This window comes from Neoarius graeffei, chromosome 21 (genome assembly GCF_027579695.1).
Source record: "Neoarius graeffei isolate fNeoGra1 chromosome 21, fNeoGra1.pri, whole genome shotgun sequence".
Taxonomy (NCBI): Eukaryota; Metazoa; Chordata; class Actinopteri; order Siluriformes; family Ariidae; genus Neoarius; species Neoarius graeffei.
Window position 1 is genome coordinate 11547381 of NC_083589.1, and position 121012 is coordinate 11668392.

Below are 121012 nucleotides of genomic sequence, written 5' to 3' on the forward strand. Positions count from 1 at the left end.
GGAGCCTCAACATCAAGGGTCTGATCTCACTAATGAACACAAATCCCCACCCCAAAATCTAGTGGAAAGCCTTCCCAGAAGAGAAGACAGGAAATGAGGAATAAATCTGGAATGAGATGTTAAACAGGGACCATATAGTGTGTGTGTGTGTGTGTGTGAATAAGCCATGTAGAAATAGTTTTTAGAGTGAACATGAAGGTTGTCTGAATTCGACACGATGCCGGAACCATTTGAGGTCTCCTTGTGTCCGTACGGAATGTTTTGATTGTGCGCCCGCTCTGTGTACAGAATGTCCTGAGAAGTGTTGAAGTTTCAGAGGCAGATCGGGGTTTTAACTGATGTTTTGCGAGTTATTAAAAGTGTAGACAATTGGGTGATTTATTACATGGAGTATTAGCAACACGAGGACGCGATTAGGACAGTGATTCTCCCCGGAGTTCACTCTATTTTAACTCTAATCTAACTCTAACTCCGCTCGGCAGTGTTCTCAGTGAGATCATGGCGAACCGGAGGGTTGATTAGCTCAGGGCTTTCTGGCTTTGCGGCTCGAGTTTTCTATCACACACCTCAGACGGTACGTATTCCCAACACATTCACACTTTAACTCCAGGGTTTCACTCGGAACCGACAGTAAAAGTGTGGTATTGTGTTGCTCGGGTTCCAAGCTAGCAGGCGGCTAACCGTGTCCTGATCTCACAGAGCCTCAACACAGCCAGCTGCAAACATCTGTGAGTTTCTTCACATCAGTACAGTGTAAAGAGTTACCTGTAGAGATCTAATAGGCTATAACTTGTAAATAATACAACTGTAAACTCCACTAATGATGCATTCACTTTAAAGCTTTCATAAAGAACAGGTTGTTGGAGAGACATGATCATTAATTCTTTAATTAGTGACGTACAACCCTGATTCCAAAAAAGTTGGGACAAAGTACAAATTGTAAATAAAAACAGAATGCAGTGATGTGGAAGTTTCAGAATTCCATATTTTATTCAGAATAGAACATAGATGACATATCAGATGTTTAAACTGAGAAAATGTATCATTTAAAGAGAAAAATTAGGTGATGCCACTGTGAGACATCCCCTTTTCTCTTTACAACAGTCTGTAAACATCTGGGGACTGAGGAGACAAGTTGCTCAAGTTTAGGGAGAGGAATGTTAACCCATTCTTGTCTAATGTAGGATTCTAGTTGCTCAACTGTCTTAGGTCTTTTTTGTCGTATCTTCCGTTTTATGATGTTTTCTATGGGTGAAAGATCTGGACTGCAGCCTGGCCAGTTCAGTACCCGGACCCTTCTTCTACGCAGCCATGATGCTGTAATTGATGCAGTATGCGGTTTGGCATTGTCATGTTGGAAAATGCAAGGTCTTCCCTGAAAGAGACGTCGTCTGGATGGGAGCATATGTTGCTCTAGAACCTGGATATACCTTTCAGCATTGATGGTGTCTTTCCAGATGTGTAAGCTGGCCATGCCACACGCACTAATGCAACCCCATACCATCAGAGATGCAGGCTTCTGAACTGAGCGCTGATAACAACTCGGGTCATCCTTCTCCTCTTTAGTCCGAATGACACGGCGTCCCTGATTTCCATAAAGAACTTCAAATTTTGATTCGTCTGACCACAAAACAGTTTTCCACTTTGCCACAGTCCATTTTAAATGAGCCTTGGCCCAGAGAAGACGTCTGCGCTTCTGGATCATGTTTAGATACGGCTTCTTCTTTGAACTATAGAGTTTTAGCTGGCAACGGCGGATGGCACGGTGAATTGTGTTCACAGATAATGTTCTCTGGAAATATTCCTGAGCCCATTTTGTGATTTCCAATACAGAAGCATGCCTGTATGTGATGCAGTGCCGTCTAAGGGCCCGAAGATCATGGGCACCCAGTATGGTTTTCCGGCCTTGACCCTTACGCACAGAGATTCTTCCAGATTCTCTGAATCTTTTGATGATATTATGCACTGTAGATGATGATATGTTCAAACTCTTTGCAATTTTACACTGTCGAACTCCTTTCTGATATTGCTCCACTATTTGTTGGCGCAGAATTAGGGGGATTGGTGATCCTCTTCCCATCTTTACTTCTGAGAGCCGCTGCCACTCCAAGATGCTCTTTTTATACCCAGTCATGTTAGGCTGCATCCACACGACAACGGCAACGAGATTTCTTTTTTAAATATCACGTCCACATGGGCAACGGATCAGTAAAATATCAGGTTCATATGGCAACGCATATGATACACATGCCACACCACTACGTGCGCTGTAAGACGGTCCCATCGGAGACACCAGAACAATAGAAGTAGACGCATGCGCATAACTGCGCATGCGCACAGTGACTATCCCTGTCACTGACATGCACACACTTTCTCACTCCCTATCCTATGGATATAGTCCCTTTAAATCACGTGCTCATTTTTTGAATGGAGATGCGGAAAGAGGAATGAACGGGGGTAGATGGAAGCCGGTACGCCAACATTCTGATATCCTCCAGAATTCTTTAATGGTCCGGAATAAACATCTGAAGAGGTGAGATCGCTCCTTTTTTTTCCCCTATTTTTGCTGGCGGGATTGACTCTGTCCTAAGTGCTATTCTCTCTCTCACTCACTCTCTCTCTCTCCACCATTACACAATAAATATTCACAGTGAAAATATTTTGTAAGCGTGTTTCATGAACCAAGTTATAGGATTTGTTGACAACTCGCATCGAGTTCATTACACTTCTACCCGGCGTGGAGCACATGTGGTTGTGACATCATCGTAAACAAATCCGTTCTACTCATCCAGACGACTTCGCAACGGCTCCGTTGCCAGATTTTTTCACTCTGGAACCCGTTCTCAAAAGATTTCGTTTTGGGGCACCCAAAATGCCGGTGCCGTGTGGACGCCAGGCCGAAACGATAAACAATTTTATCAGATTCACCTGAATCCGTTGCCGTGTGGACAGGGCCTTAATGACCTTTTGCCAATTGACCTAATGAGTTGCAATTTGGTCCTCCAGCTGTTCCTTTTTTGTACCTTTTAACTTTTCCAGCCCCTTATTGCCCTGTCCCAACTTTTTTGAGATGTGTTGCTGTCATGAAATTTCAAATGAGCCAATATTTGGCATGAAATTTCAAAATGTCTCACTTTCGACATTTGATATGTTGTCTATGTTCTATTGTGAATACAATATCAGTTTTTGAGATTTGTAAATTATTGCATTCCGTTTTTATTTACAATTTGTACTTTGTCCCAACTTTTTTGGAATCGGGGTTGTATATCTGCACCAAATTAAAAATGACCCTTACTGCCATTTAATATTAACTTAATAAAGCACTATATGAAACTTGAGTTCGCTTGCTTTTGGTAACTGTTTTTGCTCTGTGAGTTCTGGTGAATCCGGATCCTGTCTCAATAACTGTGGGTGGTAAAAGAGAGCAACTGGACTTGCTTGAAGATGAAGCAGAATCTGGTCCACCCTAAGGACAGAATAGCCGGACACAAACAGGACAACGTAGTGTATGCAATTCAGTGCAGTGAGGAATGCACGGACTCATATATTGGGGAAACTAAACAACTGCTTCACAGGCGCATGGCTCAACACAGGAGAGCCAGTTCCTTAGGCCAGGACTCTGCTGTCTACCTTCATCTTAACAACAAAGGACACTCATTTCAGGATTGCAACGTACGCATTTTAGCCAAAGAGGATCGTTGGTATGAGTGAGGAGTTAAAGAAGCCATTTTTGTCAACCTGGAACGGCCATCACTGAACAGAGATGGGGGTCTAAGGCTACAGCCACACGACAACGGCAACGAGATGTTATTTAAAAAAATATCGCGTCCACATGGGCAACGATCAGTAAAATATCAGGTCCATACGGCAACGCAACGCTTGCTGAAAACGATGCAATACACATGCCACACCTCTAGGGGCGCTGTAAGACGGTCCCTTCGGAGACACCAGAACAATAGAAGAAGTAAGGACGCATGCGCATAAACTATTATGCGCGAGACTTCATATTGGCCACAAAGTCAGAAAAATCTGTTTGTAAAATTACATTATAATGACCAAATACAATGAAAAGTATTTTTCCAGTCTCACCTGTGAAAGGTAATCCCATGTGATCTCGTTTGGACGGTAAACCTGTTGGTACAGTTAAACGCAGCACATGAATGAGGCATCTTTATTCTCCGCTTTGACCTATCCAATATGGCGGCGAGGATGACGTATGATTCTACGTGGAAGGCGGTGTCTTTAATGGTCCGGAATAAATTGAATGCTACACGTTGATGGATTAATTTGTTCTTCTACGCCCTTTTTGGGGAATGTATTGTAGGACTTAAACCAACATCTGAAGAGGTGAGATCGCTCCTTTTTTTCCCTATTTTTGCTGGCGGGATTGACTCTGCCCTAAGAGCTACTCACTCTCTCTCTCTCTCTCTCTCTCTCTCTCTCTCTCTCTCTCACTTTGCACCCTTACACAATAAATATTCACTGTGAAAATATTTTGTAAGCGCGTTTCATGAACCAAGTTATAGGATTTGTTGACAACTCGCATCGAGTTCGTTACACTTCTACCCGGCGTGAAGCACTGACAGTCATGTGGTTGTGACGTCATCGTAAACAAATCCGTTCTACTCCTCCAGACGACTTCGCAACGGCAACGTTGCCAGATCTTTCCACTCTGGAACCCGTTCTCAAAAGATTTCGTTTTGGGGCACCCAAAACACCGGTGCCGTGTGGACGCCAGGCCGAAATGATAAACAATTGTATCGGATTCACCTGAATCCATTGCCGTGTGGACAGGGCCTAAGACATCATTTATCAGCCACCTACAATGCAGTCCTTGGCACACTTCCCAGACAACTGAATGCACACCAAAACCCAGCTGTTTTCAGTGACTCACAAGAGGACAGAGAGAATCAGCATTCCATTGATCACCTTAACGGGCAACCCATTGATCACCCTAACGACTCTCGAGGCCGTTCACATCCAGCCCCCAGTGACCCACACCAACAGGATGACTCAATGACACCTCAGATGAGCTTTTCATCCATGAGAGGATAAATACCTGATACTCTCTACTAGTCAGACAGAACTGAAGAAGCCTTTCGGATGAGAGGTGAAACGTCTTCAAGCAAGTCCAGTTGCTCTCTTTTACCACCCACAGTTACTATGACCTGGATGACTGAGAATCTTCACAGACTGTCTCAATAACATGAGGCAGGAATTGACCCAAACACACTCATTCGCACAGAATCAGGATGAAATCTCAGAAGCAGCGATGCGATGCGACCCGCCATGTACCATTCTGCCACCTGGAACATGTGCTTATTTCTGACGCTTGATATTGCATGTTGATGTGTCCAGGTCATCAGCCTTGGATTCCAGCACGATGATGTTGTTCTCAGTCTCTCACAAGACCGTGTTCGTGGTTGACCACTGCCCCTACATGGCGGAGTCGAGCAGGCAGCAGATTGAATGCGACATGCTGACCAAAAGCCGAGCGCAGGGCATGATCCCTCTCGCACCTGTCTCGAAATCTCTCTGGACCTGTGCTGTGGAGTGCTCGATGGAGTACTGCCGTATTCTCTATGACATCTACCCTTCTAAAAAACTCGTAAGACACGTCACAACATAATTCAGGTTTATTTCAGGATGATCTGAGTAGCTGTGGGGTTTTTTTTTCCCAGCTTCTGTTTTATTTTAAAACAGGTAAACTACATTGTTAGTGATTCAGAATGTCACATTTTGAATACTTGGAGAGAGGAAGACCAGAGCGTTCAAGAGGTAAAACAAAGATCTCAGCCGTAAACCACGTGTTACGTTTTATCAGCGCTGCCTTGTTAGTCTGTGATGTGGTAGTGTAATTCTGAGGCGATGTTCTGTCTATATTATGCAGCTATAATCATGTCTGTTTATAGTTAATGGCTGCACTGGCAGCTGTAGGGCCTCCCAACCCACACGAGGATCCAGAATGCTGCAGTATTTTGCATGGACTGGTGGCAGCAGTGGAGTCCCTTTGCAAGATCACGGAGTACCAGCACGAGGCCCGGACGGCTCTTGTAGACGTGGCCCACAGAGTGTCCAACAGAGGGCGCATCATCTGCCTTACTAACGCAAAAAGGTAAACAACAGTGAGCCAATGAAGCTGTAGTGTACACTCACTGTCCAATTTATTAGGATGTACATGAGTCCCTTTATAAAGTGGACGGGTTAGGTAGTGTATAATGTGTTCAGTGATAAAGACTTATAAAGTGGCCATGGGCAAATGGATCTCAGACCCCAAATGCATTTTTAAGACCTGTTTCCTCAAGTTCTCAGCCTGTTTGGGATCTGGGTGAAGCTCCATCATGAAGCTGGCTGAGAAAACACCAAGGTTGTGCAAAGTTTCAGGAGAAAAACTGTTCAAATGTAAAATAACCATTTTGTTTGAATGGTATAGTAATTGGTAAAGCCAGGGCTTTTCAAAGTGTGGGGCGCGCCTCCCCTGGGGGGGCGCCAGAGTTCTTCGGGGGGGGCGCAACGTGAGGAAAAATAAACCAGAATAAGTTATTATTGTGGACATTTAGCGAACTTCAGCTAGCCTTTACCAGAGACAAAATGGATCGATTTTTAGAACCTAAAGCTACAGTGAGTGAGGAGACAGAGTCTGGGCCAAGCAAAAAAACAGAGCCTCCAGGATTTCGCGATTTGCAACATCAACGCAAATTCAACCAATCCCCGCGAATTCAGGGCGGTGTTGCAATTATATCCAATCACTGCAACTTTCCCGCAAATTTGACCAATCGTTGGCGTCGTCTTGAGGTGACGTCGACAAACTACCTTCCGCCTTACTTCCGTGTATACGTTCAAGAGAAGCAGCATGCGCGCAGTGTTGCCAGATTGGGCAGTTTCAAGTGCATTTTGGTGGGTTTTGAACATATTTTGGGCTGGAAAACGTCAGCAGTATCTGGCAACACTGCATGATGTGCGAGACACTGTTTATGTAGGCTTAAATTCTGTTACTGAAAGTGTGTTATGTTTACAGTGAAGGACTGTGTGCACTTTATTTTTTTACTTAATACAAGAAATTAATGGATGCCAACATTTTTGCCAAAATGGTATTTTATTTTCCATTGTTTAGGCAGCTTCAGCATCATACTGTGAGATTCTGTTCAAATTGTTTTTTTCTCTTCTATGAAGCCTGAGCCATTTATTTTATTAGTTTATAATTATTGTTTAATTTAGTCTTCAGCAGAGACTGCCTGCACACAGTACTAGTATTAATAGTTTTTTTTCTTACATGAAAGCTGAGGCATTTATATTATATTTTAAGGTAACTTCATGTTGTGCTGTGAGGTTCTCTGCACTTTAACTTTTGAACCAACAGGTGCATTTGGATAAGTAAAGCCTATTTTTCTGCATTTTTGTAGTCCTGGTAATCTTTTATATTGGTAAAGTTGTTTATCGGACCATTTCTCAGTGTCTTTTGTTTTTTTAATCAATAGTTTTTCAGTAATAACTTAATATTTAACATATCACTCAATTTTAATCACAAAAAGAGAAAATCGCAACAATTTCTCGCAACTTTCACTTCCTCCCGCAATGTAATCGCAACAAAAACCTAAAAAACACCGCAACTTTCATCGCAATTTTTTGGAAAACCCCCGCAACATCAGACATTTTAGCCCGCAACAATCACAAAAAAGGCCTGCGGAATCCTGGGGGGACTGAAAAAAGAAGGAAGTATGACCACGATTATTTAAAGTTTGGATTTTCATGGACTGGATCTGAAGATGCTCCACTGCCACAGTGTGTTGTCTGCCAAGAGGTGCTAGCTAACGACGCTATGAGATGTTTAAAATGTGTAAAACAAGATGTTTTAAAAAGCACAGATGTTTAAAATGTGAAAAAGAAAAAAATATAAAAATGTGTACAACAACCATTTTTTAAAAATATGAATGGAACATTAAGTATAGCAACAACAAAAATTGTGAGGGGGGGGTGCTGTTGTTTATTTGCTCTCCGAGGGGGGCTGACTCTCCCACACTTTGAAAACCCCTGGGTAAAGCCATTTGCCTTATGATCAGACCACACGTGATCCTGATGACGCCACAGGGCTCATCAGATCCCAGCCAGCCCAGGGCTCTGAGATGGCTCTTCGTAAGGGAAATCAGGTGTTACTGTCATTTAGATCATGATGGATGTTCTAAAATAAGCTCATGTGTATGAAAGAGGTGCATTCCTATAAGAGCATTGAAAAAAGACCCAGTGGCGGAGCTGCATCTACGCCGGAGCCCCCTCACTCTCCACAGCTCTCATGCTGTAGAGAAAAAAGGTGTGAGTTTGGCAAATCAAACTTCCCCGTGTCATACTAGGATGCTACCAGATCTGAGAGAAACGGTATTTAATCATGAGAAGCGGATTCCTGTGCAGTTGTACGACTAAAGAGATTGTGTAATTCTCAGTGACACACACGTACGGATGCTGGAGGACTGTGTGCTAGAAACCATTCAGGAACAGAACAAGCTCGCTGCTGGATCTGACAGGTGGGTTCAGTGCATTAAAATACTACACTAAAACTGTATTGTTTCATTTGCGTCACGCTAAATGCCTTTTCTGTTCTTAATTCAGTATTAGCTCTTTTAATAATTTCGTTCTGTAAGCAATCTTGTAAAGGCGTTCTCTGCCGTCGAGCTGTAACGTGTGTTTTGTGCAGACTGATGCCGATTCAGCAGTGTGAGCTCGTGCTGGTCCATATATACCCACAAGGAGATGACACCTTAGTCTCAGACCGGCAGAAGAAAGAGGTTAGTCATTTAGTAAATGTAATTTTTAACAGAGCCAGGCTAGGATCTGCTTCCTTCCCACCTTCTTGTGGTATTATAATCTGATAACATTAACATACTCACTTTTTCTAAGCCTCATATGATTCAAGTTCCCAGTAATGGATTTAAATGACTGTCCTCATGGTTGAACTGTAATGTTTATTAGATGACATCTGTGCTAAGCAGTGAGGTGCACAGTGTACGTGCTGGGAGGCACCTAGCCTCCAAACTGAATGTGCTGGTGCAGCAGCACTTTGACTTGGCGTCAACCACCATCACTAACATCCCCATGAAGGTAAGATCTTCACCTCATACCACGTCAAACCTGACAATTAAAACGCCATCGCACACGGTCTAGACTACTGTGTTTTTACTGCATTGCTTTCACCTCGCGCTTACGTTGTTTCCAAGTACTGAGAATGCTTTTCATTGGACTAGCTCCATTTCCTCAAGGGTGTTTTTTATTTTAATGACGATGATCACGTGTTCAAAAATGAAAGTGGTGAAATGCAGAATAGCACACACTCTGAGTCCCTATGTAAACTGACTAAATTAATACCTTCGGTTATGAAGGTATTGACGGAGAATCTTTTTCTCTATGATTTATGCAGAACATGACTTTGTGCGTGTGTAAAAGCAGCAGAAACGCAAACAACGTTGTTCACATCTGTGATATGAAGCAGACGGATATTTAACAGAGCTCTGTTAAAACTTCCTGCTGTCATCTTGATTGTCATGAACTGCATCTCAAATTGAAAACGTTCAAAAGTAGTTACTCATCTAGAAAAGACCGGTAGACAGAACAGCGGACTATGTGAGAGGTGTATAAAATTCAAACACCAACTGTAATAGGAAAACCTGTTAGCGCGCAAGTGTGTAAATGGAGACCCAGCGCGAGTTTGTTGAGTCAGTTACGGACACAGTGGCGCACGGTGCTGTACTGTTTAAGTCTAGTACCGCGCGACACGGACTTGTAGTGTTAATTTCTGAGGATGTGCACAAACCATGGTCTAAACGGCCACAGGATATGCACAGCAGCTGTTAAAATCATGTATAATCTGTCCATATGTTATAGAAATGAAAGTTATTGTGTATATATAGAGGGAGAGCACTTTCTCTTGCTACTCTGGCATGCCTGTTCCATGGCTAAAAAAAAAAAGCCTCATGAACCATTAAGTTCTGCTCACTTAGATTATTTAGATTACACAATCAGGAAAAAAAAACTCATAAGAATTGACAACTTGGGTGGTGGTGTTTGCATTATATAATATAAAGGATATCACTTATTCACTGAAGTGTGCAGTCAAACCCTTTTTATTCTTTAAATTCCAAATGCTGGGTCAGACATGATTACAGTTTGGAATTTTTACCTTTGCCCTTTAGATATTTAGCTGAATCTTCAAATTCAAATTTGTCACATACACAATCATATGATATACAGTGAAATGCTTATTGCAGTGCTCCACAGGTCATGAGGATAGTTGGGGGGGGGGGTAAATCCACAGAATATACAGAAAAATATATAGTTCTGCAGTATACACAATATACACTGTAGAGTATACAATATATAGAATGTATTGCACTAAAATTGGGTTGCACAAGAGAAATATGTATAACCATATTGTACACAAGAAATATATTGCACTGTAATGAGTATATTGAACTGTAATTAGGTTGCACAGAAAAATATTGCTCTCGAATGTACTGTATATATTGTATTTAAGTTAGATGAAATTACATGAGGAGGCATAAGAGATGTAAGGGATGGGGAGCGAAGTGGTGACGATACCTAGTCGTTGTCTGTTATTGTCCTGATTGAGAGCCCGAATGGCCTGAGAGAAGAAGCTCCTCCTCATTCTCTCCGTGTTGGCCTTGAGGGAGCGAAAGCACTTCCCTGACCTCAACAGAGAGAAGAGTCCATGGTTTGGATGGCTGAGGTCCTTCATTATCTTCCTGGCCTTGGTCCAGCACCGCTTGGTGTAAATAGATTCCAGGTCAGGGAACTCGGTGTGGGTGATGTGCTCGGCTGATGGCACCACTGTCTGGAGAGCCCATCTGTCCTGCTTGGTGCTGTTCCCAAACCAGGAGGAGATATTTCCTGTCAGAATGTTCTCGACGGTATAAATGTTCTTCAGCACCCCCGGCGGAAGACAGAAGTCTCTGAGACGTCTTGGATGGAAAAGACGCAGGTGTGCCTTCTTAATCAGGGCAGTGATGTGGCAAGACCATAACAGGTCTTGTGTGATGTGAATGCCCAGGTACCAAAAGCTATCCAGTCTCTCCAGTGGGGTCCCGTTGATGTCAAGGGGCTTATAGTTCCTCCCCTGCTTTGTGCAGAAGTCCACGATCAACTCCTTTGTCTTGCTGATGTTTAGGAGGAGGTTGTTGTCCTGGCAGCAGATCTTCAGGTTACTGACCACCTCCAGGTAGGCCTCCTCATTGTTATCTAAGATCAGGTCTACCACAACAGTGTCGTCAGCAAACTTGATAATGGTGGAGTCTGATGAGACTACGCAGTCGTAAGTGTACAGAGAGCACAGCCCTGGGGGGCTCCAGTGCTGATGGTGATGGGGGGCATGTTTCCCCACCCTGACTCTCTGTGGGACCCCAGTGGTTGGGCGGCATGGTGGTGTAGTGGGTAGCACTGTCGCCTCACAACAAGAAGGTTCTAGGTTCGAGCCCAGTGGCCGACTAGGGCCTTTCTGTGTGGAGTTTGCGTGTTCTCCACGTGTCTGCGTGGGTTTCCTCCGGGTGCTCCGGTTTCCCCCTCAGTCCAAAGACATGCAGGTTAGACTAATTGGAAGCTCTAAATTGACCTTAGGTGTGAATGTGAGCGTGAATGGTTGTGAAGCTGCAACAGGCCTAGCAAGCTGGCGGTAGATTAAGTGTGCTCTTGATAGACACAGACAGCCTCGTAAGAGGCTGGCAACTGACAGGCCAATTGGCCTACAGGGTGTCAGGATGACCGTCTGTGGTCTATCTAAGTTGAGGATCCACTGACAGTAATGGGCTGAGTCCCAGATCCTTCAACTTGGTGAAGAGCTTTAAGGGGATTATTATGTTGAATGCAGAACTATAGTCTACAAACAGCATGTTAACATAATTCCCCCTCCCAGAGTCAAGGTGGCTGAGAGCTGTGTGCAGGAAAGGTGTGATGGCATCATCAGTGGAACAATTAGACTGGTAGGTGAACCGTAGTGGGTCCAAGTTGGTAGGAAGTGAAGAGGTGATGAAGTCTCTGACCAGTATTTCAGTCTCTGTTTCATCACAACTGAGGTCAGTGCTGTTGGACAGTCATCATTAAGACAAGCAGGGTGTTGTTTCTTCAGGACAGGAACAATAATTGACTGCTTGAAGCACCTGGGAATCACTGCCTGAGCCAGGGAGAGGTTGAAGATCTCCGTGAACACCAGTGGTAGCTGGTCTACACAGGCTGTCAGGACCCGATCCGAAACGCCATCAGGTCCTGATGCCTTCCTGGTGTTCACTATCCTGAAGGCATTCCTCACAGCATGTTCTGTGATGACGAAAGCGGCCCCCTCACCAGCACTCTCCATGTTGTTATTCATGCTGTTATTTACAGTAGCGTTAGCTGCAGCTTCGACGCGAGCATAAAACATGTTCAGCTCGTCTGCCAACGATACATTCGTCATTGTAGGGGTTTTTCGTTTTTTGTTTGTTTGTTTGTTTTTGGGGGGTCGTTGGTTATTTTCCCCGAGTTCTTTCCAGAGGCTTCTAGTGTCACTTTTTGTTGTAGCTGTGATTTCTAGTTTGCTCCTGTAATTCCACTTCACCTCTTTCACCAATATGTGCACGCTGTAAGATGCAGCTTTATATTGGTCCATATTATTGGTAACAAGCCCTGCATTATAGTTGGCAGTACACAGTCTTGGATCATGGCGGATGATTTTATTCACCCACAGCTTCTAATTGGGAAACGTCCTGATGGTGGTTTTGCAAACTGTCCAAATAGTTTGTTATACCAATAAGTTTGTAATACTGAAATGGACCCATTTGTTACACCAAACAAGTCAAGTTTATTTGTATAGTGCTTTTACCAACATACATTGTCGCAGAGCAGCTTTACAGCAAATTAAAGACTTTTTAAACATGAGCTACTTTTATCCCTAATTTATCCCCAATGAGCAAGCCTATGGCGATGGTGGCGAGGAAAACCTCCCTCAGACAACATTAGGAAGAAACCTCGTGAGGAACCAGACTCAAAAGGGAACCCATCCTTATCTGGGTGATAACAGATAGCATGATTTATAAATAATTCACTTCTATAACTGTGTCCTATAGAGTCACAAAGTAGGACTGTGAAACCAGGAAAATCATTATAGTTTTAACATGGAGTCTGTTTTGTTGAAGTTATAAACTGTTCATTGATGGAGACTTGGCTGCAAAACTGTTCATGATAACTGCAGTCCTAAAGTTAGCAAGTCAACTGTAGTCCTCAGGCATAACTGTATTACCGTAAGTGTCCAGAGCTATCTTCCAAGTGTGACTTTCGACTGTCCATGTGGGGCCATTCTCCACAGGAGCAATGTGATGAGACTCCAGCCACACGTAGGGCATCAGGATGGATCAGGCAAGTCTGAGGAGCAGAAGGAGTCAGCATCACTGGTGTCTCAGGATCGACATATAACTCAACAGTGAGAGACAGACGGGGGGCGGGATACAGGTTGTTAGGTATGCCCAATGTCCCTTAAAGAGTAAGAACAGGATACATTTTGTGCTGAGTGCAAGCAGGGAATCCGGCAAAATGATGACAGCATAACTAAAAGGGAGAGCCAGAAGGTAACAAGGACATGAGGGCGCCCTGGGACATAAAGCAGCAGCCACTCCACCATCAACAAACCTGAGTGAATGAGTGGGGGCTGTTACAGCATCCATACATTCCAGTTTACCAAAACACTCTGTGCCTGAGGATCCTCCAGATCTACTCCTTTACCTAATAAAAACTGTTCACAAAAGGCTTGAATAAACAGATGTTTACAGCCTAGACTTAAACACTGAGACTGTGTCTGAGTTTCGAACACTACTTGGAAGGCTGTTCCATAACTATGGGGCTTTGTAAGAAAAGGCTCCGCCCCCTGATGTACAGTGGTGCTTGAAGGCTTGTGAACCCTTATAGAAAATTCTAATTTCTGCATAAATATGACCTAAAACATCAGATTTTCACAGAAGTCCTAAAAGTAGATAAAGAGAACCCAGTTAAACAAATGAGACAAAAATATTATACTTGGTTATTTTATTTATTGAGGAAAATGATCCAATATTATGTATCTGTGAGTGGCAAAAGTATGTGAACCTTTGCTTTCAGTATCTGGTGTGACCCCTTATGCAGCAATAACTGCAACTAAACGTTTCCAGTAACTGTTGATCAGTCATGCACACCGGCTTGGAGGAATTTTAGCCCATTCCTCCGTACAGAACAGCTTCGACTCTGGGATGTTGGTGGGTTTCCTTACATGAACTGCTCGCTTCAGGTCCTTCCCCAGCATTTTGATTGGATTAAGGTCAGGACTTTGACTTGGCCATTCCAAAACATTCACTTTATTCTTCTTTAACCATTCTTTGGTAGAACGACTTGTGTGCTTAGGGTCGTTGTCTTGCTGCATGACCCACCTACTCTTGAGATTCAGTTCATGGACAGATGTCCTGACATTTTCCTTTAGAATTTGCTGGTATAATTCAGAATTCATTGTTCCATCAATGATGGCAAGCCGTCCTGGCCTAGATGCAGCAAAACAGGCCCAAACCATGATACTACCACCACCATGTTTCACAGATGGGATAAGGTTCTTATACTGGAATGCAGTGTTTTTTCCTTTCTCCAAACATGACGCTTCTCATTGAAACCAAAAAGTTCTATTTTGGTCTCATCCGTCCACAAAACATTTTTCCAATAGTCTTCTGGCTTTTCCACATGATCTTTAGCAAACTGCAGATGAGCAGCAATGTTCTTTTTTGAGAGCAGTGGCTTTCTCCTTGCAACCCTGCCATGCACACCATTGTTCAGTATTCTCCTGATGGTGGCCTCATGAACATTAACATTAGCCAATGTGAGAGAGGCCTTCAGTTGCTTAAAAGTTTCCCTGGGGTCCTTTGTGACCTCGCTGACTATTACACACCTTGCTCTTAAAGTGATCTTTGTTGGTCGACCACTCTTGGAGAGGGTAACGATGGTCTTGAATTTCCTCCATATTAGATTAGATTAGATAAAACTTTATTGATCCCTTTGGGAGGGTTCCCTCAGGGAACTTAAGATTCCAGCAGCATCATTACAGATAAACAGAGAAAATAAATTATACACAGTCTGTCGGACTGTGGATTGGTGGAGTCCAAACTCTTTAGAGATGGTTTTGCAACCTTTTCCAGCCTGATGAGCTTCAACAACGCTGTTTCTGAGGTCCTCAGAAATCTTCTTTGCCATGATACACTTCCACAGACATGTGTTGTGAAGATCAGACTTTGATAGATCCCTGTTCTTTAAATAAAACAGGGTGCCCACTCGCATCTGATTGTCATCCCATTGATTGAAAACACCCGACTCTAATTTCACCTTCAAATTAACTGCTAATCCTAGAGGTTCACATACTTTTGCCACTCACAGATGTGTAATATTGGATCATTTTCCTCAATAAATAAATGACCAAGTATAATATTTTTGTCTCATTTGTTTAACTGGGTTCTCTTTATCTACTTTTAGGACTTGTGTGAAAGTCTGGTGATGTTTTAGGTTATATTTTATGCGGAAATGTAGAAAATTCTAAACGGTTCACAAACTTTCAAGCACCACTGTATTTGCACTAATTAGTATTTACAGGTCACTGGGTCCTGTTTCTGAACTGTTACAGGATTTTGCAGACTTTCAGTGGGAATAGCAGTAAATAGTTTTGTTCATTATGGTAATTATGATTTTCTACAAGACCCTCTGAGAGCAGTGTTTTGTGTCTCTTTTAGATTCAGTTAATCTGAACATAATGGAACCCATTCATTACACCAGACACATGACTTTTAATACTGATCCTACTGATTTTAATTATTTTAATACTGATATTTGGATTGAAGATAGAAAAACAGTCACAATACCCCAGTCTGAAAATATCTCCTCATTATCTCATTTCACTTAAAATCTTAGTCATAATACACGCCCTTCATCATATTATGGCATCAAGCGTACAACCACCTCTCCTACTGTACATACTTATTGAAAATCTCCCAGATTAATCCAGATTAACACATGAACTCGAATGGTTCACCCTCTGACCCCACAGAACTCGGGTGATGGAGGAGTCAGCATCCCTCTGCACCCTAGATAATGTAACCCCCATTTAAAAGAGAGGGGAAAAAACTTGCACCGTGGTGGAATGAACAGCTCGTAGTGCTGCGAGATGCAGTTCCCCCCACCCTAACAGAAGATAATAATCCTGGATTCTTATTTAGAATAGTAGTAACCAGGTACAAGTAGTAGTTAACGAGCAACAAGTCCACCATAGAAGCACAAAAATCAACTGTATGTCGTAGTAATGACTAAGACTAAGGTAGTGTAATAATTTCGTCTAATTTGTTCCATTGGGTTCTCTTCTACTTTTAGGACTTGTGTGAAAATCTGATGTTGTTTTCGGTCATATTCATGCAGAAATATAGAGAGAATTATAAAGGGTTCACAAATTTTCAAGCACCACTAAGTAAAATTCAATTGAATATGTGGCTTATAGAATGTGTATGTTTATTCAGCATATTTAAATAGTTTGAAGTCCATGTTTATGATTTCCTGCTGAATTATCGTCTGGTGCTGGAAGCTCCTTGTTTAACTGCCTTGGAGTGACTGTGTTTTCAGTGATTTTTAGTTTTGATTTGAACTTTCTCAAACATCTGGAAATCTACTGAATTTTCAAGGTTTGGCTTCGCTAGTTGTGCTGTCATTAGATTCTTTTGACTTGCCCTCGAATGCTGTAGAAATTTTGGAGCCATTCTTCTTGTCCTTTCTTGGTAGACGTTCTGGAAGTATTGCAAGAGTCTTTGTTTCAAGTGTAACATTATACAGCTTATGTACATATACATGTGTAATGTAATATTCCATGGGAGTTGTATCAGTTTAAGCAGGGTTGTCTGTAACAAGCAGAAGCAGTGTTTGTGATTTTGTCTTGGCTGGTTGTAGGCTTGAAGCCCATCATTCCAAAGCCTGAGATGCAAATCTGAGAAATGTGTCCCAAATTAAACATGAAATTAAAAGTAAACCAAGCACTAACTAAAAGCTTAAAACTAGAGGAGAGCAACAGAGGGTATTCAGATGTAAACCCATCCAGGACACGCCCATCATATACTGTGGGTTCAGAAAGCGTTCAGATCCCTTTACTGTTCGTACTTTATGGCACTATATATTTAGCTTAAAATGGAATATTTTGGCCAGTAATCTACACTCTATAGTCCACAATGCTAAAGTAAAAATGTGTTTAGAAATGTTTTTACAAATGTATTAAAAATCAAAACTTGGAGTATCTTATTTATGACCCTTTGGTATGGTGCTTCAAATTGGATGTGGGTTCTGTCCATTCTGTTTCCATGTTAGATGAAAAACTAAGCCATGAAGTCCAAGGAACTCTTGGTAGACCTCCACAATCAAATTCTGTTGTAACATAGATCTGGATAAGGGTATAAAAGCATTTCTAAAGCTTGGGATGCTCCCATGAGCACAGTGACCTCCATCATTGTGAAATGGAAAGAAGTTTAGAACCACTCCTAAACTGGGCTAGAAGGGCCTTGGGCAAGGAGGTGACCAAGAACCCAATGGCCAATAACAGAGCTTCAGAATTCAGTATAGAGATCTGAGAACCTGCCAGAAAGAACCATCTCAGAAATACTCCATCAATCAGGCCTTCATGGCAGAGTTGCTAGACAGAAGCCACTCCTGAGTAAAAGGCATATGGCAAGGACTCTGGGAGCAGAAGGAAAGTGATTCTCTGGTCTAGCTGAGGTCCTGCTTATCAACTGCTCAAGACTTGCACCACCATGCTTCCTATAGCGAAGCATGGTGGTGGCAGCATGAGGATGCTTCTCAGCTGCATGGATGGAGAGACTGGACAGAACTGAGTGAAGAATAAATGCAGTGACATACAGGGAAGTCCTTGAAGGAAACCCTGTAGAGGTTTGCACAACCGCAGACTGGGGTTAAGGTTCACCTTCAGCATGACAACCACCCAAAATGTACAGCCTTGAGTGAACCTGAACCTGGCTGTTCACATACTTTCCCCATCCAGTCTGATTTGACCTTGAGAGGATCTACCAGGAAGAATGGGAGAAACTAGCCAAATCCATTCAAGTCTTACCTAAGAACACACACAGCTGTATTTGCCGCTTCTAAAAAGTACTGAATAAAGGGTCTGAATACTAATCTAAATGTTTTTAAAAATGTATTTTGCGTTGTCATTGTGGGTTACTGAGTGTAAATTGACAGCCAAAAAGCTTCTCTTAAATAAGATCTAACACACAGTGCAGCATGCTCGACCATCGAACTTTGAGGAAAAATCAAGGGGATGCACGGGATTTGACAAATCTGTGTTAAAGCCTCAGTGCCTGGACTCAGCTTTAACTTTGAAGTGTTTTCGAAGTACTATTAAAAACCATTCAGCAAAGAGGTTGCAAATGTAATCGAATAACTTTTTGCTCTAAAACTTGAACCTTTTACTGTTCATGTGTCTGTTTTTTTCAGCCTTGTTATGACTGCTGTTTTCATGGTGTATTTTTTGTTTGTTTTACTAGCCTACATTAAATGTCTGTGTGCAGGTCAGTACTCTAAAGCTTCCAGAGCTAATCTCAGATCCCCAGGATGCATGCCTCCCTCAGTCATACAGCTTCTATCTAAATAAGCCCTATAGTCATTACCAAACAGTGACCTGTGCTGGAAATAGGAAGAGTGGGAGGGCATTTTGTACATCTGCCTCACATTCTTCCTGTAATCTTTATTCCATCCTGCAAGCTTTCTAGTCAAGCAATAAAGGTTGGAAATTGAGTCATACACTTCACAGATGACGTGAGTGATTGTGATGTTAATTGACGTTCTTCAGTGCATAACGCCTGGCCTCGAATCAAAATTCAAGAGAGTAAAGGACAATTATTAGGTTCACATCCATGAAGAGATGGATTAACCATGGATCCCTGAATTAAATTTGATATTTTACCCAAAAAAGGCTCCTAAAACTGTACCATGTCTTTTGATACTTGTTGGAGTATAATTTTGTCATTGCACCAAATGTCAGTTTTTGAGGTGATACTTGAGGTCCTCAGTGAAATCTGGAAATGAGAATGTGGCACAGGTTGGAGAAAGGATACACAAATTGGCCAAACAAAGGTTCGAAGCATTGTGTAGGCATGTAACGATTGACGCAGTTCATGATTTGATTTTATTCACGATATTTTAGTGGGGGGAAAAAAATTCAATGGAGAAATTTTATTACCAAAGAATGAAATGTTTATTTTCCTATTCTTTATCCACTTAAATATTCCTTTTGTTAAATTATAAAAACTCAAAGGTAGACTGCCTTTCAGATATTTCAAGTGTAGGTCATAAAAAGAATTTTCCCTGATATCCAGTAATTTTTGTTTAGTGGACCGAGAACTACTGAATTCGAATCACAGACTTCCAATTTTATGAGGGTTGTTTGTTTTTGTTTTAATAGAACAATTAATGACTTTAGGGCCACATGGCCCTAAATTCTCCGCTATTTTTTCCTGCTTCACCATGGCCCAATTCAAGATACTACATCATGCATCACATCACCTGGTGGGCTTTCCCCAGTCGCACAAGGCATTGTGGGATACAAATTTGAAACAGGAGAGAAAAATGGAGGACGTGAGTGTGCGAATGAAATGTGAAAGACCAACTACAGTAACAGAAAGCGAGAAGAAAAGACGTTATGTTATATACGAAGGAAAGGAAACGCAGGACCAAACGAATAAATATCGGCGCTCAGCGAGCACCTCGGTGTGATCAGCTGTTTGTTTAGCGACAGAATGATGGAACGGTCAGTGCACGCTCAAAGGTAAACCTGCGGATGCATACACGGACTTCCTCTGTCTGCCTGACTGCATGAAGCGAACGATTTCGTGCACATTATTTGCTCGGGAATCCCCTCAAATTAAATAACTTCCCAACCACAGAATGGCTTGATATTTTGTGAAATATTACAGAAATAAACATGCATCACAATAACCAAATTTAAGAGGGAACTAAATTTAATCGATTTTATGAACTCGAAAGGCCATCTCGCTTTAAACAACTTTTTTTTTTTTAAATAACCAATTTTTTTTACCCCCATTTATAAAGGTTGGAGCAAAATATAAATAGTCCTTTAACTGAAATATTCCTTTTATTAAAAATGAAAAAAAAAATATTCCTCTTCTTAATACACATTTATGAACATTTGTTCTGCCTCCGTTTGCTTCTCTTTCAGCAGTCTGTGAAAGTGAGCTCTAGTTTCTTTCTTAAATATCTTTGTAGTCAATCACACAGCAGCTCTTTCATATTTTGCATCTTTTGTGTGCGGTTTCATGGCATTAGAGCTGTGTTACTTCTGCCTACAGTGAAGTCTCGTGGTTTCCTGCTATTTTATGTAATTGTGCCCTCTCCTGTCAAAACAACGCAATTACAGCGAGGAAAAATGAAATGATTTCACAGCCTGATAATCACGGTTCTTTTTTTATTTCTTTTTTTTTTCCTCTTCAATTCGAACCACTGTTAAATTGGATCACAATTTACTGCCACACAATACATCGTTACATGCCTAGCACTGAGTATTTTTAATTTTAATCGATCAGTTGTATTATTAAAGTTATGTTTTGGTTAATGAGTACGCTGAAAACATGAGTGTGTCAGTCTTTTAGTCATGTGATTTAGTGAGATGCTGGATGAAAACAGAAGCTCTTTCTTCATGCTCACCTCAACTCTCACCTTATAGGTGATTATTTTCCCCAGATACAATGTAGTGCTCTTGTTCCTTGTGCTGTGTGGAGTTTAGTCTGTTCTCTTTTCTTTGTGCCCTCTCTCTCTCTCTCTCTCACTCACTCACTCACTCACTCACTCACTCACACACATTAGTGAATCTTGACTGTCTGTGTACCCTCTGTCAAAATAAAGGAGGAACAGCATGCCAACACTTCTGCCAACTACGATGTAGAGCTTCTGCACCATCGAGACGCTCATATGGAGTTCAAGAATGGTATGTGACATTTTGTTTAATTTTTTCTTACATGTGGTCCGAAGGTAAAAGGGTATTAAAAGCCTGTGCTGTAGTGGTACATGCACAAGCCTCTTCAAAAGTATTGGAACAGCAGGGCCAATTCTTTTGTTTGTGCTCTACACTGAAGACGTTTGGGTTTCAGGTCAAATGATGAATGAGACGATAGATCAGAATTTCAGGTCTCATTTCCTTGGAGCATGGCACCTTTTCTGGCAGACCACCCAAACGGTATCTGGGCAAAAAGTATTGGAACACACAATCTTCCAGTAAATAACACTTATTTAGTTGCATGCATTAACTGCATCAAGCCAGTGACATCACCAAACTGTTACATTCAGATTTGTGATGCTTTTCCAGTCTTGTAGCGCAGCTTCTTTCAGCACTTGTTTGTGTTGGGGAGGGTTTCTACCTTCAGTTTCCTCTTCAGGAGGTGAAACACTGCTGAGTTAATTTCAGGTCTGCTGGTTGACTCATCTAAAACCTTCCACTGTCTGTACACAACACCCCCCCCCCCCCCCCCCCCCCCCCCCATGGAGTCTTGTGTTGCAGTGTGTTTTTGGTCATTGTCTTGCTGCATGATGAAGCTCCTCCAAATTAGATTGGCTGCATTTCTCTGTAAAATGTCAGACTGTTTCTGTAGACTCTAAATTCATTCTGCTGAGAACATCATGAATTCCATGAGTGAATTTGTTCCAGAAGCAGCCATGAAGCCCAAGCCATGACACTGCCACTACCGTGTTTCACATATGAGCTCATATGTTTTGGACCATGAGCAGATCCTTTCTTTCTCCACACTTTTTGGTCTTTCCATCACTTTGGGTAGAGGTTTATCTTGGTTCCAGAACTTTTGAACAATCTGGCCTTCTGGTTCTTGCTGCCTATGAGTGGTTTGCATCTTGTGGTATGGCCTCAAGAAACACCTGTGGGTCACATGTTCCATTATTTATTTATTTATTTATTTATTTTCCATTACTTGAAGAATGGGTGGGTTCAACCACAGGCTGCCATGTTCTAAGTTGTTTAACATGTCTAGATATATAAATATCAGGAAATGAAGAGCTGAAATTCTGATCTATCGTCTCGTTCTCATCTTCTGATCTCAAACCCATATGAGATCATAGCAGAAGCAAAAGAATTGGCCTTGCTGTTCCAATACTTTCAGAGGGGACTGTAATATAAATGTCACCACGTGACCTGAAATACACCTTGAAGCTTTAATCTGTCAGGACAGAGAGGACGAGCTGTGACCCTGTCTGTGTTGAGTAATATATTAACTCCGTTATATTGTCCATGCCTAATTCAGCATGGTTACACTTGTGGGACAATTAAGCTCTGTAAGTATTATTTTGATCTAAATGTTGAAAAATGCTTAATACTGTACGTGAAGTAGATGTTGCTGAACATATTACAGTATTCAAAAAACAAACCCAATCCAAATAATAAACTGCAAACAGTTCAGTCCTTTTCAGATGAAAGTTTCACACCAGCTGCTTCTTCCCCCCTCGGCTCTGCAGCGTACTGTGCTGTGGTTGTTTTAATAAAATCTAGGATCCTAAGCAAATATAATTGACTTCTGTTTTGATCTTTGTTCAGACTGTTCACCAATACAATCAACACGTTTACAGTAATCTGATAATGATGTAATTATCTGTATTATTTCATTACCTATAGAACATTGGTATGATTTATGATAATAGTGAACGCAATACTGAAGTCTAAGTACAGATCCTATCTATATCTAAACATGATTTGTGCTCGTTGCCATGGTTACATTCCCACTCGTGAATTGAGGCCAAATACTCCACCTGACAACTCGGCTGGAAAAAACAAAACTTTTTTTGTGTGTGTGTGTGTATACACCTGAAGCAGAATAGATTGATGGAATAAATTGATTGAAGCCAAATAAAATTGTATAAACACATAAATGTTAAACAGACCTTGTGGTTGTCTTTTTCATAAGATTTTACATAGACTATTGGTGACGTAAACCTTTCATATCGGATGACTTTTGAGTCATGACACACATTGACCAACAGAATCCGTGCAGAACGGGAGGGATAAAGCTCATTTTAATGAATTTAAAATATGCAAATATTTGTGAGATGCGATCTTAACAATCAGGTGATCTCACTGCTTTTTCATGTCACATAAGAAATGAAAGGAGAATGAAACTGAGGTTTCCTCCACGTCCTCCGAGACTCCGAGTCGACACTCAAGATGATCATGTTACCTCTGTATATGCACCCTGAGGGTTGCTATAGCAACAACTGACTCACTTTGGTGATTCAGTCACTCATTGTTTGTTTGATTCTTGCAGATTACACAAGAGGTAGGCGTGTCCTAAACACTGAACCAGTCTCAAAGCCCTCTGTGTTTGAAGGGTATTAACTCTAAGACGCGTTCACAGGTTACATGCAGTGTGTTGAAATGAGCCTGTGAATGAATTACACACTGTCACGTTACGCAACATGTTTAATAATATATACTCAATGTTGTGCAAAGAAATGCTTTAAAGCGAAAATGTCATGTTTATATATAAAAATACATACTGTAAAGAGCAGTAAACTGTAATAAACATCCCCAACTCCAAAAAAATTGGGACGCTGTGTAAAACATGAATAAAAACAGAATGTGAAGATTTGCGAATCATGGACGCTCGATATTTCATTGAAAATAGTACAAAGACAACACATCAAATGTTGAAACTGAGAAATTTTATTGTTTTTTGGAAAATATGCTTGTTTTGAATTTGGTGCCAGCAAAATGTTTGTTTCAGAAGAGTTGGAACAGGCAACAAAAGACTGGAAAGGCTGTGTAATGTTTATTAATAAAATAAAATCTGATGGACTATCTCACAACTAAAGTTAATTGGCGCCACATGATGGATAACTGCATAAATGTACAGGTGTTCGTAATAAAGTGGACTGTGTGTGTGTATTACACACAGTGGTGCGAAGATGTGAAGTTTATCTTCAAGTGGTGAATTGCTTATCACGAGTGAGTGAAGCAAACGAGTGATAAACTTCATATCTTCGCCCCACCGTGTAATGTTCTTTATATTATATGGACTCATCCACACACACAAAAAAAATGCAAGTTAATCAAAATAATTTTCATTTCGAATCAGTTCACCATTTTGGCAACGCGCATCTAATCAGCAGGAAAGCATGTCACCGGAGTGAAATATTAGGGAATATGTCACTCAGTTCCGCGAAGTATTTCGTACGAAAAATGCAAGTTTTTCAATACGAGAAGATAAACTTTGTATCTTCAAGACAACATGTGATTTTTCTTTTTATTATTTGGACACATTCACAAACAAAACGTACCCAAATTTATCAAAACAATTCATCAGTTTCCTCACGAGTGACCTAGAGATTTATGTCATGGTTTTGGTTCTCCATGTCCTGCATGGAACTCGTATAAGAAAAATATGAGTGGTGTATTTCCCATTAAAACACTTGTGTCCATATGATGTATAACAGTTACTCCACGAAATCGAGTCGTATATGAGCTGAAAGACAACGCAGTGCGGAGCATCGAGTCAGCGATAAGCCATGTACGATGAGATTGAGTGGAATAACTGTTTTATTCTATCCACATTCACTGGATTTTGAGAAATGGAGCATTTTTATTTTTTGCAAATTCGATAAATAAATACTTTATACGAAATAATTTCAGCTTAAAATGTAAACAAACCGGCGAAATGACGGCAGCAATTTGTGGAAAATGCGATAAGAATAATTCTTGAAAAATAAAAATGTTATTTATCAGCTGGGAGGTCTGTATGGTGAAATACCGTGACTGAGGTCTTGAAAGTACTGAGCGAGGCCCTCTGGGCTGAGGTCAGTATTCAAGGCCGAGGTCATGGTATTTCACCATACGGACCGACCTTAAGCTGGTAAATAATATATATATATTTTTTTTCTTTACCAAATTCTAACAGAAAATGAGAGTGCCCGAAAGGGAAAACCGAGCCGAGCCGCCATCTTGAATCCTCATTCATGGCTGTAATGCAAATTGCTTCCTCTTCGGTATACAAGTGCACTTCCATGGCAGGAAAAAAACTACATTTTGCCGCCTATGTAGTCCCCTATTTATACAAATAGGAGTCATTTCAGGATTCAGCCATGTTTTTGCTCGATCAAAGTTATACAGTATTGTGACCTTTATATTGCATAAATAAAGCCATTTGGTGAAACTTTGAAGAAGAGATTGTACTGGTTTAAAGTTTTTACCTAACGTAATATTCTGTATTAGGGTAACATGGTCCAAAATGGGCCTCATTTAACTAATGAGCTCAAACTGTTAGCAAGTTACAGGTTTTTAGCTTTCTCCTGAAATGTTTTCTTTTATTTTGTCTTCCTCAGGGTAGTAAAACTCGCTTTCGCTGTGAACACTGTCGTTATCGCTGTCCATGCTGTAAAATTAATGCTATTTTGAATCCTCATTCACGGCTGTAATGCAAATGGCTTCCTCCTCGGTATACAAGTGCACTTCCATGGCAGGAAAAACACTACATTTTGCCGCCTATGTAGTCCCCTATTTATACAAAATTGAGTCATTCAGGATTCAGCCATGTTTTTGCTTGATGTTATCAAATTACAGTTTTTAGCTTTCTCCTGAAATGTTTTCTTTTATTTCTTCTTCCTCAGGGTAGTAAAACTCGCTTTCGCTGTGAACACTGTCGTTATCACTATCCATGCTGTAAAATTAATGCTATTCTCCTGAGAAATGCTGGCAAAAATTTATAAGATTTTTGATAATCTTATAAATAAATCTTATAAAAAAAAATAAATGTTGACAAAAATGCTACTATGTTTGTTGTTGTGAATGAGCGAGTCGCCAGAGGTCCGTAACCAGGGTCCGTATCGTAGGATACGGACCTGCTTGCCAGCCAATCAGAGGTCAGGATTTGATGGGAACCGGACCACAAAAAAAAAAAAGATATGTTCTTACCATTTTAAATACTTTTATTCCTCTTTTTTTTTGCTTTTGAGGTTTTGTTTTCGAGTAGCCTTTTTTTTTTTTTTTTTTTTAATTTCGTCCTCGGTTGGTTCAGCAACACGCGCCGCCGTTTTGTTTTTCTCTACTCAGGGTATATGAGCTGATATCCTATTAGTAGAGTAGCCAATCAGAGCACGTGATTGCTCATATCCAGTGAATGTGGACAGAATAAAATCTAATATCTACCTCCGTACTGTTCAGTATCCAGTTTATTGTTGATGTCCAGGTGATGTCCACACGGGAGGCGGCAGCAGCAAAGACAGCGGAATAAGAGAAACTGTTACACTCAAATGGTGTACGCCGCGCACCAACAGTGTAGGTAAGTGTGTATCAGGAAGGGTAAAGCTTATATATTAATATACTGTACGTGTGTATAACATGCTGTTGGTGTATTCGGTTCCAGAGCTGCATTACTGCACAGGAGCTTATCGGATCTCTCCTGTGGATGTCAACAGCAGACCCTCCTCATGTCTCACTAACTTCCTGTTAAATGGCACGTCTGACTTCCTTACTATCTGACTTATTGCAAATATAAATAATTAATTAAGCAGGAAACCCGGGGAAAGGACACAGCTGTAATCTTTTCTTTCAGGTCGCTCTGTTCTCTTAGAGCAGCCACGCAAAGCTGGCTCCAAGGTCATCAGTCACATGCTGAGCTGCCACGGGGGGGAGATTTTCTTACACGTGCTCAACAGCACCCGCTCCACGCTAGAGGATCCTCCTTCCATCAGCGAAGGGTGCGGCGGTCGCGTTACTGACTACCGCATTACCGTAAGTCTGTCGTTTTACAGTCGCCACAAATCACGACACGTCGTTCCTTCGAAAGGAAAAGCTCAGGGGTTAAACCTCAAAATATTTCTCCTATATTTAAGTGCAACAAACAGCAGGCTTGGGAATGTTTTAGTTCCATAGTGTGTGTGAGAGTTTATTAGCTCACCTTCTGCAGGGTGGTGAGCTATTACCATCATGCGGCGTCCGTCCACAATTCACAAAGATCACTACTCCTCTCCGAGTTTTCATTGGATTTTGATTCTGATTGTTTTGTTTGGAAGATCGAATCAGTCTGCACAAAAGTCACTTCCTGTTTTTGTCATTTCTCTTTAACAAGTTGCTAATTAGGCCGATTAATAAATTTTAAGGAAAATTAATACTCCTCCCTGAGTTTTCAATGGATTTTAATTCTGTTCTGTTTTGAAGATCAAATTGTTCTCATGAAGAGCAACCTAGTTGGTTATAAATAAATGAGCCTGGTTTCTCATGGTACAGCCATGTGAGCTACTGTGTTGCAGAGTTGAAATTGGCCAGTCGCACGGTCGCCAGTGGCGACTAACTCAAAGTTGAGGTTTGGTTGCCCGAAGGGCGACTATGATTTGAGAAGTATGAAAAAAAACCTAAATAAAATGTTAATTCCTTGGAGTTTTCTTTGCTTTCCTTTCCTCAACTCTAAGTTCGTGAATTCCAGTCAAAGTTTAGTTCTAAAGTGCAAAGTTCAAAGCCGTTTGTGAGTTCACGCCACAATATCAACTTTCCCGAACTCTGAACTTTCCCATGATTCGTTGCTGCGTCATAGTGGAAGCCGGCTCAAACATCAAAGATGACTAAAAGATGGTTACACGGTTCCGATTTTCTAACGTGCTCTGGGGAGAATACAATCGGAGTACCCCATCTGTCTGCCCTCACGGAACAGATAGACAACATGAAGTTGTGTCCCGACATCAGGCATGTTGACGCTATCTCATCTCATCTCATCATCTCTAGCCGCTTTATCCTGTTCTACAGGGTCGCAGGCAAGCTGGAGCCTATCCCAGCTGACTACGGGCGAAAGGCGGGGTACACCCTGGACAAGTCGCCAGGTCATCACAGGGCTGACACATAGACACAGACAACCATTCACACTCTCATTCACACCTACGGTCAATTTAGAGTCACCAGTTAACCTAACCTGCATGTCTTTGGACTGTGGGGGAAACCGGAGCACCCGGAGGAAACCCACGCGGACACGGGGAGAACATGCAAACTCCGCACAGAAAGGCCCTCACCGGCCACGGGGCTCGAACCCGGACCTTCTTGCTGTGAGGCGACAGCGCTAACCACTACACCACCGTGCCGCCATATTGACACTATCAATTATTTTATTCTTGGTGAGGGTGTTGGTGGCGACGAGCTAAGGAACTACGAAAGCACAGAGGCGTACAATTATCTACACAGGAATAAAATCGGCAAAATTACGTGCAACACAGAGAGAGCGAGTTTGTTTGATTAAAGGTGGAGGTTGAGTAGCGTGATTGTATTATTGTATTGGTTTACTAATAATGTAGTGTTTAAGTCCCTGTGGACAAAAGCGTCTGCCAAATCCCAGAACCATAACTATAACCACATTTAACCATAAGCACCAAGCTCTAGTCTAATAGAATTCTACCATCCCGCTGTACTGGAACGTCTCTTGTATTGGCTCGAGAAGCATAGGCTAACCATTTCAATGCAGATGCTGTCAAACTTTGGAAACAATAAAAACGCCATTCTTGAATAATTCCTTATCGATGTATTTGTTGAAGCTTCTTCAACTCCTTAACTCCCCTGATCATTCCAGATATTAGATGGTATTTGTAGGCTGTTTGTTTACATTTGTACTTTAGCACTGGTCGCTCTTGGATTCTCTTGGCTACATGCACTTTTTAATAAAAATATCAGCTAAATGACTGTAATGTGGTGTAACATTCGAATAATGTACAATGAGACAGAATTAATGCTGTTTATTAATCCATTTCTGGGGGCATATGTTCAACACCGTGGGGTGTTTATTCAAGTAAAAATGGTCTTAAATTTCTTTGTGTTCGACTAGAGGAAATTTAAGGGCCACTTTATTTTGGCCTGGGCCACTAATGCCGCTTTTCCACTACCAACGCAGCTGAGTCGGGCTGAGCCGTGCGGTGCTGAGTTGGGCTGAGTCGAGCTGAGTGGGGCTGTTGGAGTTGCATTTCGACTACAACCGCGCTGAACCGTGCTGGCTGGAAGTGGGTGGACACATTGGGTGGAGTTAGTGAAAGTGGGTGGACGTCACGTGATGTCGTTAGGCGGCGCAAACAGTGACATCAGTGACCTTTTAAGCGGTAGTCTCACGACCCGGATAGTAAACAATAAACATGGAGTCGTTAGTGTTGCTGGTCTTGGTGCTGTGGCTTGTTGTCACCGACAACGCCAACAGATACTGGCAAGAGCGTATAGATGAGGCGAGGCGCATAAGGCTTCAGAAATTCTCGTAATTCGTAATTCTTCTTCTTCCGGGTTTACGGTGTTTACAGATCCCAGCGTGCTCGCGGGGCGTGTGTGGGCATGTGAGGACACTCCTCTTCACCAATCAGTGCACAGGGGAGTGTCTGCTCACGCCCCTAGCCCCACTCAGCTCGGTTTGGCTCGCTTCAGCCCCACTCCAAAACCGTGCGAGTTTTGGGTGCTAAGCAGGGCTGAAGCGAGCCGAGTCGTGCTGCTCTGAGGTAGTCGAAACGCGAGCCGTGTCGGGCTGAAGCGGGCTGAAGTGAGCTGAAAAAGGTAGTGGAAAAGGGCCATAAGAATTCAGGGATACTGGCCCACGTGGTGACCAAGCACTGAAGTTAATTTTTAGCCCGAGTGTTATTGATGCTCTGGTTATATTTGAAACAGCCCCCCGGACCCCACCGTTGTTTTTCTTCAGTAGCGTAGCGCGAGTTTGTCTCATGCTTTTGGCTTTGCTCTTTCTGCAGGACTTCGGAGAGTTTATGAGGGAGAATCGCCTCACTACGTTCCCACACGTGCTGATGGACGCTGCTGGGAGAGCACCGTTCGAAAGAGCAAAAGCTCAGCTGGAGCGACACACGCGTTACTGGCCCATGATCATCTCCCAAACCACCATTTTCAACATGCAGGCAGTGAGTCATGTGTTTTTATTTCTTCACAGTGCTTTTATTTCAGGTCGTTTTATTCGTGGCTTGAACTAGCAGCATTTGATGACGCAAATCATCTCCCGTTAAGGGAAAAGTCTGATTTCTGTTGCCGCCCCCTCAGGTGGTTCCTTTAGCAAACCTGATCGTAAAGGACACTATGACTGAGGACGACGTTCTTGCGTGTCAGAAGACCGTGTACAACTTGGTGGATATGGAGAGGAAAAATGACCCTTTACCCATCTCTACTGTGGGCTCCAGGGGCAAAGGACCCAAACGGTGACCACCACAGAAGAGCTGTCTGTCTGTCTGTCTGTCTGTCCACTTTATTACTTGCAGTTTGTTCCAATTTTCTATTCAGTCTCTTGTGGACTCAACCCGAGCTTTGTCTGCTGTAGAGATGAGCAGTACCGGATAATGTGGAACGAGTTGGAGACTCTGGTGAAGACGCATGTTGAAACCAGTGAGAGACACCAGCAAGTTCTCGAGTGCATCAGTGCCTGCCGAAGCAAACCCCCCGAAGAGGAAGAGAGGAAAAAACGGGGAAGGAAAAGGGAGGACAAAGAGGATAAAACGGAGAAGAACGGGAAAGAACCTGAGGAGAAAGGATGGACTCAAGACACTGAAAGGTGTGAAGGGTTTTTAAAGGGATCTGTTTGTCATAACTTCCTTTTCAAATCCATGGCAATGTAGAGAAGCTTTACAAAACCTTTTCTTTATGATATCATTTTCTGGAAATCCTTTCCATGCACAGGCTGCAGTTGGGCTTTCCTTCAGTTGGGACTGAGCCAGCGATAAGCCAAGTGGTTTTACATCATAGCCTTTCGTAGTGGTTGTTATTACTCCAGGTTACTAGGGAAGAGGCATGGCTGTGTACGCTTGGGGCGTTTCTCACTTCCATCCACAGCTTTCCTGTGAGAGACAGTGGGGGTCGCCATGACACCCGCCTCTCCCAGATGCCAGTCTTTGATTTCCGGTTTATCCAAGCAGCTGAGGCTGAGCAGAGTTAGCTATGATGACCATGTTTTAGTCAGAGGATAACATCTTTTGAATGAAATATCTTTTTCTGGTTCACCGTGTGTCGTCGTCGGGTGCGCAAACCAACTCGCGAAAGCTTTTATGAATGGGATCTGTTTTGAGCTCAAACGGACTCGCGCTGTTGACGTGTCGTCCAGCACCATACGCTGCTCATCTGTACGTGCCATTCCTGTCTTTCACTAACCACTGCATTTTGGACCTCAATCAACAGCATTAACTCTTAATTGTTTAGATATTGTACATTATTCAAACGTTACACTACATAGTCATTTAGCTGATGTTTTTATTCAAAGTGACTAACAATAAGTGCATGTAGCCAAGAGAATCCAAGAGCGACCAGTGCTGAAGTACGAGTGTAAACACACAGCCTACAAATACCATCTAATATCTGGAACGATCAGGGCAGTTAAGGAGTTGAAGAAGCTTGGACAAATACATAGACAAGGAATTATTTAAGTATGGTGTGTTTATTGTTTCCAAAGTTTGACAGCATCTGCATTAAAATGTTTAGCCTGTGCTTCTCTCCGAGCTTTTGCTTCTTGAGCCGATACAAGAAACGTTACGGTACAGCGACTTGAGCTCGGTTAATATGGTTTTTATCCCCCACTGGCTGAAAGGGCCGACGAGAGATTATGTCGTGGCGATGTCCGTCCGTCCCGGGAAGGGGACTCACCTTCTGAAATCAACTCCCCTCGTAATTTTCGGAGGAATTTCACCAAACTTGGCAGGATTCTTTGTTCTATGTCAGCAATACACATATTGCAATTTCGTTCAATTCGGTCACATTTTACCAGAGTTACAGGCCTTGATTTACAAAATTATACAACCCCGATTCCAAAAAAGTTGGGACAAAGTACAAATTGTAAATAAAAACGAATGCAATAATTTACAAATCTCAAAAACTGATATTGTATTCACAATAGAACATAGACAACATATCAAATGTTGAAAGTGAGACATTTTGAAATTTCATGCCAAATATTGGCTCATTTGAAATTTCATGACAGCAACACATCTCAAAAAAGTTGGGACAGGGGCAATAAGAGGCTGGAAAAGTTAAAGGTACAAAAAAGGAACAGCTGGAGGACCAAATTGCAACTCATTAGGTCAATTGGCAATAGGTCATTAACATGACTGGGTATAAAAAGAGCATCTTGGAGTGGCAGCGGCTCTCAGAAGTAAAGATGGGAAGAGGATCACCAATCCCCCTAATTCTGCGCCGACAAATAGTGGAGCAATATCAGAAAGGAGTTCGACAGTGTAAAATTGCAAAGAGTTTGAACATATCATCATTTACAGTGCATAATATCATCAAAAGATTCAGAGAATCTGGAAGAATCTCTGTGCGTAAGGGTCAAGGCCGGAAAACCATACTGGGTGCCTGTGATCTTCGGGCCCTTAGACGGCACTGCATCACATACAGGCATGCTTCTGGATTGGAAATCACAAAATGGGCTCAGGAATATTTCCAGAGAACATTATCTGTGAACACAATTCACCGTGCCATCCGCCGTTGCCAGCTAAAACTCTATAGTTCAAAGAAGAAGCCGTATCTAAACATGATCCAGAAGCGCAGACGTCTTCTCTGGGCCAAGGCTCATTTAAAATGGACTGTGGCAAAGTGGAAAACTGTTCTGTGGTCAGACGAATCAAAATTTGAAGTTCTTTATGGAAATCAGGGATGCCGTGTCATTCGGACGACCCGAGTTATCAACGCTCAGTTCAGAAGCCTGCATCTCTGATGGTATGGGGTTGCATTAGTGCGTGTGGCATGGGCAGCTTACACATCTGGAAAGACCCCATCAATGCTGAAAGGTATATCCAGGTTCTAGAGCAACATATGCTCCCATCCAGACAACGTCTCTTTCAGGGAAGACCTTGCATTTTCCAACATGACAATGCCAAACCACATACTGCATCAATTACAGCATCATGGCTGCGTAGAAGAAGGGTCCGGGTACTGAACTGGCCAGCCTGCAGTCCAGATCTTTCACCCATAGAAAACATTTGGTGCATCATAAAACGGAAGATACGACAAAAAAGACCTAAGACAGTTGAGCAACTAGAATCCTACATTAGACAAGAATGGGTTAACATTCCTCTCCCTAAACTTGAGCAACTTGTCTCCTCAGTCCCCAGACGTTTACAGACTGTTGTAAAGAGAAAAGGGGATGTCTCACAGTGGGAAACATGGCCTTGTCCCAACTTTTTTGAGATATGTTGTTGTCATGAAATTTAAAATCACCTAATTTTTCTCTTTAAATGATACATTTTCTCAGTTTAAACATTTGATATGTCATCTATGTTCTATTCTGAATAAAATATGGAATTTTGAAACTTCCACATCATTGCATTCCGTTTTTATTTACAATTTGTACTTTGTCCCAACTTTTTTGGAATCGGGGTTGTACTTTGACAATTTTATGAGTGTGTTTTCCTTCTGAAAGCAACTCCTCTCACAATTTTTGGAGGAATTTCACGAAACTTGGCAAGAGGCATTGTTATATATTGGTAGTACGCATATTGTTATTTTGTTCAATTCGGTCGCATTTTACCAGAGTTACAGCTCTTGATTAACAGCCTTGTACTTTCACAATTTAATGAAGGTGTGCTCGCCTTCTGACGTCAACTCCTCTCATGATTTTTGGACGAATTTCTCGAAGCTTGGCAAAAGTCCTTGTTGTACAGTATGACGGTAATACGCAGATTGCGATTTAATTTCGTTTGTGAAAATTTTACCAGAATTTTGACCCTTGATTAAATAACTTGTACTTTGACGATTTCATGAGGGTGTACGTTCTTCTGAAATCAACTCCTCTCACAATTTGTGGAGGAATTTCACGAAACTTGGCAAAAGGCTTTGTTATATGATAGTTATGTGCATATTGAAATTTTGTTTAATTTGGGGGAATTTTACCAGAGTTACGCCCTTAATTATTAACAAGCTTTTGTATTTTGGCAATTTCATCAAGGTATGCTTGCTTTCTGAAATCAACTTCCCTCACAATTTTTATCCCTCGCTGGCCCGACGGGGGATTATGTCATGGCGATGTCCGTCCCAGGAAGGGTGCTCACCTTCTGAAATCAACTCCTCACAATTTTTGGAGGAATTTCACGAAACTTGGCAGGATTCTTTCTTGTACGTATATTACAATTTCGTTCAACTCGGTCACGTTTTACCAGAATTATGGCCGAGTTACTAGCGGGGAATATTGTGCTCTAAGAGCACTCTTGTAGTTATGGTTCTGGTATTTGGCAGACACTTTTGTCCAAAGCGACTTAAACACTACATTATTAGTAAACCAGTCCAATAATACAATCGCTCTGATATGGCCTACCTTCCAGATGATAGCTGCTGCTGCATGACTGCATGATGTATTTCCCTTTTTTTTTTGCTGTGACTCAGCTCAACCTCAGCCTTTAATCAAACAAACTCACTCTCTCTTTTACACATAATTTTGGCAGTTTTATTCCTGTGTAGATAATTGTACACCTCTGTGCTTTTGTAGTTCCTTAGCTCTTCTCCATCAACGCCCTCACTAAGAATAAAATAATTGACAATGTCAATGTAGCTGACGTCGGGACTTCATGTCGTCTATCCGTTCCGTGAGGGTAGACGGATGGGGCACTCTGATCGTATTCTCCCCAAAGCACGTCAGAAAATCGGACCTGTGTAAGCATCTTTTAGCCATCTTTGATCTTCCTTACGTAGCGGTTAGCGTTAGCTACAAACGCCAACACAGTGGAACGGAAGAAAGATCCCGGCTTCCACTATGATACAGCAATGAATCATGGGAAAGTTGCGGAGAGGAATAGAATAGATTTTTGTGTCTAATATTCTTACGAAAACTTGTGGAGCCATGGGCTTTGAAATAAGTGTTGGATTGCTTTACATCATTCACCAAATGCCTTAACCTTGGCCTGTCTGTTGTTTCTTCAGGCTGAAAGGAACAACGGAGCGAGAGAAAGAGAATGAAAGTGAATCTGGGGTTATTAAAGACTCTCCAGATTCTCCAGAGCCATTCAATAAAAAACCCAGACTCATGTTAGAGGACCTTCAGCCCCAAGAGAAATCCAAAGGTACATCTTTAATGTACAGCTGTGTTTCTGTTTTGTCACGGCCTCAGCACCACCGTACCGTGTGTTCTCTTCATTGTGGGCATCGGGACAATATCCGTGTAGTGTGGAGGTTTGGGGAGAGACTGGTCACCACCACCACGTCCTTTTTCAGTCTTTTTAGATTTTGCTTGTTCCTGACTTGTTACACCCATATCAAGTGAAGATGTGTCGAGCACATGAGATGAGGTTCATGCCTTCTGAAGCTGGCACACAGTAGGAGACGATTATCTCATGAGCTTCCTTCCTTCTTTCTTCAGGTCCTGTCTCCTTACTGAGTCTTTGGACCAGTAGAATCACTCAAGCCAATTCTAGAAAGCATCCTGAGTTTGCTGGAAGACTCACCTCGATCAGTAACAAGGCAGAACTCTACCAGCACCTGAAAGATGAGAATGGGTTAGTAATCATCTCTCCTAGTCCTGTTTTGTGCCCCTAAACCTTTAATTTTATTTGCTTGTTGTTTTTTTTGTTTTTTCTTTAGGAAAGATGTCCATGAGAACGGTAAAACTACCAGATGATGGATGGCACACGTCCAGGAAGAAGATTTTTTTGTTTTGTTTTTTACTAAATTTGTATAAAATCTAAAACACAATAAAGCCCGGTTATTAGGTGTTTACCTTGTGTGTATGAATCTGATTCTAAATTCATCGATGTTTTATCCATGCAATTTTAATCAGGAGTCAACAAACAGGCTTCATCGTTTAAAGTAGATCATTTAAAAATAATTTGATCGTTCATTTTCCTTCCACTTTTCCTGGTGAGAGTCTCTGAGAAGGTCAGGCCAGGTTTCTCCTGGAGGTGTTCCCAATCCAACAGTGAGAGATGATAATCTCTCAAAACTACCTCAACTGGATCCTCTCGATTTGGAAGACTCCAAGGTTCTCCTGGATTGCAGAGCTCCTCACCCTGAGAGAAAATTAGCCCAGCAAACTTTTCTGCTGCCTGCAGCCTGTTCCTTCAGTCACAACCCACAGCTTCTGGCAACAGGTGAAGATAAAGATCTAAAGATACTTAAACTCCACCAAGGCCAAAGTCGCTCCTTTCACCTGTTTGTTTTCTCCTCTTGCTGTGGAAGAAGCATCTGATTCTTTCTTTTTTTGGGGGGGGAACACTACAGTAATACTGAGTAAGTCTCCTTTTCTTCATGGCATGGATTCCACAAAATGACGGAAACGTTCCTTTGAGATTCTGCTCCATTGTGACTTGATCACATCATGAAATTCCTGCAGATTTTTCAGGAGCGCTTTCATGCTGTGAGTCTCCTGTTCTACCACATCCCAAAGGTGTTCTACTGGATTCCGATCCGGTGACTGAAGGCCACTGAAGAACACCGAACCCATCGTCATGTTCATGAAACCGGTTTGAGACGTTTGCTTTGCGACCTGGTGTATTATCATGCTGGAAGGAGCCATTAGAAGATGGCAAATTGTGACCATAAAGGGATGAACATGATCAACAACAATACTCAAATACACTGACATTCAATCCATGACTGAGTGGTATTAACAGCCCAAAGTGTGCTAAGAAAACATTCCCCACACCAATACACCACCTCCACCAGCCTGGACCCAAGGCAGGTTGGGTTCATGCTGTTGGTGCTAAATTCTGACCCTACCACCTTGTGTCCCTCAGCAGAAACTGAGATTCATCAGACCAGGCTACGTTTTTCCAGTCTTCAGCTGTCCAGTTTTGGTGAGTCTGTCCCCACTGCAGACTCAGCTTTCTGATCTTGGCTAAGAAAAGAGGAACCTGATGTGGTGATCTGCTGTTGTAGCTCATCAGCCTCAAGGTTTGACGTGTTGTGCCTGCTGAGATGCTTTTCTGCTCACCACGGTTGTACAGAGTGGTTATCTGAGTTGTCAGCTCCAACCAGTCTGGCCGTTCTCTCAGCAAAACGTTTCCGTCTGAAGAACTGCCGCTCACAGGACGTTTTGGTTTTTTTTTTTAATTGCACCGTTCTGTGTAAACTCGAGTTTGTTTGTTTTGCGTGAAAATCCCAGTAGATCGGCAGTTTTAGGAAAATTTTGTTTCCATGTACTCTGTCGTCCTTACACAGCTGCTGCAGTTTCAGGGAGAACAGGTACTGAATCGCCCCACACAGCTGGTTTGGAGTTGTAATTCTTCATTGGTTTGCAGTGCTCCTTCCTCCTCAGCAGAAGAAGTGGATAGAATCCCTTCCAGGAAAATGTCCCCAACATCAGTTTATCCTGTCACTCTTCTGTATGTACAGGGAATTCAGGACGGATTCAGGCTTCTGCATATTTTGTCGTATATTTAATTCAAAATGGATTAAATTGACTTTCTGGCCCTTAACCTCCACACAATAAACCAGGAAGTGCAAGGAACTCCCTGTTCATGGGCTTGGACTTTCTGTATACACAAGAATGCCCCGGCATGTCTTCCTCTCGATGTTGGCTGTTAGCTGTGGTGTTTTCTCTACACACACAAGATATTAAGTCAGACCAGTGTATATTATATGTTTTTGGGTTTCTATCTGTCTGAGATTCTCTTTAGCATTAGTTGGATGTTTGTAGGACTTTGTGAGTAGGGTTTTAGTACTCCGAGTCCGGTCTCGAGGCCACTTTTTGAAGGTCTCAGTCTCCTCTTGGATTCATCCATGTTTTTACTCGTCTCGGTGTCCCTCAGGATTTTATTTCAAGACCACAACTGTAGGGGATTTCACTAAATTAACATTGTTACTGTGACTGGTTGTAAAATTTCACCCCTTCACACTCACTAGTCTAGTCTTGGTCTTGGCTGTTGCTGCAGCTAATCATACCGCAAATCGTGCCTGAAGTCCAGCTGCTTTGAAGTCACTGTTCTGAATTAACATTTTTATATTAAATGGAGGGGCGGCACGGTGGTGTAGTGGTTAGCGCTGTCGCCTCACAACAAGAAGGTCCGGGTTTGAGCCCCGCGGCCGGCGAGGGCCTTTCTGTGTGGAGTTTGCATGTTCTCCCCGTGTCCGTGTGGGTTTCCTCCGGGTGCTCCGGTTTCCCCCACAGTCCAAAGACATGCAGGTTAGGTTAACTGGTGACTCTAAATTGACCGTAGGTGTGAATGTGAGCGTGAATGGTTGTCTATGTGTCAGCCCTGTGATGACCTGGCGACTTATCCAGGGTGTACCCCGCCTTTCGCCCGTAGTCAGCTGGGATAGGCTCCAGCTTGCCTGCGACCCTGTAGAACAGGATAAAGCAGCTAGAGATAATGAGATGAGATATTAAATGGATTTGTTTCCTTTGCAAAATGGCACCGTGGCTGTAGTCCTGCCTGAGACCTTCTCAAAGAACCATTTTGAACCATCACTACTTTTGAATACCAAATAAATCATTAAACCGCATCGTAAAGGAAGCTGATATTGATGGGAAATCATCTGCGTTAGCAGATTTGGCACATCTAGATATTCCTCATCATGCTTCTTAAAAAGGATTACTGCAGCACGGTCAGGGTGCAGCAGCTGATCTTTTATAGGCAGATATTTCACCTGTTCAAATTGATGTTCTAAGCCTATTTGCATCGCTACTGCAACAATGGGCGAACAAGTATCCTGTAATCAAGCTAACTACTCCGTCACTCGCTCACTCATCCCAACATGGCTCCCCTGCAGTACCAGATACATGTCTACAACCCCTGGCAAAAAAATATGGAATCCACTATTCTTGGAGGATGTTCATTCAGATGTTTTACTTTGCGGCAAAAAAAACAACAAATCTCGGATATGAGACAAAGGTATTTTATTTAATAGCTGAACATTCTGGCTTTGTAAAATATACCAAAAGAAATTTAATTGTTCTAATTAATGGCACTTTTTTAAGCTCAAGTAGAGGAAGAAATTCTAGAATCACAAACCAAAAAATCACAATTAGTACTTTTGTTGTACCTCCTCTGGCTTTTTTTGAGTTCTTTGAGTTGTGGACTTCACTTATGGAAAAACAGTATTCTTTTATCAGTCAGGTTCCAACTTTCTCGTATAGCAGTTGATGGATCAGCTTTGCAGGATGGAGCCTTGTGATGGATTTTTTTTTTTTTGCTTTTCTTTTTTCAATTTCCACCATAAATTTTCAATTGGATTGAGATCTGGACTGTTTGCTGGCCGTGTCATTGGGTTGATCTGCCTTTCCTGAAGAAAAATTTTAATGGTCTTTGCCCTGTGGCAAGCTGCATTATCATCCTGAATAATGACTTCATCACCACCAAAAGTACTTTCAATTGATGGAATGAGAAACGTCCAAAATTTCACTGTATACTGTACCTGTGCATTTACTGTAGAGGTAATTAATGAGTGCCATCTCCTCAGGTCCTTTACCTGACATCCAACCCCAGATCATCAGTGACTGTGGAGATTTGCTTGTTTTCTTCAGGCGGTCGTCTGTACATGTTTCATTGGAACGGCACCAAACAAAAGTTCCAGCATCGTCTCCTCGGCCAGCGCAGATTCGTGATTCATCACTGAAATCCCTTTTGTCCAATCATCTACAGTCCATGACGGCGTCTCTTTAACCCCTCTGCAACCTTGTTTTCTTCTGTTTAGGTGTTAATGATGGTTTACGTTTGGCTTTCCTGTATGTAAATCCCATTTCCTTCAGCCGATTTCTTACAGTTCTGTCACAAACATTGACTCCTGTTCCTGCCCATTTTCTTTTGCATTTTCTATTTTCAAGCCATATTGCTTTGAGTTTCCTGCCCTGATGCCTTCCTTGGGCTACCTCTGTTTCCCTTTTACAACCTTCACATTGTGTTTGTACTTGCTCCAAATTTTAGACACAGCTGACTGGGAACAACCAACATATTTTGCCCCACGATCTGTACTGAATTACCTTCTTTAAGGAATTTTATAATCCTTTCCATTGTTCCAACTGACAGCTCTCTTGTTGGGGCCGTGTTTCCTGTCAATCAGCCAGGAAGTTATAGGGTGATTTTTTTCGAGGTACATTTTACAAAGCCAGAATGGTCTGCTGTTTTAATTTTTTTTTTTTTGCTACAAAGTAAAATAGCTGAATGAACATCCTCCACAAGTACTGATTCCATATTTTTTGCCAGGGGGTGTAGACAGAGCTTAAAAAAAAAAAAATACAATTTAAAAAGTAGGAAAACTGCAAATAAAACAAGTTTCTTGGTCACATCATTCAGAAAAGAAAATAGCTACAATATGTATTTAATATTTTATTACAAAAGGTTATTACAGTTTATTGTACACAGCCTTTTAGGACGTTATCGTTCTATAGATAGGGAACACTCTAGGACAGGCATGCCCACTTGACAATGCTAAGGAAAAAAAAAATTAGAAATTAAACGAAAAGCTGTGAATTACTTTAATACATTGATTGCATTCATTAAAAACAGGCAGTAAAGAATTATTCGACACTGACAGAAGAGAGACTTGAAGTTGAACGTGGGCTCGAGTGACAGCATGTCTTAAAGAAGTCAATCACACAGACCTGGTGTTTGAAGAGATCGTTAACTGAACTATTGGGCACCATGTCAGACATTGACAGATATTCACCAATTCATGATAAAAAGAACTACGACGTTTATTATATGCACGTGACTGGACAGTTATTTCCCGACTTCACTGCTAGAGCAGACGTGCTACTGTTAGCACCAACCTCAACCATGATGACCAACTGTAGATCTACTTTTAGGTATTCCTTAGAGAAAATATTAAAATTAGGCCAGGATCGTGGAAAAAGTCAATTTTATTCTGAGCTAAAAACAATCTGCTGAAGAAATAAAGGCCAAATCAGTTGAACTGAAATAGCACTAAAACAAAACCCTGTCAGGCTCTGATGACAACGCTCGCTCGCTCACTATGGAAAAAAAATAAAGGTGTGCATGCACAGACCTTTTAGAAAGGAATGGGAGATGTTTGTGGATTCCAAATGAGTGTCCATTTCATCAGCCAGACAAAATATCCAACAATACGTCACTGAAAGTTGAGTAATAGACCAACATTGGAAGCGCACAAGCATGTTGTTGGCTTCTTGACACTTGAAAGAAAAAAGATAAAGCAAACAAAAAACTGCCATTTAATCATGTGTCTAAATTAGAATGGAGCTGTACCACGCACACACTGCTACAGAAGCAGTCCTAAAAACCAACCATGCATGCTTACAAACTGTGAAACCAAAATGTCACGTCTAAACCAAGCCAATAGTAAAACAAGAGATTCTAGCTCTGCCATAAACGTGTCCTAGTATCACGTGAGCGTCTTCATGTAATGCAACACTGCATTAAAGAGAAAATCCTTTTCTTTAAAAATAGAGAAAACAAAAAAACCTATTTGTGTAATAAATCAGTTTAACAGTACAGCCTGGAAACCTCATGATTTTCAGGAAAAAAAAAATGAAAGTCCATGAACCAGTTCTAAAACCTTTTGACAATCTGCGCTTCTCTGGATGTTCAGCAGCTCTCTGGCTTTATGGACGTGAACTTCACAGGCCTGTTCAATCTATTCCTTTTCTAGCTTGCCAAGTTACTGCTGCTGCACATGAAACACTTGAGAATTTTATAATATAGACTTTTTCCCCCATTTTGATGCTTTTCATTTCCGTTTTCCATTTCTGAAGTAGTAACATCCAACAACACTTTTGCGTCATGTAGTAAACAAAACATCTGACCAAACGAATGAGGGGTCAGAGAGAGAAAGCAAGAGCTCTCCTGAGGATCTGATTAGAACAAGAAAAAAAAAAAAAAAAGGGAGGGGAAAAAAAAAAAAAAAACCAGGATCATCAACAACACTACGTTGTTCTGGAATATTGTGTTTATTAAGGGCTGTTTTTCTCTTGGTTACTCCTCAGGGGCTAAAACACATTTGATCCCTTGCAGAGTCCAATTTAAAAAATAATTATAAAAACAAACACCCTGCAGCGTAGCATCTATACACTACCTTTTTTTTTTTCTTTAGTGTAGTCAAATAGGACTTACTGAAATCTGTTATAAAGAACATTATACACACATTAGCTGAATACTGTACAGCTTTTCATTAAATCTATTCATTAAATGAACTGAACAATATGAAAAGGATGAGCTTTTTTTTTTTAAAAATCAGAAGCCGGTGCACACCCTCAAACAGGAAACAAGCAAATAATAATAATAATAATAATAAAGAAAAGACCACTTTATTTTACTTTTGGCAATAAAATTATTAGGGCTGCATATTCAAGTGTTAACTGAGTGACTAATCTCTAACTTCCTTTAAGCTCGTCCTGGACACAGCGGTCGGAGCGCTCTAACTCTCCCAGCGGCGTGCGGTCCAGGTGACGGTGAAGCATGGAGGGGTTCGCTCGTTTCAGTTAACATAAACTGAATCAAAGATGGAGAAATAAAATAAGTGAATTTTTAAAAAAAAATAAAAAATTGTTACTAGAGCTTCAAGGTGCAATTGTCTCTTTAATCCCAATTCATTTTAATGACAAATCAGGAGTGAACAAAAACAAGTTGAGAAACAATTAAAAGAAAGATGACAATATGCCAACCAAACACGTCCAACCAAACTGACCTACTGAAGACACGGCTTCTGCAGATTGGACTGTAAATTTATTTAGATTACTTTTTGGTGATTATCTGAAGTCGTCTCAGACGGATAAATGCCCCTCCCCTCCCCTCCCACCCCCCCATTTACTCCAGTCTCTGGGTGCAGACTGTTTAAATTCATTTCCTGTGTTAAAATCCAATTTGTGAAACTGCACAGCCAGCACGAAGGCAACCTTCTACCTACTTCTTGTGCTCAGTGTCAGATTGTGCTGCTAAATGATATAGTCGATCGTGTAGGCGATGGTACTAACTTTCCCATAGTTCCTACAGATGTTTCAGATATCTGAATATGTCCAAATGTCCTCCATCTCCAATAACTTCTTTCTAAACCCATGCAGACCTCTGAGGGAGTGTAATGTACCTATAGAACTGCAGGGGACGGACTGGAACGCTGCTGTTAGAGTGGTGAAGATGTGCGTGTGGTTTAGGGGTGGGGATGTCACATAAAGAGGGCCATCCTTATCAATGGTATAGCCATAAAAATTCAGATTTTAATAATAATAATAATCATAATAATAATAATAATAATATAAAAATTGTCTTGTTTAAATATGAGTTTTATAGTCTGCGTCTCATGTTTAGGAAATTATAGTCTCTGGAATAAAGAAGAGGTGCATGTTCACTACAACTCCATATCCTGTGCCTCATCTTCCGAGAAATCCGACATGGAGCTTTCTGATGAAGAGTCCCCCGCACCCTCTTCCTGCTCCTTCAGAGCCTCCTCTGTTGCATATTTCTGAATGTATTCTGTATGAAGGGAGAGAAAGACATGAAACAAATCATTCAAGTGGATTTCACTAAAGAAACGACTGAACATGGTCAGCTGGCTGCGGTGGGAAAACAGTGAGGCGTACGGTACAGAGATACAGGCTGTGGGAGTCTCAATACGCCAGATTAGACGAAACCGGTTCTACAGCCGCCTGCAGAAGACGACTACACTAGGAAAAGTCTTTTTTTTAAATTCTTTTTGCCTTAAGGATCATCACCCCTCTCGCCGTGTAGAAGTGTGTGGGTTTTTTTTTTTTAAACTCCCAAAGGAACCTGCACCCCACACACAATTTCAGAATCGACAACTTGATCGTGAGCCATCGGCTCGTCTCTCGTCAAGAAAGGGAGCTCGTCGTGGCCATCTGTACCCTCAGTGTTTCAAACACCGTGATCACACAGTGTAGAAAGACGCCACTGCAAAAGGACGTGATCTCAAAGGAGAGTGAAAGGACCTCTCCGCACGTTGTACAGTGGGCTGTTCAGGAAAACGACACGGCTGGCTGTGCACTAGGGCGCATCAGTTGCCCTCACTTTCATAAAATCTGATGCATTTTTGTTTGGGTGTTCCTTTTCACCAATAAAGGCATCCTGTCAAATTTTTTGACCATATTCAAAAGTCGAATGGTGGCACCATGAGGTTCATTTTTTTTTGCCAAAAAACGCTTATTTTATTATTATTATTATTATTAGAATAATGAAGAAAATAGATTCCAGCGTTGGATTTTAGAGGCAGTGGAGATACGTAAGCGGGCGCACAGGACGATGAACCGGGACGAGGGAGCGTATGCACTGTCGCACACCTGGAGTGCCGTCCTGGAGGAGCGACCTGACAGCAGGAGGCGTGGACTACCTGTCAAATTGGGCGGGACGTTCACGCCTCCGTAACGCAACATCAGCTGATAAGGCACGTCACCACTCGACATCTGGTGACTGTTTCTGAAGAAGGCGGGAGATTCTCGCCGAAACTGTTAACGAGGTAACAAGCTTAAAAAATATCCTTGTCTAAGAAACGAACTTAAAATAATTGTAATAGTTAGACATAATGAACATCCACTACGTACGCTTATTTTATGTTTTCGCGTAAGGTTTGAATCACAATGTTGGATTCCATTTATTGATTTCTTGTGAGCCAGAGATCATGTTAAGAACCTTTGCAAGGGATCGAGAAGCATTAATGTGATTCATAATACATTTGTATTGTTTCAAAGTAGTTGAACAATGATTCAATGAACAGCTAAAACTAGAGATGTCCGATATTATCGGCCGACAGATATTATCGGCCCGATATTAACATAAAAATGTAATATCTGTTAATATCGTTATCGGATTTTTTTTGCCTCAAAACAGATAAAATAATGCTTGCGTTACACCCAAATAGTGCCTATGCGCTCCTGAAGCGTTTACCGGCGCAAAGATGATGACCTCATCAAGCTGCGTCTTGAAGCGTACAAACAAGCGTGGATGGCTGCAGTGACAAACTTGCTTGCTCTGTTTCAACATTATGTCTGTGGATGCTGCTATGTTGCACATAGTTGTTCAGGTACAATGTTTTATCATTTGTGAAGAAGTCAAATTTGCCCTATTTGTTGTGGGCATTGTCAAGATTATCTCAGGGAGAGTGTAATCCAAACTGTTGTTTGAGACAATTTAAAAAAAAATAAACATGGCACTTTTTCCCTAAATTAAGTTGAAGTATTTTTCTTATTTTGCACAGACAATGTTAACATTTGGAAAGCCTTGTTGCATTCAAGAATGCATCCAGTGGGGCATCACAATAACATTAAGCATGTTGTGTTAATTCCACAACAGGAGATATGTGATGTTACCTAAATTAGTTCTGAGGAAAAATAACCCACATAATCGACATCGGTATCGGCTGATATCGGAATCGAAAATTGAGAGTTGGACAATATCGGCATATCGGATATCGGCAAAAAAGCCAATATCGGACATCCCTAGCTAAAACTCAAACTGTGCTTGATAATATATTTAGAATATGTACTAAAAATGTGGATCTAAGATATTTGGTATACTCTATAAGGTGCCATAATGTTTCATGAAAAGTGATTAAAATTTTGTCATAAAATAGCAGCTTTTTCCATAACTTTGAGCTCCTGGTGCCACCATTAAACTTTAGAATTTTGTCAAAATATTTCACCCAGTGTGTTTTCTTACCAAAAGGAACATAAAAACAAAACAAAAAAAAAGCATCATGATCAGAGGAACTTTTCATTTTTAGGGGGCAACTTATGCACCCTAATGTGCACGTCTCCGGATCATCACTTCCCAACGTCTGGTGAAAGGAATTCCTGAAGGAGCATCACCGCTGTGAGCAGCGTCAGGAAGGAGGGAAAGAACAGGTTTCTTTATACTATTTGTAGGGACCTACCAAATCCGAAATTTGGGGGGGGGGGGGGGGGGGGAAGCCAATCTGTCCTGAAAATTTCCAGGTGACTCAGGGACTTATTAATCCCACTCACACAGGAATTCAGACTGATCCCAGATCCACCCAACTGCTCATGCTGAATTATAATTACACTCTTAATTATTAGTTTATAATGAACGTAGTTGGTTCTATTTCACATAATATATAAAAAAAAAACAACAACATTTAAAAAGACCGTGACTGACAAGATCAAGTTATCTAAAATTTATGAAAAATACATTTTTAGAAAAAGGGCAACTTTTTGGCCACTCCCAAGGGACCACGACCATCCACAGCAGCTCTCACTCACCTTTGATTTTCTGCTTGTACTCCTCTGGCCGGTGTAAGTACATAGCTGCAGCATCTCCATTCAGGGGGTCGATGGGGTTGGGGTATGCAAGGAGCTGTGGCAAAAATGACTCAAATATATTGGTGAGGTCTGTAGGGAGAAAAGCAGATGGCAGTGAGAACCGTCACTGAGCGGGGACTGAGTTTATTATAGAAATAGAACGCTTCTTCAAATTACCTCAGGTCTGTGGCTGCCATCTATGTACTTAAAACACAACATGTAATGGCATCTTCTTGACCAAGTTAAAACAAGATAGAAAATGTCAGAAATGGCCGAATGGACTCCGGTGAAACCCCCAGAAGCCCAGCGTTGATGGCCAGATGAACGGATCACTGTGGCACAGCCAGCCACACATGATGAGCCAGTGGCATGGAAGAGTAACCTGAAAGGCTCTTCACTTTGGTGAAGAACACACAGGGTGTCAAGCCCTCATCTTGTACAGTGAATGTTGTCTTAGTAGAATCTAAGGAGTCCTTTTGGGTATACACTCCCCTCCTAAAGTATTGGAACAACACCAATTCTTTTATTTCTGCTATATACTAAAGACACTTAGGTTTGAGATTTAATTAAAAAAAATTTACATGTTGAATATATGCCATATCAGGTTGATTGAGAGCTATTAATTATTTAAATTGTCTAATCTTGAGTTCGAGGCCTGAGTTTCACCTGTGAAGACTGAATTTGCTATTAAAAGGATAAACCAATATGAAGACCAGAGAGCAGTCTACAGGAGAAAAGTGAGGGGAAAAAAAAAAAAAAAATCAGAACCATTGCATAAACATTGAGCATAACCAATACAACAATTTAGGATAACCTGAAAAACAAATAAACCACCAGCGTACTAACAACCAGACACTGAATAGATCGGCCGAGGAAAAGAACGGGAGTTGACGATAAACATTGTGAAAGCTGAAGAAAAACCCAAAGTGAGTGACGACGACAAGGGCAGAGGTGAAGGCATGACAATCCACTGTTCGAAGAAGCCATCAAGAGCAGAAATATAGAAACCATACAACAGTGTGGGAAATGAGCCCAGACCGGTGGACACTGACCGGTAATTTTCGCATACGTCCGTCTGTATTTCAAAAGCATCAAACCGGACAGCCCATGAAAAATTGTAAAGATATGGGTCTAATCCCACTTCTAATTTTCTTCCAAATCTTACACCGGGTTACACATTATGTCATAACACGGCCTGTGGTTGGCCGATCGCGGACACTCTCGATGAACAAGTCGCCTCTCATCAGCGAGTAGGACCGCATTCTGGCCTGACATCACGCAACACCGTTATCAGCTGGGTAGTTATACCACTAACATTCAAAGAAAATAGACTACTACAGGTTTTGGACCCTGACAGCGGTTTTTTCCATCGTATTTTAACCCTCTGGGGTCAAGAGATTCTCCAGAGAAGTTCGGCAGTTTTAGAATGAGTAGGTCATGGATTTTAACTTGATACTTTCCTATGTGCCCACTATCAAATATTATAATATTTTTCAAGTTACCTAAATTAGATAAAACATGAAACTTGTCACTTTACGGAGTCAGAGCGCTCGGCGCCCGCTTACACATTCATAAGACGATTCACATGGTAACGGTATGAGAATCGCTTTCACTCTTTGTTTCAATTGGTTTCTCTTTCGTGGTGTTTTCTTCTATTTTCTAAAGTTCTAGTGAAGCAGATTTTAGTCTGACTCCCACATGATATTCCCATGTCTAGTTTTGAGTCATTTTAAAAAGTTATTTTGCTACAAAGTGACTTGGAATCTCCGACTCAAAATTTCAACTCCATTATGTAAGCATTATTAATTCCTAAATTTCTTATAGACTTATTATAAACATGGTATAAAAAAATAGTCATTGCAGACAAATGTTTCATGAGTGTTGTTATAGTACCTATATATGAGGACTAGTAAGTTCTAACCAAGTAGAACATCTTTGGCCCCCCATACTTTTTTCTAGACATGGAACTGATCTGTGTGTGCTACTGTTTTTTTGGGTAGAACTTTAAGCATGTTTTTCTTGAATCTTCTGACATTTTCTTGCAAATTATACTCAATTGGTAGTGTAATTAGCAACTAACGTCTAGTGTAATTTGGCCTTTGAGGATCACAAAAACGTACATGGAAAAAGTGGAGAAGTCATCTCCAGGCATCTAAAGCCCCTCAGCTTCAGGGGCCCTAGACCCTCGGTCGCATTGTTCCATGCCTTTGGCCCATCATTTGGACAGGCGGACAACATTTCAGACTTCTGTCCTGTGACTGTCTGTTTAAAATTCCTTATTTCCCCCACACTGATGCAACATGATGCAAACCAAATCATCAGCAGTAAGAACCGGAAGGACAGAATAAAATTCACAAAGAAATAAAGATGAGAAAAGTTCTGGAATCAAGATTCACCTTTACCAATGTGATGGAAAGGCCACAGTGTGAAGAAAGGATCTGCTCATGATCCAAAGTATGCAAGATCATTGTTCAAGCATGGTGGATGTCGTGTCATGGCTTGGATTGCTGCTTCTGGAAGGAACTCGCTAATCTTTTTTGTCCCCCAAACTTCCCTTTAATTGTGTCATGGCCAAACAGCCCCACACACACCAGACAGCTCTCCCCATCACATGACAGATACTAAGCAGGGAACACGAAGCCAGTGAACATAAAAGAACTCTCTGCCCATTATTAGTGTCGCTGTAAATGACAGGGGTGTAACTGGCAAGTATGCCACCCCTCCCCCTCCATGAGAGTACAGGCCTATTTTGCTTTCTTGGGCCACTGGGATTCAAACTAGCGAGCTCCGGAACATACGGTGAATGTTTTTCTGTTGCACTCGGCCATAAATCTAACTTGGAGGAACTTCACCATTCATTAGGCAAGACAATAACCCAAAACACAACTTCATCAGGGGAAGAAAAAAGTTTTAGACTGGCCATCAACCTTCTATCATTTCATTATCTCAAATCCAAACATCTTTAGCGTGGAGCAAAAACTAAAGAAACGGCCGAGCTGTTCCAATACTTTCAGACAGTAGTGCAGGTTGTCTGCGCATTCTGAACTAGTTGAAATGTATTTGTTGCAGGCAGCTCAATACAAAAATGATGGTCCAGAACATGAATAGAACGTGTATGTGGAAGACCACCAGGACACCCTGGTCACTTGCACTAAGGACAAAGGCGAGGGGGAGTGGCGTGAAGTCACAGTCACGAGTTGTGTATACAGCAAGCGAACTGGAGGACTCCAAACACTCAAACAGAAACGGTCCTGGTAACCCTCCACTTATGGCCCTTTTCCACTACCCTTTTTCAGCTCACTTCAGCCCAACACGGCTCGCGTTTCGACTACCTCAGAGCGGCGCGACTGGGCTCGCTTCAGCCCTACTCAGCACCCAAAACTCGCACGGTTTTGGAGTAGGGCTGAAGTGAGCCAAACCGTGCCGAGTGGGGCTAGGGGCGTGAGGAGACACTCCCCTGTGCACTGATTGGTGAGGAGGAGTGTCCTCACATGCCCACACACCCCGTGAGCACGCTGGGATCTGTAAACACCGTAAACCCGGAAGAATAATTACGAATTACGAGAATTTCTGAAGCCTTATGCGCCTCGCCTCATCTATACGCTCTTGCCAGTATCTGTTGGCGTTGTCGGTGACAACAAGCCACAGCACCAAGACCAGCAACACTAACGACTCCATGTCCTCCATGTTTATTGTTTACTATCTGGGTTGTGAGACTACCGCTTAAAAGGTCACTGATGTCACTGTTTGCGCCGCCTAACGACATCACGTGACGTCCACCCACTTTCGCTAACTCCACCCAATGTGTCCACCCACTTCCAGCCAGCACGGTTCAGCGCGGTTGTAGTTGAAATGCAACTCCAACAGCCCCGCTCAGCCCGACTCAGCCGCGTAGGTAGTGGAAAAGCGGCATTAGAGCCATGCTTACATACGTAACGTTCAGCTCTGTGGCTGCAGAAACAACCACAGACTCTGTCTGAACTCATCTGGTAACATTAACAACCACTGAAACTACTGAGCAATATGCATTAGGCCCTTTATGTAAAGCAATTAGGATAAAACCCTCAGCTTTCATGGTGTAAAACCGCTCAGTTTTTGCTGACACCAAACGACTGAAATAAGTGTACACCAACAAGGTCAATCTAACAAAAAAAAAAAGAAAATGAGGGACTCTCTTTTTCATGCCAGCTCACGATCTAGAAGGCTCCTACTACTGAGTCATTGCTGTGCTGAGGAGCTACACTACTGTGGTAACTCCTTTCCATCAGTGCCCGTGGGTCAAGTGGGGTCTGCATATGTACAGTGGGGCAAAAAAGTATTTAGTCAGTCGCCAATTGTGCAAGTTCTCCCACTTAAAAAGATGAGAGAGGCCTGTAATTTTCATCATAGGTACACTTCAACTATGAGAGACAGAATGAGAAAAAAAAATCCAGAAAATCACATCGTCTTATTTTTAAAAGAATTTACTTGCAAATTATAGTGGAAAATAAGTATTTGGTCAATAACAAAAGTTTATCTCAATACTTTGTTATATACCCTTTGTTGGCAATGACAGAGGTCAAACGTTTTCTGCAAGTCTTCACAAGGTTTTCACACACTGTTGCTGGTATTTTGGCCCATTCCTCCATGCAGATCTCCTCTAGAGCAGTGATGTTTTGGGGCTGTCGCTGGGCAACACGGACTTTCAACTCCCTCCAAAGATTTTCTATGGGGTTGAGATCTGGAGACTGGCTAGGCCACTCCAGGACCTTGAAATGCTTCTTATGAAGCCACTCCTTCGTTGCCCGGGCGGTGTGTTTGGGATCATTGTCATGCTGAAAGACCCAGCCACGTTTCATCTTCAATGCCCTTGCTGATGGAAGGAGGTTTTCACTCAAAATCTCACGATACATGGCCCCATTCATTCTTTCCTTTACACGGATCAGTCATCCTGGTCCCTTTGCAAAAAAACAGCCCCAAAGCATGATGTTTCCACCCCCGTGCTTCACAGTAGGTATGGTGTTCTTTGGATGCAACTCAGCATTCTTTCTCCTCCAAACACGACAAGTTGAGTTTTTACCAAAAAGTTCTATTTTGGTTTCATCTGACCATATGACATTCTCCCAATCCTCTTCTGGATCATCCAAATGCTCTCTAGCAAACTTCAGACGGGCCTGGACATGTACTGGCTTAAGCAGGGGGACACGTCTGGCACTGCAGGATTTGAGTCCCTGGCGGCGTAGTGTGTTACTGATGGTAGCCTTTGGTACTTTGGTCCCAGCTCTCTGCAGGTCATTAACTAGGTCCCCCCATGTGGTTCTGGGATTTTTGCTCACCGTTCTTGTGATCATTTTGACCCCACGGGGTGAGATCTTGTGTGGAGCCCCAGATCGAGGGAGATTATCAGTGGTCTTGCATGTCTTCCATTTTCTAATAATTGCTCCCACAGTTGATTTCTTCACACCAAGCTGCTTACCTATTGCAGATTCAGTCTTCCCAGCCTGGTGCAGGTCTACAATTTTGTTTCTGGTGTCCTTTGACAGCTCTTTGGTCTTGGCCATAGTGGAGTTTGGAGTGTGACTGTTTGAGGTTGTGGACAGGTGTCTTTTATACTGATAACGAGTTCAAACAGGTGCCATTAATACAGGTAACGAGTGGAGGACAGAGGAGCCTCTTAAAGAAGTTGTTACAGGTCTGTGAGAGCCAGAAATCTTGCTTGTTTGTAGGTGGCCAAATACTTATTTTACCGAGGAATTTACCAATTAATTCATTAAAAATCCTACAGTGTGATTTCCTGGATTCTTTCCCCCCATTCTGTCTCTCATAGTTGAGGTATACCTATGATGAAAATTACAGGCCTCTCTCATCTTTTTAAGTGGGAGAACTTGCACAATTGGTGGCTGACTAGATACTTTTTTGCCCCACTGTACATCCCCATATAGAGAGAAAATATGGATATAGATATAAATTATATAATATATGGGGGGGGGGTGTCCACCATGGTACCATCAGCAGCTCTGCCTTGCCTTACTGCACAACCGCAACATTCCCATTTCTCACACACACAAAGATTCATACATACCATAAAGAGCAGTCCACGTCTGATTTATGACGTCCAAGCATACGGTCCCAGATCTGCAAGGAAGACAAACAGTTCTACGATATTACACACATCATTTTCATGACACTAGCTGGATAAAATAAAAAAAAGTGTTGCTCCAAAGAATCATAACACCACACAGCATGAAATTAATGACAACATCTGGAAATTCCAAGTGTGCATTGCTGGCATTGTAACATCTACAGTCTGTAACAAATGAGTACATGTGCAGTGACTGGGTGGAGGGAATTCCTGACAGGGTGCTGGGGAGCACTTCAGCAAAAAAGAAAAACCCACACAACCATGTACTCATGCTGCGTGTGGGTTTTGTTTCTAGGACAAGAATATCTTGACAACACATCGCCACTCTAAGCGCCCATATTCCTGAAAAGGAGCGACAGTGATGACACCAGCACCTTCCTTAAAATCTTCAACTAGAAGTGTTTGGAGCAGCCACACAAAAAAAGCAGAGCGCTCTGGAGAAAAAAAAGACTCTGGGTGCAGAATTTCTTTAAGAGTATGCATACACCATCTAACTGGGAACAACTGGAAAGAAAAAAAAATGCTGGTGAAATGTATTAAAAAGGTTTGATAAGAGTCAAATGTACTTAAAAAAAAAAAGGATTGGATTTAAAATGAGCAAATATTTAAGAGCATTTGATTGGATAGTGGTTAATGTGGTAACGACCTTTTTAACTCTAACTGATGCAGTGAGTAGCTTCTCATTCCTTAGACAAAACATGTCAGAAGAGGTTTCCCGTGCTCATGGAAAAGATGTTCCTGTTTTTCAGAGGATCAAATTATTGGCCTGACTCAAGCAAAGAAAACATCTGAGGAGATTACTGAAACGACTGGAATTGGGTTAAGAACTGACCAACACATTATTAAAACCTGGAAGGATCATGATGAACCGTCAACTTAGTGGAAAAAATGTGGTCCGGGGGGGGGGCACAACATCTTGACTGGCCATGATCAGAGACCACTTAGACATTTGAAGTCAAATCATTTATTTAAAAAAAAAAAAAGATGGACAGGAGAACTCACGGCCATGTTTAATAGTGAAAGTAAGATCGTGTCCACGCTCACAGTGGGACGAGAACTCGCAGGATTGGGACTAAACAGCTGTGTCTAAATAAGAAAACCACTCGTTAGCGAGACTAATCAGGAGAAAAGGCTTCAGTTTGCTCGGGAGCCTAAAGACTGGACTCTGGAGCACCGGAGAAAGGTCATGTGGTCTGATGAGTCCAGATTGGCCCAATTCCTGTGTAAATGGGTGTGTCAGGGTAAGAAGGGAAGCTCATGAAGCGATGCCCCATCATGCATAGTGTCCACTGTACAAGCCTCTGGAGGCAGTGTGATGATCTGGGGTCGGTACAGTTGATCAGGTCGAGGCTCAGCAACATTATGGGGCAATAAAATGAAGTCAGCTGACGACCTGAATGTACTGAATGACCAGGTTCACATCAGTGGGGTTTTTCTTCCCTGACGGCACGGGGAAAAAGTCCTGACCTTAACCTCACTGAAAGTCTCTGGGATGCTGGAGAAGCCTTTACAGAGCGGTTTGACTCTCAGTGAAAAATTACTGCAACTCTGGATGGAAAGTGACTGTGACGTTACAGAAACAATGCGACAGTGAATGCACACCATAGTCAAAGCTAAAAGTGGTCCAAAGAGATAGTGTGTGATATGTTTTGGCCAGACTGTATACCCCCCCCCCCCAAAAAAAAACCCCCACACAGGTCCAATTTTGTTCCAAACCCATGTTGCCAACAGTGGAGTTGCAGTGTGCCCTCTGGTGGACAGAGTACAAAACAACATTCATAACATGGTTAAAGGATCCATCTTCCGTCTCCGGGTTTCTTTGTCATTTATCGGCCATTATGAACGCCAATACCAATTTATCTGCGACCCTCTCATACGGGTCGATAGATTGGTGTGCCGATATCTGTGTGGCTCAATCAATTATGACTTCAAATCAGTTAACGCTACAACAGAACTCTGAACTAGGTTTAATTAAATAACAGGTCACTAGCTACAGTACAACATGACCGATATTAATCAGATTATCTGTCGCAACACCAGAGTGTGATTAGCTCTCAGCTACAAACCTACACATGGTGACTATTCTGTAGTTTTTTGACTGGTTCAACACTTGCCTGCATTTTGTTCAATTAAAAAAAAAAAAAAAAAAAGGTAGAATAAATATCCAGTGAAACACATTTTGCTTGTCATGTGGGCACGGTGCAAAGCTTTGAAGGTGACAGTTTTCAGTGTCTGGAATCAGTGAATCGGCTCTTTTTGGGATCGACTTCAATGTGAACTAAAAGCAGGATGGAGACTTGAAGAAGTGACAGTAATTATTAACTATATTATGTATGCTCAGAGAGCAGCACGGTGGTGTAGTGGTTAGCGCTGTCACCTCACAGCAAGAAGGTCCGGGTTCGAGCCCCGTGGCCGGCGAGGGCCTTTCTGTGCAGAGTTTGCATGTTCTCCCCGTGTCCGCGTGGGTTTCCTCCGGGTGCTCCGGTTTCCCCCACAGTCCAAAGACATGCAGGTTAGGTTAACTGGTGACTCTAAATTGACCGTAGGTGTGAATGTGAATGGTTGTCTGTGTCTATGTGTCAGCCCTGTGATGACCTGGCGACTTGTCCAGGGTGTACCCCGCCTTTCACCCATAGTCAGCTGGGATAGGCTCCAGCTTGCCTGCGACCCTGTAGGACAGGATAAAGCGGCTAGAGATAATGAGATGAGATGTATGCTCTGTAAAGCGAGGCACAACTCTACCAGAATACACGTACTTAAGGACATGAGACGTGTTTGTAGCACAGTGTAGGACTTTGGTCGTGAGGTTTACGAACACGCTCGGCCATTATCCTTCAGATTTAACCTGCATGAAGTACCACGGTAGGCTTCATAACACAGCACCACAGACCTAATTCATAGCCAAGGAGTTCTCGGATCAGATTTCATCGGCTTTGTCAACCGCTTGTTGCAGCACTAAAGTTACCATCTCACTGAAGCCTAGTGGGGATTTTCAGTCCTCAGAGCTGAACTCTCTCTGATCACAGCCTGATGAGGAGGAGGTATTTGAGCTTCGGTATTATGAGAATGCATATTACTCGGATAAACATTAGAACATGATCTGCACCTCTCTCTTCTAATTTTGTATCGCTTGAACATTTCAGCTCTTGGGGTTAAATCCTCTACAGCAATGCTGCGTTCTCCCATTAGAACTCCTTTAAAAAAAATTTAATCTGTGCATTCTCTCACAAAAGGTCACGTCTCAGATTGGTCAGACAGCCGCGTTTTTCCTCTCTCTCAAACAGTGGCCCACAAGTGCAGATTGCACCATCTACTGTTGGGTAGAGGAAATGCATTTATTCACACTCCCCGGCCACTTTAAGAACTTCTTGTTGTTGATTCTAAGATCCATGTTCTTGGCTGCAGGAATGGAACCCAACGTGCTGTTCTGCTGCTGCATGCCGAGATGCTTTTCTGCTCACCACGGCTGTACAGAGTGATGAGAGTTACTATATCCTTCCTGGCGAACAAAGTTCGAACCAATCTGTCCATTTTTGGATCTCTGACCTCTCTTATCAACAAGGCGTTTTGTTTCCACCCACAGAACTGTCGCTCAATCACTCGATGTTTTTCGCACCATTCTGTGTAAACTCTAGAGCAGGGGCGCAGATACGTTTTTTGAACTGGGGGGGACAAAGCTGCCAGCAGACCAACCCCACCCCCAACATGTGTTGTGCGAGGAATATACTCTGATGCCCTCAGAGCAGCAACATTACTCAGCTAAGACAAAAAAACCATCACTCCTTCATCCCTGCAACCGTTAGCTGAGGCCTACTAATAAATAAAGAGTAGGAATAGAGCACACCTGTGATGTCCAGGGCTCTCATGTGCTATTTACCACTGACACGACAGGATGTCATGTGGGTTGAGTGTGTGTGTGTGTTCTGGATGACTGCTGACTGTTTTGTCTACCCTTTGTATTTATCTATAACATCTAGGTCTGTGTATCCTATGTATTGAGACTTGGACTGTCAAACTTAATTACCCATCATTGAAAGAAATAAAGCTTATTGATTCTGATACTGATTCCAATCACTCCCCAAACATGCCGTATGCAAAAACTGTTTTATTTAAACATTAACTGACTTTCAGCACACTGATTCTTTAAGAAAACTAGTTTTAAAACCGCTAAGTTCCAACTGTTAACCATAGCGAGAGGCTGGGCTACGTGTGTGTGTGTGTGTGTGTGTGTGTGTGTATATAAAGTGTAAACCAGTGCATCCTGACTTTCTAACTATGCCTGTGTTGCGTGAGCAGCAGTCAGTCAACAACTCTTCGCAAAGTTTCCTTATGAAACAATATGCTCGCTGAAATTATGGCAGGGAACGCCAGATTAAACATTAAACCTGCCTTCTGAGCACTGTATCTACAGGCTGCCACCGAAAGAAGGAGGCTACCAGAAAGGCTTCTCTACTCCGTACGATTTTACTTTCACTACGACATTACTTTGAACAGACTATCAAAAAATTGCAAGGTGATATGATAAACTAAGGCACAGTTTACTTACAGTCGTTGTTTTTTGAAAAAAACGATGCAATCGTTTTCTGCCTTTTCGGTTTGGCACCCTTCATCATGCCGTGTTGGGGTCCTGAACTAGGAGCTGTCCCCGATATGCCTGTCAAACTTGTTGTGGGTAACCATAGCAACCAAGCTCGAGCTCGCAACCTGTGCAGTCTGCGCAGCTCAACCAACCGAATATCAGTCTTTATGCGAGTTGTTGCAACTATGTCTGTACTGCTGTGCACCTCAATAAACCGAATGGTAATTAGTCTTTTGATTTTTCCGTGAGGTTTGCCTTATGCAAAGAAAGACAGCATAGACGTTTTTTCCTCCCTATAAGTGGGGGGGACCGAACGAGGCGAATTTAAATCTGGGTGGGACGAATCCCCCCCGTCCCACCCTCCATCTGCGCCCGTGCTCTAGAGGCTGTTGTGTATGAAAACCCCAGGCGATCAGCAGTTTCTGAAATACTCAAACCAACACCCACGTCACAGTGCAACTTTCACTCTGAGATCACAATTTTTCCTGTTCTGATGTTTGAACACTGAACATTAACCGATGCTCTTGATTTGTATCTGCATGATTTGATGCACGTATACTCTTTCTAGTCCTTCCTTTCTCTTCATTTTCTGAATAGTTTTTCCTCTCTCAATGACTTTCAGCTTGTAAGCATGGTGTAATTCTTTCAGGAAAAGCAAATCCGCTTATTAGACTTCCACCCCAAACTGTTTAATGTCCAAGCCTCGCTTACATGGCATTTCTTACCTCATGTCACAAAGAATGTGGGATACCTTTAGTTGTATCTCACCATTCCATGGTATTCAGGGTTTACCCAAACGTGTGGATACGCGGCACTCTGCCATGCTGTGCGACATCATTGCCACACCGTCATTTGCACACCAAAAAAAAATAAAATAAAATCAATACCATAAATTGAACAACGCAGAGCACCTTCTGCACCGAAACCTCTCCTATTCCCCTCTAAAAATGAGTAATAACTATAGAACTAGAAAGATATTGTAATATATAGGTCTAGACTATCCTGGTACTCAACCCAGAAGTGAAAAAGGGTTTCGCTGCGTACACTGACTGTCATTCACAACCACATTCTAAGCGCTGGTCACTAGATGGCACGGTTGTGTGATTTGACTGCGATTCTGTTCCTGGCACTATACTGCAGGCTTGTGTGTGTGAGACTTTTGCCTGCTGGGTTGCAGGTCTGCAGTTGGCAGCCGTATTGCTAATATTCTAATTTCAGCTGCTAGATTGCAAAAAATATGCATTTTTTGTTGTGCAATAAAATTATTTTTTTCGCGGTCCGGTTTCCATCAAATCCTGCGCTCTGATTGGCTGGCGAGCGAGTCCGTATCCTACGATACGAACCCCAGTTACGGACCTCTGGCGACTTGCTCGTTCACAACAAACATAGTAGCATTTTTTTGTCAATGTTATCTTTTTTCATAAGATTTATAAGATTATCAAAAATCATACATTTTTGCCAGCATTTCTCAACATATTAATTTTACATCATGGATAGCGATAACGACAGTGTTCACAGCGAAAGCGAGTTTGACTACCCTGAGGAAGAAGAAATAAAAGAAAACACTTCAGGAGAAAGCTAAAAACCTGTAACTGCTGCTAATGCTGAGCAAAACATTGGCTGAATCCTGAATGACTCAATTTTGTATAAATAGGGGACTACATAGGCGGCAAAATGTAGGGTTTTTTCCTGCCATGGAAGTGCACTTGTATACAGAGGAGGAAGCAATTTGCATTACAGTCATGAATGAGGATTCGAAATGGCGGCTCGGCTCGGCTTTCCCTTTCGGGCGCTCTCGTTTTCTGTTAGAATTTGGTAAAGAAGAAAAATATTATTTACCAGCTTAAGGTCGGTCCGTATGGTGAAATACCATGACCTCGGCCCAGAGGGCCTCGCTCAGTACTTTCAAGACCTCGGTCACGGTATTTCACCATACGGACTTCCCAGCTGGTAAACAACACACACACAGACATTTGACAAGGTTTAAAAAAAAAAAAAAAAAAACACAGCTAATTTAATAATGTTGAATTGTGCTTAAATATCAGTCCTAAATGCCACCAGAATGCACTATTTGAAGTCTCTAATTTAATTTTCCGGGACACCCCCCAGGAGCCAGCCCTTATGGGCAGGGCGGGGCTCTGCATCAGTAGCACCGCTCGGATATTCTTTTCTGGGAAAAGCCCCGATATATCACACTAAATACTAATTACTTTTCTAATCTATTCACACGCCTTTCTAAACTTGCATTTGGTAGACCTACTCCCTATTACCACAGTTATAATACATAGGGCCAAATTACTCAATTCTGACTGACCAATCAAGGAGGGCTTTTTTCCCCTAACACGGGGCCGTATTTCTGAAATGCTATTGGCTAGTTCGTTGCTTGGTTAAGGTTACAAAAATTAGCAAATTTTGTCAACAAAATGGCTTTCGTAAAGAAGTTCCAATAAAATTTTGTAAACCACTTTCAAAATCCTCGCGTCGTGTCGCCGTGTCATGATGAAAGACGCTTTAGAAACCGATTCAAACGTGCAAAATAGTCTTGCGCCCTGACTGGTTCAGAAACATGAATGACAAATGTTGTAAACTGGAATGGCTTCCGAAGTACAAATTTGGCCCTATATATTATAAACAAGTAATCGTATGGTTCCTCGTAAAATTAAGGATCAATTTCATTTATGATTTCAAAGTTTTGAAATTGCCCGAGTTGTTTTCAAAACTTCGAAATCACTCGTGAAATTAATCCTTAAATTTTACTCGGCCCCATACGATTACCTATGCAAATTTCTACAGGTATAATTGAGTAACTGCACTTCATTACTATAGTCAAATATAATTTTGGTATATTTACACGAGGAGTATCAGTGAAACTGGGGGGGGGACTACTTTTTAACTCCTTACACTTATTTACTCACTCATTAAAATTTCAAGAACAATAATTATCTCTCAACCAAATATTATAGGCTGTATATCGCTCCTGGTCCCCATAAGCTAAGTCGTCTCCTGTACCTCCCTACAACACCTGAATTCCATCCCCTAACGTGAAAAAGCGTTGAGGTAAGTTTTGTAAATATGCCAAGGTTAACTGGTTATAGACAGCGTGCACGTGACATCACGAGGTCACGTGATATTTGTTTATCTGCCATCTTGGACGGCATGGCCGCGCATAGAACTTAGACGAACCCGTTCTAATTATCAAGTGTGTGGGAGTAGATCTTTCGAGAATGGTTATATCTTGTTCAGCATTTGGTTGTACCAATAGACAGGGCCTGTCATTTTATAGATTCCCCGCAGACAAGGAGAGACGCGCAAAATGGGTGTCTGCTGTGCGAAGAGAAAACTGGAACCCCAGTTCTACCAGCCGAATTTGTAGTGAACACTTCATATCAGGTAGGTGTAACCTTCTAATTCAATACTCCTAGTACATCTGTCAAGTTGATTTTCGGATTGAATGATAACTGCATACTTAGAAACTAGACAGAACAGTGTTTGTGGCCGTCAGGCCGCTTGATCTCTAACGTTTAAAATGGCTATGCCTAGCCCAGTCTATGACAATGTTATCTTTTTGGCTCATATATGCCTTTGAAAGGCCAATCCATAGTAGGGATGGCGAAAACTAAAAAAAATCTTGACCGACCACCGAGCCTCATTAGCCGGTTAAAGTCGGTTAACCTCCGAGTTTAAACAGGGATGCAAACGGCGGATGCCGCCTTTTTCACGGCTGAATCGCGCAGATCCGATTTTTTTTTTTTGGGGGGGGGGGGGGGGGGGTGTTGGAGTGTCTGAATAATTTCAGAGTAAATTCTGTATTAAAATTACTAGATAAGCAAATGCCGTTACAGTCCATGAAACGTAGGAAGTATGAAAAGAAAACAGTAAATCAGAAAGCTGCGCACGTTTTCGCGGAAGCTGCGCAAATGTGCACAGCTTTCTGATTTACTGTTTTCTTCTCATACTTCCTATGTTTCATGGACTGAGTTTAGATTTCGAACATTCCTACGATAAAACGTCCTGCATAGTCTCTTTATGATAAACGTCTTAATGCCACTTACCCATGAGGTTATCAAGTAGACATTCTTCTTCGGAACCTTCCAGAGGTATAGTTGGGATACCCATCCCGCAACAAAATATTTATAAGCTTCCAGACTCTTGTAAGCTTTGAGGGCTTTGCCAGTGTAACACGATTCACGATTAACAAGAAAATTGTAAATGTCGTGGTAGGCCAGGTCGGGCAAATCGCCGGCACCGCAGCTCCGAATTTCCCTGAACAAGGATTGTGGCAAGTTGTAGGATCTGCAATCCCCAACCTGGAACACTTTTCCACGTAACGCTGCCTCACGTCATCTTCAAGATGCTGAACAAACTTAGACAAGTAATCGCGCGATGTAGATGGGGTATTTTCCGAATTTTCTTGGGGATTAATCCCTGGATCCATTACGCTCGCGCAAGGTAAACAATCCTGATGCCGTCCAATATGGCAGAGTACACACGTGCGGGTCACGTGACTGCACATCCTCTATACTGAACTACGTCAGCCTGTTTTCTTTGCCTGTCTCACCTGACATGAGCATCGACCCCAGCAGCTCACACAGTCAGATAATGGTATTTCCAGAATATTTTACTTCTGCTGAATGGAAGCTCAAGCTGCATGGTGTTAGCATATGAGCAGCAAACGTGGACATAAAAGCTACGTTCACATTACGAGCCTCAATGCTCAATTTGGATTTTTTGCTCAGATTGGATTTGCCCGTCTTGACTGTTCACATTCATAATTACTGACTAAATGGATGCGTTAGTAGCTAATTCATGCATTGCAGTTTGCTCTGGAGGACAAACAGTTCATCAGCTGTACATGATCAAATCGAGGAGGTGAAAAAACCCAGTCTGCTGTCACAGCGATCATATCTCCTCCATTATTGGTTTGCTGCGCTGCTGCTGCTGAAGACAACGCTCAGTGCATGTGTACAGACAAAAAGCCACGAGTTCTCATCCGAGTGTTCTCATTCAGGTCACATGGCCATGAATCGAACACGTATTTGATCTAGGACCATGTATAAAAAAAAAGTGACTCAAATCTGATTAGAAGAGATCAGATGTCTGCGTCCACACAGCGCTGAAGACGTCACTTCAGCCTGGTCATGTGAACATTAACCTAAATTATGTTTTCAGGCAAAAAAAAAAAACTATGTAATTACTTTAAAATGAAATCATCCAACAGATTTAGACAAGTAATACAAGGTTGTTTTTTTTTTATTGATTAGTACTCGAGTTTCACTGAAGTACGTTTTGCCTGGATACGTCCGCGTTATATGGAGTAAGATTTGGCCATATCAACAAGTATAATTTCTCAGTACTGTTTCACAGCTGATGGTGAAATGAAATACGAGTTATTAGCCTGTTGAGAAAACCAAAAAGAGTTTAACTGTGTGAAAATGAAAAACAACTTAATTTGAATAAAAGGAAAAAAAGTTATGCAATCAAGTATGCAGCAGTAAAAATGTTATTTCAAGTGACAACTAACTTGGATTGTAAAGAACCAGCTAGCTAACAGGCAGACTTTACACTAAATTAAAACATCCGTGTCCACGATGTCCTGCTGAGGCTGGATGGGTAGCTACAACCCCAACTCCAAAGAAAATTGGGACGCTGTGTAAACTGAAATAAAAACACAATGCAATGATTTGCAAATCATGGAAAGCCTATATTTAATTGAAAATAGTACATATCAAATGTTGAAACTGAGAAATTTTAATGTTTGATAAAAAATATTTGCTCATTTTGAATTCGCTGTCAGCAACACGTTTCAGAAAAGTTGGGATGGGTCCAAAAAAAAAAAAAAAAAAAAACTGAAAAAAGTTGTGTAACCGGGCGGCACGGTGGTGTAGTGGTTAGCGCTGTCGCCTCACAGCAAGAAGGTCCGGGTTCGAGCCCCGTGGCCGGCGAGGGCCTTTCTGTGCGGAGTTTGCATGTTCTCCCCGTGTCCGCGTGGGTTTCCTCCGGGTGCTCCGGTTTCCCCCACAGTCCAAAGACATGCAGGTTAGGTTAACTGGTGGCTCTAAATTGACCGTAGGTGTGAATGTGAATGGTTGTCTGTGTCTATGTGTCAGCCCTGTGATGACCTGGCGACTTGTCCAGGGTGTACCCCGCCTTTCACCCGTAGTCAGCTGGGATAGGCTCCAGCTTGCCTGTAGAACAGGATAAAGCAGCTAGAGATAATGAGATGAGATGAAGTTGTGTAATGCAGGAGGAAAAAAAATAATAATTACGTTAACTAATCAACAGGTCAGTAACATGATTGGACATAAAAAGAGCATCCCAGAGAGGTGGAGTCTCTCAGAAGTAAAGACGGGGCGGGGTTCACCGCTCTGTGAAAGACTGCGTGGGCAAACAGTGCAACAATTTAAGAATAACGTTCCTCAATGGAAAATTGCAAAGAATGTGCGGATCACATCATCTATGGTCCATAATATCATTCAAAGATTCAGAGAATCTGGAGAAATCTCTGTATGCAAGAGACAAGGCTGAAAACTGACATTAGATGCCTGTGATCTTCAGGCTCTCAGGAGACACTGCATTAAAAGCAGACACGTGTCTGTCGTGGAAATCACTGTATGGGCTCAGGAACACTTCAGAAAACCATCGTCTGTGAAAACAGTTCATTACTGCATCCACAAATACAAGTTAAAATCAGATATAAAAAATATCCAGAAACACCGCCACCTTGTCTGGGCCCGAGCTCTTTTACGATGGACTGAGGGGAAGTGGAAAATTGTCCTGAGGTCTGACGAATCAAAAGTAGAAATTCTTTTTAGAAAATCATGGACACCACGTCCTCCAGGCTAAAGAGGAGAGAGACCATCCGGCTTGTTATCAGTGCACAGTTCAAAACCCAGCATCTGTGACGGTATGAGGGGGCATTAGTGCACATCACATGGGTAGCTTTTACATCTGGGAAGGCATCATTAATGCTGGATGAGCGATATGCTGCCATCCAGACTAAATCATTTTCACAGAAGGCCTTCCTTCTTTCAGCAAGACCATGCCAAACCGCTTTCTGCACATATTACAACTGCATGGTTCCGTAGTAAGAGAGTCTGGGTGTTAAACTGGCCGGCCTGCAGTCCAGACCTGTCGCTCATTTAAAACTTTTGGCGCGTTATCAAGCGCAAAATACAACAAAGGAGACCCCGAACTGTTGAGCAGCTGAAATTGTGCATCAAGCAAGAACGGGATAACATTTCTCTTGGTCTCCTCAGGTCCCAAACATTTACAGAGTTGTTAAAAGTACAGGTGATGCAACACAGTAGTAAACATGCCCCTGTGCTAACTTTTCTGAAACGTGTTGCTGACATCAAATTCAAAATGAGCATATATTTTTCATAAAACAATAAAATTTCTCAGTTTCAATGTTTGATATGTTGCCTTTTTGTACTATTTAATGAAATATAGGGTTTCCGTGACCTGCGGATTTTTGCATTCTGCTTTTATTTACAGTTTGCACAGTGGCCCAACTTTTTTTTTTTTTAAGAAATGGGGTTGTAATTTCAGCTTGGCCAACATGAGTGATTACACCGACCCTGAGCTCCTCAAACCTGTTCAGCACAACTCTGGTCTGACTCCCCCCAAGATTTATTATTATAATAATATGAGCCTTGTAATACTGCCTTCAAACGCAGCAAAAATAAGTGATCATCATAATCACTTACCTGTTGATGCTTTCTGTATGGCATGAATCCCAGGAGCAAATGCTGCCATACACTGACTAGATGTGTGTGCAAGGCTTGTTTAATCACATCCCACTCCCGTGTGCTCCCAAAGGAACTCCAACCAATCCTACTCACTCCGGCACACACACACTGACCACTCCCACAGATGTACCCTCACGTGATATGCCAGAATACAAAAAAGTGTGTCATTTTAAGCCACAGTAACTCTGATCAGGATAAGGAATTGAATAACGTCGAATGAACGTGGTAGACACATGGTGGCACAGAGCTGTGTGAGCGTCCCACCACGGACTTTCTTCAGCCCACGAGATTCATCTCTCACCTCATCACGTGAATTCTGTTGTCATAATAAACACCCCCGCTTCCGAACAGATAAAACAGTAACAAACGTTATAACCACCTCATCACACTTTACAAGCTAATGTCCACTCACGCTTCATCGATGTTTGGATGAAAGATCTTATTCATGAATCCTGCAGAAGGAACACAAAAAGCAAGAGAGCACACTTTACAACTGCTCCATGGAGATCTCTGAAAACAGTTCTGTTTAGCTGTCAGTGGTGAAAGTGATTAATAAATAACAGTACCTATAGATGGTGATTTGAAGGGGTATTTGTCTGGAAGATCTACTCGCACCTTCCATACACCTCCCTCATATGGTGCTGCAGAGAGAGGAAAAGAAGCAATCAAGGTAAGAATAAAAATATTTGTAATTCCCCACAGCCTTCAAGGGGCGGCTCACCCTTCCCAGAAGCTACCAGTTCCTTCCCGGTTTACAAACAGGGATCCCAGCAGTAATTGAAAAAAAAGAGAGGAATGTAAGAAACTATCACCGGGCGGCACGGTGGTGTAGGCTAGTGGTTAGCGCTGTCGCCTCACAGCAAGAAGGTCCGGGTTCGAGCCCCGTGGCCGGCGAGGGCCTTTCTGTGTGGAGTTTGCACGTTCTCCCCGTGTCCGCGTGGGTTTCCTCCGGGTGCTCCGGTTTCCCCCACAGTCCAAAGACATGCAGGTTAGGTTAACTGGTGACTCTAAATTGAGCGTAGGTGTGAATGTGAGTGTGAATGGTTGTCTGTGTCTATGTGTCAGCCCTGTGATGACCTGGCGACTTGTCCAGGGTGTACCCCGCCTTTCGCCCGTAGTCAGCTGGGATAGGCTCCAGCTTGCCTGCGACCCTGTAGATCAGGATAAAGCGGCTAGAGATAATGAGATGAGAAACTATCAGCAGGGGTCAAGGGGGCTGCCTGAAGTTGAGATTTTAACATTTAAAGATGCTATAGAACACATTTTTTACATAGATTTAACATAGAAAAGCAACAGAATTTAACCATAATGTGTATCTATTTGATGCCATATTTTATAATCAATGACATAAGTGGCAAAAAAAAAAATTATAAAAATTAGACGAAAATGTAGCTTTGAAATATTCCACTGATTGTTATAACAATAGTATCCATAGTTCATCTCATTTGTTTATTTTTTTTGTTTCAAGTTAATGTCAAAACTAGTCTAATATAAGCCACATTCATTTTTCAAAAATCATGAATATGAGCAGAAATCAATGATTCGGTAATATTAGATATATACATATGTACAGCAAATACTGGAGATATTTGATTTAAACCTCTCTTTTTGAAAGGTTTCACTGCAAAGGAATTTAATGCTCTGTTCTGGGGTGCATTCTGTCTTTCCTCCAGTTTTCTCCGCTTTTGTTTCTCTGATCTTTCCTTCTGCTTTTCTGATGTTCCTGCAGTGCTCTGAATTAAGTTCAACGCATTAGAAACAAAAGCACGAACGGAGTTAAAACATGTTTTCTAGCAAATGGGCGCAGCCATATTGTTTTCTTGTCCTATCGCGTACAGTCTCGCGGTCAGTGTTGCCAGATACTCCTGACGTTTTCCAGCCCAAAATATGTTCAAAACCCGCCAAAATGCACTTGAAACCCCCCAACTGGGCGGAGAACCGCGCAATCTGGCAACACTGCTCGCGGTATTTACATCAATTTAACTTCCGAGTGTTCCCGAATGTCAACGAGAACAAACGAAGCCGACGAAAACATAGCTAAAAAAAGCAAACCAAATCAGAACGTATTCTGCTGGTCATCTTACTTAAACATATTTTTAATAGATATACAAGAGATTTAAAAAAAAAAACAAACAAACAAAAAAAACCTTTCGCTAGAAAATAGCAGAATTCCGCTAAATAGCGGACGTCTGAGATCCCTGTACAAAGCAAGGTCAGATGAACATACCCGGACCTTTCTCTAACTCCGTTTTTTCTAGAAAAATTTAGTATGAGGGCGCTCACCATGGCAAGGGAGCGAAGTGGGGGGGGATGGGGCCGGTTGTCCGTCCCCCCCGCCGTGCGAAGCCTTTGAAAAATTGAGGCTACAATGGGACATTGAGGCTCTCCGAGAGGGAAATTGTAACAAATTGTCTGTCAACATTGAAAAAGAAAGAAGTAATCTTCTTCTGCCCCGGACAGTCTTTGGCTTTCTTCCGTTTCGTGCCGCGGGATGACATCTTTAAATGCCCAAGGGGTCAACAAAAACAACTCGTGAACTACTTCTGTCAAAAGCTCCCGCGCCGGTGGGTGAAAGGTCATTCAGTCTCGAGAAATCTCGCTCTACAAGTCAGCTGACCTTGTATGTAACCCAGGTCAAATCTCGCGAGAGCAGCCGCGACAAGTAAACAACTAAACAACATGGCGCCTCGGTCTGGAAAACGCCAATTCGGATTGTTTTTGCACCGTCTGGTGGTGTATCTACTATGATTGGAATATTTTTGGAGTAATTATAACATATTTGATGATCAGACACATTGTCACGTGGTGTTGCTGGGATGTTTTCACGGAGAAAAGATCGTTTTGAGAAAGACTGCATGTTGTGCAGTAGCATACAACTGCATGGCCCAAGTGTGACTTGGGGTTCAATTGGCATTTCGGTAAGAGGGCGCATGCCGAGAGTAAGAGGGCGCAGCACCCCTGTTCCCCGGTTTAGACAAAAGCCTGCTTCTCTAACTAAAGCTCCCCTTCTTGACCAAGTTTATAACAGTATCAGCTCTACATCACCGAGCTGCACCATCAGCTAAAAAAAAAAAAAAAAATGCTATAAAAATGTACCAAATGTTCCTTCTGAGAACACAAACGGCACCGACTACAGCTTTCGGATCCATAACCCGTTAGCAATCCTTCACACCCAAATACACTTGTCAGTCTTTTTTTTTTTTTTAAATCCCTTAACTCCAAAGCCATAGAAGTGGAACATTTCACACTGCTTCCAGTTTCTGGGTGCCAACAATTTTGAAACAGCAGAGGGAAATAATTATTTGGACATGCCCGATTCTGTTAATATACTTCCAGTATGTACATCCACTTCTACCGTATGTTACATACAAAGTCTTTGGCTTTGTAATTACAAATAAATATGAACCCGTTGGTCGTCGTCAACAAAAAGATACAATTAATAAAGAAAAGCTTCTCAGGTCCCAGTAATTAACGCCAATCCTTTGACGCAGTGCTGTCTGACAGCTTAATTAGCTTCTTGCAGCATCATGGTTCATTTCTGGCCCTACTCGTCTCAGCAAATCATCTTCGTGTCCCCAAAGGTTCGAGGGCCTCTGATGAACTTACACTTTCCATAAATAAAGTCAGGAGAGTGTCTGCGGCATGCAAACATCGTCACCTTGAGTTACTGCTGCTGTATGTTCTGTAAATTCGCCTCTAACGTGTCCCTGTACGTCGCCACGTTCGCTTTTTTTTTTTTCAGCCATGTGATACGAGTCCGTGACATTTCCAAAGAAGCAGCTCCCCATCGTGATGCTCCCGTCACCATGCTTCACTGCGGGTACGATGGTGTTCTTGGGATCATACACACAACACTTACTCCGAACATGACGAGCTGAGTTACTGCAACAGAGTCTCGTCTGACCGTCTCGAAAGAGGTCCGATTTGGGTCTCTGTGCTCAGAGTTTAGAGTGAGGTGAAGCTACGGAGATGATTGTTGTTCCTGCTGCTTTCGGGTCGTCCTGCGACTCTTAGTTTCGCTCTCACTTTCAGGATCATTAGTCTGAGAGTGTGTTGTGGAATCTTATGGGGAGATGATTAGTTACGGTTCCATGAACCTGCAGATTACTGAACTAGCTGCACTGACGTGTCTGTAGCGTCTTCCATTTGAGTATTGTTTAAAAATATATGTTTTCTGAGAACTTCAGGAAGCTCCTTCGCCTTCATGACATCAGATGCAGGTTGCCTAAATATATTTCTTTTGCAGTACTGATAGCTAGCAATTGATGTGGTGTCCAAGCACAATTTCTCTTATTACTACCTCCGCCGGCGGCACGGTGGTGTAGTGGTTAGTGCTGTCGCCTCACAGCAAGAAGGTCCGGGTTCGAGCCCCGTGGCCGGCGAGGGCCTTTCTGTGTGGAGTTTGCATGTTCTCCCCGTGTCCGCGTGGGTTTCCTCCGGGTGCTCCGGTTTCCCCCACAGTCCAAAGACATGCAGGTTAGGTTAACTGGTGACTCTAAATTGACCGTAGGTGTGAATGTGAGTGTGAATGGTTGTCTGTGTCTATGTGTCAGCCCTGTGATGACCTGGCGACTTGTCCAGGGTGTACCCCGCCTTTCGCCCGTAGTCAGCTGGGATAGGCTCCAGCTTGCCTGCGACCCTGTAGAACAGGATAAAGCGGCTAGAGATAATGAGATGAGATGAGACTACCTCCGCCAAGGAGGTTATGTTTTTGGTAGCGTTGGTTTGTTTGTTAGCAACATTACGGAAAAAGTAATGAACGGGTTGCTCTGAAGTTTTTTCCAGAGGTGTGACTGGGCACAAGTAACAATCCATTAAATTTTGGCGGTGATCCGGATCACCTTCTGGATCCCGGATTTTTTTTTTCAAGGATTCTTGGCGGAGGTCTGCGCTCTCCGAGTGCTTTTCTAGTTAATTTTGTTTTATATGCTTATATTATATATTTTATATATACACAACCCCGATTCCAAAAAAGTTGGGACAAAGTACAAATTGTAAATAAAAACGGAATGCAATGATGTGGAAGTTTCAAAATTCCACATTTTATTCAGAATAGAACATAGATGACATATCAAATGTTTAAACTGAGAAAATGTATCATTTAAAGAGAAAAATTAGGGGATTTTAAATTTCATGACAACACCACATCTCAAAAAAGTTGGGACAAGGCCATGTTTCCCACTGTGAGACATCCCCTTTTCTCTTTACAACAGTCTGTAAACGTCTGGGGACTGAGGAGACAAGTTGCTCAAGTTTAGGGAGAGGAATGTTAACCCATTCTTGTCTAATGTAGGATTCTAGTTGCTCAACTGTCTTGGGTCTTTTTTGTCGTATCTTCCGTTTTATGATGCGCCAAATGTTTTCTATGGGTGAAAGATCTGGACTGCAGGCTGGCCAGTTCAGTACCCGGACCCTTCTTCTACGCAGCCATGATGCTGTAATTGATGCAGTGTGTGGTTTGGCATTGTCATGTTGGAAAATGCAAGGTCTTCCCTGAAAGAGACGTCGTCTGGATGGGAGCATATGTTGCTCTAGAACCTGGATATACCTTTCAGCATTGATGGCGTCTTTCCAGATGTGTAAGCTGCCCATGCCACACGCACTAATGCAACCCCATACCGTCAGAGATGCAGGCTTCTGAACTGAGCGCCGATAACAACTTGGGTCGTCCTTCTCCTCTTTAGTCCGAATGACACGGCGTCCCTGATTTCCATAAAGAACTTCACATTTTGATTCGTCTGACCACAGAACAGTTTTCCACTTTGCCACAGTCCATTTTAAATGAGCCTTGGCCCAGAGAAGACGTCTGCGCTTCTGGATCATGTTTAGATACGGCTTCTTCTTTGAACTATAGAGTTTTAGCTGGCAATGGCGGATGGCACGGTGAATTGTGTTCACAGATAATGTTCTCTGGAAATATTCCTGAGCCCATTTTGTGATTTCCAATCCAGAAGCATGCCTGTATGTGATGCAGTGCCGTCTAAGGGCCCGAAGATCACGGGCACCCAGTATGGTTTTCGGGCCTTGACCCTTACGCACAGAGATTCTTCCAGATTCTCTGAATCTTTTGATGATATTATGCACTGTAGATGATGATATGTTCAAACTCTTTGCAATTGTACACTGTTGAACTCCTTTCTGATATTGCTCCACTATTTGTCGGTGCAGAATTAGGGGGATTGGTGATCCTCTTCCCATCTTTACTTCTGAGAGCCGCTGCCACTCCGAGATGCTCTTTTTATACCCAGTCATGTTAATGACCTATTGCCAATTGACCTAATGAGTTGCAGTTTGGTCCTCCAGCTGTTCCTTTTTTGTACCTTTAACTTTTCCAGCCTCTTATTGCCCCTGGCCCAACTTTTTTGAGATGTGTTGCTGTCATGAAATTTCAAATGAGCCAATATTTGGCATGAAATTTCAAAATGTCTCACTTTTGACATTAGATATGTTGTTTATGTTCTATTGTGAATACAATATCAGTTTTTGAGATTTGTAAATTATTGCATTCCGTTTTTATTTACAATTTGTACTTTGTCCCAACTTTTTTGGAATTGGGGTTGTAAATGAAACAAAAGTCCAGTAATACTTAGTCCCTTCACTGTTTCACAAAAGCTCCATTTCCACACTGCACAAAGGCCAATTTTGTGACGACGGACAAGAATTAGAAGGTGGTCATGAATTATTTTCGACTGAAAAATGATTTATAAAGAAACAAGTACACAAAGCACGCACGCACGCATACATACGCTGAGCACTGGATTGTGGGGAAAAAATTAAATCTTGCTAATTAAACATCTCTTTGTCCAGGCTTTCACAGATATACAGGGTTGCCAAGTCTCAGGCGTATTTCACGCAAACTACATGGGAGGGAAAAGAAAAACACGCACTGGGCATTGAAAAAGTGAGACACAAATCAAAGCAGCCCTGTTTGCCATGAAACCTGAATACGTGAGGCAGTTCTCTGGAACGCAAGTGCGTTTCTGAATCCTGGTTTCTCCACTGTACTGTGGCGCCTCGTATCAGCAGTGATGATGAATCACCACAGCGATGTCGAACCCTGGCTGAATCAGCTGGCAAAAAAAAACGATTACGCCACCGTATTAGCCTGTGAAATACGGCGCGATTAGGGGATGTGTTTTTAAACCCCCGATTCATGATAAACAGGAAGTTCTTTTTCAGAAGCAGGAGTCTGGGTTTGATCAGGTTTACATGTTGATTGCATCTTATAGAAGAAAAGCTGCATTTTATGCGGAATAGCCTCAATTACGATGCAGTCTGGTCAATGCTTTGTTTAATGCGCAGACGTATCTAAATCAAGAGAGTCCTCAGCGAAAGGCTCTCCAAACCGAGCTCAGGTGCATTCTGTTCACTTTGATTATCTAAGTGATTGGACACATTTTAGAAAAAGACACACTTGTGTCCAAGGTCCCACAATTCACATCAGGATAAAAGGAAGCTGACTGCCTGGTCCAACTCCGTCACCGAGCCAGAAGAGACCAAGAACCCACCCGATACTGGAACAGAGCTTCAGAAGCCCTCCACAGTTATCGGAGAACCTGTCGGACGTATCTCCACCTCAGAAAGAACTGAACTCCGAGTGCTCTATCTACACAATCATGCACCGCACACCGAGACGCACAAAAACACGGAGCAGGAAATTACCTATGGGGAAAAAACAAACAAAACCACATCAGCATCATGAAGCAGTGACCAAGTAAGTTCAGCAGGTGACTGAGCAGCACTGAGGACCGAGTGTGTACACTCCACTCCTTATTTGTTTAGGGTTTGGTCCATTTCCTTGCTCGGGACCGTATATAACTCAAATCCACAGCGTGTTGTGTGGACAGGATGTCCTAAAAAGGGCGTGACGGTTGCCTGGTCAGAATGTTAATCCTCTGGGGTAGCTGTTCCTCAGATTGGCGGTGTGGTGGTTGATGCATCTGTAGTGCCTTCCACAGGGCAGGAGGGTGAAGAGGGAGGAGTGACCAGGCATAACTAGTTATGGCAAATCGGATCGCCATCATCATCAGGCTGTTTAATCTCTTAGTTTCTCTGAACCGTAAATGTGTTGTTTAGAGAGCAGAGGGCGCAATAAAGTTCAACAGCTGGAATACACAGTGGGTGGGAGAGAGAGAGAGAGAGAGAGGAGGGGGGAGGAAGAGAGGAAGGAAGGAAGAGAGGAAGAGAGGGGAAGGGAAAGGAAGCAAGGAAGGAAGAGGAAGGAAGGAAGGAAGGAAGAGAAAGGAAGGGAGAGAAAGGAAGGGAGAGGAAGGGAAAGGAAGGGAAGGAGGGAGGGAAGAGAGAGGAAGAGAAAGAAAGAGAGGAAGGAAGGGAGGAAGGAAGGAAGGAAGAGAAAGAAAGAGGAAGGAAGGAAGGAAGGAAGGAAGGAAGGAAGGAAGGGAAGAGAGGAAGAGAAAGAAAGAGGAAGGAAGGAAGGAAGGAAGGAGGGAAGAGAGGAAGAGAAAGAAAGAGGAAGGAAGGAAGGAAGGAAGGGAGAGGAAGGAAGGAAGGAAGGAAGGAAGGAAGGAAGGAAGAGAGGAAGAGAAAGAGAGGAAGGAAGGAAGGAAGGAAGAGAGGAAGGAAGGAAGGAAGGGAAGAGAGGAAGGAAGGAAGGGAAGAGAGGAAGAGAAAGAGAGGAAGGAAGGAAGAGAAAGAGAGGAAGGAAGGAAGGAAGGAAGGAAGGAAAGAGAGAGAAAGGAAGGAAGGAAGGAAGGAAGGAAGGAAGGAGAGAGAAAGGAAGGAAGGAAGGAAGGAAGGAAGGAAGGAAGGAAGGGAAGAGAGAGAAAGGAAGAGAGGAAGAGAAAGGAAGGGAGAGGAAGGAAGGAAGGAAGGAAAGAGGAAGGAAGGAAGGAAGGAAGGAAGGGAAGAGAGGAAGAGAAAGAGAGGAAGGAAGGAAGAGAAAGGAAGGAAGAGAAAGGAAGGCAGGCAGGAAGGAAGGAAGGAAGGAAGAGGAAGGGAAAGGAAGGGAAGAGAGGAAGAGAAAGAAAGGAAGGAAGGAAGGAAGAGAGGAAGAGAAAGAGAGAGGAAGGAAGGGAAGAGAGGAAGAGAAAGAGAGGAAGGAAGGAAGGAAGGAAGGAAGAGAGGAAGAAAGGGAAGAGAGAGAAAGGAAGGAAGGAAGGAAGGAAGTGAAGAGAGAGAAAGGAAGGAAGAGAAAGGAAGCAAGGAAAGAGGGAGGAAGGAAGAGAAAGGAAGGAAGAGAGGAAGAGAAAGAAAGGAAGGGAGAGGAAGGAAGGAAGGAAGGAAAGAGAAAGAGGAAGGGAAAGGAAGGGAAGAGAGGAAGAGAAAGAGAGGAAGGAAGGAAGGAAGGAAGGAAGGAAGGAAGGAAGGAAGGGAAGAGAGAGAAAGGAAGGAAGGAAGGAAGGAAGGAAGGGAAGAGAGAGAAAGGAAGGAAGAGAAAGGAAGCAAGGAAGAGGGAGGAAGGAAGAGAGGAAGAGAAAGAAAGGAAGGGAGAGGAAGGAAGGAAGGAAGGGAAAGGAAGGGAAGAGAGGAAGAGAAAGAGGAAGGAAGGAAGGAAGGAAGGAAGGAAGGGAAGAGAGAGAAAGGAAGGAAGGAAGGGAAGAGAGAAAGGAAGGAAGAGAAAGGAAGCAAGGAAGAGGGAGGAAGGAAGAGAAAGGAAGGAAGAGAGGAAGAGAAAGAAAGGAAGGGAGAGGAAGCAAGGAAGGAAGGAAATTAAGGCAGAACAAATGTTCATAAGTTTATTAAGAAAAGGCCTCCATTTTATTACCTTTTCCAGTTTTAATAAAAGGAATATTTTATTACATTTTACTCCAACCTTTATAAATAATTACTGTTGGTTATTAAGACAAGCAACCGCGAGTTAGCCTAGTGGTTAGCGCGTCTGCCTCTCGATCGGGTCATACCAAAGACCACGATAAAAACGGTACCGACTGCAACACAGACGCGAGTGGGGAGTCAAACTCTCGCGGCTACCAGAGGACCCGCCCCCCACTGTAACCCGAGCTATGTAATAGGCGAGAGGCCGAGGGCTACGGAAACGGAGATCGGCGCCGCCCTGTGCGTCACATGGTATGGGAAGGGACTTTGATTTGACTTGATTAAGACAAGAATGCTCTAAAAGCATAAATATCCCCCACTGGCAACTCGGCCATAACTCTGGTAAAACGCGACTGAAATGAACGAAAACGTAATATGCGTATTACCAACAGAGTCCTGCAAAGTGTCGTAAAATTCCTCCAAAAATTGTGAGAAGAGTTGATTTCAGAAGGTGAGCACCCTTCCCGGGACGGACATCGCCACGACATAATCCCTCTCCGGGCTTTTCAGCCAGCGGGGATAAAAATGAAATAAGGGTTTTTTTTTAAATAAACAAAAGAAGTTGATAAAGAACAGGAAAGGAAATGATACTTCTTTTGGTAATTTCTTCAATCTTTTTTTTTTTCCCCAAAAAAACATCTTGGGAGAACTGAATGGTGAACGCGGTATCGTGAACCGAGTCGAATCGCTGCATGCCCAGCCGTGACACAGTGCGTAGGCTGTGTGGAGGCAGCGGGTGCGAGGAGGAGGAGGAGTGCGTCGGAAGACTCGTTGCAGGGTTCTGCTCTCCGCTGCAGTGCAGCTGGTGCACCATGTGGAGATGCAGCAGGTCAGTATGAGCTCAGTACTACAGTTTGAGGTGGTGGGGAGCGTGTCCTTGTGGAGGTTTACTTTCTTAAGCGCAGAAAGCAGATCCACTGCTGTGGTGCTGATGGGTCCTCTGACTTCACCGGCTCGCCTTCGGTCCGATTCCAAGCTCCTAGGTCTTGCTGGTGATCTACGAGAGCCAGACTGTTCTCTGAGCTGCCACCACTGCTCAGTGTCTGCTGATTTGTCAGAAATGAGCCCCATCACTGTGGGTGTTATCTGTGTACTTTATAACGGTGAGGGTGTTGTAGCCACAGACGATTTATTTTTTTTTTAAAAACCACGAGGGACTCAGCACGCAGCCCTGTGGAGTGCTGGTGTTTGAGCATCAGGGTGGAGGACTGCTGTGGTCCCAGCCCAACTGACCTGATCCCGAGAGCTCATGTTTAATTTTGTTCCATTCTACACGCTGCTAAAGGTCGGAACGGATCACACAAGCACCAAGTTTCACTAGCAAGTTTCAATTACTGTACTCATCACTTTAATAACTTTATAATAATAATAACTAAAAAAAACCTAACGACTCAGACAACGGTCGAAAAACCACATGTCCGATCATCCGAGACGACTAAAATCTGCGCAAGGACTCGTAAAACTTGGTAATGGTAATTGTCCGATAAGACGACAAATGTTAGTCCTGGCAACCTAAGCGACCGCTCCGTGATGCAGATCTGAACTGTCAGTCCGGCAGTAGCACATTTCAATTATTATTATTATTCTGCAAAGTGAATCAGGCATCGTGACATCGGACTCCTCGTCAAAACAAAGTTCACCTGTGTCTATCGAAAATCTTGTTTTCCTGGACTGGTTCCTGTATAAAATGAATCCTACCAAGCGTCAGAGGCATGCACTGTATGCTCACTCTGTGCTAAGAGAGCAGGGAACCAGTCTAAAGTAGCTCATCTCATTTCACGAGAAATGCGTTAAGTTTTATTCAACACCATAATATATAAATGCACAAAAAATATTCTGGGGAAATCATTCAAATTTCCTTGCTTTTGGTTATTCGTCAAAGTACGCGCATGTTCTAGTGTGCTGGAAAAGCTCGGCTCAGAGGGGTTCACGTAATGGCGTAATTATACCAACTGGCCAAGGGCGATGAGGGTCGAGGACATCGTGTGCCAGCAGCGTGGTTGAAGCAGGTAGGTGTCAAACTTGGAACTTTTATATCACGATTGGAGTTAATAATAAACGATATCACTGAATAACATTTCTTACCTCTAACCAGTATATACAGGTAGTCGTCGACTTACGACTGCGTTTGGTTACGACTGACCGGTCGTAAACCGATCTGGTCGTAAGTCGGCCTATGTTAAACGAACGTGAGTATATTGTGATGTGTAACGATATTGTAATCATCTTATGGCCCTTTTCCACTACCCTTTTTCGGCTCACTTCAGCCCGACACGGCTCGCGTTTCGACTACCTCAGAGCAGCACGACTCGGCTCGCTTCAGCCCTGCTTAGCACCCAAAACTTGCGCGGTTTTGGAGTGGGGCTGAAGCGAGCCAAACCGAGCCGAGTGGGGCTAGGGGCGTGAGCAGACACTCCCCTGTGCACTGATTGGTGAGGAGGCGTGTCCTCACATGCCCACACACGCCCCACGAGCACGCTGGGATCTGTAAACACCGTAAACCCGGAAGAAGAATTATGAGAATTTCTGAAGCCTTATGCGCCTCGCCTCATCTATACGCTCTTGCCAGTATCTGTTGGCGTTGTCGGTGACAACAAGCCACAGCACCAAGACCAGCAACACTAACGACTCCATGTTTACTATCCGGGTCGTGAGACTACCGCTTAAAAGGTCACTGATGTCACTGTTTGCGCCACCTAACGACATCACGTGACGTCCACCCACTTTCGCTAACTCCACCCAGTGTGTCCACCCACTTCCAGCCAGCACGGTTCAGCGCGGTTGTAGTCGAAATGCAACTCCAACAGCCCCACTCAGCACGGCACGGCTCAGCCCAACTCAGCCGCGTTTGTAGTGGAAAAGCGGCATTAAAGTCTTATTTTATCAACATTTTCTTATTTCATTTCCTTGGCTCATTATTTGGTTTAAGTCAAACACTGCGTACAGTACAATTCGTTTAATATGTGCAAAACAAAAAATATGAAATACAGGTGTGAAAAATAGAAAACATTTTAGTTTGAAATGTACCAAAATACAAAATGTAAAACATAGCAAAATACAAAATTTAGTGACTGGTGCTTGGCTGTGGGTCGTCTGTTGCAGCACTTGGGCTGGCAGGAGGATTTGCTCGTTTCATAAACCAGGAGCTGGGGCGGAAACTGTATGACTGAGTGTGCAAGGGAGGGCGAGAGAGACTGCGCACGTGCCTGGAGCTGGGGCGGAAACTGCTGTACGCGGCGAGAGGCGCTGCTGGGAGCTGGGGCGGAAACTTTCGTACGCTCAGCTAGCTCAGCTGGGAAACACTTGCCAGTCATAACCAGACGGTCGTAAAGTCAATCGGTCGTAAGTCGACGACTACCTGTGTGTGTATTTTTATTTATTTATTTATTTATATATATATATATATATATATATATATATATATTTTTTTTTTTTATTGCTTTTGATAGTTTCATATATTTCAGAATATTTTTATTTTCCAAATATTTATCAACATACCACCATTGTGGCACAGGAGCCTGTGATTGGTGGACAGCCGACAAAGGGTGTCTCCCATTGGTTGTAAATCGGGACATAAAAATCATGAACACGTATGAAGTTCACGTACTGAAGCCAAGCGGAAATGTCCGGCGTCTGTTGCTGTTTCCTGAAGAAAACTACAGCTAAAAAAGCTTGACTACCGGATTACTTGGACAATCTTAGTCAGAAAGAAGCGCAGAGTTTATTAGAGGTTATGATCCATACAAAATTCCTCGAAACGACTGGAGTGACTGCAGATTTGTGGCCTGGCGTTAGCATTAGCTGCACGTTGGAATATACCTTCTGTTTCCCGAAAAGTCCCGACACGGAAGAACAGTTTAAAAAATTAAAAATTAAAAAACCCTTTGTGTGAAGACTTTTTCCTGACATCAGCTTTTGGGAACAGAACGTTTGCGAAAGCCAAAGCATTTAAGGCTAATTTATGTTGACCACCCAGTCCTCGCAGATGGCGTCGCAGAAGGCGTCTGCGTAGCCCCTCCCCCCCTCGCAGACGCTCTGCGCGCACCTCCCAAAAATTGTGACCACCGCAGAAGCCTCGCAGACAGCGTCGCAGACAAGAGGGCTCTGATTGGTCCACTCTACATCCGCTGTACACGCACTTCCGCTTCCCTACTTTCCCGGTTTGGTTTGTTTTCACGGCCGCCATTTTTAAAAACACGAGCGAAGATGGAGCAGCACGAAGAGCGGTTGATTGAGGAAGTACGGACATCTATACGACTCCAGTCCTAGTCATTATAAGTAACCGGAGGATAAACACTCCACTAACCACACCCACCAACTACTCCTAGCGACTTCGCGCCCCCTTGCGTTGTGGAGGTGAATAACATCGCGCACGCCCATTACTCCCCGCTCAACGATAAATTACAACTGTCTGCGAAAAGCCATCTGCGAAAGCCTTGTCACAAGAGCATGCAGAGGCCCTTACTCTCAAAAGATTCAAACCTAAACTGTGGGCTGGGTGGTATCCCCACCCCTCCATGTCTCCTCAACCCCACAGCTATCTGCGCTCATTTATACAGTGATGCTGATTATTGTTAAAGCAGTATCTGAAGTGTTATTTGTAAAATCAGAAAATATCTTTCTCTAGACTTTCAAATAATATTGTAAGATTTTATTTTATCTAATGATGGTACAATAATTACAAACGCTAACAGAATCAACACATTCCAGTTGTAGCTATACACTAACTATAATCACCCTTGTAATAATAATTTTAATAAACGGTTCATGTTCAGTTCCCTTTTCACTTATTCTCGATTCAAAGGCACAGCTGAGTCGCACAGGTTGATCAGCGTGTAACGGACAATAATTTTATCCAAAATAGTTTTTCCTGCCTTAGTCGATTTATTTCCATTTCACATGCGTACAGCTGTTGTAAAGTTCAGCGTGTTCGTGTAGAACTCTCTCGAACTGTAGGTTCATTTCTACACTCTGTATAACTTCCTGTTTAGCATTTTCCCCAGGATAGAAACTGCACTTAGAGGAAATCATCAAGCACACCGGACTCAGCTGCAACACAACACCCAAACCTGGATTGATCCGAAGGTACAAACATGTAAACATCACTACTATTCAAAAAAAAAAAAAACGCATACAAAAACCTTTTCCTGTTATTTACAGGGAGGAAAAACAAACTTACTTCCTTGTGGTCCATAAAACTTGACTACAAATTCGTTAAGTCCGCTCAGAATTGTGACTTCATGTTTACTCTCGATGCTGGATGGAACAGGTTAAGGTCAGTACAGATACAATTCTGCTCAAGTGAGAAAAGTCAGAGATGGCAATCAATAAGACTATAAACACAACAATAACCATCATAGCATGTTTAAAAAAAAAAATCAAAGGACTGAAATCTCAAAATATCAGAGTTCTAGTTCAAAATGCTGCAAACGTTAATTAATACACCTCGTGTGTGTTCCACACCTAGCCAACACCTTCGTTAAGGCGTAGTGGAGCCTCTCTGAGCGTCATGCTCAATCCTCTTTCACTGATCAAACGGTTTAGATTGTTTACATAATCTGACGAGTACCAGGCTGAGCTCTACGAAGCGTTAGGGCAAGCTGATCGACACGGCAGAAACAAACTTTTCCTGCAGCTCGTCGATTAATCTGAATAATGCAATCGAAGCTGATTCGTTCACTTGAATGCGAAAAGCTATCTGCATCCAGTCCAAAAACACTGCGTTCGTTGTTGCCCGATGCCTGGACACTGGGGCGTGGTCCAAAACATCAGCGAAACAGCAAATTTACCAAAGGGTGCCGATAACTGGAGCACTGACTAGTGTACATCAGGCCATTGTTAAAAAATGTTCCGTTTCCGGTCCACCGGCCGGGTGAGTGCCGTTTGTGCGGTTGAAATTTTTTTTTTAACGCCGGTTTTTCGACATTTTTTTCAGGTTCGTAAATCTAAAATTGAACTTGACATTTACACATTCCCTCCTGTGCATGCAGTTCCCAGGATTAAATGTATTTTCCACAGACCATTTATTTATTCACTTTACTCAAATACAAAGTAAAATGGCAGTAAATCATCTTTCTTTTCTTGCGTATTGCATCATGAGGCGTTCCTGGCGTGTAAATCTCTTATTTTCGGTGCATGACACATTCACGCAGCTGAGCATGCTGTGAATTAACAACGACAACGGTCTGCAGTGGTGGCTTCACAATTACACACTCAGCCAACATTTCTCTATTTGTGTATGAAAATACACTCCAACCACTCAGTTTGGGTTCATTTACGACCAACGGTGTCTTTTGATGCCAGCACGTAATTGAACGAGAGAAGACTGGTTTACCGGAGACAAAATAAGCGTCATCTCTGCTTCTGTTCCCTCCGACACACTACTGCCTCCGCCGAGTGCGCGCGCACTCTGAACTGAATCAGCTCTGCGCATGCGCCGTGCGGCACAAAAAAATGGCAGCCACCATGAAGGAAGGAGATCCGGAGTTTTCAAACATTTGCTTAAGTGTGAAATCGCAAAATGGTATTCTAGCGAACAACAAAATAGTAAAGATTCAGAAAAACAAATTATTCAGTGATCATTTTAATAGTGTAATTTCATCCGAACTCGGCCTAACGGTCGATTTAGAACTACAAAAAGTCCGTGTGTCGGACATTTTAAGTACCTTTGTAAAAGTTTTGCAAATGTTGCAGTCAGCATTTAAAATGCTAACTTAAAGTTTTTGTACAAGTTTCAGTTAATTTAACTGTCATTTTATTAAATGTGTCTGCTTTCGTAATAAAAAAAGTACTGAAAGAAAAAGCAAACAGCATTGCGATTTCTTATCCATCCATATATATATATATATATATATATATATATATATATATATATATATATATATATATAAAATTTAAAAAAAAATCCCTCCCTCCCGAAAATTTTTTTGCTCACCCGGTGGACAGGAAACGGATTTTTTTTAAGGATGGCCTCATTCATAATGTGATGAGGATCATTTAGGATCTTGGTGTCAGAAGTATTGAAAGATGACACGATTTGATTTTTGTATCAACGGCAGGCTTGGCGTACTCGAGTAAGACTCGTGCCCCAATTTTAAGGACTTGCGATTGAACTCGTGCGTTAATTGCATTCGGACTCGTAAACTGGAGACGAAGACTTGGATTTTTTCTTTATTTTTTTCGTCTCGTGCCATACTAATTTGGCATAAAATATATCTACATTAACTTTTATACTAATTTCGTGCAAGAGAATGCACATTCACCTGTTCATACGTCATGTTCAGGAACAAACTAACATTAATGCCCCTAGGATTGTCCGCTTTGCTTATGCAGACTTCTCGTGCAGTGGGGAAAAAAAAAAAAAAATGCCGCATGTTCCTTATGTAGAACTATCGAGGAGTCGACCTCGATCTTCAATCGTCACTTGGTAAGACTCCACCCAGAGAAGGAAGTGACACGCTATGTTCATTGCCCTGTTGATAGCGAGTCTCGCTGAGCGATGAACTAGCGAGTGTTACTGTAGCCTATTAACGAAAATGGGGCAGTCGAGCAGTAACGTCAGTCCAAGACAGTAGCCGAGACGCCTTCACATAAAGGCAGCAACAGCCACCGTCAAATGGCGCGGTTGGAGTCTTGTTCTCGGACTTGAAATTTTCTTTAACGACTCAGACTTGAACACCGGGGACTCGAGGTTAAGGCTACATCCACACGACAACGGCAACGAGATGTTATTTAAAAAAATATCGCGTCCACATGGGCAACGGATCAGTAAAATATCAGGTACATATGGCAACTCAACGCTTGCTGAAAACGATGCAATACACATGCCACACCTCTAGGGGCGCTGTAAGACGGTCCCTTCGGAGACACCAGAACAATAGAAGTAAGGACGCATGCGCATAAACTATTATGCGCGAGACTTCATATTAGCCACAAAGTCAGAAAAATCTGTTCGTAAAATTACATTATAATGACCAAATACAATGAAAAGTATTTTTCCAGTCTCACCTGTGAAAGGTAATCCCATGTGATCTCGTTTGGACGGTAAACCTGTTGGTACAGTTAAACGCAGCACATGAATCTTTATTCTCCGCTTTGACCCATCCAATATGGCGGCGAGGATGACGTATGATTCTACGCGGAAGGCGGTGTCCTTAATGGTCCGGAATAAATTGAATGCTACACGTTGATGGATTAATTTGTTCTTCTACGCCCTTTTTGAGGAATGTATTGTAGGACTTAAACCAACATCTGAAGAGGTGAGATCGCTCCTTTTTTTTTTTTTCCCTATTTTTGCTGGCGGGATTGACTCTGCCCTAAGGGCTAATCTCTTTCTCTCTTTGCACCATTACACAATAAATATTCACAGTGAAAATATTTTATAAGTGCGTTTCATGAACCAAGTTATAGGATTTGTTGACAACTCGCATCGAGTTCGTTACACTTCTACCCGGCGTGAAGCGCATGTGGCTGTGACGTCATCGTAAACAAATCCGTTCTACTCATCCAGACGACTTCGCAACGGTGCCGTCGCCAGATCTTTCCACTCTGGAACCCGTTCTCAAAAGATTTCGTTTTGGGGCACCCAAAACCAAAACGCCGGTGCCGTGTGGACGCCAGGCCGAAACGATAAACAATTTTATCGGATTCACCTGAATCCGTTGCCGTGTGGACAGGGCCTTAGTGACTCCGCTACAACACTGTTCACCCGGACGTACACTACCGTTCAAAAGTTTGGGGTCACTTTGAAACGTCCTTATTTTTGAAAGAAAAGCACTGTTCTTTTCAATGAAGATCACTTTAAACTAATCAGAAATCCACTCTATACATTGCTAATGTGGTAAATGACTATTCTAGCTGCAAATGTCTGGTTTTTGGTGCAATATCTCCATAGGTGTATAGAGGCCCATTTCCAGCAACTATCACTCCAGTGTTCTAATGGTACAATGTGTTTGCTCATTGCCTCAGAAGGCTAATGGATGATTAGAAAACCCTTGTACAATCATGTTAGCACAGCTGAAAACAGTTGAGCTCTTTAGAGAAGCTATAAAACTGACCTTCCTTTGAGCAGATTGAGTTTCTGGAGCATCACATTTGTGGGGTCGATTAAATGCTCAAAATGGCCGGAAAAATGTCTTGACTATATTTTCTATTCATTTTACAACTTATGGTGGGAAATAAAAGTGTGACTTTCCATAGAAAACACAAAATTGTCTGGGTGACCCCAAACTTTTGAACGGTAGTGTATAGGTTCGAGTGTAAACAGTCCACAAACATTCCTATGCATGGAATGGGATTTATCAAGTTGTGTTTGAGTGTGAGGAAGTGTGTATACTTCCACACACTCCTGACCATGCGGATTCAAGAACGCCTGAGTGGTAGAAGTGTGTAATACCTGGTTAACTACACAGAGCTCATGCTGTTCATCATACCCGCATCACTGATGCCCTCTCACCGACACGAACCAGGGGCTAGTGCCAATTCAGACCTGCTTCAATTTATGGACTTTCTAAGAACTTGTGTGCTTTTCCACACACGGGCTGAAGAGCAGCACAGAGCCACGTCAACACACACACACACACAGAGAGAGAGAGAGAGAGAGAGAGAGAGAGAGAGAGAGAGAGAGAGAGAGAGAGAGAGAGAGAGATCGGCTTTCCCAGGCGTTAGACGGCCCCACTAGCCCCATAACAACATTATAATCTTGTCAGTGGTGAAAACAATCGTTCACTTTGACGCAGATGTTTTCCCCAGTGAATTATACCGTACAGCCGTTCTGCAGTTGCTGGTTAGCGTTCTAACTCAATAAAGGACCAATTTCAAATCATTTTTTTGAAAACGAGGCTGTTTTTTTCCTTTTAAAAGTCGAGTCAGAGAGGCTCCTCTGGAAATGCTAGAAAGGCAGACCAGACACAGGCCTTTACTTTATTTTGATCTGCTTTTCTAAGACTGTGTACAAAAAAAAAAAAACCCTCACAGCATTAACCTTACGAAAATCATTTTCTTTTCTATACAAAAGCTAAAGAGGCTTGTATTCTTGAAGGTGAAATAAGGTCCTGCAACTTTTAAGTTATTTTTATGAACACATTATTTTAACTGCAGGAAAGCAAGTCCGTCATAAAAACGCATCGTCTGCTGGTATTATTCAACTAATAAAGCTGGAACGTGCTGCGCTCTCGGCATCTCGGAGGTGGAACTTCTTTTGAAATTTCCGAGCTGGGACTTTAAACTCCAGTTAAAGTGACAGACTTTGTATCCAGGCAACCGTATGCAAAACTAATCATGTGATCACATGAGTTCTACTAAATCCGTCTGGAGAATTGATTCAGACCACGGATCGTGATTCAAACTCAAAAGATCGTCACGTGATCTCTTGGCCAGATCGTCCGGCTCTGCTGGGAGCATTAGAAGAATGAGCGTTATAATGAGACTTGCAGCCAGTATCAAGCCTCCTGCTCCATTTGCATACGCCACAGGACTGTAGACTCGTCTAAAAGTCATGGGCTGATAATAATGTGATCATATTCGTCTGTGATGCGAAAACAAAACGCAGGAAAAGAAAAACCTGATACACACTCCGGCTGTTAGTTTGCAGCTGTCAGACGAGACATTTTATTACCGAGTGTGAATAAAAGTAAACTCGTATTTAGGAAAAACACATTAAATCAGCAGTACATGTCTCAGAATATTATGTATTTAAATTATCAGATAACACGAATTAGATTACTCTGAACTAAAAAGGTGTTTGTGGAACACATCTGTGGAAACCTGCCTTTAGGGCAGTAGTGCTCTGAAACGCTTGATAAAATCTGCAGAAGTCACCCGATTACGTTTTGTAATAATTTGCCCCATGTACGCAAACTGGACATGCTTTCTCACGGAGCCTGGTGGATGCACAGCCCCGGAAACGAGCACAACATGTTCTGGTAGAACAGAAACCTTTTCTGTGTGTCACATGACACAAAACACACACACACAGTTGTTTGTTGGGAATCATTACACACTGCACCATGCTGAGGGATCACTCACCTCTAAATGACCTCTAAACTTCAGGCAGTGAAGAAAGAGAAAGGCCCCATTCAGACGTGATCATCTCAGGTGATCAGATCACAAACGAACTCTGATTAGCACCATCAAATGACCACTTGGTCGCAGGTGTTATCAGATGGCCCTTTTCCACTACCCTTTTTCAGCTCGCTTCAGCCCGACACGGCTCGCGTTTCGACTACCAAAAAACAGCACGACTCAGCTCGCTTCAGCCCTGCTTAGCCCCTAAAACTCGCACCGTTTTGGAGTGCGGCTGAAGCGAGCCAAAGCGAGCCGAGTGAGGCTGGGGGCGTGAGCAGACACTCCCCTGTGCACTGATTGGTGAGGAGGAGTGTCCTCACATGCCCACACACGCCCCGCGAGCACGCTGGGATCTGTAAACACCGTAAACCCGGAAGAAGAAGAATTACGAGAATTTCTGAAGCCTTATGCGCCTCGCCTCATCTATACGCTCTTGCCAGTATCTGTCCGCGTTGTCGGTGACAACAAGCCACAGCACCAAGACCAGCAACACTAACGACTCCATGTCCTCCATGTTTATTGTTTACTATTCGGGTCGTGAGACTACCGCTTAAAAGCTCACTGATGTCACTGTTTGCGCTGCTTAACGACATCACCTGACGTCCACCCACTTTCGCTAACTCCACCCAAAGTGTCCACCCACTTCCAGCCAGCACGGTTCAGCGCGGTTGTAGTCGAAATGCAACTCCAACAGCCCCGCTCAGCCCGACTCAGCACGGCACGGCTCAGCCCGACTCAGCCGCGTTTGTAGTGGAAAAGCGGCAAGAGTCACAGTTTTACTGAGGCCCTGTCCAGACGGCAACGGATTCAGGTGAATCTGATAAAATTGTTTAGCGTTTCGGCCTGGCGTCCACACGGCACCGGCGTTTTGGGTGCCCCAAAACGAAATCTTTTGAGAACGGGTTCCAGAGTGGAAAAATCTGGCAACGCAGCCGTTGCGAAGTCGTCTGGATGAGCAGAACGGATTTGTTTACGATGACGTCACAACCACATGACAATCCCGCCAGCAAAAATAGGAAAAAAAAAAAAAAAGGAGCGCTCTCACCTCTTCAGATGTTGGTTTAAGTCCGACAATACATTCCTCAAAAAGGGCGTAGAAGAACAAAGTAATCCATCAACGTGTAGCATTCAATTTATTCCGGACCATTAAAGAATTCTGGAGGATATCAGAATGTTGGCGTACCGGCTTCCATCTACCCCCGTTCATTCCTCTTTCCGCGTCTCCATTCAAAAAACGAGCACGTGATTTAAAGGGACTATATCCATAGGACAGGGAGTGAGAAGGTGTGCGCGTGACAGTGACAGGGAAGAACCTAGGCTCATGCTCGCCCTGAATTTCTCTTAAAGTGAAGGCAGAAGAACGTTCAGGGCCTGGCCAGGCTTTCTATGTATTAATTTACATAGACGTTTTAATATGAAATATAAATGTCTTAGACAATAGATACTATTTTACGCTACTGATTAATAAACAAAACTTTATGTGGCTGATGCTACAGAAGGGGTTTATGCGCATGCGTCTACTTCTATTGTTCTGGTGTCTCCGATGGGACCGTCTTACAGCGCACGTAGAGGTGTGGCATGTGTATTGCATCGTTTTCAGCAAGCGTTGCGTTGCCATATGAACCTGATATTTTACTGATCCGTTGCCCATGTGGACGCAATATATATATATTTTTTTAAATCTCGTTGCCATGTGGATGTAGCCTGACAGAGTCAAGCTACTCAAAGTTTTTACATGGATTCTTTGCCATGTTCAAACTTTTTTTTTTTTGGTCTTGCTGATTCCCAGCCACCAGCCAGGTCTCCCCATCACACGAATACGACCAACTAGTGAGGGGTGCTTCCTGAGACCTCTGGACCTTTTCGAACTGCTGCATCACAGGTCCGTATAAAGGCCTTGGTCTGTGCCCATCATGGATGCCTGCAATCATGTAGTGTCAGGATCTGAACTCGTGGCCTTTCTCACTGCACCAATCAAGAACCTGTGGAGCACAGTGGTCATCACTGTCACCTCGCAGCAACAAGGTTCTGGGTTCGAACCTCTTGCCTGACTGGGCCTGTCTGTATGGAGTTGAATGTTCTCCCCATACCTGCGTGGGTTTCCTCCTACAATGGATAAGCGGGATATAGATTCTGAATTTGAATGCATGGTCTCCAAACAAACCCGAATCCCCCGTCCACAAACCCTACTGTACGATTCAGGAACACTGATCTACACCGACACCTAATAAGAGTTGAGTGTTGTATTGAATACATTCAAGCTGTTCATGAGGGACCGTTTTCCCTTATAAACTTTTGTGCACGTCTTATTCCGGTTTTCTCTTAAAGGACCCATGGCATGGTGGTTTGTTGATGCTTTAAACGGGCTCATGGAGGTTTCCGGATGTTATATCCGCAGCCTTTCTCGAAATGAACCCTCGGCATATACATATATATACATATATATGTATATATAATGTATCAGCGCCTGTAGCCACGCTGCTAAGACAAAACCCCGTTCTCCCTCGGACTCCTTTCGTAAACTCAACGTGACAGAGAACAGAGAGAGAGTGTGTTCGGAGTGGTAGTTTACGAACGTATAATACCCTAGGCTTGAACACGCACTCCATAACCAAAGAGGATAGAAGCAGCAACTACAGCAACATATCGCTTATCCAACAGAAGACATGCATTGCGGAGCAATAGTCAAACGTAAGCTCATAAGTTAGTCAATTTCCAGACTAAACTCAGTTTAACAGAGCATGCTGCATGCTCTTTAGTTTTGTAGCGCAGAGTACCTGGCTAACTGCAGGAAGCGGTTAGCTGCACAGCTAATGTAGCCATTGCAAGGCTAACGTGGCACCGATTTTAAAACACGGCAAAACGACTCAACAGTTATACACTTACTTGTTCGGTGTTTGTGGCTGATGCGGCAGGGATGCTTGGTACGGACCCAGGCTTCAGTGACAGTTGATATGCAAAACCTGCCCTGTACTGTCCCAAGTTGTGGAAACATTCATCAGGAAAATGCTTCCGACAAACATACACCATCTTAGGTAGACTCGACGGCGTATTATTGGAGTAAATAAAATTAAGCCACTGCGTCTTCAGGGGCTCTCCTGTCGGCAGTAAAAACAGACTCCTTTCTGTGTTGTCACATCCATGTACAGCACAATTTCCATGTTTCGCTCGCTTAGGTGATGCCATGTTGTTGTGTCCTCTATGGTCTCCTCACTACAAAATTGAAGTGACGTATCTATGGTGGCAACTTTTGAGCTGGGTGGGCAATCCATACAGTGGGTGGGAATCCAGGGGGGGGGGCGTGGGGATCATCTCCCTTGCTGACGTAGTAAAGGGAAGAGCCTATCAACGCGCCATTTTGACGCGCCATTCTCAAATGTTGACAAACAGTGGGCATAGTTTGGTTTACACATTATGACATTTCTAGCCACTGGGGTGACTTAAGAAGGTCAGAGGAACTCATTTTAACGTTAAAAAACCTCAGAAAGTGAAAATTTCATGCCATGGGACCTTTAATATCGGCTGATCTGATGACCCGAGAGATGGCAGCCAACTGTTAACATTGCAGCTGGTTTTGAAGACTCCGGGTCAGTCACAAACCGACCAAATGAGATCACGAGAGGTCACTGGAGACCCGCCTGAGACACATGGGAGGAAAATCCGTCTCTACTGCGCTCGTGTGGGCAGATTACCCGAGGCAGATGTTAACACCACGTCTGGACAGACAGCAGCTCCCAAAGAACTTCAGAGTCCGTTCGGTTGATTTAGTTGCGGGTCGCTAAATAAAACCAGAGGTACCATTCTGATCCACATCCTGCTGAAACTGGGGAGTCACCTGGAGCCTGCAGGTAAAGACGCCGAGACTGGTTGTGCGTCCGAGTGTTGAGGAACGACGGAAGGTCGCAGGTGTTGCTAGTTTTAGGGCGCTTTCACACCGCTAGTTCGATTATTTGGTCCGCACCAGGCAGTAAAATTGTTACAATGCAGCATACAGACTGCGTATGGTCCGCGTTCACACATGCAAACGAACCAAATTGGTCTGAATGACGTTTCGTCAGCTTCCGGTGGAAATAAGCGCCAATTTGAACTTTCACAATGGAGCGACGCTGTTTCTTGCGCTGGTCCTTGCTTTTTATATCGTCAACATTACACATTTCTGGCAAAATATCCAGTTCTGGAATGAGTCGCGGCTGCAGCTGGAGAACAATCTTCGGATATACTGGATTCGCCGAAGGCGTATAGCACGTCATTTCAGGCAGAGGAGACACGCTATCTTCACCAATGCTGTCCTGCTGATGAAAGACCCACAAGGTAGGCTATTGAGGTATTTCACTCACGTGACCAAGTCATGTGATGCTGCCATTTTGGACGTCACGGCTTGAATCAGTTTGAATGCGAGGAAGGCGACAAACGAAAAACATAAAAGAAAAAGGAGCGAGATGCAGAAAACACCTTCACTATCCAGCGACGTAGGGCATTTACAGGGCGAGCAGAGGGAGAGGTATTTGCAAAAATTGAGGTTAGCAGGCTTAGAGAACGACGTTTACCTGCTTCCACCAGGATTGTTCACTGACAGCTAAGGTTTGTTCACATTTTCATTTACTTTCGGTCCTCAGGATAAACAAAATGTTATTAAATGTCATTGAAATAACTTCTTAGTCTGTTGAGACATGGCCCGTTATAAATTTTTCCTTTACTGTATTTACTAGTTTACTGAGCGCGCTCCGGGGCCGGCTGGCCGGCTAGCTAGCACTCTGGGGCCGGCTAGCTGGCGCTCCGGGGCCGACTGGCTCAGTAAACTAGTAAATCCAGTAAAGGAAAAACTTGAGACTGAAAGGTTTTAACAGTCATCCAAATGACTGAACGTAAACATTGCTACAGTAACATACCAGCTACTGTTGTTGACATTAGCTAGCTTGCCGTCCAAAATGGCGGACACCGGGGCGTCACGTGACCCTGTGACGTCAGGTGAAATACCTCAATAGTCTGTTAGCCTGACAAGCCAGCCGGCTTTTACTGTAGAATCTGTTATGCTGTAGGTTAATACAGGGCGATCTGAATTTCCCACTGACAGAATACTGACAGAGCTGGAGCACGTGTGTGTGCCTGATGCCGCTGTTTACAGGACGTTATAATGATCACATTGTGTCGATGCTCACATTATCTTTATAGTTCAGTGTTCTCCACTATCGTATGGCCCGCCGAGTCATAACGGCTAGAAGAGCTATTACTGCTGACTCATAAATGCGCCACCGAGCCTTAATTTTCGGCCGCCCAGTCAAAAAAAAAAAGTTTACTTCAAAGTAAAAAAAACACGCCAATACAAACCCCAAAGTAATTCTCTGATCACAGATCGTTGATGCACTTTACTTTACAATAGGTTCAACAGAGGCTCTTAACGCTTGCTCGCTCACTTGTCACTACGCGTGTGTAGTGCGGCGACAGGAGTGCGTGTCAGTTAAGTGGCTCCGATTGCCTCAGACCTCCGAGAGGAGTACGGTGGAAAGAAAAAAGACATACTGCACATCAGGTAATTTTGTGTAGAATTCTATTCAATAAACATTTCAGTAACGGAGTGACAAAATAAACGTAAAGTCGGCTCCCGGTGTCAGAAAATTTTGCACAAAAGCAGCTACTTGCGAAATAAATAACATGCAACTTAGATGCCAGGAAATGGCATCTGAGGGGTTTCTTATTTCAAAATTTTCTGGTGCGAGGGGGGACACCCACCTCGCGAACCCCCTGGCGACGGCTGCTCAATACTACCGCCGAGCTATAACTTCAGGTAGTGGAGAACACTGATAGTTATATTCGAATAGTTTGTTTAGACCCGAGTTGGTCCAGGTTCGCGTTCTCACCAGAGGGAGCGCACCAGAAGTTGACATTTGGTGCGGAATCAAGCGGACCGAGACCACCCCTTTTTGGTGCGATCGATGCTTTCACAGTAACGAAAACTAACCGAACCAAGAGCTTTTGGTTCGAATGGACTGTTTAGTGCGCACCAACTCCTGTTAAGCTGTGTTCACTTATATCGGTACGATAGTGGTATAACTGTATCGATATAAAGTATACCGGTACAGTTTAGTGCATCTGTCCACACTAGCGAGAAATGTTTGCGGTTTTCTTTCACGGTAGTTGAAATGTGCATACACGAAATGTTTCCGTGGTTACCGAGTAACTTCCTTCCGAGAATATGGCGGTTGAAACAACGTGTGCGCTTTTTGTTGTCAATGTACAGTCTGTCGGCACTGCTCCGGAGTGCGACTGGCCGCATCTTCGCCCATGAAGTGGCGGCGATCACGCGGCAGTTGTCTGTACACGTCGATACTTCAACGTGTACCCCTCAACTGTTCCTGGCATCGCTCGTCTCCCCAAAGCTCCAACAAACACATAACTTCGTCTTTGCTCCATGTAGCTCCACGGTCGTTTTGAGCCATTTTGACGTTTTATTTACAGCTGGAAAGCACGGGCGTATTGTATTGTATGAATAACCCGGAAGAAGTAGGAATGGTTCATTGCGCATGCGCATTATATTTGTATCGATACAGAACCGCTTCATCTGTCCACACTACAGCGAAGCGCTACAGTACCGATACAAAACCCATACATTTATACCCTGTTCACACTAGGGATTTTGTACCGATACGATACTACTTTCGTACCGCAACACCTGTCCACACTAGCAACTATACCGGTACTGTCACGGTATAACTGTGCCGGTACGAAACCCTAGCCTGGGAAATCCCATGCTGCTTTGCACAATCGTTCCGATCTGAAAAGACAGCATGGAAACTAGGGATGTCCCGATCCGATCACGCGATCGGAAATCGGGCCCGATCACATGGTTTCAGACTCGATCGGAATCGGGCATTGCCTCCCGATCAGGGATCGGATATATATCTATATAATATATTCTCATTTTTAACACATCAATAGCTATGCGTTGGCACAGAGTGAGACCAGACCTCTTGTCTCAACACAGCAACATCAACGCATGTGGCATGACATCACTTTGTAGCGGAGACGCTATTGGTTATTGGCTGCCTGTTGCTGGCAAAGTTGAACACGGAAGCAGTTCGAAGCGGAAAGCAAAGCATGAGATCTTTTTTTTTTTCGTTGGATGACAAAAGAAACGGGCTCAAACCTGAAAGGGTAGAAATGCTTGTTTTCATCAAGAAAAACGTTCATTTCCTTAATTGAAATTACTGTACACCACTGTGAGATGCGTTCTTAAAAGCAAATTACCGGCACTGTGGCACTTTATTTTTTTTATTTGTTTACATTCCTGCCAGGTATTTTAAGGTTTTTTTTTTTAATTTGTTATTTATTGTTCAAACTGCCTCACGTAAGTGCTCTGTTTGCTAATGGAGTTGTTGGATGTTAAAATAAGGTGTTAAATAAAAAATGAGGAACATCCTGGATCCATTTCTTTCCTCGTCTTTATTATTTTTTATGGATTATAAGAAGTATCGGATCGGGACTCGGTATCGGCAGATACTCAAAATCAAATGATCGGTATCGGATCGGAGGGCAAAAAAACCTGATCGGGACATCCCTAATGGAAACTACGGTCTAAAGGCTCACCTGAGTTAGGGAGCCAATCAGAGAGTGGGGAGGGGTGGAAAGACGGTGACGCGTACTACTCGACAAACGGAAGCTTGTAGTTTATTTGGGACTGTTTACGGATCACATTTAACATGGCGGCGAGCAATACGAGCCAAACTTTCGATCAGCTTCTCTCATATTTGTCTTGCACAAACGGCAGTAATCGTTTGGTGCCATTGTTTTCCTATTTTTGTTTTGCCTTCTCTTTCTCTTTCCTTCTCTTCTTCGTCGCTCTAACTACGTCACCGGGTACAACTGCCATGATTGGCCATGGGCTACGTATACGCCAAATGATAGACATTCGCAACGTCCAATAAACGGCCGTTGACAATCGTAAACCACACCTCCCCTACGAGAAATTCAATAGGCGGATTCCAGACCATATTTCACTTGTGATATGGTCTGGTGTTAACCAGACTAACGAAACCCACAAATGTATGGGTTTCGTATCGGTACTGTAGCGCTTCGCTGTAGTGTGGACAGATGAAGCGGTCCTGTATCGATACAAATATAACGCGCATGCGCAGTGTCACACCTCAATCGATGTCTTCGCTGAATAAAATAGTGAAGAATGGAGATTCGTTTTCTTTGTTTCTTTCTCAACTGCCTCGCGCGTTTTATACAATTCGACTGAATAAATGACCACCAGAAATACAGACTGTACATTGACAACAAAAAGCGCACACACGTTGTTTCATCCGCCATATTCTCGGAAGGAAGTTACTCGGTAACCACGGAAACATTTCGCGCACGCGCATTTCAGCTACCGTGAAAGAAAACCGCAAACATTTCTCACTAGTGTGGACAGATGCACTAAACTGTACCGGTATACTTTGTATCGATACAGTTATACCACTTTCATACCGGTATAAGTGTGAACACAGCAACAGCGAAGCGCTACAGTACTGGTATAGTTGCTAGTGTGGAAAGGTGTTGCGGTACGAAAGTAGTATCGTATCAGTACAAAATCCCTAGTGTGGACAGGGTATAACTGGCAGATGCCCCTTTTCCACCAAAGCAGGTCCAGGGCTGGTTCGGGGCCAGTGCTTAGTTTGGAACCGGGCTTTCTGTTTCCACTGACAAAGAACTGGCTCTGGGGCCAGAAAAAAAGGTTCCAGGCTAGCACCAACTCTCTGCTGGGCCAGAGGAAAGAACTGCTTACGTCAGCAGGGGGCGGAGTTGTTAAGACCAACAACAATAACAAGACCGCGAAAGGTCGCCATTTTTAAGCGACGAGAAGCAGCAGCGGTACAAACGCGAAGTCATCCATTATTATCAGGGATGTGATTTGGGGCTGGTGAAATTATCTGAAAATTTTAGCCAGGGGTCTGGGGTCCGCAGGCCCCCAGCTGGTCCAGGGCAGCGCCCTGGTGGGGGGACAAGGGGGGCGAAGCCCCCCGAAGCTCCTGGGGTTTTCTGACTTAAAAATTGTACTAAAATGGCAAGCAAAACACACAAGAAAAAAACTTGTCATGATTAACAAATTCAAGCCAATTTAATGGCCAACATGCAACTCTGAGCCCCTATAGTAAATTCAATGATTCTTAACTGACAAAAAGCCAAAACATGAAACCTAAAAATGTCATTCTAAATTAAATCATCTGCATTAGAATAAATAGAAAATTGTATAAGGAAAAACAAAATTTATACTTTCAATTACTGTAGAAGTTGAACATACCTAAATGTGCCTTTTCAAACAAACATGATGCAACATAAGAATTCATCCACAAGTCTTCAGGAACTCGCAAAGAAAAATAGATGCTAGCATCCATGTCCAGTTCCAGCATATCAGTCACTTTTTTTCTGCAGTTTCTACTCTAGCAATGTCAACTTCATATACATAACTCTATAGTGTTCATTCACTTAAGGATATTCAAAACTACTGTGTTCACTCACTTAGGTTTCGTTTCTATCCCGGGCTCCAGCCAGACTTTGCACGCTCATAGCTCGGGCAGAGGAGGTCCCAGCATCCCCAAACTTGACAGCCAGAGTCTTCTGCCCTCCCCCCAAAGAACCAGCGCGGGCAGGGCGCGCTAGACCCGCGCCTCGGGACGCAATTCACCCCGAGGCGAGCTGCGGCACTCCGCTTAGGTTTCGTTTCTATCCTGGGCTCCAGCCCGACTTTGCATGCTCGTAATTCGGGCAGGGGAGGTCCCAGCTGCCCCAAACTTGACAGCCAGAGACCTCTACCCTCTCCCCAAAGAACGTCTTATGTCCAACGTCTGTGGCAACCTCTTTCTCCAACCATTCCCAGCGGAACTTGTTTTTCACTATCCTGTCGATTTCTTTAACTCGATTTGCATCTTTACGCTCGATCACGGAGGCTGCCATCTTTCAACTCTTTGTTTGAAGCGAGCTTACGTACAGCTATCTAACAAGCGTGTTCATTGGTTGTTACAGAGCGATGGGCCAATCACGTACCTCGTTTCATCTCAAAGTCGGAACGAATAGGATACGAATGCGGATTTTTGAGCGAAAAATCGGGAAAAATTTTTTTTTTTCAAATTTTGAGTTGAAAAAAGCGGAATTCCGCGAATTCGCGGAAAAATCACATCCCTGTATTATTATTATTGTTGTTGCTGCTTCTTCCGTGTTGTTTTTGCTTTGATATTTGCGCCAAGGTTTATGCAAACGTAGCGACGTAATGACGTGGCTTCCCTTAGCACCGCGAGCTATGGAAAAGCAAACTGGTTCTCAGCTGGCTCGCAAGTTGAACGAGTTGTGAACCAGCACCGGCACTGATTTGGTGGAAAAGAGGTACAAGTCGAGCTACTCAAAGTTTTTTCTTTGCTGGAGTGAAATGTGACGTGACATCACACACACACCCCGCCCCCACCCACCCCAGGTTCTGATCTACACCCCACTCTGCTCTAAGCCCCGCCTCCTTCAGTTTCCGGATAGTAACAGAGCGTCCAATCAGCGGCGCGCTTGCCTGCGCCTCACAGGAACACACAGGCTCAGTCCGACCGCCATCAACACCGCCGAGCCGCTGCTGCTCACTGAGCGCTTTAACAGGCTGGGAATCTGTCCGACACCCGGGGGGAAGAAACATCTCCACGGCTTTGCATTATTTTATATAAATAAAAAAAGTTTCGGATATCATTAAAGAAAAAAAAAACTTTTCCTTGCATTTTATCTCAAAAAAAAAAAAATCCATCAACACATGTAACAGATTAAATCCTCTAAACTGGTAAATAAGCCGCAGGACTAAGACTCGAACACGACAGCTGAAGTTTCTACACTAAACTAGTGAGAAGTCATTCTGACGCATTTCCCCCAAAACACAGCGCTTTGAACCCTGCAGCACTCACCGAGCTCCGCTCACTGTGGGCTCCGGTCACAGCTCCGACACACAGGCCTCAGCTAGCATCCGCTCGGCTAGCATGCTAACTCAACTAGCTTCACTAGCAAGACGCGGCTTAGGGTTGTTGTTGTTTGGTTGTTTTTCTTTCTTCAGCCGCAGATAAGCACACAATCACCATCTGTGAAGTGTCAGTGTCGAGGTTCTGCTCAGGTTCTGTGCAGGAAGCGAACACACACCAAGTACGGAACTAGCTGGCTAAAGAGCAGACAAACAAAACCTCTGAAACATGTCGGAAAACAAACACCAGCAGCTTTCTGTCCGACACAGAGTCGAGCTGGAAGGAATATTAACATCCTGCTACGGAGCAGAAGCTAAAAATAACCGCTCGGAGAGCCCGGGCTGCTCGGCGGGTTCACAGCCGGAGCTCGGGGTGCTGGAGTCCGGCTCCAGGCGAGCTCCTGTTCACACGGCCGGCTCTGGCTGGTTTGTTTATATGAAAAATAAATAAGCAGGCACGACTTTAAGAGGTTTTTACTGTACAAACTCAAGTGGTCTTTCTTTTTATACAGCTGTTAGCACTAAGAAAACCTACTGCACGCAGTTATATGCGTGTTTTTTTGTCAATATTGTGAAGGATACAGTTTCACCACGTCGGTATCCATTCTCCTTTTACCCGGACTCGGAGACGACATGTTTACAGCTCTGAGTGGAATGACAGTGTCTTCTCAATCGGATTGTCGATCGCTTGGCCTCTATCCAAACTTTATATTATTCAACATTTACATTAAAAAGCGGCCGCCTGTAAACGAGCTTCCTCCTGGCTGCTTCAGCTCGGCTAGCTCTGGCCCGTCCTCCCGTTCTGCTTTGTTGTGTACTATCTTGTAACATCCCCCCTCCTCCCCCCGCGCCTATTATGACGTCATATTTAAGCGACGGAAAAAGAGTGCGCTTCTTTTTCGGGAAAAGGTTGTGCGCGTGAATTGTGCATCTTGATACAAGAAAATAACTGCGTTCCAAATCCAGTTCCTTGTATTAACACTTCTGCAGATGACAGACAGCATTTAAACCGGTGCAAAAAATAAATTGCGATATTGAAATGTTTGCACTAGGAGCGATCACTAACTGCCCAAACGTCACTAGTTAACGAATGTTATGCGTTATGGAAGGCCATTGAAGTCAAAACGTGCGGTCATAAGCGTTGAGGGTTCCAAAAAAGTTGGGACAATTTGTACATAAAAAAAAGTACAAATTGTACATAAAAACAGAATGCAATGATGTGGACGTTTCAGAATTCCATATTTTATTCAGAATAGAACATAGATGACATATCAAATGTTTAAACTGAGAAAATGTATCATTTAAAGAGAAAAATTAGGTGATGCCACTGTGAGACATCCCCTTTTCTCTTTACAACAGTCTGTAAACGTCTGGGGACTGAGGAGACAAGTTGCTCAAGTTTAGGGAGAGGAATGTTAACCCATGTAGGATTCTAGTTGCTCAACTGTCTTAGGTCTTTTTTGTCAAATCTTCCGTTTTATGATGTTTTCTATGGGTGAAAGATCTGGACTGCAGGCTGGCCAGTTCAGTACCCGGACCCTTCTTCTATGCAGCCATGATGCTGTAATTGATGCAGTATGTGGTTTGGCATTGTCATGTTGGAAAATGCAAGGTCTTCCCTGAAAGAGACGTCGTCTGGATGGGAGCATATGTTGCTCTAGAACCTGGATATACCTTTCAGCATTGATGGTGTTTTTCCAGATGTGTAAGCTGCCCATGCCACATGCACTAATGCAACCCCATACCATGAGAGATGCAGGCTTCTGAACTGAGTGCTGATAACAACTTGGGTCGTCCGAATGACACGGCGTCCCTGATGTCCATAAAGAACTTCAAATTTTGATTCGTCTGACCACAGAACAGTTTTCCACTTTGCCACAGTCCATTTTAAATGAGCCTTGGCCCAGAGAAGACGTCTGCGCTTCTGGATCACGTTTAGATACGGCTTCTTCTTTGAACTATAGAGTTTTAGCTGGCAACGGCGGATGGCACGGTGAATTGTGTTCACAGATAATGTTCTCTGGAAATATTCCTGAGCCCATTTTGTGATTTCTAATCCAGAAGCATGCCTGTATGTAATGCAGTGCCGTCTGAGGGCCCGAAGATCACGGGCACCAGGTATGGTTTTCCGGCCTTGACCCTTACGCACAGAGATTCTTCCAGATTCTCTGAATCTTTTGATGATATTATGCACTGTAGATGATGATATGTTCAAACTCTTTACAATTTTACACTGTCGAACTCCTTTCTGATATTGCTCCACTATTTGTCGGCGCAGAATTAGGGGGATTGGTGATCCTCTTTCCATCTTTACTTCTGAGAGCCGCTGCCACGCCAAGATGCTCTTTTTATACCCAGTCATGTTATTGACCTATTGCCAATTGACCTAATGAGTTGCAATTTGGTCCTCCAGCTGTTCCTTTTTTGTACCTTTAACTTTTCCAGCCTCTTATTGCCCCTGTCCCAACTTTTTTGAGATGTGTTGCTGTCATGAAATTTCAAATGAGCCAATATTTGGCATGAAATTTCAAAATGTCTCACTTTCGACATTTGATATGTTGTCTATGTTTTATTGTGAATACAATATCAGTTTTTGAGATTTGTAAATTATTGCATTCCGTTTTTATTTACAATTTGTACTTTGTCCCAACTTTTTTGGAATCGGGGTTGTGTGTATATATATATATATATATATATATATATATATATATATATATATATATATATTTCAGCCCTGTGATGACCCGGTGCCTTGTCCAGGGTGTACCCCGCCTTTCGCCCGTAGTCAGCTGAGATAGGCTCCAGCTTGCCTGTGACCCTGTAGAACAGGATAAGGCAGCTAGAGATAATGAGATGAGATGAGATATATATATTTTTTTGTATAGTGATTTTAACAGTGGACATTCTCATAAAGCACCTTTACAGAAATCACACTGCCCTTTAATGTCATTGCATGTTAACATACAACAAAATTTGCTGTCTCTCTTAAAGTGCATATTCTGGACCAATTTTGTGGTTTTTTTATATGAAAGTATGTCCCTTTACACACTCATCCAGAAGGGTAATTTTGCACAAAGCTGTCTGTCTACAGCAGAAAAAAATAAAATAACAAAACGCGTCTGGAAAAATCCCAAGGGAGTCTGGAGCCAGATTTGTGGCGTTATCTGTGGAAGCGCCAGCAGGCTGCGCGAGCTTTGCACGGTTTCAGTGCACAGCCTGTGTAGACCAAGCGCTCCCATTTCCCTCTCATTGTCCGGTCTTTTGGAAAACGATGAGTACTAATCCCATCAAGATTGGTGTTGCTACACCCTCCTACGATACATCTGTTAACCATTTTAATAATTACGCGATAACGTTGAAGAAATTTGCAGAAAACCACCAGGTCGTTTTCTCATAAACAAACCAGTGCTGACGTAGGATTCAGAGGGAGGCGTCCCGCACGTGACGTCACGAAAATCAGTGTTTGCTGGGAAATTCAAATGCAAAGTTTTTTCAGAGGCGGACCAATTCGCCTCAAATGGCTTGATTTCAACTGAATTTTTCTGGTATTACGCAAGGTGAAAAAATTGCAGAGAATGCAGAATGTTACAGATATTTGACCAAAGTTTAATATAAAATAGGAGAATTACATTGATCTTGCTCCTGAATTTACCCGTGATATGCACTTTAAAGGAAAATTGTATCCCATTCACTCTACTCATCAGTCCATTCAATCACATGCTTGTTTTATCTGTAATCACTTATCCCATGCAGGGTCGCAAGCTGGAGTCTATCCCAGCTGACCATGGGCGAGAGGCAGGGTAACACCCTGGACAAGTTGCCAGCTCATCGCAGGGCTGACACACACATAGAGAAGCAAACAACCATTCATGGTTAACTTAGAGCCACCAATTAACCTAACCTGCATATCTTTGGACTGTGGGAGGAAACCCACGCAGACAACATGCAAACTCTACACAGAAAGGCCCTCGTCAGCCACTGGGTTCAAACCCAGACCTTCTTGATGTGAGGCAACAATGCTAACCACTACACCATCATGCCACCTCACTCACATGCAAACACATAAAAAGAAGTTACAAGCTGAATGAGTAATCCCTATAAAAATACAATGTAAAATAATTTAAAGTGTATAAAGTAATTTAAAGTGACTTATGCAGTTATTGCACATTAGTGTATTCTGACTGCACTTGAGGTAAAATTGTTGTGGTGGCAATGGAGGGGTGTGAGTTCAGTTCACTGATAGCTATTGAGTAGAAGCTGTTCCTGAGTCTGAAAGTGTGGGCCTTTAAGGCTCTGTAGTGTCTTCCAGGTGGCAGTAGTAAGAACAGGTGATGAAAGGGATGTGTATTGTCCTTAATGATGTTGCAGGCTCTGCTGAGGTAGCGAGATCTGTAGCTGTTCTCCAGGGGGAGTCAGATGATTTTTTTTGTGCCATATTAATAACCCTCCGAAGAGCTACTCTGTCTGCTGCTGAACAGTTTCCATCCAATGCAGTAGTATGTCAGTATGCTCTCGACCAAGCAGTGGTAGAATGACTCCAGCAGCTTTGCAGAGAGGTTGGTCTTCCTCAGAGTCCTTAGGAAGTAGAGTCTCTGTTGAGCCTTTTAAGACTAGAGCAGTGGAGTTAACCATCCATCCATCCATCCATCCATCCATTATCTATAACTGCTTATCCTGTACAGCAGGGGTCTTCAATCCTATCCACAAAGGGCCAGTGTGGCTGCAGGCTTTCATTCCAACCAAGCAGGAGCTACACCTGATTTCACTTGTTTAATCATTTCACCCTCGTCTCCAATCAACAATCAAGTGAGCTTCCAATTTGGCTGTAATGAAAGCCTGCAGCTACACCGGCCCTTTGCGGATAGGATTGAAGACCCCTGCTGTACAGGGTCGCAGGCAAGCTGGAGCCTATCCCAGCTGACTATGGGCAAGAGGCGGGGTACACCCTGGACAAGTCGCCAGGTCATTGCAGGGCTGACACACTGAGATAAACAACCCTTCACACTCACATTCACACCTATGGTCAATTTAGAGCCACCAATTAGCCTAACCTGCATGTCTTTGGACTATGGGGGAAACCGGAGCACCCGGAGGAAACTCACAGACACGGGGAGAACATGCAAACTCCACACAGAAAGGCCCTTGTCGGCCGCTGTGCTCGAACCCAGAACCTCCTTGGTCCTTGTCGGCTGCTCGGCTAGAACCCAAAACCCACCACCTCTCCCTTATTTCCAGTAACAGGGGGTCCTCCTGATGCCGTCTGAAGTCTATAAGAAGCTTCTTTATCTTTTTAATGATTAGTGACAGGTTGTTATCTACACACCATTCAGTCAGCTTGCAGACCTCGTCTCTATAAGCTGTCCCACTACTGTTGTGTCGTCAGCAAATTTTATAATTGTATTTGTGGGGTAAACAGGAACGCAGTCATGCGTGTAGAACGAGGAGAGGAGGGGACTTAGCACACACCCTTGTGGTGCTCCGGTGCTGACGGTGAGACTCGGGGAGATATGAGGACCATGTCTCACCATCTGTGGGCGGTTGTTAAGAAAGTCCTTGATCCATAAACACAGTCTGTTGCCAAGGCCCAGGTCCAGCAGTTTGCTGACCAGTCTGTTGGGTACAATAGTACTGAACGCAGAGCTGTAATCAACAAAAAGCATTTTTACATCAGTCCCCTTCTGGTCCAGGTGGGTCAATGCGGTGTGGAGAGCTGTGTTTATGGCGTCCTCTGTGGATCTATTTGGCCTGTATGCATACTGGTGCTGATCTAAAGTAGGGGCGAGGGTGGTTTTGATATGCTGCAGAACTAGTTTTTCAAGACACTTGGATATGATGAATGTGAGTGCGACTGTAGTCATCAAGGGAGCGGATGTTGGTCTGTTTGGGCATTGGGATGATAGTGGCGGTTTTCAGACAGGCTGGTACAATAGCGTGTGCCAGGGAGAGGTTAAAGATTTTGATGAAAACCTCTGCAAGCTGATGAGCACAGACCCTGAGCACCCTGCCTGGGATCCCATCCAGACCTGAAAAATATATACATTTCAAATGCATAAAATTGTCCCTAATGAAGAAGCCAGAGGTGACGGTTGTGAGGAAAAACTTCCTGAGATGACATGAGGGACAAACCTTGAGAGGAACCAGACTCAAAAGGGAACCATCCTCATCTGGATGACACCAGATCGTGTGATTATAAGTAATTTCCCTTCTGTAACTGTATGCTATATGGTCAAAATGTGCAATTGTGTAACCAGGAGCTTATGAGCAACATATGAGTCTGAGCATTCGAGTCATTTCTGAATTCATCATACTTAAGTTCAAGTCTATTGTGTTGAACTTATTGTGGGATAAATAAATGTATGAGGGATAAAATGAGCTTATACGTTTAAAGTCTTTATTTTTCTGTAAAGTTGCTTTGCGACAATGTCTGTTGTTAAAGCGCCGTACAAATAAACTGACTTGACTTGAACTTAATAACTTTTCAATGATTGACTTGAGTGTAAACTGCTCTGAGTAATTACAGTCCAAAGGCTATCCAAGGATGAACTTACACAGCCATCCTTATGGTTTCTAATTGGTACCATCCTCCTGGTGATCTTGAAGCCAGCGTTGTACTTTCTGCATCTGCAAATACGCAAGGGTCTGCTAGGGTCCACGTGAAGTAAACTTCATCATCAGGGGGTGTACTTGAGGCTCTGTGTGGACGTGTGTGTACCTTCAAATTTTTTGTGACCAGGGCACCACTGGAAAACCAAAACAGATGCTGAATTTGAAGAGAGGCTGTGTGAACAGGTCCGTCACTCCCTGCATCTGGACAATTCATCTTTAAAATGGTATAAAGACAATCTGTGTGGATGGAATTTTTTAAATGTTGTTTTTAATATTTGTTATTCGTTATTCATTTTACATACATTAACATACAGTGGGGCAAAAAAGTATTTAGTCAGCCACCAATTGTGCAAGTTCTCCCACTTAAAAAGATGAGAGAGGCCTGTAATTTTCATCATAGGTATACCTCAACTATGAGAGACAAAATGAAAAAAAAAATCTAGAAAATCACATTGTCTGATTTTTAAAGAATTTATTTGCAAATTATGGTGGAAAATAAGTATTTGGTCAATAACAAAAGTTCATCTCAATACTTTGTTATATACCCTTTGATGGTAATGACAGAGGTCAAATGTTTTCTGTAAGTCTTCACAAGGTTTTCACACACTGTTGCTGGTATTTTGGCCCATTCCTCCATGCAGATCTCCTCTAGAGCAGTGATGTTTTGGGGCTGTCGCTGGGCAACATGGACTTTCAACTCCTTCCAAAGATTTTCTATGGGGTTGAGATCTGGAGACTGGCTAGGCCACTCCAGGACCTTGAAATGCTTCTTACGAAGCCACTCCTTCGTTGCCCGGGCGGTGTGTTTGGGATCATTGTCATGCTGAAAGACCCAGCCACGTTTCATCTTCAATACCCTTGCTGATGGAAGGAGGTTTTCATTCAAAATCTCATGATACATGGCCCCATTCATTCTTTCCTTTACACGGATCAGTCGTCCTGGTCCCTTTGCAGAAAAACAGCCCCAAAGCATGATGTTTCCACCCCCATGCTTCACAGTAGGTATGGTGTTCTTTGGATGCAACTCAGCATTCTTTCTCCTCCAAACACGACAAGTTGAGATTTTACCAAAAAGTTCTATTTTGGTTTCATCTGACCATATGACATTCTCCCAATCCTCTTCTGGATCATCCAAATGCTCTCTAGCAAACTTCAGACGGGCTTGGACATGTACTGGCTTAAGGCCTCTGCATGCTCTTGCGACAAGGCTTTCGCAGATGGCTTTTCGCAGACAGTTGTAATTTATCGTTGAGCAGGGAGTAATAGGCGTGCGCGATGTTATTCACCGCCACAACGCAAGGGGGCGCGAAGTCGCGAAATCGCTAGGAGTAGTTGGTGGGTGTGGTTAGTGGAGTGTTTATCCTCCGGTTACTTATAATGACTAGAACTGGAGTCATATAGATGTACGTACTTCTTCGATCAACCGCTCTTCGTGCTGCTCCATCTTCGCTCGTGTTTTTAAAAATGGCGGCCGTGAAAACAAACCAAACCGGGAAAGTAGGGAAGCGGAAGTGCATGTACAGCGGATGTAGAGTGGACCAATCAGAGCCCTCTTGTCTGCAACGCTGTCTGCGAGGCTTCTGCGGTGGTCACAATTTTTGAGAGGTGCGCGCAGAGCGTCTGCGAAGGTGGGGGGGCTACGCAGACACTATCTGCGACGCCGTCTGCGAGGACTGGGTTGTCAGCATAAATTGCCCTTTAAGCAGGGGGACACGTCTGGCACTGCAGGATTTGAGTCCCTGGCGGCGTAGTGTGTTACTGATGGTAGCCTTTGTTACTTTGGTCCCAGCTCTCTGCAAGTCATTCACTAGGTCCCCCCGTGTGGTTCTGGGATTTTTGCTCACTGTTCTTGTGATCATTTTGACCCCACGGGGTGAGATCTTGTGTGGAGCCCCAGATCGAGGGAGATTATCAGTGGTCTTGTATGTCTTCCATTTTCTAATAATTGATTTCTTCAGTTGATTTCTTCACACCAAGCTGCTTACCTATTGCAGATTCAGTCTTCCCAGCCTGGTGCAGGTCTACAATTTTGTTTCTGGTGTCCTTTGACAGCTCTTTGGTCTTGGCCATAGTGGAGTTTGGAGTGTGACTGTTTGAGGTTGTGGACAGGTGTCTTTTATACTGATAACGAGTTCAAGCAGGTGCCATTAATACAGGTAACGAGTGGAGGACAGAGGAGCCTCTCAATGGCACCTGCTTGAACTCGTTATCAGTATAAAAGACACCTGTCCACAACCTCAAACAGTCACACTCCAAACTCCACTATGGCCAAGACCAAAGAGCTGTCAAAGGACACCAGAAACAAAATTGTAGACCTGCACCAGGCTGGGAAGACTGAATCTGCAATAGGTAAGCAGCTTGGTGTGAAGAAATCAACTGAAGAAATCAATTATTAGAAAATGGAAGACATACAAGACCACTGATAATGTCTTCCATTTTCTAATAATTGATTTCTTCAGTTGATTTCTTCACACCAAGCTGCTTACCTATTGCAGATTCAGTCTTCCCAGCCTGGTGCAGGTCTACAATTTTGTTTCTGGTGTCCTTTGACAGCTCTTTGGTCTTGGCCATAGTGGAGTTTGGAGTGTGACTGTTTGAGGTTGTGGACAGGTGTCTTTTATACTGATAACGAGTTCAAGCAGGTGCCATTAATACAGGTAACGAGTGGAGGACAGAGGAGCCTCTTAAAGAAGTTACAGGTCTGTGAGAGCCAGAAATCTTGCTTGTTTGTAGCTGACCAAATACTTATTTTACCGAGGAATTTACCAATTGATTCATTAAAAATCCTACAATGTGATTTCCTGGATTCTTTCCCCCCATTCTGTCTCTCATAGTTGAAGTGTACCTATGATGAAAATTACAGGCCTCTCTCATCTTTTTAAGTGGGAGAACTTGCACAATTGGTGGCTGACTAAATACTTTTTTGCCCCACTGTATTTGTTATCTCAGGTGCTGTTTTAAAAATGTTAACTTTAATAAAATTATTAATAAGAACTGTTTATTAACAAATTCACTCCACAAATGGCACAAGCAACATAAATGTAGTTACTGAAATCCAAATACAGCAAGAAACACACTGTGCTGAACTCACTGTCTTTGGTCTTGTTGTCATTGAGTGGCCGCAAACACCACTATCTTGCTTTCCATGCCTTTTCTTTTTTATGTGACTGCAGTAAGTACAACAAACAAAGCAGCTCTTCTTCTTGCATGGATGTCGTCATTTTGATGTAGACACTGATCTACTGTGCATCCGTTCGCCAAGTGGATGCAAAAGTAGGTATAATAGGAACACATGTCCATGGTGTCTACAGTGTCCACAAGGGAGTATAACTGAAGCTTTAGGCTGTCCATGTGGGGCCATCTTCAGCAGCAGTAAGTGAGATTCAGGTGATAAGAACTCCAACCAGAAATCAGGATGGATCAAGCAGGTCAGGAGAGCAGTAGGGGTCAGGATCACTAGTATCTCAGGGGCAACATATGTAGTTTGATAGATACCCCTTTTCCACCAAAGCAGTTTGGAGTTGGTGCCTAATCTCAAACCAGTTCTTCACATTTTGACAGCCAGAGAACTGGCTCTGAGCCAGGAAAACTGTTTTGAAAGCAACAAGTCTAGTGTTGTAGCGTCTAGTCTGCCTAATCCACAGGTCTGAAATAGATACAAATACACATATGCACGCAAGTGCATCTCAAACAATTAGAATATCGTGAAAAAGTTCAATATTTTCCATCATTTATTTAAGAAAGTGAAAATTTAATATATTCTCAACTTACTACATGTAAACTAAAATGTTTCAAAAAAATTATATTTTAATTTTGATAATTATGGCCTACAGCTCAAAAAAAAACCCCTCAAAATATGAGAATATTTCATTTTGAGTTTGAGTAAAACAGTATAAATACTGTGTATCTCTCAGTCTAAATCAGTCCACGCAACCACAATCATGGGGAAGACTGCTGACTGATGAGTTGTCCAGAAGACACTCATCGACACCATCCACAAAGAGGATAAGCCACAGAAGGTCATTGCTGAAAAGGCTGGCTGGAAAAGGTGCACATGCAACAGGGATGACCACAGCCTTCAGAGGATTGTCAAGAAAAGTTGATTCAAGAACTTGGGAGAGCTTCACGAGGAGTGGACTGAGGCTGGTGTCAGTGCATCAAGAGCCACCACACACAGAAGTCTTCAGGAAAGGGACTACAACCATCACATTCCTAATATCAAGCCACTCCTGAACCAGAGATAACGTCAGAAGCATCTTACCTGGGCTAAGGAGAGAAAGAACTGGACTGTTGTTCAGTAGTCCAAAGTCCTCTTTTCAGATGAAAGTAAATTTTGCATTTCATTTGGAAATCAAGGTCCTCAAGTCTGGAAGAAGAGTGGAGAGGCACAGAATCCAAGATGCTTGAAGTCCAGTGTGAAGTTTCCACAGTCTGTGGTGATTTTGGCTGCCATATCATCTGGGGTGTTGGTCCACTGTGTTTTATCAAGTCCAAAGTCAATGCAGCATCTACCAGGAGATTTTAGAGCACTTCTGCTTCCATCTGCTGATGAGCTTTATGAAGATGCCGATTTCCTTTTCCAGCAGGACTTAGCACCTGCCCACAGTGCCAAAACTACTACCAAATGGTTTGCTGACCATTATGTTACTGTGCTTGATTGGCCAGCCAACTCACCTGACCTGAACCCCAGAGAGAATCTATGGGCTATTGTCAAGAGGAAGATGAGAAACACCCGACCCAAAAATACAGATGAGCTGAAGGCCGCTATCAAAGCAAAGTGAGCTTCAAAAACACTTCAGTAGTGCCACAGGCTGATCTCCACCATGCCACACTGCACTGATGCAGTAATTCATGGTAAAGGAGCCCCAACCAAGTACTGAGTGTATAAATGAACATACTTTTCAGAAGTTGAACATTTCTGCATTGTAAATCATTTTTTGATTGATCTTAGGAAATATTTTAATCATTTGAGATACTGAATTTCTGTTTTTCATTTTATATATCATCTCATTATCTGTAGCCGCTTTATCCTGTTCTACAGGGTCGCAGGCAAGCTGGAGCCTATCCCAGCTGACTATGGGCGAAAGGCGGGGTACACCCTGGACAAGTCTCCAGGTCATCACAGGGCTGACACATAAACACAGACAACCATTCACACTCACATTCACACCTACGGTCAATTTAGAGTCACCAGTTAATCTAACCTGCATGTCTTTGGACTGTGGGGGAAACCGGAGCACCCGGAGGAAACCCACGTGGACACGGGGAGAACATGCAAACTCCGCACAGAAAGGCCCTCGCCGGCCACGGGGCTCGAACCCGGACCTTCTTGCTGTGAGGCGACATCGCTAACCACTACACCACCGTGCCGCCCATATATATATGGTGTAGTGGTTAGTACTGTTGCCTCACAGCAAGAAGGTCCTGGGTTCGAGCCCAGTGGCCAACAAGGGCCTTTCTGTGTGGAATTTGCATGTTCTCCCTGTGTCTGTGTGGGTTTCCTCCAGGTGCTCTGGTTTCCCCCACAGTCCAAACACATGCAGGTTAGGATAATCGGTGGCTCTAAATTGACCGTAGGTGTGAATGGTTGTTTGTCTCTATGTGTCAGCCCTGCGATGACCTGGTGACTTGTCCAGGGTGTACCCTGCCTCTTGCCCATAGTCAGCTGGGATAGGATCCAGCTTGCCTGCGACCCTGTACAGGATAAGTGACTACAGATGATGGATGGATAGACACACACACACTACGTTACTGACATGACAATAGAATGACCGTTAATGTTCTTATAATAATCAGTTAAGTAAGCTAGAAAAACAGTGTTATTACAAAGCTGAATTTGCTGACTGGACTCAAGCGCTCTGTGCTGTCATGATTATGTTGACAGTAACACATAACGTACACACTGATTCAGATCGTCTACAGCGTGAAAGCTGTAGAAAGCTGGTGTTAGTGTTACTGGAGATGAAAACAGATGTAGTGACGTACAGTGACTTAAAGACGTAATGATACAGTGATGTAATGACGTGGCTGTATGGTGGCTCTCCAGCCCGTGAAAAAGAAAACTGGATCTTAGAAGGTTCACAAGTCGAACCAACTCTGAACAGGGAGAAGCACCAGCCCAGAATTAGCACCTGGTTCACGTTGGTGGAAAGGGGACATTCGAGAAGGAGGGTGAAGAGAGAGAACACAGATAATAGGACAGGTGCATTTCATTGTTTATTTCACACCACTTGACTTTGTTCGATACGTAAAATTCCAATTCCAGCAACAGTTTGTTATACTGAAACTGAAACTTACTACAATTACTACAGTCTAAAAATAATATACTTTTAAAGATAGAAATGGCTTGCAATTATCCCCACTTACAAGAAGGTTCAGTGCATTTAAGTAGGGAATAAAACACTTTGGGTCATGCTGTTATCAGCAAATAATCCATGACAGGGTTGTGTGATTTGTCCCAGTACAAAATGAAGTATTATTTTCCTCTAACAGAACATTTTTATTTAGTGATTTGCCAATGGTTACATTTATTATTTTGGAACATCCAGGAAACAAGTCAGTTCCTGTTATCACTTATATTACGAAAACTATAAATCGTCACACCTTCACCTGCCTGTCTTTTTCCCTTTTCGAAATGAAACATATCATGTTACAGAGAAGCCAGAAAGCACAAAGTCCTCTGTTCTGAACACTCTCCCCTGTCAGAAAACTTATTGATTGTTCCAAAGCACAGGGTTCCGACAATAAATGTTAAACATCTCCCAAACTCCACCTCTTTGATTTTCTTTTTTCCTTTCATTTTTCATACATTCCTTTTCATTTCACATACCCCCACCCCCCAACTCATCCAGACTGCAGTCGACTCCCCCACCACCTCCCCACTGCGGGAGGAGGAAATCTGCCACTACCATCTGTGCCCCCTTCCTGTGGATCACCTGAAACTTGAATGGCTGAAGTGCCAGATACCAACAAATGATCCGTGTGTTAGCATTCTACATGCGGTGGAGCCATTTGAGCAGAGCATGATCAGAACAGAGAGTAAAGGGGTGCCCCAGTAGGTAGTTTCAGATGATCTCCCACTTGATGGCCAGACACTCCTCACAAAGAGTTTCCAGCTCATTCACAGCACTGGACGCTTCTCCCCCTCCACAACCTGAGACAAAACAACCCCAAACCCACGATCTGATGTGTCAGTTTACAGAACAAAAGGGAGAGAGACAGGAGAATAATGCAACAGTGGCCCCCTACACAAAACCGCTTTTACCTGTCAAAAAACCTGCTCACACAGCTTCGTCCATTAGGCTTGATCTGGTGCTCTCTTTTTAGTGAGATCAGTCAGTGGACTGGTGATGTCTGGAAAAGTAGGTACAAACCTCCTGTAATAGCCAGCCAGCCCCAGGAACTGCCTCACCACTTTTTGGTCTTGGGTCTCTGGCACACCAGAATTGCTGCTCTCTTATCAATTTGGGGATGCACCTGCACATGACCCAAGTGAAAGCCCAGATACTGTACTTCCACCCAGCCAATTGCACATTTTTTTGGAATTGCTGTGAGCCCCACCCCCACTCATGTCAAAGGTCTCAGGACAGATCTCAGATGTTGTAAATTCCACTGCCAATCATTACTATAAATGAGTATGTCTTCCAAATAAACAGCTGCATATGTGCTAGGTGGGTGGAGTATACTGTCCATGAGACATGAAACATTCACTGGGACACCAAACAAACATCCATCCGTTATCTGTAACCACTTATCCTGTGCAGGGTCGTGGGCAAGCTGGAGCCTATCCCAGCTGACTATGGACAAGAGGCAAGGTACACCCTGGACAAGTCAGCAGATCATCGCAGGGCTGACACATAGAGACAAACAACCATTCACACTCACACCTACAGTCAACTTAAAGCCACCAATTAGCCTAACCTGCATGTCTTTGGACTGTGGGGGAAACCAGAGTACCCAGAGGAAACCCAAGCAGATACAAGGAGAACATACAAACTCCACACAGAAAGGCCCCTGTCAGACACTGGGCTTGAACCCAGAACCTTCTTGCTGTGAGGCAACAGTGCTAACCACTACACCACTGTGCCGCCCACCAAACAAATACAATAAGATAAAAAAATGTTAAGTAGCAACAAAATAAGTAAAGACATTGTCTCATTAGAATGTGTACATATGAAAAGGAATGTGAATGCGTAATGTGAAAAATGTTGCATTATTGCACAGCTAACACAGAGTGTACAGTCTGGGTATGAAGGACCACTTGTACTGTTCTTTGTTGCTCTGTGGCTGGATCAGTCTGGAGCTGAATGTTCTCTACTGCATGGTTAGGTATTCATGGAGTGGGTGAGAGACACTGTTCATGATGAGCAGCAGTTTAGCCAGCATCTTATCCTGCCAAGCTGATTCCAAGGAGTCCAGATTGGTCCCATGAGCTGTGCACCTTTCCTCATCAGTTTGTTTAGTCTGCTGGTATCTCCTGCTTTGATGCCACTGCCCCAGCATATTGCTGCAGAAAAGATTATGCCCGCCATGACTGATTGGTAGAACATGCAGTCTAGTAGACAGACTCAGTGTTACATAACCAATCCAATTTGTTGTCCATTGTACCTGTAGGATTCCACCACTGCCATGACCTCCCCAAGGATAGAGATGGGGGTTGGTGGGGACTTGGATCTGCTAAAGTTCACCACCATCCCCTTTGTCTTGGCCATGTTGAGCTTTAGATTGTTCCGTCCACACCACTCCATGAAGCCCCAGTCATCAGAAAATTTCTGCGCATGACACGTACTTGAGTTGCACTTAATCTGAGGTGTACAGTGTGAACAAGAAAGAAGATAGAACTGTTCCTTGTGGAGCTCCTGTGTTGCCCGCCATCTTGTCCGACACACAGTCCCTTGTTTCACAGAACTAATCTCTCAAGGATCTTCATCACGTGGGAAGTTAAAGCAATTGGCCTCTAGTCACTGGAAACTGTTGGACTTGCTTTCTTTGGAACAGGAACTAGGCAAAATGTTTCCTGGTGTGTGGGTACTTCACCGTTCCTCAGACTCTGAACTGATCTGCAGAAGCAGACTAATGCTGTCTGGCTCTGTGCTCAGAACCTCCTGTCTGTTCATGCTGGTGGTGCTCAAGCAGGATGTACATTCCAGACAGGACACAGAGGGCAGAGAGGCATCACTTGTGGTTTAAAATGGACTTTGTGTCCATGAAAATATTATATAAAATACAGTAAGCGCAGAGCCTTCGTGGCTCAGGTGGATAAGGCGCCATGCCATAAACCCAGGGACCCGGGTTCAATTCCGACCTGCGGTCATGTTCCAAGCCCTCCCTGTTTGGGGCGGCACGGTGGTGTAGTGGTTAGCGCTGTCGCCTCACAGCAAGAAGGTCTGGGTTCGAGCCCCGTGGCCGGCGAGGGCCTTTCTGTGCGGAGTTTGCATGTTCTCCCCATGTCCGCATGGGTTTCCTCCGGGTGCTCTGGTTTCCCCCACGGTCCAAAGACATGCAGGTTAGGTTAACTGGTGACTCTAAATTGACCGTAGGTGTGAATGTGAGTGTGAATGGTTGTCTGTGTCTATGTGTCAGCCCTGTGATGACCTGGCGACTTGTCCAGGGTGTACCCCGCCTTTCGCCCGTAGTCAGCTGGGATAGGCTCCAACTTGCCTGCGACCCTGTAGAACAGGATAAAGCGGCTAGAGATAATGAGATGAGATTTACAGTAAGTGCACTTGATTAAACTGAAAATTCCAATTTTAATGCTGTGGCATTTACCCTGCTTTTCCTTACTTCCAGTTTTCAAACCTCAAAGTGTGAAAAGGGTCCAATGGCTCAGCAATGATAGATTCATTGTTTAGTTTTACAGCTCACGTGTAATGTGATGTTAGATGTGTTTTGTCCAGCAATAATAATCTGCCTGCTCCATTGCTGTAAACAGTTTGTTTTTGAATTTTCAAACTGCATGTAAGTTTTTTTAAGTTTCTACTAATTATTTAAACTGTTTAAGGTAGACTGCCTTTCAGATTTTTCAAGTGTAGGCCATAAAAAGAATTTTCCCTGACTCCCGATTATTTTTGTTTAGTGGACCGAAAGCTACTGAATTCAAATCACAGCCTTACAATTTTATTAGGTTTTTTTAAATAGAACAACTAATGAATTTAAGGCCAAGTGGCCCTAAATTTTCCACTATTTTTTCCTGCTTCACCATGACCCAATTCAAGATACTACGTCATGCATCACGTGGTGGGCTTTCCCCGTTCGTGCAAGGCATTGTGGGATACTTGAAACAGGAGAGAAAAATGGAGGACATGAATGTGCAAATGAAATGTGAAAGCAAGAAGAAAAGACCTTGTGTTCTATACGAAGGAAAGGAAACGCAGGACCAAACTAATAAATATCGGTGGTCAGCGAGCACCTCGGTGTGATCAGCTGTTCGTTTAGCGACAGGATGATGGAACTGTCAGTGCACGGTCAAAGATAAACCTGTAGATGGCAGTAATGCAACACTGTGGATGCCAGCTGCCGTAAAACCCAAAAGAAGAAGAAGGTAAACCTGCACATGCACGCGCGCACACACGCGCACTTCCTCTGTCTGCTTGACTGCGCAAAGCAAATGATTTCATGCACATTATTTGTTCGGGAATCCCCTCAAATTAAATACTTTCCCAGCCACAGAATGGCCTGATATTTGTTGAGATATTACAGAAATAAACATATATCACAATGACCAAATTTCAGAGCGAACGAAATTTCACCAATTTTATGAAATTGAAAGGATGTCTAGCTTTCAAGTTTCATGTTTACTCTTGGTGCGTTCATGTGCTATGGGAATTATGGTAAATACCAAACGCCGACATGGAAAGCACACATGAACGCCCCCTCTTGTGGTATTTTCCACTGGGCAACTCGTAGAAAATTTTGATACACGAGTTGCCGAGATGAGATGAACTTTAACCTTTTCAACATGGCGGAGAGCGGTACAAGACTAGCTTATGAACCAAGAAAGAAGTGGTTTTCACCTGCTGACTCTCACCTTTTAAACGAGTCATGTTATGTATATTATAGCCTAATACAAAATATTCTGTGGCTGTCCAAAGAACGCCAACAATGATCTAGATACTGGCTACTCTCATTGTGGCTACAGCCAAATTTCCAAAAACTGCGTGGCATTCAATGCGTTAAGAAAATCTCTACTTGTCATGATCAGGAAATATTCAGCATTATTTACCTTTTGACTTTTGATAACTCATATTCCTGCTGCAGCTGATGAACAAGGCAATCTATAATTGTTTTAGCCAAATAACAGGCCTGATTCTGAATCTGGTCCACCATCTTTAATTTGTCAACAACAACAAAAGCATGTGAACACAACACACTGGTAAATACCACTTCCCAACTGGAAAATATCATCTTCCCATAGCACATGAACGCAGCATCTGTCTTGTCTGGGGTCTATTCCTGATTCCCTGTATTCAGGCTTCTACAATATCCACAAAATGGTAAAATCCATATCATGGCACCTCCCAGCTCTAACCAGTATGTGGTTTGGCTACTTTAAAATTACCCCCAGTTGTGAATGTGCGAATCTGTGCATGCATGGACTGGACTGGTGTCCCATCAGGAGTCTATTCCCACTCCACGCTCAGTATTCTTGGTATAGGATCTGGATCCACTGTGACCTTGACCAACATAAAAATCTGACTTAAGATGACTACTGAAGATGATTCACTTCAGTTTTTTTGGAATCCATTCTAGATAGAACTTCAATTTCGCCTAGGATTTATCACATGCAATTTAACACTTTTTCATCAACAGTAATTGATCATGGTCAAAATGACCTTACTTTTCCAGTACTGTTTCAGAAAGGACTGTATATGGCACCAATTATTGAGTTCAGGTGTTTCAGCCAGCAGCACGGTGGTGCAGTGGTTCTCACTGTTGCCTCACAGGAAGACGTTTCTGGGTTCGAACCTCACGGTTGACTGGGGCTTTTCTGTGTGGAGTTTGCATGTTCTCCTCATGCCTCCATTTTCCTCTCACAGTCCAAAGACAGGTCAACTGGCTACTTTAAATTGCCCATGAGTGTGATGGCTGTTTGTCTCTGTGCAGCCCTGTGATAGACTGGCGACCTGCCCAGGGTGAACCCCGCCTCTCACCTGAAGTCAACTGGGATTGGGTCCAGCTTCCCCCACAACCCTGATGGATAAGCGATATAGATAATGGATGGATGGAAGGTGTTTCAGCCACACCCATTGCTAATAGGTGCATAAAATCAAGCCCTGCAACCTCCACAGATAAACACTGGCAGTAGAATGGGTTGTACTGAAGAGCTCAGTGACTTTAAATGTGACACTGTCATCGGATACCACCTTTGTCACAAGTCAGTTAATGAAAGTTCTGCCTTGGTAGATCTGCCTCAAGTTAACTGGGAAATGGAAGCATTTAGGGGCACCAACAGCTCAGTCATGAAGGGGTAGACCACACAAAATCACAGATCTGGCCACAGGGTGCTGAACCACGTAGCCCATTGTCTGTTACATCACTCACTACAGAGCTCCATACTGCCTCTGGAAGCAACGTCAGCACAAATAATGTGTGTCAGAAGCTTCATGAAGTAAGTTTCCATTGCCAAGCAGCTGCACACAAGCCTACAATCATTATGTACAGTGCCAAGCATGGGCTGAAGTGGTGGACTCTGGAGCATTGGAACTGTGTTCTTTGGAGTGATGAATCACTCTTCACTATCTGTCAGTCTGATAGACGAATCTAGTTGTGGTGGATGCCAGGAGAACGCAACCTACCAGGATGCAGAGTACCAATGGTAAAGAGTAGTGGAGGAAGGATAATGATCTGGGGCTGTTTGCGCTCGTTAGTTCCATGAAGGGTAGTGTTAATGTTAATGCTACAGCATGCAAAGACATTTTTGACAGTTGCACACTTCCAGCTTCATGGCTACAGTTTGTGGAAGGTCCTTTCCTGTTCCAGTGTGACTGTGCCCCTGCAAGGTCCAGGAAGACATGGTTTGATGAGTTTGGTGTGGAGGAACTCCAGTGGCCTGCACAGAGCTCTGACCTCAACCCCAATGAACACCTTTGGGATGAGTTGAAGTGCCTATTGTGAGCCAGGCCTTTATCCTAATCTCACAAATGCTCTTTTGACTGAATGAACAAATTCCCACAGACACGCTCTAAAACCTATTGGAAAAACTTCTTAGAAGACTGCAGGCTGTTATAGCTGCATCTCCACATTAATGCCCATGGAAAGGGTTGGAATTTTCAACAAGCTCATATGGGTGTCACGGTCAGATGTCCACATGCTTGTGGCATGACAACTGTTCTTTGGTTTTCACTGAGTCATTACGTCATTATATCATTTCAGCCAGCAGGTGGCAACATTTCCCCAACTTTGCTTTTGAGAAGATATTTGTAATTCACTGAAAGCTAGACGGCCTTTCAATTTCAGAAAATCTGTGAAATTTAGTTCCCTCTGAAATTTCGTCATTGTGATACATGTTTATTTCTGTAATATCTCAAAAAAACAAAACAAAACAGGCCATTCTGTGGCTGGGAAGTTATTGAATTTGAGGGGATTCCCGAGCAAATAATATGCATGAAATCGCTCGCTTTGTGCAGTCAAGTAGACAGAGGAAGTCCATGTACGCATGTGCAAGTTTACCTTCTTCTTTTGGGTTTTACAGCAGCTGGCATCCACAGTGTTGCATTACTGCCATCTACAGGTTTATCTTTGATCGTGCACTGACAGTTCCATCATTCTGTCGCTAAACGAACAGCTGCTCACACCGAGGTGCTCGCTGACTGCCGATATTTATTAGTTTGGTCCTGCGTTTCCTTTCTTTCGTATATAACATAACGTCTTTTCTTCTGGCTTTCCGTTACTGTAGTCGGTTTTTCACATTTCATTTGCACACTCACGTCCTCCATTTCTCTCTCCTGTTTCAAATTTGTATCCCACAATGCCTTGTGCGAATGGGGAAAGCCCACCACGTGATACATGACGTAGTATCTTGAATTGGGTCATGGTGAAGCAGGAAAAAATTGCGGAGAATTTAGGGCCACATGGCCCTAAATTCATTAATTGTTCTTTTTAAAATAATAATAAAATTGTAAGGATGTGATTCGAATTTAGTAGCTTTCGGTCCACTAAACAAAAATAATTGGGTGTTGGGGAAAATTCTTTTTATGACCTACACTTGAAAAATCTGAAAGGCAGTCTACCTTTAAGGGTGGAGCTGTAGCACATGTAAACTCTGTATGGCTATGCATGGCTGTCACATTGATCTTTTTTACCCTTCAGTCATTTCAGCCTTGTGCTGCCTCGTGAGCAGACAAAAGAGTTTTAAGTTCTTTTCCAGTACGTAGAGAAAGAACTGAAAGGAGACACAGACACATAATTGGAAATTTATTAAAGCTTCACAGAAAATACATCGAAAAGTTTCCCTTCCAAGTTCAAAATTCCCAACTAACTCTACATCCTTTGAATTTCTTCTCATGGTGCTGACCTCACTAGGAGGCATTGCTTCACTCCAACAGGCTGAGCCTTACAATCATAACACGCTTCTTTGTGCATTCATCCCAACCCAGACAGATGAAGCTGAATAAAGAGAGGCATACCAGTGAAATTTGACAAATGCCTAAGACAAGGGTTCCCAAAGTAGGGGTCACAATGGACTTGTGAAAGAAACCTACTACCTCTTCTTTTATTCATCCATATTAGAAATTAAATTAATTAATTAATCAGCTTTAACTACGAAGGTGGATTTTGTGTGCAATTTTTAAATATTACTGGACATGACATTCAAACAAGCCACACAAATTCATACTGTACATGCTATTTTTTTAACTCTCTGGACACTTTACTATTATAGTTCAACCAAAAAAACGAACAAAAAAAAAATCCATCCATGACAGCATTGTAACATGGACAACCACATTTAGCGTTGATTCACAGTGCCGTTGTTTCACATTTATTTCCATCCAGAGTTGCATGAATGTTTCCCTGAGATCTTGTATTGACTACAGGAGAGTTGAACCACTCTGTAAAATCTTCTCCAGCATCCCAAAGACTCTCAGTGGGGTTAAGGCCGGGACTCTGTGGGGGTTAATTCATGTGTAAAATGATTCTTCATGCTCCCTGAACCACTCTTTCACAGTCTGAGCCCTAATTTTATCCCCCCCACCTTAATATGCCGGGGATACAGCTATCGGTCTGTCTGTCTGTCTGTAAACTTTAGTTTCTGGAGCATAATTCAAAAACTATTCGGAATTTTTTTCTTCACGAAACCTGACAGTTATGTTAAGTGCCTAGAGGAGTTGTGCCTTCAGACATTTTGGGGTTTCTGTGATTTTTATTTTTCCCATATTTCCATGGCAACCAATTCAACTCAGGAAAATTTGGAATGGGGTTTCATGTGGGGGCCGGGGGAACACGTCCTCTCCTGATGACTCTTGTTCCCGTGCCATCAGGGAAGAAAAACCCCACTGATGTGAACCTGGTCATTCAGTACATTCAGGTCGTCAGCTGACTTCATTTTATTGCCCAATAACGTTGCTGAGTCTCGACCTGATCAACTGAACCGACCCCAGATCATCACACTGCCTCCAGAGGCTTGTACAGTGGACACTATGCATGATGGGGCATCGCTTCATGAGCTTCCCTTCTTACCCTGACACGCCCATTTACTCAGGAATAGGGTCAATCTGGCTCCCAGAAGCCTTTTCTCCTGATTAGTCTCACTACCGAGTGATTTTCTTATGGACACACAGCTGTTTAGTCCCACTGTGGGTGTGGAAATGATCTTACTTTCACTATAAAAGCTGTGAGTTCTATGGTCAATTTTTTTATGATTTGACTTCTAGTGTGTAAGTGATCTCTGATCATGGTCAGTCAGGATCTTTTTCCAATCATATTTCTTCCGTGAAGTGGATGGTTCATCACGATCCTTCCAGCTTTTAATAATGTGTTGGTCAGTTCTTAAACCACTTCCAGTCATTTTAGCTCAAATCTCCTGAGTTGTTCATCTCATCTCATTATCTCTAGCCGCTTTATCCTGTTCTACAGGGTTACAAGCAAGCTGGAGCCTATCCCAGCTGACTACGTGTGAAAGGCAGGGTACACCCTGGACAAGTCGCCAGGTCATCACAGGGCTGACACATAGACACAGACAACCATTCACACCTACGGTCAATTTAGAGTCACCAGTTAACTTAACCTGCATGTCTTTGGACTGTGGGGGAAACCGGAGCACCTGGACACAGGGAGAACATGCAAACTCCACACAGAAAGGCCCTCACCGGCCACGGGGCTCGAACCCAGACCTTCTTGCTGTGAGGCGACAGCGCTAACCACTACACCACCGTGCCACCCCTCCCGAGTTGTTTTCTTTGCTAAATTCAGGTCAATAATATGACCTTCTGAAACACAGTAACATCTTTTCCACAACTGTGGGATACATCTTCGACATGTTTAAGAAATGAGAAGCTACTCACTGCATCAGTTAGAGTTACAATAATTGTCACCACATTAATCACTGCAGTGGTCTCAATCAAACACTCTTGAATATTTGCTTATTTAAATGTAAATGGAAGCTTTTTTTGACCAGATGACTGATGTAACCTGCCAAGTCTGGCAATGGATTTAAAATGCATAAGCAAGCAAGATGGTGAGGGAGAAAAAGGAGGACCCAAGCAACACGGTTTGGTTTAGTTTATTACTGGAGTCAGATTTCAACGTCAGCTCCGTCACAACAAACTGCCTGGAAGTGGAACTGTTTGCACACAGTAATCACTTCCTGTGAGAAAGCTGAGTGTCTGAATTTCACCAAGTATCACTGGAAGCGCAACTGTGATCAGATTAAACCAAATCAGCATCATCTCTGAAACAAAAGGGACGGCATACAAGAAGAAGCAGCATCTAATAACCGCTGTAACACACAGCGTTGAATACTCGGGGCCAGTTATGCAACTAGTGGTCCTCAAGTAAACCATACTGGGTAACCATTTATCCTGTATTTCTTCCCCCAATGGAGGAGATCTATAGGGTTGTAAATGCAGTGGAGGTAGAAACGTCAGCCAAAGGGAATAGTTGAGGAAACCATATTTAGATTATTATTATTTTATATTCTGCTGTGTGTGACCTTTTCATGCTCATGTCTCCCCTCAGATGAGATTCATTTGATCACTCGGTCCTTTGTTTGACAGCCTCCTCAACCACATTTCCTTAAACAGTTCTAAGCTAAAACAATACCAGTCTTGTTCCACTTGGTTATCGTGAGCAATGACATTAAGGAAGCAAAGAAAGCTCACAGCTACAGTATAAGGGGTTTCAAGTTGTATGTCTCGAAGAATCTATTCAACTACTGGTTTTAACATCTTCCTGTGACTGGCGCTCATGTTATTTGATTCCTTCTCATATGGTGTACAATAAGAAAGGAATTAAAACATGGAGTATGCCAATATAAATTAGATCTGGAATTGAGATATTTCTGTAAAGCTGCTTTGTGATGATGCCCACTGTTAAAAGCGCGATGCAAATAAAACTGAACTGTTATCGGACAATAACTAACAGGCTGATGGGATACAGTCTGATGTGAAGTGAAGGGCCATTAGGGTCCTAAATAACAGTGTCTTGCAAAAGTATTCATCCCCCTTGGTGTTTGTCCTGTTTTGTCGCATTACAAGCTGGAATTAAAATGGATTTTTGGAGGGTTAGCACCATTTGATTTACACAACATGGCTACAACTTTAAACATGAAAATAGTTTTTTTTTATTGTGATACAATAATTAAGATGAAAAAACAGAAATCTGGAGTGTGCATAGGTATTCACCCCCAAATAAGAGCTGCTCCAATCAATTCACTTCATAAGTCACATAATTAGTCGATTAAGATCCACCTGTGTGTAATCAAAGTGTCACATGATGTCTATATAAATAAAATCAACCTGT

General features: G+C 43.1%; 2 protein-coding genes across 7 annotated transcripts; one reads left to right on the top strand and one right to left on the bottom strand.

Moving 5' to 3' along the window:
• The first annotated feature begins 246 nt into the window (after window positions 1–246).
• On the top strand, window positions 247–35740 carry ints13 (integrator complex subunit 13). 6 transcript variants are annotated; one of them, XM_060903871.1, is made up of 17 exons: window positions 247–574; window positions 5359–5608; window positions 5704–5778; window positions 5913–6115; window positions 8439–8519; window positions 8690–8780; window positions 8965–9093; window positions 20944–21025; window positions 26280–26372; window positions 26457–26546; window positions 26646–26824; window positions 29794–29958; window positions 30095–30249; window positions 30369–30599; window positions 34949–35088; window positions 35385–35520; window positions 35606–35740. In XM_060903871.1, exons 2-17 carry the CDS (start codon window positions 5384–5386, stop codon window positions 35640–35642), a joined length of 2112 nt encoding a protein of 703 aa, XP_060759854.1. In that variant the 5' UTR covers window positions 247–574; window positions 5359–5383; the 3' UTR covers window positions 35643–35740. The 6 variants fall into 6 exon arrangements, 5 of the variants coding, with proteins under 5 accessions (XP_060759854.1, XP_060759850.1, XP_060759851.1 ...); XM_060903867.1 differs by lacking the exon at window positions 35606–35740 and adding an exon at window positions 666–728 and having other exon boundaries at window positions 35385–35599; XM_060903868.1 differs by lacking the exon at window positions 35606–35740 and adding an exon at window positions 670–728 and having other exon boundaries at window positions 35385–35599.
• A 4534-nt stretch (window positions 35741–40274) lies between these two features.
• On the bottom strand, window positions 40275–97284 carry ube2h (ubiquitin-conjugating enzyme E2H (UBC8 homolog, yeast)). The gene is made up of 7 exons (XM_060903872.1): window positions 97034–97284; window positions 79601–79677; window positions 65214–65288; window positions 65060–65099; window positions 52261–52313; window positions 46161–46289; window positions 40275–43404 (listed from the first exon to the last, which is right to left on the bottom strand). Exons 1-7 carry the CDS (start codon window positions 97084–97086, stop codon window positions 43280–43282), a joined length of 552 nt encoding a protein of 183 aa, XP_060759855.1. The 5' UTR covers window positions 97087–97284; the 3' UTR covers window positions 40275–43279.
• Between the last annotated feature and the right edge of the window lie 23728 nt (window positions 97285–121012).

What these genes read in the sequence shown, in the direction of transcription:
- ints13 (XM_060903867.1), top strand. Translation starts at nt 5,384, where the DNA reads ATGATGTTGTTCTCAGTCTCTCACAAGACCGTGTTCGTGGTTGACCAC. An exon ending in TCTACCCTTCTAAAAAACTC is followed by an intron (nt 5,609 to 5,703) that starts GTAAGACACGTC and finishes ATTTTAAAACAG; the next exon opens with GTAAACTACATTGTTAGTGA. An exon ending in GCCGCGCACCAACAGTGTAG is followed by an intron (nt 26,373 to 26,456) that starts GTAAGTGTGTAT and finishes ATTCGGTTCCAG; the next exon opens with AGCTGCATTACTGCACAGGA.
- ube2h (XM_060903872.1), bottom strand. Translation starts at nt 97,086, where the DNA reads ATGTCGTCTCCGAGTCCGGGTAAAAGGAGAATGGATACCGACGTGGTG. An exon ending in GATACCGACGTGGTGAAACT is followed by an intron (nt 79,678 to 97,033) that starts GTATCCTTCACA and finishes TGTTCCATCCAG; the next exon opens with CATCGAGAGTAAACATGAAG. An exon ending in CTTCAAATCACCATCTATAG is followed by an intron (nt 65,100 to 65,213) that starts GTACTGTTATTT and finishes TTCCTTCTGCAG; the next exon opens with GATTCATGAATAAGATCTTT.